Source organism: Cetorhinus maximus, chromosome 8 (assembly GCF_964194155.1).
Source record: "Cetorhinus maximus chromosome 8, sCetMax3.hap1.1, whole genome shotgun sequence".
Classification (NCBI taxonomy): domain Eukaryota; kingdom Metazoa; phylum Chordata; class Chondrichthyes; order Lamniformes; family Cetorhinidae; genus Cetorhinus; species Cetorhinus maximus.
In genome coordinates, this window is record NC_135886.1 from 97,535,667 (window position 1) to 97,657,562 (window position 121,896).

The following is a 121,896-nucleotide window of genomic DNA, read 5'->3' on the forward strand; positions in this document are numbered from 1 at the left end:
ATCAAGTGACCTTTTCTCCATTCACGTCTGCCAAATATACATGAAACTGCCCAAGGCTAGAAGTTAGCTTTGTCTGGTCATGACATTAAAATGTAAACAACCTTTTGGAACATTCAAGAAGACATTAAAGAAGGAACACAGCCCTCCTGTGGATTTAACAGCTGCTATTGTCCAACTTCCTACAGACACTAATGCACTATGACCCCACAGACATAGTGGCAGAAGAATGAAATTACACAGAATGGATTTGAGGAAAAATGATTCCATTACAAGGGGCTGCAAATGGTCAAGATTCAAACCCCCCTTGTGTGTGAATGCTCCCGTTGTCAGTGACCATTTGTGGGGATAATGGGAACACCGATGCTATGGTCGCATTACAGAAATCAGCTTGTGATAAGAAACATTTATCAACACATATTTTTGACAGCAGCCTCAAAGTTGTCAGTCAGTCTGGGAAACAAAGAGACTACGGAGGGAAGATATTCCACCCAGCAAAGTACCCTGCCTAGAATCCACTAACAGGTAGGGAAGTGGGGCTAGCCATTTAACTTACCGATTTGAAAAACGCCAGATCTTTGCTACAAGGGCTCAACTGTACCTCAACTGGAGCAAAGCCTGAAACCTGCTGTCGCAAGTAGTAAGCCACTATAAATTCATCACTAAAAACTTCCAACCTCTATCTCTGCAGTAGACCAAAAGAGAATCATCATGCCTGCAAAGTTTCCAGCTTCCATCTCGAAATACTTGAAAAAAGCAATTTTTAAAAAACCTAAGTGCATCCTACCTCTTTTGTAATCACCTTTTTGTGTATATATGTATGTGTGTGTGTCTTTTGTGCTTAAGAGAGTGGGTGCTGTTGTGAATACATTTGAGTGTTAATAATTAAATATTTATTCTTCATTTTTTAAAACTTATGAGAAAACGTGACTTGTGTCTGTTCTCAAGAGTCATGCACTCAATGGATTAAAATACTTCTTTAAAACACATCTTGTTGCAGTCAGTTGAAAGTTGGAGAAAAGGGGAAACCATCCTGTCTGTAACACTAGATTTACTTAAAACATTATTTATATACTCAAATTCATTTGTTTGTACTCAGACCATATTCAAACTCACACAGAAATAGTTATGCATAGAGAAACAACTTGAGTTTCCACTCCCATTATTACTGCTGCTTTTGAACTTTAAATATTTATATTTGTGCAGGAAGTTCTGGTGCCAGGGGTAACTGATGCTGACAATCACTACTCATGAATGAAGAGATATGGGCCTGCCCCCAGCAACATGGTTACCCCAACGCCTGACTGGGGCAGAAAATCTCCCCTTTGCAGTCTCGCCCAGGCTTTTGAGAGAGACCAAGCTAAAATAAGAAAATAAGGATATGTGGATGTTGAATGTGAACAAAGATACTAAAAGACACAAAAGCCAATTCAGTGGCTAAAATTCAATGTTATCAGAAGATATATAATTTGTTTTATATTTTTACAAGACATACATTCTGTAATCCATCATGGCCTGATGTGTACTTTATGTTTCAGGAACCAACTTAACCGAAACTGCCAATTCAAGCAAGACGTGCCAGAAACCTACCTATGTTGGGTGGGGGCAGGCGCGGAGCCGATCACCGCCCGTGATCAGCTTGGCGCTGCCATTTTACATGGGTGGGCCAATTAAGGCCCGCCCAGCGTGACGCATGGCCAGTAACGCTCAGTACTACCTGTGCGGGCGGGTGGAGGAGGGAGAGTCGGGGCCTGCGGAAATCTTCCCGAGGCAGCTCCATGCCTCAGGAGATTAAGTTAGTAATGGAAATCTTGAATAAAGGATCTGAAAAATTTAAACATGTCTGCTCATGTGACAGTGTCACATGAGCTGGGACATATTTGTACAGTTAGCAAAATTTATTTAATTAAACCTTCAGGAAACCTCATCCCACCCAATGAGGTTTCCTGAAAAACGTGAAGGCCACTTGGGCTCTTTGCCTGCCTGACAACTTTAAGGTTAGGCAGGCAGTGTTGTTAACAACTTTAATTGGTTTTTTAATCGCCTTAATAGGCAGTTGACAGTTCGGCCGGTGTGCGCCTGCCAAACGAAATATCTAAATGATGCGTGATGTCGGGACGCCCGATGTCATTGCGCGTCAGGCCCGCCCCTGCACGCCAACAGCAATATTCTGGCCATGGAGTTAAAAGGGAAGCAGGATTGAAGTACATAGTTCCAGGTGAAGAATTAGAACCAGCAATTGTAACCCTATTGTGAGCTGTAACTTCCATGATGCAACACAAATACATACACAAATGCAGACACTAAGATGGCTTGTTCCTGCTCTGCTTCAGAAACTGCATTAGTCAAGATTGGGAACAGGTTGCCTGTTTGTGTTCTGAACTGCTGAATAGTGTATGAAGTTAATGGGTAAGTGAAAATGATTGGAGAAAAATGAAAAAGTGAAGAGAAACAAGTTGATGAAATGCAATTTCCTTAAAACAGAACTTTGACTAGGCTTCAAAGTTACCAATATCTAAAATGATACCTAAGAAATCATCTGCCAAGAGGTCGTCTTTAATTTCTAATGCATTACAAAATGTTTTGCTTCCAATGGTAATTTGTTTATTGGAGCACAAAGGTGTTTTGGCATCCAACCAGTCCAAAAGGATAATATAGCCCTTTTAGCCTTGAGTCATTATAAACTTAGGCGAGATTGTATACTATGAATTGCAGAGCTTATCAAAGATGAACTAGTCAAAGCTCACCACTCTATTTTAACAGTGACGTGTTTGGAAGCTGTGCATCTTAGCAATGAGGGGAAAATGAAACCACTTTACAAAATACACTTTCCCACTGATGTAACGGGTATTACTTCCATGCTCGTAATACCTAATCCCAGTCATTTTTATGCTAGAATTAGGGCTGTTGCTGGTAAATATTCATGTTCAGAATTGGACTAAGGTAGACAAGGTTTGGTCACCTCTTAATAACCAATACCAATACTAAAGTCTTAAGGATAGAAAGGTGGTGAACAGGCTATTTTTGGCAAGCCACCAATGCCTTTAAATCTATAAATCACAAAATAACACAACCAAACAGAAAGGAAAGTGAACCTAAATCAGTAAGTTACACGACAAATTACAAGTATTTCAAAAAATCAAATGGTCTTTATTTGTCAAATTACAACCGTTATCAATACATTTCACCATGGATTCATCGGTTCGGCCTCACACTAAATACCTTGATAACATACATTTACTCAGTCTGGTGTGAAGCACCCAAACCCTGAAACCTTGCTTTAAATTGACCAAACTATCACCATAATTTCGAACTGTAAGGGAAATATATCTCACACATTCCATCAAACACCAGAGGCAGGATCTCGGCCTTCCATGGTTTCAGAGGAGTTGACTGGACTTATGGAAGAATACAGAGGTATATTCTCAGGAGAAGCTATCTAGTTACGTGAATGTTTGCATATGACCTGCAACTTCAAATTTGCCAAAGTTCATAATATTCACATTTTTCTTAATGTTACCCTTCAAAACACTGCAATAAAATCTTCAAATTCTATGCTGTAAAACATTTTTTTCCTGACACAATTAGATGTGCGCTCATTAAGATTTGTTCAATGAATAGATGTGCATTTAATTTGAAATACTCCTTCAAACTGAAAAATAATTAATCAGAAACAATTTCTCATTTGGCTATATTGGCAAACTGTAAACCCTGAAATTAAATGATCTTCAATATTCAAAATTCTGCTCTGTTCTATAACAATGAAAAGGGCAGCTTTGACACTTGAGGTTTTTGAAATTATTTTCATTAAAAAAGTGTCACTGTGGCAATCAAATAACACCAATTCCATCAGAGGCACATAACCAGCATTGAAGTTTAAGATGAACTGCAGCCCAAATGACACAAGTCTACATTTCATTTTAAGCTGGCATTTTCAGTTTTTGCATAAATGGCATCACAATTGTGTAATATTCAATGATTTAGACAGGGTTTAATGAGAATTTGAAACAAAAATAAACGATCCCACCAGGCAAACACAGATAATCTCACAACCAGGATTTATCACCACTCTCAGAAACCTGCATGGCCAGTGCTGCTCCCGCAAGGCAATTTACTGTCAACCTTTTCGGATTTTGTACAGCAGTACCGGGGTCTATCAGGATAAAGACTCCTTCCTAATTACATTTCACAGCTCCAAAATCCAAGTTTTGTCAGACCTTTTTTGTGTGAATACTTGTAAGCTTTTGAAATAATATGGATATTCTAACGACCAGTGCCACAAAGGAAGAGCCCAACATTTTGCTTTCTTCCCTCTGTTATAGGAGAACAAGCAAGCTCTGGTAATTTGCTTCTCTCAAATTCTTAGTGATATTGAAGTCCCTATTGATCTCTATATATTGTTCTTGAGCTAGTGCTGCATTGCTATTTGTTTCAATGAATTGGAGTAAGCCAGGGTTCATTCTAGGTCAATCAGCCCCTTGAGCCAGCCCAGCATTCAATTAGATCATGACTAATTTGTACCTCTGCCCACATTTACCTGCCATGCTCCCATATCCCTTGATACCGTTACCCAACAAAAATCTGTCGATCTCAATCTTGCAGATATACAAACTCTTGGGAATTTGGCATGAGAGATGTGATTTCTAAATTTCTATGTAAAATTAAACCTCACACATGATCTCTCAATGGAACTCTCAAATCACAGGATTTTTTCCCCTGCTTTCAATCAGGTTGCGTTAATGCCAGACTTGCTCTTATCTTAGTGTTTAATTGACTGCCACTTCTCTTCAAGGAATGCCTACCTTGAAGAAGTTTTGCTCTTCTCTCCATCAGGATTTTCGTATCTCTCTTTTGCCTTGTTCACCTTCATTGCTTTCCATTTCTCTCCTGGTGTTTGACAAGGTGTTTACTCACATTCCTTTAGATAATATCACCACCTTCAACACCTCTTTGTCCTTTTGTCTGTGACATCTTTTGGTTATCTCCACCTATCACTGGTCCTCTATCCAGCTCTTCATGTCCCAACCTCCCCCCCTCCACCCCCCCCACCCCACCTTAAACCAGCTTATATTTCACCCCTTTTCTATTTTTACTTAGTTCTGTTGAAGAGTCATGCGGACTCGAAACGTTAACTGTGCTCCTCTCCACAGATGCTGCCAGAGCTGCTAAGTTTTTCCAGGTATTTTTGTTTTTGAGTTAATGCCAGGTCCAGGGAAGAATCAGACACATTAGCTGCACGGAGGATGAAAAATCAACAACAAGCAGAGCATGACTTAGCTTTCCATTCTATCATTTCATTTCCCAACTGACAAAAGGTGGGATTTTAAAAAAAAGATTTTTGTAAAGCATTTCATATGCAATAATACAGTTTTTGTAAACAGCTCTGAACTGTTAGAAATGAAATGAGCTAATGAAGTTTATTAACCAACTCTCAATTTATATTGACATACGTTTGTAAAAAATGGCAACTCTTGATTTATATACGAAATCTTTTGTTTTTTTTTATTTGAATCTTAATTCATGAGAAGGAGGAGTTAGCATTACTGGTTATGGAAATTGGCCCAGGATCCAAACCTTTTAGGGGAGACAATTCTGCATTTCTACTCACCAGCTATAACCAGGTTTGTGGTGGGTAGGATTCCTGATGACCAGTATCTTAACAGGAGTGACACACTAAACCTGACTTTTCTTTTAATCAAATACAAACAAAAACAATGAGGGTCACATGCAAAGAATACATTTTGTTTAATGAGCTTACTAACTCAAAAGGTAGTTAGTGCTGTTTCACTGACACATTATTCACTGACAACATGAAGGAATTTATTAAAAATGCTGATTTTACAATCTTCAAGCTGAAGTGATGCATACATTGCTTGGTCTAGTGTAAACTCATGGCAAGCAATACTCACAAAAATACCCCATCCCTTATTTTCCGCAAAAGCAGAATCAGAGCAAAAAAAGCATCCAGAAATTAAATATTACAGCAGCACAAAAAACTGTGATTGCCCGAGCAAAACTAGAGCACAGGGTCGTTTGGGGGGGGGGGCTAGAGAGGGGTGCGCTTGCATTGCCATTGTGTGAAGGAACTAAAATCTACAAATTACTGTTGAACACTTTATGTCACATATGTCACTTTATGTAGTATGTCATAATTGATCAGCTGTCCTTTTTTACTAACAGGCAGCTTGATGTTCATTCTTGATCATGCACTACTTAGAATTATCAGAAAGCAAAGCATGATTTTCTTTAAAAAATTAAAAAAAATAAAGTTCAGGATTATGATCATCAGGTTTTAAGTTACAGCCCAAAAGGAACATGAGAGAAGCAGATTTGTTGCTGACATACAGCAGGTTGTGGAAAACACTTAAAGCATTTTTAGCACATTCTGCTATTCATTATTTGAAGGCAGGTGTTCCAATTTAGCCCAGCATAATTGGTATCATCAAATTGTACATTAGAAGTCAATTGTGAAATTTGTTCAAAACCTGCTTATTTTACTGACCACATGGATCATAGCTGCATGAACATGATAAAAAATGCCTGCTACTAACCAGGTAACCAGTATAAATATATGGTGCAGATTACGCAATTGCTTTGAATTTTTTATGCTACTGAGAAGATAAATTTTGGTGATTTAATACAGCCATGGTAGAACTGTAATGAGCAGTATTGTGTCTATTAATGTGCTTTTGTTTTCCAAAGAGCAAGCTAATAAATAACTCCAAGCAGCTAACCACATTCTTTTTATTCAGCCATCATTTCAAGAAACATAAGCACATGAAAAATAAATAGCTATTTTAGAACTGTTTCCAGTAAAGCCTTTGGCTTTGAGGTTGGAGTGTCATGATTAAATTGGGAGCTGGAAATTCACATTGACTTGAGCTTCTTTGGCCAGTGAGACAATTTCTGAAAGTTTTACAACCTGTTTGGGAGAAAAAAGGTAAAATTAAAGTGATTCCAAAGACATATGCTCCATAAATTGTAATGAATACAGATTTCTACAAAAGCAGATCGAAAATACTAAAAGTTCTTTTAAATTATGGTACGTTTGCTCTTTTAACCTGGGGTACAGAACATAATTCATGCTGATATCCATTTTTGGAAGCTTAACTGTTTTTATTAAAAAGAAAATAACTACCATTACTGTCCCATTACTAATGATTACTTATACCTGTATTTAATAGAATCAGAGAATGATGCAGCACAGAAGATAGTCATTTGGCCCATTGTGCTTGTGCTGGCTCTTTGGTAGAGTTATCAATTAATCTCCCCCATAGCCTCGTTTCCCCTCCCCACTCCTTTAAGTATTTATCCAATTTTCTTTTGAATAACATAGAATCTGTTTACATTACTCTATCAAGGCAGGGCATTGCAGATCACAACAATTCCAATGTAGAAAAATGTTTCTTCATGTCACCTCTGGTTCTTTTGTTAATCACCTTAAATGGGTGTCCTCTGTTCACTGATCCTTCTGCCACTGGAAACAGTTTCTCCTTATTTACTCTATCAACACATCTATAAAATCTTCTCTTAGCCTTTGCTGCTTTATGGAGAACAGCTGAGCTCCTCCAGCTTTTCCACATAACTGAAGTCCCTCATCCCTGGTACCATTCTAGTAAATCCCTTCTGCATCCTCTTCAAGGCCTTGAGATCCTTCCTAAAGTGTGGTACCTAGAATTGAACACAATACTCCAAGGCCTAACCAGTGTCAAGGCATAATTTCCTCACTTCAGTATTCTAATCCTCAATTAATAAAGCCAAGGATCCTATACGCCTTTTTAAAAAAAGTTTTGAAAACTTGTTCTGCCACCTTCAAAGATTTGTGCACATACACCCATCCAAATCTCTCTGTTCCTGCATCTCCTTTAAAATGTACTATTCAGTTCATGTCACTTCTCCTCATTCTTTCTACCAAAATATATATTTCACACCTCTTTGCTTTAAACTTGCCATGTTGGTCTGTCCATTTTACTAAATTCAGGTCACTAATATATATCAAAAAGAGCAGTGGACCTAATACCAACCTCTAGGAAACACACTGTATATTTCCCTCCCGTCTAAAACATAACTGTTAGTCATCACTTTGTTTTCTGTCCCTTATTTACCAATCTTATTTACTATTCTCCATGTATTTATATACATGCACTCCAAATCTATCTTAGAGTGCTTCATGTTTGGCCCCTGTCCTGATTCCCACACCCCCTCCCACCTGTTTCCTAACTATTCTTTAATGCTATTTGCCTCTCCCAGTTCTCTGTGCATCTATCTCATTTCTCCTCTCTAATGATTTAGCTTGGTGTCCAACCCCCTATCAAATTATTATAAATATTCCCCCACAGTAAAATTTAACTTTCCCATGAGGCCATTGATCCCAGCCCTGTTCAGATTTCTGCTTCATCAATATAACCAATACAATAAAAATCACTGCAAAGCTAGTAGTAAGCACCGTCTATAATAATAACTCTACATCTTCTAAACAGAGGGAGCACTTCTTGTAGTAATGTGGTTTACTTGTGATTTACAGCATTATCATCTTATTGCAAAAGAACTCTTTTCACGATTTGAGGCCAAGGGAACCATACAACTCCTTCAAAATACCTTTAAAATCCCCTCTTCCCATCAACAAACTTGGCAGAATCAAGACATCAATGCAACTGCTCAATCATTTTCCAAGCTCTGCAACGCACTAAGAAGCATTCATCAATTGTGACGTAAGTCGTCACAAAAGGCTGTTGATGACTAGGATGTAGTATGATGTCTGAGAAGGCAACCAATGAAAAAGTTTTGCTCACATGACAAATAATTTTTATTGCTAATTTCAAAAGTTTGCTCCACATTCAACTGCTCCACAACAGTTTGTGACATTTTAGTTCCAACTAGTTATTACAGAGCAGCGAATTGAGGAAACACCATTAGAAAAATGAGGGGGAAAAAAACAATCTAAATACCATGATTAAAATTAGAATATAATTTTAAAAATATTTAGTAATTAAATTGTCCAGATATATAAATAAATTATTCAAGTAGGAATGAACTGATTAAGTGATCTTGGCACAGATGTAGCACATTCACACACAAATAAATTACATTTCTACAGAATGCTCACTGTGACATTGAGAAGACTTAGCAGTCTGGGAAAAGCTCATAAATAACAAGAGCCACTCCTGTTTTCAGTCAAAACTATTGCAAATAAATAGTTAAATACAGAATACAAAAATAATGTATTGTTCTAACTTATGCTTTTTGCTGACTGTATCCATTTGGTTATATATAATTCATATTTCAGCAGAATTGCATCTGTGATGGCTCTCTGTTTACAATGTTAAAATTAGTTCTTATATTCTGTTAGCAGAATCTTAGAGAGTTTTTCCACGATTCTGCTGGAAGGCTGGGCGTGCTGGTGTGAGCGGTTTAATTCTCGATGGGGTAGGTGGGAGAAAGCACACACATATAGCTTTCCTGCTGATCTGTGCAGCACATTGCAGTCGATGACAAATTTAAAAGTTTAACATTTGTGCATTGAATATTACCATTCGAGCGGCATCATCCAGGTCATCACAGGCAAGGATCTTCAGGCTACTCGCAGCAATTATTGCTTTTGCATCATCAACACGTGTGCCTGAATGACAAAGAACCCAATAAAGCTGATAAAATGCAACCTCTTAATCAAAAATCACTACAGTTTACAAAATAAAATTCTCTATTGTCCATTAGTGCCAAGACATTATAGTCCACCACTCTTCCCATTGTCTCCACTCCTCTGGGACACGTTGTTGTGGGACACAGTCACTGGTGGCCAACGACTCCCATTAGCAAGTTGCCAGTTCCACTGATGACTTGACCACACCACTGTATTGATCAATTATTAATTATTAGTTCAGCTAGCTGTGGGCATTTCCAACATGTGAATAGAATACAGAAGGAACAAAGAAAGTAATGAATTGTCCATGATAAAAACCAGAGTATTGGTGCATTTCCCATATTTCCCAAATCCTGTGGCCATATGGAGATGCAATCTAAACGGATAACAGGAATCTTCTTTACACTACATTATATGTTCATGCTTATAGCTTTTAAGCAGAACTTGAATTCCAGTGGGACTCACTTAAAAAAATCTTCCCTTGTTGGAGCTGGTACAATTGTTGGGATGCAAATGAGGAATGACTTAAGTATACAGCAGACTCTGGAATATCTGACAGTTATTTCTTTCGATCTTTCAGTATAGTCTTTTTCCATGCCTTCAGGGTCTTTAACTTAATTTATAGCAAGGTGTGAGAATGCCAAGCACTGCAGGTGTCTAGTGATAGAAATGCCTTCCTGGATCGCTGACTACAGGCATGATGCTGGAGAACTGCTAACATACCAGTGCACCATTGTTTCAAAGGAAGGAAGGGATAAACTAAGTAATTACACATCACACAGCCTAACCTCAGTGGTGAGCAAATTATTGGAAAAAATTCTGAGGGACAGCACAAATCCTCATCTACAAAGGCCAGATTGATCAAGGAGAGTCAGCATGGATTTGTTAAGGGATGGTCATGTCTGGCTAACTTGACTATTTTTTGAAGAGGTAACAAGGAGGATTGATGAGGGTAGCACATTTGATGTATTCCATATGGATTTTAGCAACGCTTTTGACAAGGTCTCACATGGCAGACTGTCAGAAAAGTAAAACTCATGGAATCAAAGGGCAACTGGCAAGTTAGATCCAAAATTAGCTCAGTGGCAACAAGCAAAAGGTAATGCTCGAAAAATAATTTTGTGATTAAAAGACTAATTCCAGTAGGCTTCCACAGGGCTCAGTACTAGATTCCTTGGTTTTCATGGTATAAAATCAATGATTTAGCATTAAATGTATGGGTTGATGATTAAGAGCATGCAGATGATAGTGAGAAAGAAAGCTATAAGCTCCAGGGAGATATCAGTGGACTTGTCTGGTGGCCAGGAAAGTGGCAAATGAATTCAATCCGAAGCAGTGTGAGGTAATGCATTTACAAAGAGCAAACAAGGCAAGGAAATACACAATAAATGGAAGAACACTAGAGGCATAGAAGAACAGAGACACAAATTTGGAGTGCATGTCCACTGATTCCTGAAGGTAACAGGACAGGTGGATAACAGGGTTAAGAAGAAATACCCTGTACATTATATTTCTTTTTATTAGCCAAGGCATAGGATATCAGAATAGTGAAGTTATGCTGTAATTGTATAAAATACAAGGTAGGCTGCAGATTGAGTACAGTTCTGGTCACCACATTAAAGGATGGATACGATCATACTGAAGAGGGTACAGAAGAGATTTACAAGAATGTTGCCAGGAATAGAGAATTTTAGCTATGAGGAAAGATTGGATAGTTTGGGGTTGTTTTCTTTGGAATAGAAGTTCAGGGGAGATTTAAATGAGGTATACAAAATTGAGGGACCTAGTTTGAGTGGATAGGAAGGATCTATTTCCCTTAGCAAAGGGGTCAATAACCAGGGGGCAGAAATTTGAAGTAATGAGCAGTAAGATTAGAGGGGAATTGAGCAGGAATATTTTCACCCATAGGATGGTGGGATCTGGAACTCTCAGTCTGAATAGGTGATAGAGGCAGAAACACTCATCGCATTTAAAAAAATATTTATATATGCACTTGAAGTGCCAAGGCCTACAAGGCCACGGATCACAAAGGTGCAAAGTGGATCAAGCCAGATAGCTTTTTATTGGCTGGCATACGCACGGTGGGCTGAATGGCAACTTTCTGTGCTATAAATTTTCTATGCTTCTAACTTCAAAGTTTGTATCTTGGACTTCCCTTAATTAGTTAGATTTTTATTGGTAGAAGTTAAAGAGGATCTCATACCCATTAACCAAAACAGATGGGAGTTCTGCAGAGTCTATTTTTGTTCAGCAATGGCATGAATCTGATGTCCTGATGTCAGGAGGAAAAGGAACAAAGAAGGTTGGCATAAACAAGTCTGATAGGCCTCAGGAATGGGATCAATTAAACAATTGAGCTGGCAAGATGCCCTAAAGGAAGTCTTTCCTGATAGGCCACTTCAGCTTTGCTTTGAAACAAATGTGTCCATGTATCAGCTCTAAGGTCTAAGGGAAACTCTGAGATCCAACAATCTGGCCCCCAACACCAAGGAAATGTGCCACTTATGTTGTTTTCTTATTTGTATATTTGTTGTGTTGGAAATTTATGGGTCTACAGATTGGTAAGGACCTGCTTTTAGCATTGCTGCCTAATTGGTGGTGTTATGACACAGCAGTTGGTAAAGGCTGTTATTTAAAATCCCAGAGGGAAACTTTAAACAACTGTCATAACCCATATTTTCAAGTGGTATGTTTTGAGTTGCAACTCTAAATTCAGGAATGATACCACCAGTTCACAAGAGGTTTTTATATCAAACTACACAAGACGTTTATTAATTTACACAAGTTAAACATATACACATGGCTACAAATTACTACCTTCATAACTTTTAACAAATTCCTAAAGTAATCTCCACTAAGGCAACAACAACACATAGATTTTAACAGGCACCAGGGAAAGCATTTTCACCTTACAACTTCAAAACGAGGTTCCTTTCACTTTAGTTCCTTGGCAGACAGTTGTAGGCTTACAGGCTTTGATGTCACATGCCTCTGCTCTGCACACACAAAACTATCCTTCTATTATACCCAGCATTCCCCTTTGAATGCAAATTCTCATTGTACCATCAGAACCTCTGAGCTCCACCTCTTCTAACAATAAAACCCCTTTCATAGTACCAATTTTATTAGTAATATAAACATATTGCTTGGTCTCTCTGAGCTAGGTGCAAGATTTCACTCCGCTTCCTGAATGCTCTATTCAATAAAACTCAAATGTACCTTTACATCTGTTTGCATCTCAAAACTACTATACATCATAGCACCCAGACCAGCTGGCTTTAATCCAATCAAAACACAGACACACCCACAGTCTAAACCTCTATTTAAAAAAAATAATTTCCAAAAATATTATATACATTAATAGCTTCATGACAGTGGATAAATTCCACATTGGAACACCAAAATCTGTTAATACTAATAATGTGAAAACACACACAAACAATACGCTTTGGTTAGCAGTTATCTGGCCAATAAAGACAAGCATTTAGATGTATGAGCTATAATGTGCTCAAGAAATACTAATGCATCACTGTAAATTTCCAGAAAATTGATTCTGTAGCAATTACAAAATGTATAAATTTCAAAAAATAGTAAAAATCATTTGGTCCTCAAAAGATCAAACCACAACTGCATTTGTATACCTAAAACTTGTCAACTTGAAGTTTCACAAATGGTATACAAAAACTCAAGCATTCATTCAGTCTTAATCATAGTCAACTCCTGGAAAATGAATTTTGAGCACAGCTTGCGCTGGTGTTCTGGGTAAGGAGCACAGCTTATATTCCTGTGGAATATTAGAATTGATCACTTCAGACCATGTGAATGGTCATTATTCCATTATAAATAGAGATGCAGATATGCTTGAAATTTCCATTGCAGGAATACAAGAATGAACATAGGAGTTTCTAGATATGAAAAGACAGTCGTTTGTGGTACAGAACTTAAGTATCGCTGAGAAAAAAAAAGGCATTTTTGTCAAAGCTTTTCATCTTGCACTCATCAGGGCAATTCGCAAGAATACCAATGTAAGGGAAACAACAATTTATACTGTATGTGAAGAGAACGCTGATTGGTTGGCTTTTTTCAGCAATACGTAAGATCAAGGGCCATCTAGTTCACCTTCTACCATCCTGATAGTTGCATAATACATCAATAATGTTGTTGACTAATTGTTGCAATCAAGCAAGGGAACGAGGAAAACTCCTAGTGGTGAAAAGCTTTTGGAAATATAGATCCAAAGTCATCTGCTCCTCCCAGGCATGCAACATTTGCCATGTCATGTCTCAAATTACTCATATAGCGTATCCCAAAATATTATCCATTGAAACAAATCTATCCAATTTGCATTTGCAAGTATCTATACCATCTGGCTTCCACCATACCCCTAGGGGGCCTATCTCACAAGATTTACCATGCTTGGACTGAAATAATGCTTCCTCAGGTTCATTTTGAACTTTAAACTCGGGCCATGTCCATTGGGTAAGGTGAAAGCTTGTTCTGGTCTACATTACCTAGTCCCTTTAGGATCATAAAAACAGCAGTCGTATCGCTTCTCAGTCTTGGCTCTTCCAGTGAGAACATGCTCAATTTACATAATTGCTCTTCATGATCCAATCTTGCCATCCCCTCAACCATTCTGGTTGCGCTATTCTGTATCCTTTTAACAAATGCATTATCCTTTTATAATGTGGAAACACGTACTGCACAAAATATTCTAAGTGTGGTCACACATTGATTATATTATAAAGTTGCTGGGTTGCTTGGCTATTTCAGTTCAATATTGACCATTTTGCACATCTCATAAGCTTACTTGTTTTTCTCACTGCAAGAACAATTGTTATAACAGCTTCAATCAATTCTTGATCAGGACTTTCCCCCAGCCACTGTCCCCAACTCTTTCATTTTCCATGGTCATTATTTTATTTTTAGTACTCTCTTTTGCCGTCATGTGAAGTACTTTACACCTCCCTGCATTGAATTTCATCTGCCACCTCTCTGCTCAATTCCTAAGTACTTTTAAATCCCCCTGTCGCTTATCTTGTTCAGCTTCACAGTTGTATTAACTTTAAATCATCTGAAAATATAGCCATAAATGATCCAATCATCAAATTATTATAAGGTATTGCACAAAGATTCCAAAACATAAAGTTCACTTTAGATTGCAAAATAGGAGCTAATGTTCTCTATGGCTCCCTAAGAAATAATTACGGAAAACAATAGCAAAACTGCAGAAACAAGCTTTACAGGGTAGCTGCATTTATATCGCACCTCATCAGGGCCCTCAAGATTTTCTAAAATGCTCTACAACTCCACAATAGTATGGTCTTAAAAGGTTAAATCTATGTATAACTTGTGCATTTAAAGTTTGAGAGATATCTATGTATCTGTGTCTATCTTAAGTGTTTCAAAATTATTTACCTGACATGTCAGACTAAATATTCCTCGACTGTTCTCATTCTAATAGTTGGTGTCTGCTAGTCTGGTAATAAGTTTGAATTCGAGTTGGTTTATTCTGTGTCATTTTTTCATCACTTTTGTCCAAAGAAACAGTAAAGTTAATGGTCATGTAGCCAGACCAAAAAAATCAGCAAATTGATCAATGGCAAAAAGATTCCAGAGTTTTAAAAACATCTTTAAAAAATTATTAAAAACTGTGGACAGATCAGTGTAATTGCATAAGCTAACATATCCAATCATAAAACTGTCTCCACACACCTGTACAAATCAGAAATGAACTGAAATATTAGACAAATCAGACAATGCATCAAGTACACTCTATCTGGAAGGGATTCTGATACTGGCATTGCAGAGATTGCTAGTAAGTTAAAGGAACTTGAGACAAACATACACCCTGGAGCAAATGGTACAAACTCTTAAGTTTCCAAAAGAAACCAATAAGCAAATTTCTGAGACATTGTTTACTGTCACAAAATGGAATTGTACTTCTTTTAAAAAAAAGTTAACAAAACTGACCCAGACAACCACTGGCCTATTAACCTAACATCAATTGATGATGAAATAAAATGTATGCTATAAGGCAATCATTTACTCACAGCAAGCATAGAAATAGAAGGGGTTTTTTTCTTAACAAACCTCTGAGAAAATTAACCACTTAATATGATTTTTCAGAAAAAACTTTCATGAATGACTACTGATTAAGGGAGTCACAAGGGTCAGTCCTTTGACCTTCACTGTTTGTAATCTGTAGAAATGGGTATCAAAATTATTTGTCAAAATTCATTACACTGAGTAAAAACAACGGCAGTAAGCCTGATCATAATTTTAAGGGGAGTCGCTTGAGGAAAGTTTAATTAAGCTCTATGGTATAGGAAGAGGGCAGTTCTTCAAAATGCATGAAAAAGTAAACGGTACATGTAAGGTCAACATGGATTATTATTTTAAAGCATACCAAGAAATAGGGCCAGAGGGCATAAATGGAAATTTAGTGGAAAGTAAATTTAGAATAGATATAAAGGAAAATCCTTCTCATAATATAATTGTTTGGAATGGTCTACCCAAAGAGGAAATAAAGAAAAGCATACTGGAGTTACTTAAACTATAATCAGATGCTTGATGGAGAAGTTCGTTTAGAGAAGGGATGAGGCTCCATGGGCATAATAATCTCATGGATTTCATGATCTCTAAAATTTCTGTCACAGTCCCTTCTCCAGACCAGATGCCAAAATATTCTTATGCTTTCCCTTTGCTTCGAGTCCAATGAGACCCACCACTGGCTCCCTCAGGCCTGTGCTGGCCAGGCTCCTTATTATTCAATTACCTCTGCGATGCAAACATCGCCAATGCCTCTCATCACATATTGTTTTTTCACCTTCAAAATTGATAAAATTCCCCTCTGTAAAAAGGCCACTCTCGACCCTACCATCCTCGAAAACTATTGTGCATGTCCCCACCCACTTCCTTTTAAAATTCCTCAGAATTACCTGCTCCAGTTCAAATCCTCTTCACAGTATTGACACCAGACTGCTCAATGTAGCCAACATTTCACATGCCTGTGAGAACAGCATGTTAGCCTTTCTTGACTGCTCTGCAAACATCAAACAGTCAGCCCTTCTATCCACTATTTGTTCAATGTGCTAACCATCATCTACCCAATAAAAAAAGCTTGAGCTCACCCACAATTCTACCATATTTACTGCCACAGGTCTTGTCAATTGCTACTAGTTCCCATTTCCCCAATGCAATGACCAAAAACTGACAACGCACATAAGATACACAGCAAGCCAGTCAGTATCTGCACAAGGAAAAGATGAGTAAATGCTTCAGGTGTAACTGTTAAAATTCTGGCACATGCCAGTAAGCAAGGGTTTGAAATACTCACCTTGCAATCGAACAACAATGGGAATTTTCATGTGCAGATCTGAAACAGCAGTAATAATTCCTTGAGCAATTATATCGCAACGCATAATGCCACCAAAAATGTTGACCAGAATTGCCTGAACCTGCAAGCGAAACAAATCATCAGGTAACTATTTAGCAGTGTTATTGAAACAAAGCATCACAGTCAAGAAAAGCTTTTGACTTATGACTTTAAATAAGTCTCCCCACAATATAATCCTAGGAAAACAAACAAAAAAAATAGTGGAAGCAGCTTCTCCATTAATGAAAGGCATAAATGTACCCAGATAATGTAGCATTATAATGACATTGTACAATATATTTTTATGATTGTGGAATTTAAGTTTCATTGAGTAATGATGCATGTCACTCAAACCAAACACCTACAGAGTTTTAATAGTCGTAATCTGAAGTTAGTTCTTGTTCAGCAGTTTGATGGACGATTAAAACTTTCTGCCTGTTTGTTTTATATGCCGCACTGTTGTGATGTGATAATTGAACTACGCCAAGTTCTTAAAAAAATTATTAAAACCATTAGACAATCTGAAGCAATATACAGCAGAATGATAAAGTAACATTTAATAGGGCGGTATTTTAAAATGAAAAATGCTGCTGGATTGCAGCTCCTCTGCGCAATTTTCTGATCATAAGGCCATAAGACATAGGAGCAGAAGTAGGCCATTCGGCCCATCGAGTCTGCTCTGCCATTCAATGAGATCATGGCTGATTTGATAATCCTCAACTCCACTTTCCTGCCTTTTCCCCATAACCCTTGACTCCCTTACTAATTAAAAATGTCTATCTCAGCCTTGAATATACTTAACGACCCAGCCTCTACAGCCCTCTGTAGTAAAGAATTCCACAGATTGACTACCGTCTGAGAGAAGAAATTCCTCCTCATCTCTGTCTTAAATGGGTGACCCCTTACTCTGAGATTATGCCCTCTGGTCCTAGACTCTCCTACAAGGGGAAACAACCTCTCAGCATCTACCCTGTCAAGCCTCCTAAGAATCTTATATGCTTCAATATGCTTATATGCCTCTCATTCTTCTAAACTCCAATGAGTACAAACCCAACCTATTCAACCTCTCCTCATAAGAAAATCCCTCCATACCTGGGATCAACCTAGTGAACCTTCTCTGGACTGCCTCCAATGTCAGTATATCTTTCCTTAGATAAGGGGACCAAAATTGTTCACAGTATTCTAGGTGCGGTCCATCTAGTGCCTTGTATAGTTTTAGCAAGGCTTCCCTATTTTTATACAACGGTATTCTCAACTATCATTAAATCTACAGCAGCAAAGTAATTTTAAAAATTGGTCACAGAGACATATGCTACTGCTCTATCCCTCCACGAAAGAAAACATCAGAACTTCTGTGCCTGTCAGCTGAGGATGTATGGATTGGACAATTAAACATAAATTTCATTTTAGATCACTCAACACAGAACAGAACCAGATCAGGTATAGCAAAGCCAGATGCAGAGTAAGCATTTTACTTTACCATTAAGGTGGCTTTTGATAGAGTAAATAAGGAGGAACTGTTTCCTCTGGCAGAAGGGTCAGTAGCCAGAGAATACAAATTTAAGATAATTGTCAAAAGAATCAGAGGGGGCAATGAGGAGCTTTTTTTATGCAGTGCGTTGACGTGGTCACAAATGCACTGCCTAAAAGTGTGGTAGAGCAACTTTAATAGTAACTTGCAAAAGGGGAATTTGATATGTACTTAAAAAAATAGGGAATAATTTGGAGGGAATTGAAGAAAGTGCAGTTTAAATGGATAGCTGTTTCATAGAGCCAAACAGACATGATGGGCCAAATGGCTTCCTTCTGTGCTATAAGATTCTATATTTCAAAGGTGACTTAGTTCCAAGCTCAGAACAGCAACCTCAATTGACCCAGTATGAATTTCCTACCTGAAGACAGTATCTCGAAGTGAGATTAGTAGTAGTGATTTGTGCCCAATTATGGTGTAGGCCTGTACCCTATGAACTAAGGGTTTGTAAAAAGCCTCTCCTCTTGATTTTCATTCTTGGGCATTTGTAGCAGAGGACCAGACAGGTTTGAGTAAAACTGATGTGGATGAAAAGTCACAATGGAAACAAGTAAAGGTGTATAAAATTTTGAAATGTACATGAAATGAACAAGGAGAGCTTTAAAACTACCACAAGAAGGCCAAGAAACCAATGAGATAACATTGCCATGACTGAGAAATTATTATTCACTACAGTATAATTCTATACCATTAAAAAAAATACAAAGAAATGATAAAAATGCAGGAAAGCTTCACTCGACTATTTATCAGTCGTAAGTCATATAAGACCTCTGACAAGTCAAGGAAAAAAATGATTAAAAATACCATCTAACAGTTATTGTTCCTTCATCTTTAGCCCTCCAGGACATTTTTCTCTCTTTCAGAATTTCTGATCCTCCTAGTTAGCCAGCCTACTCTGCCTCTGCCTTAGCTTATCTGCTGCTGAAACCATACTTTGGGTAGACTTGACTATTTCAATGTACACTATCCTCCATGAACATGAGGTCATCAAGTACTGTTAGTCCATCACGCTGTGTTTGCTGATTTACATTTGCCCCTAGGTAAGCAATGCCTTAATTTTAAAATTCTAACTGTTGTTTTCGAGTCCCTCCAGTGCCTCACCCCTCCATATTCCTGTAATCTCCTTCAGTTCTACAATGCTCTGAGATATCTGCACCCCTCCAATCCTGGCCTCTTGAGCATTGCTGATTTTAATTACTCCACCACTGGTGGTCACGCCTTCAGCTGCCAAGGCCCTAAGGGGATTCTCTCCCTAAACCAATGGTCCCTCGCAGGTCCACCTGTGCGCAACCGTGCCGCAATCTTAAATGTCACACATATTCAAATAAACAGGTTGATCACAACAGCAAGTGAGAGGCAGAGCTGAACATCAAATCCCAATGGCAAATGCCAATGTGTCTGCAGAGCAAGAAAGGAAAAATGCAGTTGTGATTGGAAGAGAAGCAATCATGGGGAAGATGGAATCTTTGATTGGAAGAGCAGCAAGTTGGAGCGGGTGGTCAGTGGGGGTTCGAGTGTTCGTAAATAAATAGCGTGTGGTGAGAAGGGTGGCAGGCAAAGAACCAGACAAGGCCTCAGAGGCTAACAGTGAGACCTCTCCAGATTCATCCATCAGTCCAGGGTTACAATTGGGGGAGAGACTCAGAAATATACCCCAACAGTCAATTGGCCTGTGAGGGGAGGGGAGAGGAGGGGTAAAACCAGATGAAAGTGAGGGGATTTGCAGAGTATCTGTTTGCCAAGACCTGGATCACAGCAAGACTCATGAGTACCCTATTCAGCAGCTCTCAAGCTTTCGGTAAGTTGCCCTAACATGTCTCTGTGGCTCAGTGTCAAATTTGACTCTATAATGCTCCTGTGAAGCACCTTGAGACATTTTATTACATTAAAGGCATTTCATAAATATAAGTTGTTGCTGTTGTCACACCTCCTCCTTCACCCACTCAACTTTCTATCAATTGGAACAAGGTACTTGAGTGACAGGTATGTTTCCTTAGCAACTAACTTTAAAAGAAATAAAAGCTTCTAACTCTGGCAATGCTATGTTAAATCAAAATGAATCAATGTGATTTCCTCATGAATTTGTCTTCATCCACATAACAATGGATCACAGAGTGACAATTTCAAAACAAAATACTGACCCTGAAGAGAAAACTTTATTTTACAAAAATCTAATGAGCACTTTTAAATTATTGACTGGTTTAAGGAGATCAAGAAAGGTCAAAATATCTAATTACACAGATTCTGCATTTTCATCCAATTAGACACAGAAATGGAGCTCTGTGCAGACCAAGCAGCAAACACGGCTTTAAAAAAATACATGGCTGCATTTTATGCTGTCACTATATGGTTTTGTTGTGCTGTATGTAAAAACAGAATTTGACTGAAGGACTTTATTCATACAGTAAAGCATAGGTTAGGTAGTGGGCGGGGCAGGTTAATTTGGCAGCATCCCTCAGGTTTAGCTGAGGCAGAGAGATCTCAATGGTCCTGCCTGTGTCGAAGCATCGCGTAACCCAAATGAATGGAAGGGATGGCTTCAACTTGATTGACTGCTACCTTCTGAGGAAGAATAAACCGAGGGAGAAAGAGAGAGAGAGAGAGAGAGAGAGAGAGGGATAGCTAGGTCAAGTAGATTTTCAAGAACGAACACAACCAGAGTTTGAAGTAGAGTTTGCAGGCACACTTTTCTAAAGGGCCATATATTCAGGTGAAGAGAAAATTACGTATCAAATTTAGTAAGAAAAAAATTCAGATTAAAAATATTACTTATCAAAGCTTAGCTCCCAATCACTAATGCTGTTTCATCAGATCCAAAGTCTCAAAAAAAGTAAAGAAATTCTTAAGCAAAATCAAAAGCAAGCATACAAGATATTTATCAAAAATATCAGAGATATTTTCCGAAAATATATCTGAATTTAGCTTAAAATGGCATACACCTGCTATAGTACAAATAAAACCAGCATGCAGCAGATATTGATCAAACTACAATTTAAGGCAAGGAAATTGAAGAACAATAGCTGCTCAGCTCAATAGCTCAAGTTGCAAGCAAGAATTTGCATTTTTATAGTGCTTCATCGCGTCCTCAGGAGCTCTCAAAATATCAGGGAAACATTTTATTGTGCATTGTCTTCTTTGAAGTTTTACATGCTTTTCACCATTTTTTGGGGAGATTAAATAGCTAGGGTAGAGTTTCTAATTATATAAATTGTAAGTGGCCCATTGGGAGGAATGGGCTTGGTGGACAAATGGTCTTTTTTCCATGTTGCCTTCAATTCTAGTCGAACAACAAGTATTCTTCTCAGATTGGGATGTAAGTACATTACTAAAGCATTGCATAAGGGGATTTACTTCACATCCAATTAGTGTCATATTTGACTTAATAGCACTAGATGCTGACAATGGACACAAAAATGCAAAAATGTTTCATTTTCCCCCATCAACATCTTCACATCAATAAAGGTAAAAAAAAAATCTCAAAAAAAGGATCAAGGTTTAATAGGACATAGAGAAGCTATCTTATGAAAGTAAGCTTTATGGTGCTCTGCGTCCTGATTTTGAACAGCCGCCAGTAGTTATCAAAATCAAGGTCAGAATATAATCAAATTTATCACAAACTTTGAAGACAAAATCCCTTTAACTAGAACAAAACCAGGATCATCTATTCAGACTTCATACCTTCTTCAACTTTCTGTAATCAATAGCTTTACATGTACAAACTGCAGAATATACACTTATACTGCGGTAAAAGTCTTCAAAGCTAAATAATCTAATTCAGTGACAGTGAACTATTACTTCAGACCGTGAAGATCTCATGTGCCTTTTCCATTAATGGAAGATTAAAGATCTTTCTCACATCATTCCACATAATGAATACAATGGTTAATGGTTTCCTGTCAATAAAATCCTTTGATAGACCAAATATCATTATATTTAATCATATCAAATAAAGCTAGTCAAAGATTGAAGAAAGCTAGTTTCAAAGACTTCAAAAGGACACAAAAGCCATACTTGCATTGCATGTTAATCAAAAGCTGAGAGGTGTGAAAAATTAGATGTTTAAGCAATCCACATATAATAATATGTGGAATATAGAATATAAGCTTTTACTTTTTTATGGTATTCTTTCACTACATTTTAAAAACTTGTCATAGTAAGTTTCACAAAATAAGTCTATTGTGAAATAAAAAAGCTTGCGATCTACCGCTTACATTAAAATTTGGTTGCTGAGATATAGCAACATGAAACAATTATATATTTGACAACTGGCACACAATTCTGGCAATCTGCAAGATGCAAGGTTAGTGGTTAGGTTAGGTCACAATCTGTTTTATTTTGCTACTAAAAGGAAGTATTGCTGCACTGACAGAGGGTTTGAAAATTATTCAAAGAACAGACTAAAAATGACAAGTATGTAAAGATGCACAAGTAGAGGAACACAAATCTTGTAGGTGGAGGAAAAGAATCCAAAGGATTTTATTTACACAGTTTAGATAATTACAAAATAAAACAGTTTGTAAAAATGTATTTATTATTGTTTACATGATAGGATTTTGCCTGATAAAACTTGTGCAATTTGACAAAATTGTTTAATTTGTCAGGGCTCGTAACATCACAGCACTTAATTCCGACATAACCAATACGAACACAGTGTTACCAACAACAAAAAAATCAAGTTCCTTCCAAACATACAGGTCGACAATTTTCAAACACAGCAAAGTCTAGAAAGAGGTAGAAGCACAGCAGGAACTAAACTGCATTGAAAAAGTATACTAGAATGCAGAGTCATAGCCATCATTTGGACACCACAATTTATTGCATTGATGTGCATTGTCTGCATATAGGTTTGAGTGCAGAAGTTCTGTTTAGATCATATCAAGGGAGAATTGGAGAAACAGAGTTCTCGGAGGGTTGTAGGGCTGGAAGAGGTTACAGAGACAAGGAGGGGTGAGGCCATTCAAATGTAAGGATAAGAATTCAAAAGTTGAGGCATTGCTGGGCCATTCTCATCTGTACACGTTGCATCAGTTTACAAACACCTGAAGCCAACTAAATCCCAGTTATCACATATGCACAGCCTGTTAAAAGGAAAGATGTAGAAATTAAGCAGATCAGTTAAGGAACTCATGAACACCTTACAGAGAAGCTAAGGAGATGGAGGGAAAAGAGAAATATATAGTATAACTCTCAGAGGTTTCCATAGTCTGAAAGGATTTTGGAATATGAGGATCTTAACCGCTCCTTGATCCAACAGGTATGGACACTGAATGCTGCAGTACGAGTTTATTAAGCTTAATTAGCATACACAAAATTGATACTTAACAATGGCAGTAGTTGTGACAGTGAACTTTGGCTCTTGCTCTCCAAAGTCACTGGGGCATGTCTTCTGGGTTATGTTCTGCTGACCGTGGTCTCATCTTCCTGTGTAGCCTCCTTCTGTGCTGTAAATGACTCTGTGACTCTACATGAGGTCAGCTTCAACATGATGTCAAGCCATCCAGTTCTACTTCTCCACCACCTCTCTCAAACTTCCAAAGGCGATACAGGAAATTAAGCCATTTGGCCCAAGGTGCCATGTTAACACTTTGACAGAACTATCTAATTCATCACAATCTCTCAATCTTTGCCCATAGCCCTACAGTTTTCCCTTCAAGTATTTATCCAATTCTCTTTTGCGAATCTGTTTCCATTACTCTATTGAGACAATGCATTCCAGATTACATCTCACTGCGTTAAAAAAGTTTTGGCGTCACTTCTGACTTTTTTGCCAATGAACTTAACTCTGTGTTCTCTGGATATGGACCCTTCTTCCAATGGAAACAATTTCTCCTTACTTACTCTATCAAAGCCGTTTATGACTTTGAACATCTCTATCAAATCTCCTCTTAACCTTCTCTGTTCCGAGGAGAACAAGTCCAACTGATCCAGTCCTCTGTCCCTTGTACCATTCTAGTAAATTTCTTCAGTTTAATCCTATCTGCGCTTCTGTGTCTTATTTGAAATTGTTTGCTCTTTTTGATGAATGCGGGTCTTATGGTTTAGAAATAACTTTTTTTTTGGTTATTGCACTGTGGTCTCATTGGTAGATTAATCCTAAATTAGAATATCTTTCTTTGTTTGATTGATCAACTTAATATATATGCAAGTTAATGGGAGCACTTATTTAAACTTTGTGTGTCCTGTGAGGCTCCATGTATACTTGGTATACACCCAAGTGATCCATGAAGAGGGAAAACTTGGACAAGCTGCAGTAGACCCATCAAAAGTCTAGTCACTGTATTGTTACCTCTTCTACAATGCAATTGTTGGCTTGTGGCAAGTTTGCCACATAATAAAAATTGAAACTTTCAGATTCAAACTTGAATGTCTTAAGTATTTGGTTATCTCGGAGAACTGCTGGTGGCAAAATCCTAATACTATAGGAATGCATTGTTAACCCACGTTCCTGCTGTACCATGCAGATTGTGCTAGAATGTCAAGTGCATCATTGAAAATAAATGAAATAATGCCCAGTGGGTATTTGAAAGGGTCAGCTCTCTATAAGGTACATGGGGCTAGTGTAATGTCATAATGAACCCTGTTAATCTGATCTGGTACTGTTACGTTGCATTTCATGAAGCATTTATATTAGCTTTTGTACAAAATGCACACTCCAGGCTTACAATTTACCAACATCAATATTGGTATGGTGAAGGCAAGTAGCTTCATTTTAAATTTAGAATTAAGTAATACATAGTAGGAGTCTAAAGTAAATAAAGATTTTGCTTGGATATTTGAAATTCGATATTATTTATATCACTTATTGGACCTTTCCCCCCTTAAATAGCATTCCTAAGACAAGGTGTTTTACACAGTTTACAGTTGACTGTGGAGACTTCAAAGTAAGGCTAGCTTACTGAGAGACACTTGCAAGTAGAAAAACAAAGTTTTATAATGTACAATTGTCAATCTAGATAACAAGCAGGCCAACAACTTCGAAAAAGAACTTGGCAGTCCCAAAGAACTGGCATCTCAAAAACAGGCCTGAAGTTATGACAATGCGGAAACAAGTAGTTCGAAAGTTCAGTTTAATCCAAGCTGTCATAATTTGAGTTGCACATACACACACCATTTTGTTATATGTGCCAAGTGAGAGAAAGTGGGCTTGGATGCAAGTAAAAGCAAAAAGATAAAAGCAAAAAACTGAGGATGCTGGAAATCCAAAACAAAAACAAAAATACCTGGAAAAACTCAGCGGGTGATGGGCCGGACACGGTTGAGGGCCTTGTCAACCACCGTGGGTGGAAAACCTCGGTCAAGGAAGAAAGTGGCATCATCAGAACAGATGTGGTGGAGGCGAAGAAACTGAGAGAATGGGATGGACTCCTTACAGGAAGCAGGGCACATGTGAGGAGCTGTAGTCAAGGTAGCTGTGGGAGTCGGTAGGCTTGTAATGAATATTGGTGGACAGTCTATCACCAGAAATTGATCCCCCTTTTTTTCCAAATATTTATATAGATTTTTCTTTTCCCACCTATTTCCATTATTTTTAAATGTATTTCCATCCATTGTTTTATCTCTGCCTTTTAGCCTATTTCGATCCCTTCTCCCCACCCCACCCCCACTAGGGCTATCTGTACCTTTATTATCACATTCCTTAGATAACATCACCAGCTTCAACACTTCTTTGTCTTTTTGTCTATGACATCTTTTGGTTATCTCCACCTATCACTGGCCCTCTATCCAGCTCTAACTGTCCCACCCCACCTTATATTTCACCTCTTTTCTATTTTTCCTTAGTTCTGCTGAAGAGTCATACGGACTCGAAACGTTAACTGTGTTCCTCTCCGCAGATGCTGTCAGACCTGCTGAGTTTTTCCAGGTATTTTTGTTTTTGTTTTGGATGCAAGTAATATTTGTAACAGTGAAAGATTTAGAAATTTCTGAAAGGGAAATAGGAATGCTGAAGGCACACTTATTTCCTAGAAAAGCTGGATCCATTTCCCCTTAGAAAATTTTGAATTCTTTTAGATACATTTTGGCATCTACCAGAATTCTGCCTTAATATAACGTACAGGGTGTATTACCTTCCTTTAGTAATTGAACCCAAATACAAGAAGTTGATTTACAAACTGAAATCTTTCACAATGCACATCTATGATAAAAGTAAGCTTAAGATGTTCAAGGCACACACCAGTATGAGTGTCAGCTTGGTTTAATTTAGTTGATGGGACTTACATTTGCATCAGAGCATGTAGGTACAAGCCCTCTTCAGGACTTCAGTGCATAAACTAAATTGGAACTTGGGCACAGTAATGTAAGCACTTCGCTGTCAGAGATGCAATCTTTCAGATGTGATGTTTTAAAGCCATGCCCCATCTGCAGGACACTGTCGGAAGAACAGAGTTCTTTTGGTGTTTCGACCAATTTTCCTCTTTCAACCAACACTATCAAAAATATTAATTGTCTTTCACTGTAGAGCTCTTGTTGGGATTTTGCGACATGCGTTAAGGTTATAATGAAAATCTAACACTGGCACTCCACTCAGCATTAGGCTTTCATCTTTAAACTACAGTATAACCTCAAATACTAATCTGACTTAAATCCAGCATTTATTGTTCATCCATAGTTTTCCTGAGAAGATGGTGATGGGACTTCTTGATCCACTGTAGTCCACTTGGAGATGGTACTCCCACCAGAGCTGTTCGGTGGGGATGCCAGGGTTTTGATGATAAAGAAATTCATACCAGCCAGAGACAACCATCTGGAAAACTCAATTCTAGTAGGTGAAGGGCTAGCCAGTGTTTTCTTCAGGTGATTTATTTTTGGGTGCAACCATCTTATACAGAAAGAAATACAGAAAAGTGAACATAAAAGCTGCACAGAGCTGAAAGCAGGATGTTGACAGGAACTCAGTCTATGCCGTACCATAATTCTCAATACTGTCAAGGCTCTTCTCAGATCCTCAGGTAAATGTAGTTCAACCTTTGACAAATCCTGGATCCAATTACTTGTTTTGTCATTCCTACAATGTCATCACTTCTTACTTAATGCCAGGAGTTACGGACACCTTGCTCTGTGCTGTGCTTGTGTATAGCATGAAACACACGCCAAATACTCAATCCCATTTTTCCATTCCTGGCCTCGGTTTACAGTCTGTGAAAGTTAGAGAGCTACTATTATTATGTCTGGCACATCTTACATCTGGCAGGATCCTCCTGTTCAGATACTAAATGAAGTAAATTAAACCGAGGGTCTATGCAGCCTAATTTTATTTGAGTATTGCTGAAAAAAGAGACATGTCTAAGCTTTTCGTCTTGCACTCATCAGGACATTCGGAAGAATACCAATATAAGGGGGAAAACGACAATTTATACTGTATGTGAAGGGACTGCTGATTGGTTGGCAAGTGTGTTGCCATGGAGAATGCACCACTGATGGTGACTGACAGTTAACTGCCAAGCATTGTTTGAAATTTAAACCAGGCAGCTTGACCCTGATTGGCCAGGCAGCTTGACCCAAGCAAACTAGAGACATTACTCTGCCTCTTTGTCTAAGTGATTCATATAGATTGTAAATAGCTGAGGCCCAGCACCGATTCCTGCATTAGTCACAGCCTGTCAACTTGCCATTTATTCCTACACTCTGCTTCCTGTCCATTAATCAATCCTCTATCCATGCTAATAAATCACCACCAACTCCATGAGCCCTTATCTTCGTGTATTAATCTTTTGCGAGACATCTTATCAAATGCCTTTTGGAAATCCAGTGTACAACATCTACTGGTTTCCCTTTATCTACCTACTAGTTACACCCTCAAAAAACTAATAAGCTTGGCAAACATGATTTCTCTTTTGTAAAACCATGTTGACTTGTTCTAATCAGACTATGTTTTCCTAAGTGCATTGTTAAGACTTCCTTAATAATAAATTCCAGCATTTTTCCAATGACTGATGTCAGGCTAACTGACCTGTAGGTCCCCATTTTCTCTCCGTTCCTTCTTGAACAGCAGTGTTGCAATGGTCCAAACTGCTTGGACCATCCCAGAATCTAGGGAGCTATTGAAAATGATAGCTAGTGCATCCATTGTCTCTGCAGTTATCTCTTTTGGAACCCTAGGATGTAGGCCGTCCCGTGGATTTGTCAGATTTTAGTCCCTTAAGTTTTTCTTGTACTTTTTCTCTGCTGATTTTAGTTACTTTAATTTCTTCACTTTTATTAGCCCCTAGGTTACCCTTCATTTCTGGTATGTAACTTGTGTCTTGTGAAGATGGACACAAAATATTTATTCAATATTTCTGCTATTTCATGTTAATTAATCCTGTCTCTGCTTCTGAGGAACCAACGTTTACTTTAGCTTCTCTTTTTTTATTTGCTTGTAAAAACTCTGATAAACTGTTTTTATATTCCTGGCTAGTTTACTTCTCATATTCTATCTTGCCCTTTTTATCAACATTTTAGTGACTCTCTGCTACTTTCTAAAACAATCGCAATCCTCAGATTTACTACTATTCTTTGCAACATTATAAGCCTCTTCTATTTTCTAATATCCTTAACCTCTTTAGTAAGCCACAGACAGAACTTTCTCTGAGGTTTTGTTTTTCAATAGAGTGTATTTTTGTTGAACATTTTGAATTGTTTCTTTAAATGTTTCCAACTGTTTATTTACCCCCATACCGTTAGTCTATTTACTCAATCAACCTTGGCATGTCTCCCCTCATATCTACGTAATTGGCTTTGTTTAAGTTTAAGATTCTTGTTTGTGATTGGAACATCTTGTTTTCAACCTAATGTGGAATTAAATCGTATTATGATCACTATTTCCCACTGCATCTTTTACTATATTACCAATTAACTCTGCCTCACTGCACAATGCTAGATCTAAAATAGCTTTATTCCAAGTTGGTTCCACAACATAGTGCTCCAGAAAACTGTCAAGAAAGCAGTCTACAAATTCATCTTCCAGACCACCTTTGCCAATTTAATTAGCCCAGTCTGTATGAAGATTAAAGATCCCACATAGGTTTAGATTTAGCAAGGCAAAGGTAGTTATCCAGTGTTACCAAACCCAGACCCCTGGCCTACATTAATGTCAGACCCTATATCCCATGGCTAGTGTTCCTCAGCCCACCTCTAAAATGCTGACAGGTTCAGGTGCCTCTTCTCCCAGATACCCTTTCCTGAATGCTCCAAGATTCTACATTCCCTCAAATACTCATAGCAAAAGAAAAAAGGATGGTGAACCTGCCTCATCTTCAAAATGGATTTTACATGCTGATTTATTTTCTCCAATTCCCTTTTGCAGTTGAATCCGCCTTTGCATTAGTCATCAAGGGGGTACTTGAAATACTGATTCCCAACACACTCACTTTTACACACAGCGGTAAACCAAAAGCAAACAATTAATTCCTTAATGCCAAAATAAACCAAGCTGCATCTTATTGACCCTGCAAGTCTACAATGGGCGCTTTGCTAGATGCATATGTCAGGGACCAATGGTAAAAATAACATGCAATTACTGGTATCCGGGTCCTTGCACCACTTTAAAATATACTTACAGGCTATTAAGCCACATCTGTGTGTATACCTTTATGCTTGACCTTTACCTGTTGTTTACTCTACCCACCCCCCGCTTAGCTTTTTTTCAGTCTGACAAAGGAGGCTTTCGTGTCTGCCAATGGCACTTCTACATGGGGTCAATTATCCTCTTTTTTTCAGATTTGGATAGATGAGTACTGTATTGCCAGCACTTCCCCTTTTTTTCCAAGACAGCTTTCTGGAACACAATTGTGCTTCAGTGTCCGCAATTAACCCTGGAACAATGGTTACAATAACACCAACTGATTTCCGGGCCGGGGTGGGGGGGCGGGGGGGGGCACACTTCACATATTTGTTCATTCACATCTTTTCTCCAAAGAACACAGACAAATGTCCTGTTTTAAAATAATCATCAATATTGCTCTTTATTTGGCTATCTGGAGCTATGCAACAATGGTCCAATGAGAGCCACCCCATCTGATTTTCCCCCCTTTCAATAACTGTGCAGCTCAGGTCAAAAATAAAGTGGAGTTGAGAATTATCTTTGCCCTCCCAATCTGTGGTGTTCCAAACCTTGGAAGCACCACACCACTAAACTGATTAGATTTTTAGTGGAACTCAATTTTTTTAAAATGCTTTGGCGTGCTTCCAAATCCAACGGAGGTTTGAGTTTGACTCTGTTTCTATAATTTGTTCCTTAAAACGATTCTTGAATTTTGCACAAGATTATCACAAATCCTACTGCAAACAGAATGCATGAAATTCTTTAAGATAGGCAGCCCACAGATCACTTGTCTTACAGACCAGTTGCTCAGTCATGGGAAATATTGTCCCTCACAACATTCTCCTTATCAGTGGTAACTGTCTATCAATAACTTTCAAAACCTGAGATTTAAATTAATTCAAAGCCCGATTAAATCATCAGTTTTCTATAAATCTCCTGTCCATGTCAGCAAGCTCACCAAGGGAGTTAAAGAAGCTGATCGAATTTAATTTCAGGCTTATAATTAGGAACTTTGGTATCATGAATACCAATTATGACAGTCGAGTAAAACAGTCACTCTGTAAATTGTTCACAGAACAAAAACATTTAAATGAAAATGCAAAAGTTAAAGTTCGATGATTTAGCCATTATTGTTGTTTAGAGTTAAGAAAGACAGAAACAACAGTAGGCCATTCAACCCCTTGACTGTGTTCTGCAATCCAATTAGATCATGTCTGGTCTCTACCTAAGCTGCATAACCCCAATATTCCTACCCCACTGACAAAACTCTCTGTTCTGAAAGCTTCAATTGATCCAAAATCCACACCCTTTTGGGGGCACAAATTTCCAAATTTATACCACCCTTTCTATGATAGAAACATACACTGGTCTATCTTCAGCCAGGTATTCTTGGCCTGGAAGTGGCTCCTAGGGAGCATTAACAACTGGCATCAGTGCCTTGGCAAGAAAAATCAGGCAAGATTTGCACTCCTGATCATAATTCAGCAAAACTCAGTGTGTGTGCATTGAAATTTAGCAAGGACAGAAGTGGGCTAAGTTGTGATGCCGCTACATGGAATAGCCTGTTGAAGGCTCACATAATGAATATTGGTCAGTTGAACAGCTGAACCATATCCCAATAAAAGGAAAAGGCAGAGGGATAAAATTGGCAAGAGAAAGATGCGGTGTCACAAATTTGAAACTCTAATACAGGCCACAAAACAGGCTGTTCTGATTTCTGATTCTAACAATTAGTATCAACATAATATCAATTTAACTTTACAAGGCCCCAAATTTCTCTCTATTATCTTCTCCTGCTAAATCTATTTTTACCTCCTTAATCCGTATACACCTAAATTTACTTTCCTTTCAAATTGCATAATTTACTCTCTTGCTTTTCCCCTTCCTCACCATATAACCTGAAAGCCTCCCTAATGGTTCCAGTTAGCTCACCTGTGTAAGTTATCCCATTTGCACTGTTCATTTCTACTCCAGAACTAGTCCCAATGCTTCGCAATGTGAACCCTTCCCTCCTACACTATGGCTATAGCCACAGATTTACTTTCCTAATTTGGCTGATCCTGGATTAACTTGCAAGGGACACTGATGGCAATTTGGAGATGATTTCTTTTGAGATCACCATTTTCCTAGGATTGTTTATTCTTCTCTATGTCACAGGGTCCAACATAAATGGCCCAGTTCTCTCTCCATATATCCCTTGGCTCAGCGATAGCACTCTCTTTGCTGAGTCAGAAGGTGGTGTTTTCATATGTCATTCCAGGACTTGACGCAATCTCGGGTGACATTTCAGTGCAATAGGAAATGTTGCATCTTGGGGGAAATGTTAAGTTGAGGTCACAACTGCCCCTTCAGGTGGGTTAAAGGATCTCATGGTGCTATTCAAATACACTTTCATGTTTTGAAAAACTTTGAAAAGCTAAAGAATGAAAGAGTATTTCCACTAGTAGACAAATGAATAATGAATGTCTACAAATGCTGGATTGTCAACAGTAATGTAGGACAAAACTAGAACTAAAATCACAGTGTTATCAGAACTTAGAGGAGGCTAAACTCAAGCCCCATGGAGCTGGATGCAGTGCTGCAAAAGGGTCAGTAACCTTACATGGATGTTGAAGGTCAGTGGATGCATCTTCAAATGCCATATGCCACCAATTGCACCACCAGCCTCACACACTGCTCAATGTCCCACACCCTCATCAGTTACCAACCAAAATCTCTATTAATCAAGAATCATACTTGACATTCATAAGTGCCACCTAATCCTCACACACTTAGCACTGCTACAAACCTCATATGTGTATTTCTCAGTCTGCACACACACCATAAGCTATTTAACCATAACATCCACATCATTCAAACAGATTGCATCACACTCACTAAACACTTTCCTTTCTCATGCAGGCCAAGGTGGTGCACAACCTGAAGGCAGTAGCACCTAACTGGCAGCTTACAGGGGTGGCTGCATATCCTAACTCCCACGGAAGAGACAGTGTTTGCCATCTTTGGAGCGGCCATTGCAGAGACCGTAGCCAGCGACGGGGCCGAAATCAGCAAAGGTGCAAGATTCTCTTATCTAATTCTCCTTCTCACATCCAACTTCTGTCTCATTCCACATCTCTTCTGATGTACATGGTGTGAGCATGTACATCTTACTTTGTCCCCACTTTCCTAACCCCAACCCTGCCCTTGTGCCTTTCTCCTTTTAGTTACTGACGACTTCAATCGACCCAAGCAGTGGTAGAACAGCAACAGGAGGAAGATCAAGAAGACAGTGATGATGAAGAAACACCGTCACTCAATCTCATACTCATAGCTACCAGCTCAAATGGTCACAATCCACTTACTTTAGAGGACAGCTTAGAGACAGGATAAACATGTTGTTGAGACACCGGGAACAAGTGGTCTGCAGTGGACAAGGAAGTGCATGTGCCAGCTCCATGGAGGATGAGGTCCCCATGGGTTCTGCTGCAGAGGACTCAGATGAGCTTTTCGAGGAGAAAGGCAAAGAAAATGACAAAGAAGTATGAATAACAAAATGTTTGGTGCATTGGCAAACCTGCCAGAAAACCCACATACAATGTCAAGGACCATGGAGGAGTCTGGCAGCAGCTTGCACCTGCACAGAGTTTGGAGCCCATCTTTTCTAGCAAAGCAGTGGTGGCCAGCTCTTTTAGTATACAGTGGAACTAATATAATGCAGCATGGGCTATGTAAGGTGACCAAAGTCTTAGCTTTCAGTACAACACAAGCAGAAGCCATCCAATATCTGAGTGCTGCAGTGGAAGCTTGAACTTCCATTATACAAGGTAAGCTTGCTGCCATGTAAGCTCATACTACTGTTATGGCTGCAGATGCCAGTATTCAAAGGGGTTTTCAGGGTATCACAATAGTCCAGCAATTTGGCCTCCAGAAAGTTGCTAGAATTGCTGAGACAATGACCTAGGGAAGTGTCAGTAGCTCCGTGAAGTGCGACCCTGCTGTCCTCTCTCAGAATAATAGCATTTGTTCTCCCACCACTGCCATTCCACCACTGCCCTTGCTGTTGCCTTTCAGTCAGCCAGCTCAGACTTCTTTCACCCAAGCCAAGAAGTGGCATTCTATTAGGCCTTCTAACCCAGTGCAGCTCAAGGTTGTCCTCCAAAGCCATCTGCAGTCCCCTACCCCATTGAAAGTCAGCTGCCGTCCACCAGCCAGGATATAGTCACTGGAGAGCACTAGGTCATGGAAAAGACACATGGAAGACAGCCACAAGGGAATGCACAATGGTGAGAATTGCTCCCTGAACATGCTGAGTGGATACAGCCTCCTTTTGAAAGCCCCTCTCCACCTCAGCCTGAGAGTCCTTTTCTCCCTCCTCCTCACTCTTCTAGCAACTTGCCCTGGCTTCATACCCCTGGCTCATTCTCCCAGTTTGGTTGCTCTCCAAGGGAAATGCCTACTACTGGACCCATGTCTGGAAACAATTGGTTTGTGCTGTTAACCTGAAGTCAGGCCCAATTCCTTCTGCACCTGCCACACCACTCCCTGTACGCTTTCTTAACTTTAAAAAAGCTCCAGAGAACACCAAAAATTTATACAATCACAGCAACAGTCGGCAAAAATCAATAATCAATTAACTGAACCTGAAAGTAGCTGATACTGTAATCCTTTTAATTAGAGCTGGTGGGGAGTCCGTCCTGCTTCTGAACTCAGGTTCAGCCAATGATTAAGAGAGGATAACGGCTGAAGCATGAACTCCAAAATGGCACTGGCATGACTGATGTCATGATCTGCCTACCCTACTTACTTCCAGCAGACCCACACTGTCGGGCACTAACGCCCTCAGCAGTATGACGTCTTCTGCAACTCACACCAGAAGTACACGCATCAAAAAGAAAGCATTACCTATTCAAATTTTGAGCTGGGAATACTTTAGCCACAAGTGGCTGTTGAAAAGACGAGACTATCAGAAGTCCCGGAACAAAAAGAGCCATCTCTTACTACCTACCCACGTTCTAGTATATGTGTGCTTTGTCCAGCAGACAGCTAGCACATACTGTCTGCTCACAGCTAGATGACATTGACCATAAATAAATGAGGAAAACATCTGGGGGAAAGAACAATTACAATAAACAATGAGTGCCTGCAACTAGAACCAAAAATGTTTTCAAAAGTGTGAACCCTTCCAATGGAATCATTTGAGATTTCCCTTCCACCAACTTTCTGGTCAGCTCTCACTCTTGAGCTAAGGATTGATAAGGAATGACTAATCTTCATTACTTACCCAAACAAAACAAACTCCAAGTCACCTCTTTGATTGACATGCCTTCTAAACATGATATCTCAAACCAGCTTTCCATATGCTCAGTTGTCATTGCCTTCCAGGAAGAAAACCTCACCTCTGCTTATATATACACTGTTACTTAATGATACACAACTATCTTTATATTGCTGACTAATTCCATAAAGATCAATCCAGAATAAAAATAATTAATTAGGGGAGGGACAACTTCAGTGGGATGAGAAAATGATCTGGCCCAGGTTAACTGGAATTAAAGATGGCGGGTTAATATGTAACCAAACAATGGTCTGCCTCTAAAGAGCACATAGTTCAGGTACAATCAAAGGCATATAAATATAAAAGGCTGGTAAAAGGAGGAAAGGAGCCAATTTGGGACCTAAAAGGATATTTAAGCATGGAGGAGAAGGACATGGTTGAGGTACTAAATGAGTACTTTGCATGTGTCTTCACCAAGATGGAAGATCTGTCCAAGTCAAAGTGAAAGAGGAGATATTTAAGAAACTTGTTGGGCTAAAAATAGGCTAAAGGTATTAGATAAAATGGCTGTTGATATATCACCAGGAACTGATGAGATGCATTCAAGGATAAAGGGAAATAAGGGAGGAAATTGTGTAGGTCTGGGCCATAGTCTTCCAATTCTCTATGAATCACCAAGGAGCCTTGGTGAGCTGCTGCAGTGCATCTTGTAGATGGTACACAGTGCTGTGTCGGTGGTGGAGGGAGTGTATCCATGCTGCTACTGTCCCATGCCTCTAACTTTGCTGTCAAGTCTGTTATGTAACACCTTATTAAATGTCTTTTGTAAGTCCTTGTGCACCAAATCGACCGCATTTCCCTCATCAACCCTCTCTCTCTCCGTATCAAAATACATGGCCTACAGCAATTCAAGGTGGCGGTGTCGAGGGAAATTAGGAATGGGTAATAAGTGTTGGCCTAGCCAGCAATGCTCACATCACGTGAAAGAATGAATAAAGCTAAACAAAATTGGCTGAAATAAAGTGTTTTGGTGAACGGTTGTTTCTCAGACTAGAGGAAGGGTTATAGTGGGGCTCCCCAGGGGTCGGTGTTAGGATCTCTGCTTTTCTTGATACATATTAACAACTTAAACTTAGGTGTGCAGGGCACCATTTCAAACTTTGAGGATGACACAAAACTTGGGAAGTATTATGAACCATGAGGAGGATAGTGATAAACTACAAGAGAACATAAACAGAATAGTGGAATGGGTTGAAATGTGGCAAATGAAATTTACTGCAGAGAAGTGTAAAGTGATTAAATTTGATAGAAAGAGGAGAGACAATATAAATTCAAGAGTATAATTCTAAAGGGCATGCAGAGCAGGGAGGCCTATGGGTATAAGTGCACAAATCACTTAACGTGGCAGGGCAGGTTCAGAAAACAGTTAATAAAGCATGGAATCCTGGGATTTATAAATAGGGGCAAAGAGTATTAAAAAAAGGGGAAGTTATCATCAACCTCAAAATATTGTTTCGGCATCAGCTGGAGTAGTGTCCAATTCTGGCCCTTTAGGAAGCATACGGAGGCCTTAGAGAGTGCAGAAAAGATTCATGAGAACAGTCCCAGGGATGAGGAGTTACGTGGATAGGTTGGAGAAGCTTGGGTTGTTCTCCTTAGAGAAGTAAAAATTAAGCAGAGATTGATAGAGTTGTTCAAAGTCATTTAAGGACAACGACTGGATCACGTAGATAAGGAGAAACCGTTCCCACTGGCAGAAGGATCCAGAACCAGAGGACACTCATTTAAGGTGATTGGCAAAAGGAGCAATGGTGACATGAGGCAAAACTTTTTTTTACACAGCTAGTGGTTCACATCTGGAATGCACTGCTTGAGTGTGAAGGAGACAGATTCAATCGAGGCTTTCAAAAGAAAACTGGATAATTACCTAAAGAAAAAAAAAATTGCAGGACCACAGGGAAAAGGTGAGGTGAGGAACTCTTGCAGGCAACTAGCGTGGACATGACAGAGAATGGCTTCCTACTGTGCTGAAATCATTGTGATTCCGTGCTATTTTTTTTGCAGTTGCGAATTTGAGAGTGCCTTGAAACCTTGCATGTATCACAACTCGTCTGGATAAACAAAATATATGTGATTGCTATGTGCCTCCATATATACCTTCCACTTACACAAGCATGTAAATGCCCAGGTGTAAATGAAAGCCTTTATATTAAGAAGAACACTTTATTACCTGGTACACTTTTTGAGAAAGTGGTTGGTTAGCAGAATCTTTTCCATAAGTAATGTGTATAAATGAGAATCTTGTGTAAATTATGCAGTCAGTAACAATAACAAATCTAAGTTGGTTCACATTGGATGCAATAGTAGAGAGTAATAAAATATTATGTGCTTTGTCGCAACGGAAAATTAATTCTGTTACATGCGAATTGTCAACAATTGGTAAATACACCACACATTCTGATACTTAGCAACACCAACCAGTAAAATGTCAAGTTTAAATTCCTGGTCAGTACTGAATTTATTGATAGCAGCTGGGGTTAAGAAAATTACATTTTTTTCCTTTACTGCTCCCACGCTAGAGGAAAATGCAGCTCCCCACTCTCTTGACAGCTAGTCCATGACTCCCACTGCAAAGCGTGTACGCATTAGCGAACACGCATGTCTACGGATATCAGGCACAAACAGTATTGTACTAGCCTCTGATGCCCCTCACAGTCAAGTAAGGTGCCGGAGACAATAACTGCACAAGTCAATAACTTCAACAAAATGCAAGATAAGGCTTAACTATTTGAATATTTTTACATCTTTTATACCTACTTTTTTGTCTGAAGTTATTAGTTTAAAGGCTTCTGTGACTTGCTGGGCTGTTGCTCCACCACCTACATCCAGGAAATTAGCTGGAGTACCACCATGCAGTTTTATAATGTCCATGGTTGCCATAGCCAGTCCTGCACCATTCACTGTATAAAGAAAAACAAGTTTAATCATTTGAAACAATACACTGGTAACAGAAAATTAAGATTAAAATTATTTAATTTATTGCAAATTATATTATGAATGAAGAAATTTTCAACGGATCTGTACACAGATATAAATTTACTTTATAATCAATTAGTTTTTCAAATTATTTTACTAGGTGTTCAATGAAGGATAAGAATTGCATCTTTTTTAAACAGAAATTTTCTATTACTTCTCAAAGGAATAAGCTCAAGGGATTTCGTACTGTAGAATCGAGGAATGTTTAAAGAACTGTTTGCAGGGAGATAAGCAGGCAGAACAAAATACATGGTTCATTAAGCAACTGGAGTGATGGTAAGACTGTATTTAAGGAAATAAAAGATGCATTGTTATTGATAAAATTGGGAACTATGTACTGAGAATAAATAGCCCATCGTGCAAACGGGTGGTAGAAAGCGAGGGAGGAGGTGGATGTGGTGTAGAGTGCTGAATGAGCCCGAGAAGTTTAACAGAAGGGCGCACACAAAACAGATGGCTGGAACTGTTAATCTCCATATATGCTCCCAGTCATTTATTATTTTATATAAAATAATATGACAGAAAGGAAGTTATGCTGCAACCCTAATGACTCTATTCTAAAGGCACTGGGACTGAATTTCGACGCCGACGGGTTTTTAGGTGGGAGGGGGTAGAGAGCGTGAAATAGAAGGAATGAGTTCCCGCCCACACGGACCTCAAAGAGATTTTACACTGGGGCAAGCAAGGCTTTGGATGGGCCGCCTGCCCTTGTCCCAGTTGAGGCCCTTGAGTGACGACTTAAGGGCTGCTTTCCGCCCAGTCTCAGGCTGGCGGGAGGATTTCCTGGACATGGAGGAAGACCGAAAATAATCGGGCTTAGGCTTCTGGCAGGAAGGGGTGGGGGTGGCGCCTCCATCAGAAGCCCCTTCTAACTTTGGCCGCCACCCCCCCCAATCTAAGGTCCAGTGGCCACTCCCCCAACACCCTAATTGCCTACTTTCCATCCCCCCAGGCCTTCCCTACCCTCCCCACATTGAGACCCGAAAACTTACCTTTATATCCAGTCCCAGGACTTTGGCTCTGTCATTTTCATGCACTTCCTCTTCCGTCCACTGCAGCTCGCTTCAGGGACTAGAGACATGCTGGCCAATCAGATTGGCCAGCAGCCCTCCAAGGTGCATTTCCACCCGAGTGATGGGTGGAAGTCCTGCCTGCAGCCAACTGATGCTCGAGCATGATGGCTGCAGGGCAGGCAGGGTTGGCGGGATGTGTTCCCTGCCAACTCTTCAGATGGCAGAATAGGAAACCCGCCATCCAAAATATTCAGGCCCTGGCCTGTCTTGTTCACAGCCAGGTTGGCAGTAAGCGCATTACAGTTGATCTCAATGTACTTGGCAATAACCAACTTGGGGGAAGGGGTTAGTGAGGGAAGAAATCAATCAATGCCCCCGCTATCTGGTTCTACAGGAAAAAGGCTTATTTGTGGACACTGGATGAGGAAAGATTAGATCTGGTGTGGAATCATCCAGTCCCGTTGGCAGCGGGTGTCATGGCAGGCAGGGGTGTAGGGGGCGGGGGGACCAGCTGGCATGAGGGGCAGAAATCGGTTTCACTCCGGCATGAAATCACAGCGGGATCATCCAATGGCAAAACACAAACCTGCTGGAGGCCAGAGTGAACACAATGGGATGCAATGTAAGGCCCGGCCACAATTGTCCACCCCACGACCAGTTTACCGTTACGCCAGCTGGAAACACGCTGGCCCAAAACATGTCTGGACAAGTGTGATGTGCAGAAATTGGGATTTACCTTTAAGGCTTTGCTCAGATCGCGGACATCTGAGAATGCTGGAGCCCTATAGCTACTGGACTCTGGAGGAACACGTGCATCGCACGCTGGGTGGATCCCCACGCACATGGATCCACAATGAAACAGCTCTCAGAGGGTGGGAGGTCTCCGTTGATGTCTGGGGTCTGCTTTGGAACATCACGGACTTGGCCATGGGCTGCTATGGATGATCGGCAAAGGTGGGGTGGGGAGAGGAAGGTCTAAGTGGGAGTGGAGGGTGTAGCGGCGGGTTTGGGGGCTGAGGCTGCGGGTGGGAGTGGGGGACAAAGGAGTCTAGCCGGGGGAAGGGTTGAGGTTTGGAGAGGGAAAGAGGGTGTCTGGGAGAGAATGTTGCAAGTGGGGAGGAAAGTGAAAGAGAGGGAGTTTGGGGAAGGGAAGGTATCCGTGGGGAGGAGGGAGGTCAGGGGGGGGGGAAATGTTCAGGGGGAAAGAGGAAGTTCAGAGGGGGAAGCTGTCCGGGGGGATGAGGGAGTAAGATGGGGGGGGCGGGGGGGAAAGGAATGTCCAGATGAACATGCAAGGGAGGGAGTCAATGACTGCCTCCTGCGGAGGCAGCGGGAATAGGGTGACAAACTGAGGGTGGGTGTGGTAGGAGGGAATAGTGAGTGTGAGAGGGGGCAGAGTGAGCCGGTAGAATGAGAGGATGAAGGTGCGTCAATAATGCTAGAAGGGGCAGCGAGAGTGGCTGGCAGGACTCAGGGCAAACACAGAGCCTCGGGATGGGAAGGAGGGGGTTGAGGAGGTCAACATGGATGGGGGTGGGGTTTTTAGGAAGGTAGGGAATGTGCACATTCACCTGGACATCCTGGAAAGACAAGAATTCGGGTTGGTAGGTGGCGATGGGGAGATGGAAGGTAATGCCAGGTGGGTCCACAGTGATGGGGGAAAGGTCATGGATGACTGAGGGTGGGGGAAAAGACAAGTGAACTGATCAAACACTTGACTACAACTATGGTTTTCAAATCAAAAGTGAGTGGAGCCTAGTGTTGGACGGGCACAGGTGTTACATGGGAGTGTGATCAGTGGGTGGGCGGAGATGCAGGTCAACTCAGATGAACAACTGAAAGAGTACCGCAGCAGGCAGCGTTGAAAAGGCTCGGGACATTGAGATGGTTGTGATGGATGAAGGTTTCACGTGCGTGGGAGAGTGCTTGCATGAGGTTCCGAAAGGCCCTGTCACACACACACGTTTCCCACCAGATTCACTTGTGGTGCAGCTGAACTGCTAGTGGGGGGCAGTAAGGGGTGCAGGGGGAGGACCCGTGAACCTGTCAATGAAGCATGAATCTGAAAGACAACATTACATATGATTCAGTGAAAGTGATTATATTTTCAGGTTATAAAGTGACAACATGTGTGCAACCAACTGATCAGAATTACTTAAATTTTCTAGGCCATCACTTCTTCTAGGTGCTGTCCTGACATGCACAGCAGGGGCGGAGACAGCCTGTGCAATGGTTGGTCCTGTTGCCTCTGATGAATTCAGTGTACGTTCTCTGGAGATTCGAGGCTTTGACGGCCCTGGATTGCTTTGGCTGTCCTCTCTGGGCCAGCTGCTCCCTCTGCATTGACAGAGGACAAGGTTGAGGGGGTCACAGGCAAAGGGGACTCAGAGGGAGCGACAGCTTCTGAGATTCCTGATTGGATGACCCAGGAATGTCCTCCTGCCTTCAGGTGCCTGAGGGCTCCGGCCAGACTCCTTGAGGAGAAGGAGCACCCACAGGGACATCGAGGTGCCCCATTTCCCCCTCGTGCTGCCACTACAGGAACTCACCTGTGGCTACTGCGACGGAGTGCAGGTCTGTGCACATCTCCACATTATGCTGGATCAGGGTCTCCATGGTGTCTGCCATCCTTCCCATGGGGACCCCCATGCGTGCACATTTCATCAAAAAGCAGGCGGATGCACTCGTCCGGCTCGTGTGCCACTCTGTTGAGGGACTGGCTGGCTGAGGGCATCAGCAGGAGAGTCAAAAGCAGGAGAAAGAGCACTCACAGTTGCGCTGAGATAGGGATGATGTGGTGCAGGATCCTCACATGGTTGCTTGCCGCTGGCCTCACCGCTGCAGCTGGCACGCTCCGCATCCTCACCATTTAGCATGATGGCATGCTGAGCGAGGGGCCTAATGTGGGCCACTCCACCCCGGTCTGGGGCCTCTCCCTGCTGTTGTGAGCCAGCTTCTCCAGAATGAAAAAAAATGGAGAGTGTGAGAGCAGGATGCATGGCACTGCGTGGAATGTTTGTATGGTGAGCGGTGCAATGGACAGAATGAGGACACAAGCTCCAGAGGATATGAGCCTGATGGAGGTGTGAGGGTGTGTGAGAGTTAGTGGCATTGTCTCTTGAGGTGCAAGATCCCTGTGGATGTGATGGGTTTGTGAGTGTATGAGTTGAGGGCGGTGAGGTGGCTGACTTACCCTGGCGGGTGATTCATCCTCTTGCTGCACAAGATGGCTGACCTCCTCTGTGCTCTGTTGGCGCTGACTGCCGCTACCACCACCTCCCAGGCCAAGTTGGTGACTCTGGTTAACCTCCTGCAGCCAGAAGTGGGGTAGAGGACATCACAGCCACTTTCCACTGTTTCCAACAGGCACCCCAGAGAGGTGTCACTAAATTTAGGCGCTGCTGTCTTCCTGGCTTTCGGGGCCATCTGTTGCCTGGAGCAGTTATGGTCTGTAGACATGAAGTAGGCTGCGCTCTGGTGCGTTTTAATTATGGGGCCTGGAATGAGGAAATGCTGAGGTCAGGGCGCGGCGGGCAAATCTGAGCCTGCCTGCCAGCAATCTGGCGTGTTTCTCATGAATGCATTATTAATGAGGCGGGACACGCCAGGAATGGGACGATATGGCGTGAAAAACCGTCACTGCGGCCAGCGGGTAAAACATCTTTTTTCCTGCCCACTACCACACTTAGCGTAAATCTGGGATGATTCCACCCTTAGTTGTGGAGCACTCTCGTCAATCATTCAGAAAAATGATAGGCATGCTATTTGTGAAACACCTTAGGTCATTCTGAGAAAGACAAAGGAAGGCTAAAATTGTCAAAATAAGAGGGGCTGCAGAAAGATTTGGTGAGATGGTTAAAATCCTTCAACTATCTTAACCAATTTCTTTTCAAGTTCAGAATCTTTCTTACCCAAACAGCCTATGTTGCCGTCTAGTCCGATGTAGTTAAGGTCTGCCTTTGCTGCTTCCTGGTCTCTTTCATCTTCTTGGCTCCAGTCTTGCAAATCGAACACTTGTTTTTGGCGGTATGCAGCATTGGAATCAAAGGTGATCTTTGCATCCATGCACATCACTGAAAAATAAGTCTTCATAGTCACTAATCTACCAAAGTTACAGAAATGGCAATTATAAAGGCAAAGATCTTAAATGAACAGGTTAGAAAAGGTAACATATATATAAATGTAAAAATAATGAGCACTGTCACATGACTTTAAACAACCTGAAAAGCTTTTGAAGTTTGCGAGTTCTCAAAAGGTGGGCACATCACAGTCAATTAGTGGTAACATTTCTAGACTAGTAATTCATAGGCCTAGACTAACGCTCCGGAGACCCAAATTCAAATCCTACCACAGTAGCTGGGGAATTTAAATTCAATTAATTAATAAATCTGGGATAACAATGATCATGAAGCTACAAGATTGTCGTAGAAATCCTTCTGGTTCACTCACGTCCTTCACGGAAATAAATCTGCCGTCCTTACCCAGTCTGGCCTAGGTGTGACTCTAGATCCACAGCAATGTGGTGACTCTTAACTGCCCTCCGAAATGGTTTACCAAGCCACTCAGTTGTATCAAACAACTACCACACTACAGGGCAATTTTCTTCCAATCAGGGAAAGAAAGCAATGAACAGTATTACACAGTGAAGAACAATTTACTGATATGTAAAAATTCTAACTAGCCCACATCAGAGGGACAAGCAGAACACTATGTTTGTTTACAGAGGATTATGTATATTCAAAGAATGAAGAAATCCACAAATAACGTAGGCATCTGTGAACATTCCATTACCACAAGAAATGCAATGGCTCAAGGTCCACCACTGTTGTTTGGTAGTACAGAATTTGAGTACTGCTGAAAACAGACATGTTGTTGAAGCTTTTCATCTTGAACTCATCAGGATAATTCACAAGAATACCAAATGTAAAGGGAACAACAACTTATATTGCATGAGAAGCACGCACTGATTGGTTGGCAAGTGGACTCTGATTGGTAGAAATGTTGCCATGGAGAATGCACCAGTTAACTTCCAAGCTTTGTTTAAATTCAAACCAGGCAGGCTGACTCCGATTGGTCAAGGCTAAACAAAATAGGTGACAGCTATTCTCTGGTTCATTTTCCAGGGCAATGCCTTGACCAGTCAGAGTCAACCTGCCTGGTTTGAATTTAAACAAAGCTCAGCAGTTAACTGTCAGTCATCAGTTAACTGGTGCATTCTCCATGGCAACGCCTCTACCAGAGTCCACTTGCAAACCAGTCAGCATTCTCTTCTCATGTAGTATAAATTATTCCCTTTACATTTGGTATTCATGCAAATTGTCTTGATGAGTGCAAGACTAGAAGCTTTGACAACATATGTATTTTCTCAGAAATACTAAAGTCACCACTGCCTTCTCAAGTTTCTAGGAATGAGGGACATTCCATGAATACAAAAAAAGTTTTTCAACATTTATCTATCCATCACTTAACATTAGTGTCTGCAATGTAAGTGGTAGACTGGTTGATTTAACACAGTGCTAAGTGTATAGCCTTACTTGAAGAAAGGTCTAAGCAATAATTCTGCATGATCCACATTGTGTTCACTTCCACAAATAGTTTTAACATTAATACATGACATCCTTTTGAAATCCTACCCTCCCAGAGGCTAAATGCAATTCACATTTTTTCTTGCTCAGTTAATTTTATTTTCCTTTTAGCAGAATACTTACATAAAATCTGACACCGAACCACAACTTTGCATTCTTAAATCAGAAGCTTTTTGAAAAAAACCTAGAGCTATGCATTTCAGGTTATGCTGAGTAAGGTTGCCATGGCATCAGAGCAGATTAAGATGCAATTCTTTTAACAGTTCAGCTTTTTATACAAAACTGATTATTAAGCAACTTATCCAAACCATGGATCTTACTTTAAAAATGGAACATTGAAAAGGCAGGTTGGGCAAAGTAATGGAGACTAGCAACCAAACCAGATACAGGAATGTGACTGATAAAGTTTTATATTAATATTCATTAACGGGAGTTAAATCTAGGAGCAGAGAAGAGTAAGAGTTACTTTACCCTCGCCTGATGAGTCTTCCACCATCGGGTTTATCTCAATCAAAGTGGCATCATATTTCATGAAGAGTTCATACAAACGTACAATGACATCAGCAGCATCGTTTATTAGTGCAACTGGGAAATCCATCTGCTGAGCAACCTAATGTACACAAAAAAGAAAACCATTACCTATTGCAAAAAAAAAGCACCAAGAAATATTCTTAAACAACCTTTATGTTCACAAAACTCAAAAATTGTCTCAGAAGGCAGTTAACCTCACCACCTCACCCCAAAAAGGCAGAAAACAAATCTTTTAAAGCAAGAATTTTGGTTGTGATTCGGCAGGAGTAAACTGATGAATGAGTATTATAAATCACAATTTTTAAAATTGGGTGAATGATAGGGCAAGTTATTTTATTCATTCATGGGATGTGGGCGTCACTGGCTAGGCCAGCATTTATTGTCCATCCCTAATTGCCCTTGAGAAGGTGGTGGTGAACTGCCTTCTTGAACCACTGCAGTCCATGTGATGTAGGTATACCCACAGTGCTGCTACGGAGGGAGTTCCAGGATTTTGACCCAGCAAGAGTGAAGGAGTGGTGATATATTTCCAGGTCAGGATGATGAATGGCTTGGAGGGGAACTTCCAGGTGGTGGTGTTCTCATGCATCTGCTGCCCTTGTCCTTCTAGATGGTAGCGGTCATGTGTTTGGAAGGTGCTCTCTAAGGGGCCTTGGTGAGTTCTTGCAGTGCATCCTGTAGATGGTACACATTACTGCCTCAGTGCGTCGGTAGTGGAGGGAGTGAATGTTTGTGGAAGAGGTGCCAATCAAGCGGGCTGCTTTGTCCTGGACGCCATTGAGCTTCTTAAGTGTTGTGGAAGCTGCACTCATCCAGGGAAGTGGGGAGTATTCCATCACACCCCTAACCTGTGCATTTTAGATAGTGGACAGGCTTTGAGGAGTCAGGAGGTGAGTTACTCGCTGCAGGATTTCTAGCCGCTGACCTGCTCTTGTAGCCACAGTATTTATATGGCTAGTCCAGTTCAGTTCTGGTCAATGGCAACCCCCCAGGATGTTGATAGTGGGAGATTCAGCAATGGCAATGCCATTGAATGTCAAGGGGCGATGATGGTTAGATTCTCTCTTGTTGGAAATAGTGATTGCTAGGCAGCTGTGTGGCACGAATGTTACTTGCCATTTGTCAGCCCAAGCCTGGACCTTGTCCAGGTCTTGTTGCATTTTGACACAGACTGCTGCAGTATCTGAGGAGTCGTGAACGATGCTGAACATTGTACAATCATCAGTGAACATCCCCCTTTCTGACCTAATGATGGAAGGGAGGTCACTGATGAAGCACCTGAAGATGGTCGGGCCGAGTACACTACCCTGAGGAACTCTTGCATTGATATCCTGGAACTGAGGTGATTGACCTCCAACAACCACAACCACCACCCTTTTTGGTACTATTGCCAGGATATTGTCAGGTCCCATAGTCTTTTCCGTATTCAGTGCCTTCAGCCGTTTATTGATATCACGTGGAGTGAATCGAATTGGCTGAAGGCTGACATCCGTGATGCTGGGGATCTACGGAGGAGGCCAAGATGGATCATCCACTCAGCACCTCTGGCAAAGATTGTTGCAAATTCTTCAGCCTTATCCTTTGCACTGGTGTGCTGGGCTGGATATTGGTGGAGCCTCCTCCTCCATTGAGTTGTTTGGTTGTCCAACACCATTCACGACTGGATGTGGCAGGAGTGCAGAGCTTAGATCTGATCCATTGGTTATGCAATCGCTTAGCTCTGTCCATTGCTTGCTGCTTATGCTGTTTGGCTTGCAAGTAGTCCTGTGTTATAGTTTCACCGGGTTGACATCTCATTTTTAGGTATGCCTGATGCTGCTCCTGGCATGCCGCCCCCCACCCCACCCCCCGCCCGTATTCTTCATTGAACCAGGGCTGATCCCTTGACTTGGTGGTAGTGGTATGCCAGGCCATGAAATCGTGTTGGGTACAGTTCTGCTACTGCTGTTAGCCCACACAGTGCCTCATGGTTGCCCAGTCTTGAGTTGCTAGATCGGTTCGAAATCTATCCCATTTAGCATGGTGGTAGTGCCACACAACACGATGGAGGGTACCCTCAATGCGAAGATAGGACTACGCGATGGTCACTCCACAAGGACTGTGTTGTGGTCCTCCTATCGATACTGTCATGGACAGATTCATCAGCAGCAGCAGGTTGGTGAGGCCAAGATCAGGAATGTTTTTGCCTCTTGTTGGTTCCCTCACCACCTGCCGCAGATCCAGTCTAGCAGCTATGTCCTTTAAGACTCAGCCAGCTCAGTCTATGCTGATGCTACTGAACAAATACTGATCTATTCATTGGTGAACACTGAAGGCCCCAACCAGAGTACATTCAGCAGGAGGCTTCCTTGCCCATGTTTGGCCTGATGCCAGCTCATCCTGAGTCAATGTTGTGGAGGCCCAGGGCAACTCACTCCTGACTGTAGACCATTGTGCCACCACCTCTGCAAATGATGGTGATATTGGTGTCTGGGGCATTATCTGTAAAGTATGATTCCATGAGTATGACTATGTCAGGCTGTTGCTTGACTAATCTATGGGACAGCTTTCCCAATTTTAGCACAGATGTTAGTACGGACAACTTTGCAGGTCGACAGAGCTGAGTTTGCCATTGTTGTTTCCAGTGCCTGCGTTGTTCTGTCCAGTTTCATTCCTTTTGATACAACTGAGTGGCTTTCACGTAGGCCAGATCAGGCAAGGACAGCAGATTTTTATGACAACTGACAATGGTATCACGTTTATCATTAGACTTTTAATGGTGGGATTCGAACTCAAATCCCCAGGGCATTACCCTGGGTTTTTTTTTATTCATTCACAGGATGTGGGCTTCGCTGGCTGGGCCAGCATTTATTGCCCATCTCTAGTTGCCCTTAAGAAGGTGGTGGTGAGCTGCCTTCTTGAACCGCTGCAATCTATGTGGTGTAGGTATACCCACAGTGCTGTTAGGAAGGGTGTTCCAGGATTTTGACCCAGTGACAGTGAAGGAAAGGCGATATATTTCCAAGTAAGGGTGGTGAGTGACTTGGAGGGGAACTTTCAGGTGGTGGTGTTCCCATCTATCTGCTGCCCTTGTCCTTCTAGGTGGTAATGGTCGTGGGTTTGGAAGGTGTTGTCTAAGGAGCCTTGGTGAATTCCTGCAGTGCATCTTGTAGATAGGACACACTGCTGCTACTGTGCGTTAGTGATGGAGGGAGTTAATGTTTGTGGATGTGGTGCCAATCAAGCAGACTGCTTTGCCTTGGACGGTGTCCAGCTTCTTCAGTGTTGTAGGAGCTGCACTCATCCAGGCAAGCGGGGAGTATTCCATCACACTCCTGACTTGTGCCTTGTAGATGGTGGACAGGCTTTGGGGAGTCAAGAGGCGAGTTGCTCGTCGCACGATTCCTAGCCTCTGCTCTGCTCTTGTAGCCACAGTATTTATATGGTTAGTCCAGTTCCATTTCTAGTCAATGGTAACCCCCAGGATGTTGATAGTGGGGGAATTCAGTGATGCCAATGAACATCAAGGGGTTCTCTCTTCTTGGAGAAGGTCATTGCCTGACACTTGTATGGCGCGAATGTTACTTGCCACTTGTCAGCCCAAACCTGGATATTGTCCAGGACTTGCTGCATTTCGACATGGACTGCTTCAGTATCTAAGGAATCGCGAATGGTGCTGAACAAACGAACCATCAGCAAACATCCCCACTTCTGACCTTATGGTGGAAGGAAGGTCATTGATAAAGCAGTTGAAGATGGTTGGGCCTAGGGCACTACCCTGAGGAACTCCTGCAGTGATGCCCTGGATCTGAGATGACAGACCTCCAACAAGCACAACCATCTTCCTTTGTGCTCCAACCAGCGGAGAGTTTTCCTCCTGATTCTCATTGACTCCAGTTTTGCTAGGGCTCCTTGATGCCACACTCGGTCAAATGCTGCCTTGATGTCAAGGGCACCTCACCTCACCTCAGGGGAGTTCAGCTCTTTTGTCCATGTTTGAACCAAGGCTGTAATAAGGTCAGGAGTTGAGTGGCCCTGGCGGAACCCAAACTGGGCATCAGTGAGCAGGTTATTGCTAAGCAAGTGCCGCTTGATAGCACTGTTGATGACCGCTCCCATTACTTTACTGATGATGGAGAATAGACCAGATGGGGCGGTAATTGGCCAGGTTGGATTTGTCCTGCTTTTTGTGTACAGGACATACCTGGGCAATTTTCCACATAGCTGGGTAAATGCCAGGGTTGTAGCTGTACTGGAACAGCTTGGCTAGGGGCACGACAAGATCTGGAGCACAAGTCTTCAGTACTATTGCCGGAATATTGTCAGGGCCCATAGCCTTTGCAGTATCCAGTGCCTTCAGCCATTTCTTGATATCATGCGGAGTGAATCGAATTGGCTGAAGACTGGCACCTGTGATGCTGGGGGCCTCCAGAGGAGGCCGAGATGGATCATCCACTTGGCACATCTAGCTGAAGATTGTTGCGAATGCTTCAGCCTTATCTTTTTCACTGCTGCGCTGGGCTCCTCCATCATTGAGGATGGGGATATTTGTGGAGTCATCTTCTCCAGTGAGTTGTTTAATTGTCCACCATCATTCACGACTGGATGTGGCAAGGCTGCAGAGCTTAGATCTGATCCATTGGTTGTGGGATCACTTAGCTCTGTCTATCACTTGCTGCTTATGCTGTTTGGCACGCCAGTAGTCCTGTTTTATAACTCTACCAGGTTGACACCTCATTTTTAGATATGCCTGGTGCTGCTCCTGGCATGCCCTCCTGCACTCTTCATTGAACCAGGGTTGACCCCTGGCTTGATGGTAATAGTAGAGTGGGGGATATGCCGGGCCATGAGGTTACAGATTGTGTTCGAGGACAATTCTGCTGCTGCTGATGGCCCACAGCGCCTCATAGATGCCCATTCTTGAGTTGCTAGATCTGTTCGAAATCTACCCCATTTAAGTCCCATTTAGCACAGTGGTAGTGCCATACATCACGATGGAGGGCATCCTCAATGTGAAGGCGGGACTTTGTTTCCACAATGACTGTGCGGTGGTCATTCCTACCGATACTGTCATGGACAGATGCATCTGCAGCAGGCAGGTTGGTGAGGATGAGGTCAAGTATGTTTTCCCCTCTTGCTGGTTCCACTACCACCTGCCGCAGACCCAGTCTAGCAGCTATGTCACTTAGGACTCAGCTCGGTCAGTAGTGGTGCTACCAAGCCACTCTTGGTGATGGACATTGAAGTCCCCCACCCAGAGAACATTCTGCACCCTTGCCACCCTCAGTGTTTCCTCCAAGTGATGTTCAACATGGAGGAGCACTGATTCATCAGCTGAGGGAGGGCAGTATGTAGTAATCAGCAGGAGGTTTCCTTGTCCATGTTTGATGCCATGAGACATGGGGTCTGGAGTCGATGTTGAGGACTCCCAGGGCAATTCCCTCCCGACTATATACCACTGTGCCGGCTCCTCTGCTGGGTCTGTCCTGCTGGTGGGACAGGACAAACCCAGGAATGGTGATGGTGGAGTTTGGGACATTATCTGTAAGATATGATTCCATGAGGATGACTATGTCAGGCTGTTGCTTGACTAGTCTGTGAGACAGCTCTCCCACTTTTGGCAGGTTTTGCGATTGCTGTTGTCATTTCTGGTGCTGAGGTTGATGCCGGGTGGTCCGTCTTTTTGTGTCTTTGTTACAACTGAGTGGCTTACTAGACATTTAAGAGGGCATTTAAGAGAGGGCATTAAAACATTGCTGTGGGTCTGGACCAGGTAAGGACGTCAGATTTCCTTCCCTAAAGGGCATTAGTGAACCAGATGGGTTTTTACAACAATTGACATCATTGGACTTTTAATTCCAGATTTTATTGCATTCAAATTCCACCATCTGCCATGGTGGATTCGAACCTGGGTCCCCAGAGCATTACCCTGGGTCTCTGGATTACTCGTCCAGCGACAATACCACTGCACCATCGCCTCCCCCTTATGTGAAATAACTGAAACACTGGGGTCAAGTGTTTTGTTTAATTCAGTTGTTCCTCCTCCACAAACATACAAGCTTCAAACCCCGGATCCTAAGAGAACAATTACTGTTGCAAGACCCGAATTAGCAGCTGAGTTTAAGTAGAGCCTAGGGCAATTTAAAAACTGCACTCTCACATACTTCAGTATAACGCACCTTTTTGAATTTTTCTTTTTAGGACCTTACTAGCAATTTATCCTACATACACCAACAAGGCAAAGCATGCTATGTACAGAAACATTAATTATACAATGGTAGTTACCTAACTTAATCATCATATCAGGTCACCAATGCTTCAAGCTTATTCCATACTACCTACATCAACTTTAATCCAACCACAAGATCTCTAACTTTAATGCTGGACTCCCTCCTATTGTATCCTCACTATTCCCCATTTAACTTCAAGATATATATACCCTAATCTTGTTATGCAACTAGGTCTCTCAAAGACAAAGTTTTCCTCTATCCATCTGTGAGCACACTTTGGCTGCTGGTCAGGATCCGAGCCACTTCTATTTCCACTTGTTTCTCCCTGTTAGTTTTCTTTTCTCTTTCCCAATCCAATACCTCTCTCTCTCCTGTCATAGTGCCTTTTTTCATTTCTCCCCTTTTGGGTCCTCTGCCCTTCCATAACCCTACCCCAATCCTTCAGCACGCCTGGACCATCCTACTCTCCCGCTGTCATCCAAGGCTTCTCTCCCTACAGTTTCCCTCTTTGTCTCCCTTGTCATCCTCTAAACAGCCCTTCAAGATACTCATCACTGTCTCCTGAAAAGCAGCAATTCCTAATTCCTTGTTATTATTCCTGCCCAGTCTGCAAGCAAGGGCTAATCTTTCCTACCAGCTTCCTCACTCACCCCTCCCAATGCTGACCCTGTGGACTCTACCAGTGGATCAGCTATCACTGTCCCTCTCCACATATCCCTCCAGATAGTCTGTTCACTTGCGAAGTCCCTTTCCACGAGTTTATTGTGGATGATAGCATCAACATCACGGTCTTAATGAAAACCTGGTTATGGGATGATGACACCTTCCTGTACATGAATATGCCCAGCTGGCTGTTCCTTCCACCAATTACCCTACCAAAACTGCCACAACAATATTATGACTCTTATCATCAAGTCACACCATGGTCTATCTCCCTACTCCTCTTTTCTCCATTCTCCTTCTCTGAGCATATTGCCTTGTTCCACCCCTCTCACCTCTCATTTAAGATCTTCAATTTCTACTAAGTGCCACTCCAACTTTTGCACAAAGATATCTTCACTTCTTTCCTCCCTCAGTCTTTTCCTAAAGTGACTTCTCATGCTCAATCTCAAATCATCATACTCTCTCTCCTGAGTTCACTGTCCTCCTATCCTCCCTTAATTTCTCTGTCCATATGCCCAACCCATACTGTTAGAATTATGATATTTAAAAGATTATGTTTTGGGGCTGTATCTTTAAATTTAGGATAAAATGAAGGGGTCACATGACTAGCTCTGAAATCTGCCTGATAGTAAGCCTGGGTGGTTTTATTGTTAGAGCTCAAAGGAAGTCTTAGATTGTTTTACTGGGAGGAAGATGCAAGGTATTTACACTTGGAGACAATGGCAGCAGCCTGTGTGTTAACAGTAGAGGCTAGGAGTCTCCAAAGTCCTAGAAATGTGTAGATAATGTCAGGTTGTAAAGAGTTATGATTTCGAATGTGTATTTAGTTCCTAGATGAAAGAAATTTGGGCTGTCTCGGATAGCGAATTAGCATTTCTACCTGGATACAAAGCCCATGTGATTCACTTTGCCTTGGGGAAGGATGCAGAGGAAATCACTATAAATATCAGGTTACAGGCCTTCCTAGAATATTACGTGGACATCTTATGGTGCAGTGGTAGCATCCCTACCTCTGGGCCAGAAGCTCCGGTTTCAATCTCATACCAGGACTTGTTGCCACGGAAGGTGCATTCATGGCGCAGTTCAACGGGCTGCCAGTCAGAGAAGTCGTCCTCCCACCAACTCCCCATTAATCCCCAAAGGGAAAAAGGCGTGTGTGAAGATACACCAGAGAAGTACTATCACAGGCAGTATTTGGATCCGTCTGGATTGGGGAGAGCGGGAGCAGCTAGAAACCAAAATGTTTCTAAGGTTAGCTTTTCAGGAATGCGCTCAGATTGAAAAGTTCATGGGGAGTTAAAATAAGGTTGGAAGAGGCACCTAGCTTAGGCTAGTGGAAGATGCTCAAGGGAAAGAAAACCTCACTGTGAAAAACAGTTCTAATATTGCAAGATACCAGGTTGAAAAAAGAAAAGAACACGATTAATACCTCAGGAACCAAAGTCACTTTGGATTCATTCTGGGAAAATTGAATGTCTACGTGAAGGAGTGTAAGCTTTTTCGGCTGGACTAAGAATAAGGAGGTATTCCGTTCTGTGGTTTGAAGAATAAGTTGCCTACAAAGATATTTAGTTAATAGATTTTTTTTAGTCATTTGTTAATGTCCTAAAATCTGAAATCTTGACGTGTTATTCTTTCAGCTATTATCTGAATGTTTGAATTTCTTAAAATGTTAGCAAACTCTATGGGGATCCTAAAAGTATTTACAGTATGATGGTGTACAAATTGGATAACTGTCTCCTTCCCAAACTTTGCTAATGTACTTTCTGCACACTATTCAGATACCTACAGCCTTGAAATATACAAGAGAACAATTCAAATACAAAGGAGATTCGGAATGTAGCTGCCAAATTCCAAACACTACCTCAATGCCCAAGAACTGTACTTCTACTTCACAAGAACTAGCAACAGCTCTCAAAAATAATGTAATATAATGAGACCAAGTGACTGATGGCATTTACTATTGGTACAAATCTAATTAAGGGATGCCCAGTTACAACAGTTAAAATATTTGTTTATTAAGGATATTTATTGTGTATAGTAGAGTTCATTATGCTAATTGAACAGTTGTTAGTTTGAGCTTTAAGATGAGGTTCTCGACACATTATTAGGCTATGCTGCTCTGTTCAAGGTTTTGCTGCTCTGTTCAAGGTTTTGCATTACCATGCAATGGACTCACCCTTTGGCACCTTCATTAAAATATTTATAGTCTTTTTTCAAAAAGGCAAGCTAATGGTTAAATTGGTTAATGAGTTTCTTTTTATCACCCAAGGCAAGCTTATAGTTAAATGGGTCAACGTTTTTATTTTCTGGACACTTACAAAACCTTTACTATTAATTAGAATCAGTGTCTGCCTGGATTCTTAATGAAGGGTACATGTAGGTCTCCTCCAAATAAGGCCTTATTTGTTATGCATTTATGTGAATGAAACTATTCTGCATGAAACTTATTAAAAATTTTATTTCATTTTATGAACTTCCCATCTTTATTGGATTTCTGAGGCTAGTTAATGAAATGTGAGCCTTTGGCTGAGCTCAGCACAGCTCAGCTCTCCCCCACCATCTCCCTATCCCCAGTAGTGACAGTAAGGACCAGCAAAGGATGAAGACTGCTTAGACACAGATATGCAGCTGTTGAAACATTAAACACAAGAACAAAATATTGAGTTATGTTTCTTTTATATTAAATTTCCCTGGCTGCATACTGAAGCCACTTAAGAAATCGAGTGACTGGATAAAGGGAATATTTTGCATGCCAATGGTTAGTATAATTGGGCCATTTTTATGTTCGGCAAACTGAAGATATAGTATGCTCTCAACTAGTATAATATGGTCAAAAACAACATGTAATGGCATAGAATTAAATTAAACAAATTAAGATGTTATAGTTGGGAGTCTTTTTTACTATCAGTTAGGCTTAGTGGACTGATGTATTCAGCACTATTTAGCATAATGTTAACTGAAGCCAAATACTCTGTATTTTAGCATGCTTATTAAATAAATTTCTTTAAATCTTAATATGTAAAAGTAAAATCCATAAATAAGCAGAGATGTACATAAATGATATACAGGCAAGCTTGGTTTGTTCAAAGAGTATCCTGTGTCATTTTTGAATATACGGCCCCAAAACCGACGCAGTTCAAAATGAGGGGGCTTTAATTTAAGCATTAGCTCAGGCTTCAATACAAATTTGCAATCTTCTGATAGGGAGGACACCACTTCACAATGGAGCTAAATGCTGCCTTCTGCTATACTTAAATTTGATTTAAGGTCTGTCGGTGTTTTTTCCAACTGTCTGTGTATTACTGAGAAACAGCATTGATCTAGAAGAGATAGGTGTTGCACAACTATTTGATTTAATGAAATATCATTGTTCTTGCACAATACTAATGTGTGAAAAACACTAATAAATGGAATGGATTTTTTCATGTTTATTATAAATACCGTATTTCAGCTGGATCCAATGCATTTAAACAATTCATGTTTTATATCCTCCTTCAACCTTTTTGGTGAAAATTTGCATTTTCTCTCTTCTTCTATCTTCCTTGAAACAATTCTCTTCTTTGAAGGTTGTACTAATATATGGCTACTTTAGAACCCCAAATGCGCATTTGATAAGTTGACCATTAATTGAGTATGCTCAAAGGACACTGTTAAATCTGATTTTAAAGACAGATTACAAATAAAATCTCCCAGAGGAGCCTGCTAGATCTACCACATACTAGATTTCAGAAACAGTAGCAGAGATTGAAATATCTTCTTTTTGCATTAGAAAGCTCTATGCCACATGAAAATTATCTTGGTTTCCAATTTATAATCATGACACTCTGCTAAAACCCAGTAGGGATTTCTAAAAAAACTGAGAGGAATTTTAAACTTATGTAATTCCTACTTTCTTCATTGTTCCTGTAGCTTCATTGTTTCTGCTATGTTACTGAGTTTTGTTAACGTGCTCAAGATAAGAAACAGTGAAGCTTTCTTTGGATTTTGCATTTTCTACTTGTCACAATTATGAGGTTTATACGGTTATGATGTTTTGGGATAGCGTCTTTAATTTAAGGTAAAATGAAGGGGGGTCACGCGAACTGTTCTGAAGTTTGCCCAACAGCAAGCCTGGGTGCTTCGATTGTTAGACATTATAGGAAGCTCAAATTGTTTACTGGGAAGAAAGTGCAAGGTGCTTACACTTGGAGACAATGGCAGAAGCCTATGTGCTAAAAGTGGATAGATTGAGAGTCTCCAAAGTTCCAGAAAAGTTGAGAGTGTCAGGTTGTAAACAGTTATGTTTTAAACTGCCCATTTAGTTCCAAGATAAAAGAAAGTTTGGCTCACAAGAACAACTGATGAGCATCTCTACCTGAATACAAGGTCCATGTGATTCACATTACCATGTTGATGGGCTTTGAGAATAGAAAGGGTAGAGAAGAAGCCACTGTAATATTGAGTTACAGGCTTTCCTAAAATATTGCAGTATGTCACAGACAGGTTTGTCTGCCAGAGTCCAGAAAAGAACATGAGCAAGAGGGGGAGAGGAACTAGAGGCCAAAAGTCACTATGGTTCACTATGCCAGAATTCAAGTGGAAGCTGATGCTCGCTTTGAAAAGATCAAATTCATGAGGAGTTAAAATGAAGCTGGATGATTTGCCAAGCTTATGCTAGAGACAGGATCTCCAGTAATACTCTCACTGTGAAGAACGGTCCTGGGATTAGAAGTTACCAGACTAAGAAAAAAGACAGAAGTAAAGCCTCGGGAGTGAAGAATCATTTTGGACTGATTTGGGAAGAATTGAATGTCTACTTAAAGGACACTGTAACATATACCTATAGTGGGATTTTTGGTTGCGTCAAAAGTTCTGTTCTGTATTTTAAAATATAAGTTGCTTACAAAAAGTATTTAGTTAATTGTGCTTTTAGTCTTAAACATCTTAAAATGTGAAATCTATCAGCTATTAAATGGAAGTCCGAATTTCTCTTCTTCAAAGTTATTGGTCTCTAAAGGGATCGTAACATACTAGATCTACACTATGCCTTTGCAGGATAGTCCATGTCTTCAAAAAACAGCAGAATATCACCAGCACCAGATCTTATTATAGGCTCTAACTGCCAATTAAACAATAATATGTGTAAGTTGTTGTAAATGTTAGATTGTGCTAATATCCTTGCAAAAGGGGAGTAATGAATGGTTTGCAATGTCTACATTAAATTGCATAGATGAAATTATTCTTTGCTACATATATTCTTACCAAGAGTGGGAGTTAACTGGCTCGATCTCTCTGAATCGACTTAAAGGTTACCAATTAACTCAAGCTCTTAAACAGCCCCTAATTGCTAAGCTCACGCATCTGAATAAGTGTCAATTAATTCAAAAAATAACCTTCAATGATACACATAGTTGAACAATTCACAATATTGTACACAATAATGTACTTTGGCTTATCCCTCAAACAGCCAAACACAGGTCCCTGCATCACTTGTACCAAATAAGGCTGGAGCCATGTCCTGAACACAGCTGGTCTTTTAACTTACGTATTACCATTAGAAGGAACTACTACCTACTTAAACTAGACAAAAAGGCTTAATTCTGTCACATCTCATCAATAATTTGGACTCAAAAAACAGGTCGCAGATAGGAAAATAATATAGCAGGAGAAAACAATAAATTTCTTTAAGCCAACATATTTGGTGGCAATTCTTTTGATTTCAAGAAAGACATTGCTGTAACGCAGCTGTAAAGAAACACTGAAGGAACTTCAAAAAGACAGGCCAATTTCTTATAAACTTGTGTTTACAAAATATAAATGTAACTATTTCAACTAATGCAGCTTTGTTTTGACAATTCATAAGTGCTACCATTTTAAAGCAAAAGTTTATTTGTTTTTGAGTAGAGCTTGATTTTGCATTGAAATGCCCTTCAATTTCTCATGATTTCCAATTTCATTTCATTAATGCTACCTGGGTCGTTCAATTGTCTATCAAGAACCTTTGAGAATATTTACAAGTAATAAAGTACTTTGTAAGTACTGGTGCAAAATATCAAATTTACTTTACCTCTCAAATGTGACTTTATAGAAATTAATAATTAAATATCTACTACCATTATTTATATTAAAATAGCTATGCTAATTTGTGTGTGATTTTTGATTATGGCGAATGCTAATATATTATTTTTTCCTTTATTGGAAGGTGGTGTCATTTATTGCCCATCCCTAACTGCTCTCAAGAAAGTGATGGCGCGTCGCCTTCTTGAACTGCTGCGGTCTATCTGGTACAAGTACACCTATAGTGCTGTTATGAATCAATCACCATGGTCAACTATTATGGAGCTGAAATAACATTGGCAGTCATTAACCTGGAATGACGCAGGATCAATTGTACACTTTAATTTAAGAAAGTGAAAGATCTGAACAGGATTTTCAAGCCAGTACCTCCCAAAGGTCATGCTTTTTGTTACTTGAATAGCAGCCCAGATCTTCCGTTGTCCAGAGGGTCGTACCACAGATTACCCTAGATGAGGAGTCGGGGGACCCCTCAGAAGTCCCCACTCAAGGACAGCAAGGGAATTACCTGAGAAGTTTTAACTTCTGATGGGCAATTACCGAGCACCAGGAACTACATGAAGCTCCAAATTAAATCGGAGACTTTGGATGGTGCCGACTCTCTCAGCAGAATAGTCAGAAGATTAAAACCACTTCTAACTCCTGGGTAATTATTGTACTGAACCCAACCCCCACCAGCACACCCCTGACCACCCTCCTGAGCCCCACCTGACCACCTGACTCCTCCCCTCACTCTCCCCAACCCCCTGGCTACCCCCCACTAACTCCCGCCACCCAACTAACCCCCCCAGCTCCTGACTACCCCTGCCCTCCCAACCCCTAACCCCCCCATCTCCCCCACCCCGACCACCCAACCCAACTGTCCCCAACCACTCAACTCCCCTTGAGTACCTGCGATTACCCAACCCCACTCCCCACAACCCCTCTGACCACCCAAGCCATTTTATGCACTAACTTACACACTTCTCTTCTGTCACAGTGGCTGGGACCTTTAAACTTAACAGTTTGCGACAGCTGGTGTTGTAAAAAAGGGGGCATGGCTTCACAGCCCCTGACTATCCTGCACTGCACTGAAAGCCTCCAGGAGCAGCTATGCTGCACATTTCTCAGCAGGCCCGGGTCAGAAGTCTGGGTGAGAAACGTGCAGCTCCAGTCTAGGGTAAGTAAAAAGGAGTGGAGTGGCAATCCGGCAGTGATTGCCGCTCCAGGAAAGATTCGACCCAATATCTTAAACAATTAATTTAAATTTACAGGAACTGGGTTTTGAAGCGGATTAGGCAGCGACCTTCCACTTCTATAGAATGAGTTCAAATCTAGCCTAGACTGAAAAGACCTATATACCCAGAACAGACTTTCACCCTATGTGAAAGGAGTTTCAGCAGCATCAGCCTGCAGTACAAAACTCTGCATCCAGCGGACTATGTCACTCAGTTAGACCAAAGGATTGTTTGGCTAAGAAATGGCAAAACTACCAAGCTGGACTTTGGAGAATATGCTTCCAGCACTAACGCTGAGACCAATTGTCAATGTACAGCAAAAGGAGTGGAGCTTTCCTCTACACTGATTACTGTGTTCTCCATGATTTGCCTTATGCCAAAACATGCCTGAAATGAAAATGTTCTATCCCTCAGCTTCATAAGCAGCAACAAAGTTTTAAAAAGCTAATGGTTCAAAACTAATTCCATATTAGTTATAACTCTAATTAAACATTTTTCAAAAAGAAAATGGTCACGACTTTGAGAAGAAATGCAAATTTCATAGAATAATAATCTTTGGAGCAATGTTCATTAAGGATAAAACTAGAGCAAATAGGTGGCTGGCAGTTTTATTTCTTGTGTGCTACTTTAACTTCCTTCGCTGGTCTCCTATTGAAACTTGCTAAAATTATTTCTAAAATACAAATTTATTGTAGACATTCTGCTAGTCATCTCCCACAGAGATTCATCAGTCCAATTCATTTTTAAATTTCTCTTTCTCCAATGTTTTTCTGCTGGAGATTGAACGAAATAAAGGCTGTGTAGGAAGCAAGCAAAAGAACACATCTGCATCTACATTTACTTACTTATAACTAAATTCATTTCAGAATTCTTGCATTCTGACCATATTCATTTTAAAAGAAAGAAAACACCATTTGGGTAATTATAATCTCCTACCATTTTGAGGTGAAAAATTCTCTAGAATCAAAATCAAATTGTAATAGCTTAATGAGTAATCAAAACACTTCCTTCTTCATTCCTTCATCAAATAGGTAAGTAGCAGTAGCTGCAGGATGACAAGGATTGGGTCCTGAATATTGAGGGGTATATGACATTCAAGAAGAATAGGAAACTAGGTAAAGGTATTAATCAAGGATGGCATTGGTGCAATAGTTAGAGATGACCTTGGTTCAGGAGATCAGGATGCAGAATTTGTTTGGGTGGAGATAAGGAATAGTAGGGGAAAGAAGTTACCAGTGGGAATGGTCTACAGGTTCCCTTACAGTAACCACAATGTAGGACAGAGTATACAAGAAGAAATATTGGATGCTTGTGATAAAGGGATGTCAATAATCATGGGTCATTTTAATCTACATATATCTACACAGAATAAGTATATTCCTACTATAAATAAAAATTCCAAGGAGAGGACCCACCATCAGTGGTTAACTAAAGAAGTTATGGAAAGCATCAAACTTAAAAAGCATATAACTGCGCAAAGATGAGTGGCAGGTCAGATGATTGGTCAGAATACAAAGAACGGCAGAGAATGACTAAATCGTTAATCAAGAGAAAGAAATTAGAGTATGAGAGGGAGCTAGCTAGAAATGTAAAAATGGATAGCAAGAGTTTCTACAGGTATTTAAAAAGGAAAAAAAGTAAATTGAGCGTTGGTCCTCCAGAGACTGACAATGAGGAGTTAATAGTAGATAATAAAGGAATGGTGTGAACTTATTTTGCTTCTTACTTCACTGTCGGAGATAAAAATACATTCCAGTAATGGCTGTAAGTCAGGAGGTGAAAGGGAGAGAGGAACTTGGTAAAATTATATTATATCACTATGGAAGAGGTACTGAGCAAACTGATGGAGCTGCAGGCTGACAAGTCTCTGGGCCCAGATGGACTTCATCCTAGGGTCTTAAAAGAGGTGGCTAATGAGGTAGTAGATGTGTTGGTGTTAATCTTACAAAATTTGCTATGTTCTGGAAAGGTTCCATCAGACTGGAAAGAAGCAAATATAATCCCTCTATTCAAGGAGGGAGGCAGGCAGAAAACAGGAAACTATAGGCCAGTTAGCTTGACGCCTGTCATGGAGAGGGTTTTAGAATCATTAAGGAGATTATAGCTGGGCACTTACAAAAACTCAAGGTAATCAGGAAGAGTCAGCATGGTTTTATGAAAGGGAAATTATGGAGCTTATGGAATTTATTGGAGCTCTTTGAAGGAGTAACATGCGCTGTGGATAATGGGAGGCCGTAGGGGTACTGCACTTAGATTTCCAGAAGGTATTTGATAAGGTGCCACATCAAAGATTATTGCAGAAAATAGGAGCTCATGGTGTAGGGGGTAACATATTAGCATGGATAGAAGATTGGCTGGCTGGCAGAAAAGAGAGGGTGTACATAAATGGTTTTTCTGATTGACAGGGTGTGAGAAGTGGAGTTCCGCTGGAGCCTCAACTTTTTACAATTTATATCGATGACTTAGATGAGGGGAGTGAAGGCATGGTAGCTAAATTTACAGATGACAAAAAGATAGGTAGCAAAGTGGGTTATGAAGAGAACATAAGGAGGTTGCAGACGGATATGGATAGGTTGAGTGAGTGGGCAAAAATCTGGCAGATGGGGTACAATGTGGGAAAATGTGAGGCTGTTCACTTTGGCAGGAAGAATAAAAAAGTAGCGCACTACTTAAACAGAGAACAACTGCAGAATTCCAAGGTGCAAAGAGATCTAGGTGTTCTCGTGCATGAGTCACAAAAAGCTAGTATGCAGGTACAGCAAGTAATTAAGAAGGCTAATGGAATGCTATCCTTTATTACGAGAGGAATTGAACATCAAAGTAAGGATGTCATGCTTCAGTTATGCAGGGCATTAGTGAGACCACAAATCGGATACCATGTGCAGTTTTGGTCTTCTTACTTAAGGAAGGATGCAAATGCACTGGAGGTAGTTCAGAGGAGGTTTACTAGATTAATACCTGAAATGAGCAGGTTGTCTTAAGAGGAAAAGTTGGACAGACTGGGCTTGCTTCCAATGGAGTTTAGAAGAGTATGGGGTGACTTGATTGAAGTATATAAGATTCTGAATGGTCTCGACAAGATGAGCGTGGAAAGGATGTTTCCACTTGAGGGTGAGCCCAGAACTAGGGGGCACTGTTTTAAAATGAGGGGTCACCCTTTTAGGACAGAGATGAGGAGAAACTTTTTCTTAGAGGGTTGTGCAACTTTGGAACTCCCTGCCTCAGAAGGCAGTCTTGAATATTTTTAGGTGGCGTTAGATAGAATCTTGTTAGGCAAGGGAAACAAAGGTTATCAGGGGTATATGAGAGCATGTAATTTGAAACACAAACAGGTCAGCCATGATGTTACTGAATGGCAGAGCAGGTTCAAGGGGTTGAATGGCCTACTCCTGTTACTATTTTGTATGTTTATATGTTCAGTACCTTGACAGCCTGCTCTCTTTTAATTCCCTCCATAATGTCCACTGGTTCCTTGATAATGGCATCTGGAGTCTCTGCTGCCACATCTTCAATGTTCACCCCTCCATGACTGCTGCCTATAAGAACAGGGCCCTTTGAAAAAGACAAACAGAATACATTTTAACAAAGACATTCCACAAACTCAAGGGTAGATTTATTTTAGAAATAAATATATCTATCTATATATATATATATATATATATATATGAATGAGAGAGAGAGAGAGATAATTCTTTTTCAGGTCCTGTAATTAAATACATAGCATGTTGTGACCATGTTAAATCGTTGGTTTTTAGTCTGGGGTGATGGGGATGGGTATTTGGGAGAAAGAAGAGGGAAAATATCTACCAAGGTCCCCCAGTCTGCATCGCATTCTTATGCACTTACTGAAGTGCATTTATGTGGATTACAAGTGATGACAAGCAAAGCTGTGATGCTCCCAAACAACACTCAGCACCGAAGTTCATCAGGGTGAGGTACTGGAAGGTCTCCAGGACCCCAGTGTCACTTGATGCCTAGCAAGAATTAAACTTTTTCAGCAGAGGAGAGGAGAAAAGGTACCAGAGAAAATAGGTAAGAAACCTTTCCCCACCACCAAAAACAAACACGGTGAACTATAACTTCCCTGACGGGTTAGGTTGGTAAAGGCATCACCAGGTTGGCACTAAGTCAGACAGATGATAATCTTCCAAGTTTGAATTAACAATCTATTATTAGCTAAGGCAGCAATGCTATAATCGATCCAACGTTCGTGGGTATGGAGGGATAAAACAGGGTACTTGTTACTGATTGCTGCTGTATGAACACTGCTGGAAAGCACTTATGACAAACTTTGAGTGCAGGATCATGCTGAGCTGTGATGCCCTTCATAGTCAAATTGCCTCCTGACTCTTGATCTTATGCTCACATGAGACTTAAACCACAGATCTGAATTCTAGGGAAACCAGTAAAGGCAATATTAAAATTCTGGGAACACTGACTCATAGAAAGATGAGTTGAACAACTATTGAAACTGCCAGCTATTTCAATTAGTGCCTGGTGCCAGGTAAATCCATATTAGCCAAGGTAACAGCATGGTTGCTTCACTTTATCTAGGTAGTTAAGGAATACTTTGGAGTTTCCCCCAAGGCCCTTTCCAACTATTTTCTGATAATTACAATTTAAGGTATCTAACAAGCTGGAAATGCTCAGAAGATCTAGTAGCGTCCGTCAAGGCAAAAAATGACCTTTCATCAGAATTCTGATTAGGGTTCTGATGAAAGGTCATCCACCTGAAATGTTAACTGTTTCTCTATCTCCACAGATGTTGCCTGGCCTGCTGAGCATTTCCATCATTTTCTGCTTCATTTCAGATTCCCAGCATCCATAGTATTTTGCTTTTGCACCTAACAAGCTACTGGGTCATCATCAACTAATTACAAACCTGACTTATACATCCAAAATGAATGAATGAAACAATGAATTCACATGATAGAGTGAATTGCCTTAGTTCATCAAATAACGATGCAAGTGGAAAAAAAGGGCTCCAACTTCCTAAAACATGAAAGAAAGATATACTTTTAACACTCAAATCAGAAGATTTAGGATGCTGTAACAATTGAAGAAACAGATCTTCTAATCCACGGTTTCATAAAATTACTCAAATTACAAAATGGAAACCGGTTCTTCGGTCCAACCTGTTCAGTGTAGGTACTTATCCTCCAACACAAGTAGCAATCCTAATCCCACTTGCTTGCCCTGTTTCCAAATGTTTTTATCTCCCTTTTTTCCAACCATCTACCTGACCTATTGTTAAATGTTGACACGGTCTCCACTTCAATTATTACCTCCATTGGTACAGTGCACAGTTTCACAACCCTGTCAAAAAAAAATCCAGTCCTCTTGTATTAAAATCTCTTGTATTAAACCCTTTGTCCATGCCCCTTACTTTTTTTCCAGTGTTAAAGGAGGTTTGCATATCAGTTTTTAAATACAGTAAAGGGTTACGTTCCTGCAAAACCTCGCAAACAGTGAAATCACGAAAGAGGAGCATGCTTTTGAATGAGACTCAGTTGGATAGGTTCCAGCAATGTGAGAGCAGCATTGTTATCAGCAATTACAGTACTCTACAAAAAACTGTTACTCTTCACTGAAGCTGTTAGACCTGCTGTGTATACAGGTACTCCACATTTTTGCTTTTTGTTTCCGATTTCCAGCACTGGCAATTTTATTCGCAACCCATTTAAAAATCACGGTCAATGAAAAAGAGGAATACCCAGCGCCAACAAAGAGCAAAATATATCCTGGAAAATTCCTCTCCGATTCCCCCCACCTCAGGTCACTGAAACCAGCCAAGGTGGTCACATGAACCAAGGATTACAAAGATTTATAAAGATGCTTACATTCTGTTTTATGTGATTTCTGTCCTCGGCAGGAACTAGTCCAGTTCCCTCTGATAGTATTCGGAGAGTCAGCACCTACTACACTAGCCTGTATTGTATTCCAGAGCCTCACTACTCTGAGAAAAGACAAATCACCTGATATCCAGTCTATTCCTACTCTCTCATAGCAAATTAACCAATCTCACACTCAAACTATGCTCAATGGGTGTACCTGTTGTTATGATGTGGCGGGTGGTGTGTGCCAGGTAGACCAAATCCACAAGGGAAACACGGCCAGGCTATCACAACGGTTTTGCAATTTGTACTTATTATGAGAAGGTTTGTGCACTGAATTCAGAAGTAATGAATCCAGTAACAACTTTAGCGATTTTAAAAATTATATTAAAACATTTATTAACAAAAGAAAATAATTCAAACACATACATAAGATTACAGGTACCTAACATTTTCACAAATCCTGAAATCGCTAATTAACCTGACTCCCAACTACACACCCCTTTTAAGGCAACAGTCCAAAATAATTTTAAATTTAAATAGGCAATCCAGCAAGGATACCACAACATCCACTCGACAGTGGAATTCCAAAGGCTTTTTAACACAACTTTAGTCAGATTTCTGCAAAGTAGCTAGGGGCTGTTTCCCCAGTCTTTTTCATATAGTATATCTTTTAGATCTTACACAGCCACCCCCACATAGCCTTCCATTATTCTTTATATATGTTTCTCTCTCTTGAATATGTAAAATTCCATTGTTCTACATGTCTTTGGAAATTTATTTTCCCATAATATTGTCAATATGGCCTTTTCCTTTTGGGAAAAATAAACATATTGCTTTGCCTCACTTATCTTGTTAGTTGTAAACATTACACCAGCCCTTTGAAAATCACTTATCTAAAAATGCAAATTTCATTCACACCTTGTGGAACCCTCATCCTAGCTCATCCATCTCCATTTCAAAAGTCTGCTTTACACCCAACTCTTTTGATAATTTCAATCTTGTAGTCTAAGCGTGTCTAGTCTACTTAAATCACACAGACAGAACTATCTACGCTTACACCCATAAGCCTACAATAATATTTTTAAAAATATGGTAGTTTCATGACACTGTCAAAGAATCAGTGTAGAGATTCGGACATTTCAAAAGCAGATAAACAAACATCGCTCACATGATGGGGGAAGCAGTGTACAAAGTGCGGGTAAGTGTAAACGCGAACAAGGGAGTCGCAAAAGGCAGGACTTTACTGTACTCTATCACATCCCTTCATAATTTTAAGCAATCATATCAAAATCACCTCTTAATCTCTTCTGCTGTAGTCTTTCTTCTTATTTCATCACATCAGGCAGTATAGCAGTTATTCTGCACTGTATCTACTCTATGGTCTTAACATTTTTTCTGTAGTATTCCAAAACTGCACAGAGCAACTGTGATCTTACTAAGGTTTTATTACAGCTTTGTCATTAACTCTCAGCTTTTATATTCTTAGAACATAAGAACATAAGAAATAGGAGCTGGAGTAGACCATACGGCCTGCGAGCCCGCTGTGTCATTCAATATTATCATGGCTGATCTTTTGCCCCAGCTCCACATTCCTGCCCACTCCCATATCCTTAGATTCCCTGAGACTCCAAAAATTTGTCTACCTCAACCGTAAATAAACTCAACAATGGAGCAAGATCACATTGATGCTTGTGGGAGTTTGCTGTGTGTAATTTGGCTGCCATATTTCCTGAAATACAACAGTGACTTCACTTCAAAAGTACTTCATTGGCTGTAAAGAACTTTGAGACATCTGGTGGCTGTGAAAAGCGCTCTATAAATGCAAGTGTCTCTTGCTTTCAGTCTCTTAACTTAAATTACATATGGATTAAAAACTATTCCAATGCGTTAAAATAATGTCAGTAAGTCCCGACCTGAGTGCATAACCTCATCCATATATCAAATTCATGCTACAAGTTCTTATAGAGAAGGGCACAACAGATTTCAGGAATTGATTTGTCCTGCATCTGAGGGATGGTAGCCTTTTCCCTAAATGCATCTAACAGTAATACCGAGACAAGGGTGATTCTCATTGTTGATGACATTCATTACTTTTGTCAAAATTCTTTGAGAGCAGGTTTGATCAAAAAAGATCTGCTCTGCAAATACCCTTCCTGCCTGCTTCAATAATCTCTGTACCCATAAAAAAGTCTGCTTTTCTAAGACAGCAATACCAGGCGAGATATCCAAAAAGGACAGCACTTTTAATTACAGGCGTATAGAAGAGTTTCCTGATTGTAAGATCTACCTGAAAAAAAATTAATTTTCTGAGGTAGTATAATCATGTACGTTCCTTGGCCACCACATCTGTACACTGTTCCCTCCAATTTACCATCTACTTTGAAACCTGGACACTTGTAGTTAGTAACGATTTCAATGTCCACATCATGAATCTTCACAGGAACATCATTAATTGTTTTTTTATCTAGTCTATATTGAGTTCTTTTGTCTTGTTTTCATTCAGTTTAGGAGAATCATTATCGTACCATTTTATGAACTTCTCCAGAGTCCCTATAATTTACTTCATTATTCCTGATGAGACCCACAAGTACCATATCATCAGCACACTTCAGGGTCATTATTTTGTTGTACTCTGATTAACAATCAATCATTCATATAGAGAATGAAAAGTAAATGTAACAGTACACGGCCCTGAGGAGATCCAGTATTTGTTAACACGGGGTCCGAGTAAATCCTGGAAACTAACACCCGTTAGGTCCTGCTGTGAAGGAAATCACTGATCCAAAGTAGGACTAACATCAAGGTTTTTCAGTTTTTCAATAAGCTTGATTGGTTGCATGGTATTAAAATCTGAAGAGAAATCAACAAAGGCAGTGTGAGCATAGTTGCCCAATCTATCCGTGTGCTGTTGAATCAGAAGGACAAAGGTCAGAAAAACACTGTTCACTGACTTGAGGTTGATAGACAAACTGCAACTGGTCAGTATGTGGAACAATAAAATCTAAAAGATGCCTTGACACAATGTGCTCGAAACACTTCATGACTATGGATGCAAGAGCATCTGGTCAATAATCATTCAGTTCAGCAGGCTGCAATTTCTTAGCAACCGGGACAATGATGTCTGATTTCCAACAGCAAGGAATAGCATGCATGTCAAACGATTTCTGAAAGACCAGAGCGAAGTCATTAATATAAATTGCAAATAGCTGAGGCCCCAGCACTGATCCTTGCAGCACTGCGTTATTTCCAGGCTGCCAATTTGAAAATGGCCCATTATCCCTATCCATGAACTAATCCTTGTCATCGGTTTCTCTTTATTATTCAAGATGGCCGTTCCTTACATGCGCAGAGTCATCTATTGTGCTAAAATGGCTGTGGAGCACAACTGTAGATTTGCATGCCTTTCCACAGTGCGGGCAGGAATGCGTGGTCTGATTTGGGACTGCCCAGTCTTTCTAGCTCCCCTTTTGTCCTTAGCTGCCCTGTGCTCTTTGCTGTTTGAGGGAAACAACGCCACTACTCGAGATTGCTTCCCAGATAGTTCGTTCTTATGCATTTTTCTCCCAGTCATTTGTGTACATGCCACATTTCCTGAGGTTTGCCTTCAAGGAATCCTTGAACCCTAATCTCGGACTAACTTGCAAGTGGTGTCCAAGTTTAAGTTGTGAATAAATGATTGCCTTAGGAATTTTAAAGGGATCAATGCCAGACATTTCTGCTCTTTGAAGTGTTTCAGTGCTGGGCACTTTGTCCTCTCATTTGATGTCCATGATATTCCTAATGCATGTCATATGGAACCTGTCCAACTCCTTAATATGTCTGGAGTAGGTAGCCAGTGTCGCAGACATATAGGAGGGTAGGTAATAACACAGCTTTCTACACAGCAAGTTTGATACCTCATTCCCTCCACAGTCTCGTGTAAACAGATAAATGCTGATCTCATGTAAACAGATAAATGCTGAGTTTGCTCTGGTGATTCTACTTGCCACCTTACCATCAATACAGACATTTCTGAAATTGTGCTTCCAGGATAGGTGACATTACCTACAACCTTCAGGGTTCTGTTATTGATAGTTATAGTAGGTGGGGTATAGCCAGAATTTGGTGGTGGTTGGTGGAGTATCTCTGTTTTTCGTAAGCTGATGGTTTACCCATAGTTGTCAACCACTTTTGAACAACAGTCCATAATCCTTTGAAGACCATGCTCACTGTGTGACATGAGGGCACAGTCATTGGCAAACAGCAATTCCTGTATCCTCATCTCCCTTACCTTAGTTGAGCATTTCAGTCATCTTGAGGTTGAAGAGATTGCCCTGAATTGGATGTACATTCCATCAAATGTCCCAGAAAGCATGGCCCCAAAGAAATTACTGAAGAGCACCGGGGCCATGACACGCCCCTGCTTCACATCAAAGGGGTGATCACAGTCAGTGACTCTGGCCATTGTTCCATCAGTGAAACGACTGTATCAGATTTACAGGGCATCCAAGTTTGGCTAAGACTTTCCACAAGGCCTCTATTTACTGTGACAAAGGCCTTCATCAGGTCAACAAAGGCACAGTAGAGTCCCATCTGTTGTTCGCGGCATTTCTCCTGCATTTGCTGAAGGATGAAGATCATATTACAAGTGCCTCTGCTATTCCTGAACCCACTTTGATTTTCTGGCAGTACACATTCTGCTATGTGGCTTAACGGTTTGTTGAGTAGAACTTTTGCTAGAATCTTACCAGCTATCATAAGCAGCAAGATTCCTCTGTGCTTTGTCTCACACACAGATTTTTGTCCTTTTTCTTTGTACAAGTGAACAATTGAGGCATCCTTGAACTCAAGGTTTATTGATCCCACATTGTGACATAATTGTGAGAGCTTGATAGCTAGCTGGGGTCTCCCAGATTTGCAAATTTCTCCTGGGATTCCATCTTGAGCCTGGAGCTTTCCTTCATGAGGGTTTCAGTCATTTGAGGTTGAAGGGATTGCCATCTGTTCTGAATTGAATGTACATTCCATCAAATGCCCCAGAAAGCATAGCAGCAAAGAATATACTGAAGAGCACCAGTCAGAGTCATTGACTGTAATGACCCCTTTGATGTGAAGCAGAGGCATGTCATGGCCCCGGTGCTCTTCAGTATATTCCTTGCTGCCATGCTTTCTGGGACATTTGTTGGAATGTACAAGCAAGGCTTTTGATAAGGTCCCACATAGGAGACTGATAATGAAGGTAAGAGCCCATGGGATCCAAAGCAAATTGGCAAACAGAATCCAGAATTGGCTGAGTGGCAGGAAGCAGAGGATGATGGTTGAGGGGTGTTTTTATGATTGGGTGCCTGTGTCCAGTGGGGTTCCACAGGGATCAGTGTTGGGTCCCTTGCTGTTTGTGATATAGACTTTAATGTAGGAGGGTTGATCAGTAAGTTCGCGGATGACACGGAAATTGGTTGGGTGGTAAATAGTGAGGAGGATAGCCTTAGATTACAGGAGGATAGAGATGGGCTGGTCAGATGGGCTGATCAGTGGCAAATGGAACTTAATCCAGATAAGTGTGAGGTGATGCACTTGGGCAGGACAAACAAGGCTTGGGAATACAAGATGAATGGTAGGAGCCTGGGAAGTATTGAGGATCAGAGGGATCTTGATATGCATATCCACCGGTCCTTTAAGGAAGCGGGACAGGTAGATAAGGTGGTTAAGAAGGCATATGGGATACTTGCCTTTATTAGCCGAGGCACAGAATATAAGAGCAGGGAAGTTATGCTGGAACTGTATAAAACGCTGGTTAGGCCACAGCTAGAGTATTGCGTGCAGTTCTGGAATCCACATTATAGGAAGGACTTGATCACACTAAAGAGAGTGCAGAGGAGATTTACCAGGATGTTGCCTGGGCTGGAGAGTTTTAGTTATGAGGAGCGATTGGGTAGACTAGGGTTATTTTCCCTGCAGCAGAGGAGATTGAGGGGGGACATGATTGAGGTGTATAAAATTATGAGGGGCATAGGTAGGGTAGACAGAAAGGAACTTTTCCCCTTGGTAGAGGGATCAATAACCAGGGGGCATAGATTTAAGGTAAGGGGTAGGAGGTTGAGAGGGGATGTGAGGAAAATTTTTTTCCCCCCAGAGGGTGGTGGAAATCTGGAACTCACTGCCTGAAAGGGTGGTAGAGGCAGAAACCCTCATAACATTTAAGAAGTATTTGGATGTGCACTTGCGATGCCATGGCATACAAGGCTATGGGCCTAGTGTTGGAAAATGGGATTGGAATAGTTTGGTACTTGTTTGACTGGCACAGACTTGATGGGCTGAAGGGCCTTTTACTGTATGGTAGACCTCTATGACTTTATGATAGGGATCTGATGGCTTTGTCAACGTCTAAATCAAGGTTTGCTGTCCACGTTTTCACATTTGGGCCTGTCCAGAAGTTGTCTACAGGTACCCCATTTATGGTGGATGGGCGGATAAGCACACCCCTAAAGTGCCTTGATAACTTCGATAACTATTATGTCCATCAGGAGAGATTCCTCGTCAGCGCTGAGGATAGATGAGTAGCTGCACTAAGGAGGACCATACACAGCATTCAGGGCTTTATAGAAATTCCTCACACTGTGAGCGGCATAGACATGAAACTCTCTGGCTTGTTTGGCCCATCATGCATCTTGCATCCTATGCAGCTGCTGTTAAAGGTTCCTTTTGCTCTCCTAGAGTGACTTCTTAGTAGCAGATGTACCTTTATCTTCCAGCCATGCTGCAAATGCTGCATTTTTCTCCTGTAGAAGTTCCTTATTTTGATCATCGTTTTCATCAAACCATTCTGAGTGGTTTCTTTTCTGTGTTCCCAGGACATAGTTGGCAATTTCCAGAACTGTTGATGTGAAGGTCGTCCTTGCTACTTCAACATCATCACTTGGGTTTTCTTCAGAGGACAGCTGTTCCTCAATTCTGAGCCTGAATTGTCTGCAGTACATTGTGGAAGCCAAGTTCTGCACATCTAGCTTTCTTGGGGGTCTACTGCATGCTGATCTTCTTTTCAGTGAGATGCATCTTGTGGTCTGACGAGCACTCCACTTCTTTAATAAAAGATGCTATGATTGCAAGGTTTATGTTATTCTGGTGGGTGATGATAAAGTTAATCAGTTGCCAATGTTTAGATCTTGGCTGCATCCAAGTGTTTTTGTTCTTTGCCTTTTGTCTACAGATGGTGTTGATGATTAACATATTCCAACAGCTGCAAAGGCTCAAGAGGAGCATCTGGAGAAGAAAACCAATACTCTGTCCATGCTATTAGATTGCCGCCAACTCCATGCACCCTTGCCCTCTGTGTTAGCCTTTTGTGTGACACCTCACTGAATGCCTTTTCGAAATCCATGTATACTATATCTGCTAGTTCCCCTTTATCTACCCTATACTTACATCCTCAAAAAACTCTAGCAAATTTGTCAAACACAATTTCCCTTTCGTAAAACCATTTTGATTTTGTCTAATCATAATTATTTTCTACAATTTCCTTAATAATGAATTCCAGCATTTCCCAAGAACTGATGTCAGGATAAATAGTCAATAGTTCCCCCATTTTCTCTCTCCTTTCGTGAATATCAGATTTAAATTTGCTAACTTCCAATCCACTGGGACCCTTCTAGAATCTATGGAATTTTGGAAAATCATAACCAGTACATCCACTATCTTTGCAGCTATCTCTTTTGGAATCCAAGGATGTAGGCCAACAGGTCCAGGAGATTTATTGGCTTTTAGTCCTTTAATGGCATTACCATCACTGAATTCCCCCACTATCAACATCCTGCAGGTCATCATTGACCAGAAACTGAACTGGACTAGCCATATGAAGACTGTTGCTACAAGAGCAGGTCAGAGGCTAGGAATCCTGCAACAAGTAACTCACCTCCTGACTGCCCAAGGCATGCCCACCATCTACAAGGCACAAGTCAGGAATGTGATAGCATACTCTCCACTTGCCTGGATGAGTGCAGCTCCCACATCACTCAAGAAGCTTGACACCATCTAGGACAAAGCAGCCTGCTTGATTGGCACCACATCCATACATATTCATTCCTGCCACCACCGATGCACAGTAGCAGCAGTGTGTGCCTTACAAGATGCACTGCAGTAATTCACCAAGGCTCCTTAGACTGCACCTTCCAAACCCACGACCACTACCATCTAGAAAGACAAGGGCAGAAAATAGATGGGAACACCACGACCTGCAAGTTCCTCTTCAAGTCACTCACCATCCTGACTTGCAAATATATTGCCATTCCTTCACCGTTGCTGGGTCAAAGTCCTGGAACTCCCTTCTTAACAGCACTGTGGGTGTACCTACACCACATGGACTGCAGCGGTTCAAGAAGGCAGCTCACTACCACCTTCTACAGGGCAACTAGGGGTGGGCAATAAATGCTGGCCCAGCCAGCGAAGCCCACATCCCGTGAATGAATAAAGTTTCTCCAACACTTTTTCTCTAATATTAATTACCTTCAGCTCCTCACTCTGATAAGCTCCTTGGTTACCCTCTATTTCTGGTTTGTAATTTGTAATCATCTACTATGAAGACAGACACAAAATATTTGTTCAATGTCTCTGCCATTTCCTCATTCCCCATGATAATTTCTCCTATCTCCGCCTCTTTTATATAAATGTAAAATCTGTTAAAACTGTTTTTATATACTTGGCTAGTTATTCTTATATTCTATTTTTTCCCCTTTTAATCAACATTTTGGCAGTCCTTTGTAGTTCCAAAAGCTCTCCCAATCCTCAGGCTTACTACTATTCTTTGCGACATTGTAAACTCTTCCTATAATCCAATAATATCCTTAACTTCCTTAGTGAACCATGGATGAATCTTTTTTTGCCAAGTTTTTGTTTTTCAATGGAATGTATGTTTGTTGAACATTTTGAATTGTTTCTTTAAATGTTTCCCACTGTTTATTTACCACTATAACTTTTAGTCTATTTACTCAATCAACATTAGCTAGCTCTCCCCTCATAACTATGTAAATGGCTTGGTTTAAGTTCAAGATTCTTGTTCGGGGCTAGAGTATGTCGCTTTCAAATTTAATATGGAATTCATAGGCCACATGTCGGACGTACATTCCAATGATTGGCTGATCGAATTAAACAGCTTGTTCAGTTGTTTGTAATAGGCAGGGTACAAACTATATTCAACCAGGCTGCATTTGCAAAACCCAAAACAAAACGTCTACTGTTAGATGTGATTCCGCAATTGGGCAGCACCTGCTAAACAATCCTCAGTGTGCTAATAGCAACACTAACAAAAAATTTAAGATAATCAGTTGAGCTCGTAACTTGGCTTATTTACGCTTACTAGAAGCAACGTTCACTCATACGCAGGGACCCATTTTCTGCAAACAAAAGGAATATGTTCAACTCTTGTGCCTTTCTGAATTACCCAGGAGCTTGGGGAGCCTATAGTTCCCCTGTTGCATTTTTACTGCTAATGCCTCGGCCAATCAGAGTCAACTTGCCAACCCATCAGCACTCTTCTCTCCTGTAGTATAAATTGTTGCGATTGCTTGAAATTTGGCATTCTTGTGTCTGTTCTGATGACAGCAAAATGAAAAGCTTCAGCAAAACACCTCTCTTATCAGTAACATTCAATCATAGTTCTATCTACATCAATAAGTGACAAGACATCTAGAATCTCCACCTTCCAGTCCAAGTTGGCCTCCTGCTGCGAGGAGATGTCTTTAACTCTTTCACCAGGCAAGCAACACAACCTCCAAGACTCCTGATCAAAGCTGCAGATAACAGTATCTATCTCCCTGACTATACTGTCCTTTATCAGTCCACATTCCTTTCCACTCCCCATGCACCATTGTACTATGGTCAGGTTGCCCATCCCATTCTACAGTTCTTGTTCAGATTCACACAAGAAGCAAGTACCTTGTACCTGTTGGTCAAAGTCAAGGGCCAAGGTCCACAATCCCTGCATGCTGGATCCCCATATTTGCTTGATTCATTGTCGTACACTTCTGTTTCTCACCACTGACCAACTACTTATCCTAACTGGTGTGACTGCCTCCTGGGCCAAAGTGTCCAGGTAACTCGCCCCCTCCCTAATGCCCTGCAACGTCTGCAGCTTGGATTCCGAGCAACCCTAAGCTGAAGTTGCTCAAGCTGCAGACACTTACTACAGATAAGGCTTTTTGGGAATGCAATGGTTTCACAAACTCCCACATCTTGCAATTATGGTACACCATCACTTGCACCAAATTCCCAATTTTAGCATTCAGCTCCTCAATCACTCTGGGCTCCATGAAACCATTTGCCATAAAACCCAGCAGTCAATTAGCTCCTTGTTTATGGCTTGACCAATCTAAAGTGTTCCTTTTAAGGTCTTATGAACCTGAACTTTAAAGATGAAAGGTTAAGAACGGGTAAGTATTTAATCTGACAGAAGTAGACTTGTAAACTGTACCATACTGTTACTAACTCAAGCCAGAGTGTGGAATTGAAGGAAAGTAGCACAAGATGCTTTCAACCCCCTTTCATGAATATGATATAATTAATCATCATATTATCACAACGTGAAGAATAAAAGACTTTGGCAAGGCACCAGAGGGCCAATGGCTAAAAATTGGGGTGAGTAAGGTATGGAATAAAACCAGAATATACTGGATCACTAATTTAACAAAAGAAAATGCACTGAGGTACATCATTTCTGAGACTATGGCTCAGATTTTGCAATCAGTAGTAAAAGAGCAGCCTCATTGCTAGTCTCAAAGAATGTTACCCACAGAAATTTAGTGGGCTCTAGAATACAGATTTCTTCTATTCCAACAGCACTTTGAACTTGGCACCACTGATTGGGAATCTATGACATCCTGAAACAGGACAGGCAGGCTAATCAGTCAATCAGATTGAAGAGTTCTCACAGAGAACAAAGCAGAAAATAAAAAGCATGGAATATAATTTTATAATTTTAATCATTGAACAGATGGCTAAATGAAGATGAGGACAAAAAATGCAACTAAGGGAGATGCGGAAATATCAAAGTTTGAAAAATCAAATTAATTTTTATTTTAAAAATCATACAATTTTTAAACATCCTAAGGGAATGAGACTACAAATTTGTAAAATTAATTCTTCAGTGCCAGGGGATTTGCTCATCAGTAATTATGTACATTATGTAATTATGAAAAAGACAATATTTTCAGTAGTTTTTGAGAATAGTGAGTAAAAAAGTTGACATTGCTATCAAATTATTGATTCTATGCTGATTTTATCTGTGATTATTTGATTCTGTGTTGATTTAATTTGCAAACACTGCAACAGCACACCCTGTGGAGGAACAGGGTTAACAGCAACTTCTGGCTTTTTGTGTTTAACTATGCACATGCAAAAGCCAGAAGTTGCAGACTTCTGACAGAGATCGCTGACAGCTTCATCGTCCTTACAACCACAAACTGAGAGCCATTATTACCCAAATTTGTAAAACTGCTAACTCACACTACATTGAGGGGACTCCAGTACATTGCTGAGAGATCTTGTTCTGTTCAATTTCCTCATCCATGACCTGAACTAAGACTATTTGAACATCCTAACTAAAGCATCCAGTAGCAATAAAGGCTCACGGAATAAACTTTTTGGAAATCACTATGTGAATGCACTTTGCTATATTTAAATAATCAAAGCAGTGCTAGAATTAGTGGAATAGCAACTCAAGTCAGTATTGCAAAAATAAGAATCTCCTGTAAAATGTGCTTTACTCCCAGGCGATGCGATCTCACTACAGTATGTAGTGCTCCCTCTCTAATAGAAGCCAACAGAATACTTTGAAACTGACCTATACGCCAGTATGTCAGACATTAACTCCAACACCACCCACTCACACCTCCCACTCTCTCACCAAACTTGGTTCCTTTACTTGTGCTATTAAGCAAATGTCAGTATGCACAGCTAGGTAGAGCAGGCCATTAGCATTGGACACGCAAATTTTCTCAAACTGAAATCACTTCTTAGGCATGGTAAATACTTGTGCATGCATACTCATGCCATGAGATTTGGAGAAATTGGAAAATATAATCCACTGGATCATTTGCAGGGTGAGGACAAGGGCAAGACTAAATTCTTAAAACATCAATCAAAACAGCTGCTGTGGTTGAATGTACCGATAACATTTGTAAGTAGCTTTTTTTCCCCCAGCAAGGTAGAAGTTAGTTACTCAAATTTTCAGTAACTTAAATATCAAAACAATAGGGAGACCTTTGTGTTTTTAAAATTATTCATTCTCAGGATTTGGGTGCCCGTTTTAAGGTAATCATTTATTGCCCATGCCTAGCTGTCTGGAAAAGGTGATGCTGGGTGGGCTGCCTTCTCTACAGTAGCTTGATGCAACTGAATGACTTGCAAAGCTACTTAAGACATCAGTTAAGAGTTAAGCACTTTGGTGTGGGTTTGGAGTCACATATAGATCAGGCTAAGTAAGGATGGTGGATTTCTTTCCCTAAAGGACATTAGTGAACCAGTTGGGTTTTATGACAATCTGACAGCTTCACTGTTACTTCTGCTGGTATCTGTTTTATTTCTAATTCAAGATTTATAAAATGGAATTCAAATTCGCAAATGGGCATGGTGAGATTTTAACTCACTTTCTCTTGGATTATTAGTCCAGGCGTCTGGGTTATTAGTTCAGTATCATAACCACTACAGTGCCGTTGATTAATTTTGTCTGAATAGAAGGAATTTTCCTTGATTCATTTCAGAAACAAACTTGTGCCAAATAGCCTGTTTCTAACCTGCGATGTATGTTCTAAACAAGAATTTTCTGAAGCGTTTTGATTTTACATGATTAATCTTAAGATTCTTGTAAAATGGTTTGTAACAGGATCAAAATCATTTTCTTTAAATGAGAAGGCACTTTACAGTGAACCAGAGTGCACCAAATGCACACTAGATCTACAAGTATATCTGCAGTTATTTTAAGAACAGTCAAAACATGATGGCAAGTCAACTTTAAACATACTTCAGAGCAGAGAGAACTTGGTATCGTGACAGCTGTTCAGAAAGTAATGCAGTAAAGTGAAGGGATTAAGCTGCCATTAACTCAGCAAGAGATTTTTGTAGGGAAAAAGGCTTATAAATAGATATCTGTTAGCAAAGTAAGGGACTTCAACATTGAAGTCAGCAGAAGACTCTTCTACTTTCATAGCCCAGTGAAACAGCAAGTGTTCTCAGGTTAGTGCAGCAGAGTAAAATTCCCTTTGCTCTGACAACAAATTTCAGCCACAAACTCAGCAGCGTTCCCTAACTAAGCCAGTGTAAAATTTTATACTCCACCCACCAATTATACTTGTAGCCATCAAGGATATGTTTAAAGAAACCAGTAGCTTAAGTTAGCTGATTTTCAGCCAAGCAAGAGCCACGTAAAATTCCTGTTTAGAAGATAGAACTGTAGATATTGCTTACACACAGGGTCAGAACTCTCTCCCAACATATACAGGAAAAAAAATCACTGCTTTCTAAAAAGAAAAGTTTTAAATTGAGTTTGCAATAGGTTCAAAAAGCACATCAAAGGTCTAACAGAAACCCCTGAGCACATTGTTAACAAAGCAGAGGTAAAAGGGCAATGTAGCCATGTAGTGCACCATTCCTACTTTATAAACTTCTCACTCATCAAAGGCTGCTTCCTGAACACAAATTATATTTTGTCCTTGGGAGGGTAATGAATTCTTCTAGAATTCACCTTTCAAATTAAACTGTCCTGTCAAGTCCCATGCCACAGTAGCATCATAGAATCTTAAAGTACAGAAGGGGGCTGGTTAGCCCATCGTACCTGTGCCAGTTCTCTGAAAGAGTTATCCAATTAGTCCTATTCCTCTGCTATTTCCGCTAAGCCCTGCAATTTTCTCTGAAAGTTACTTCTGAATCTGTTTCCACTGCCCTTTAAATTCCAAATCACAATATCTCACTGCATAAAAATGTCCCCCTCATCATGCTGCTAGTTCTATTAGCAATTACCTTAAATATGTTGTCCTCTGGTTACTGACCCTTCTACCAGTGGAAACAGTTTTACCTTGATACTCTATCAAATTCCTTCATAATTCTGAACACCTCTCTTCTTAACTGTCTCTATTTGAAGAACAATCCCAGTTTTTCTAGTCTCTCCATATAACTGAAATCACTCATAAGTAACAGTAAAAGAATTAAGGATATTAAGAGTTTCCATCAATATTTAAATAAGAAAAGTTAACAAATGAGAATTGTTCCTACAGAAAGTGAGTTTGGGGGATTAATAATAGCAGATGAATTGAACAGGTATTTTGCATCGGTTTTCACTATAGAGGATGCAAGTAAAATCCCAGAAATAGCTGTAAATCAGGAAACGGGATGGGGGACCTCAGGAAAATTACAATCACCAGAGAAGTGGTATTGAACAAATTGTTGGAGCTGCAGGCTGACAAATCCCTGGGTTCTGATGGACTTCATCCTAGGATCGTGAAAAAAGTGGCCAGTGAAATAGCTGACGCATTGGTTTTAATTTTCCAAAATTCCCTAGGTTCGGGGAAGGTTCCATTAGATTAGAAAACAACAAATGTAACATCTATATTCAAAAAGGGAGACAGAAAGCAGGAAACTATAGACCAGTTAGCTTAACATCTGTCATGGGGAAAATGTTAGAAGCTATTATTAAAGATGATATAGATATCTGTTAGCAAAGTAAGGGACTTCAACATTGAAGTCAGCAGAAGATTCTTTTACGGCAATCAGGCATAGTCAACATGGTTTTGTGAAGGGGAAATCATGTTTAACCAATTTATTGGAGTTCTTTGAAGGACTCACAGGTGCTGTGGATGCAGGGGAACTGGTGGATGTACCGTACTTAGATTTCCAGAAGGCATTTGATAAGGTGCCACATCCAAGATCATTGTGGAAAATAAAAGTTCATGGTGTAGGGTAATATATTGGCATGGATAGAAGTTTGACTAGCTAATAGGAAACAGAGGGTAACCATAAATTGGTCTTCTTCGGTTAGGGGGATATAATGAGTGTTTTGGCACAGGGATCAGTGCTGGGGGCTCAACCTTTTACTATTTATATAAATGATTTGGATGAAGGGATGGAAATTATGGCTGCTAAATTTGCTGACGACACAAAGATAGGCAGGAAAGTAAGTTGTGAAGACAGATTTTTAATCAGTAAGGGAATGTGTTCTGCTGGACTAGTTTTTGATCGCCTAAAAGCGTCAGTGAGGGATTTTCCAACTTCCCTACGTACCACCCCTCCCGCCCACTCCCAAAATTGGCCTTTGAATTTTATCTGTTTTTGTGCCTCTCCCAGGTGATTACATGGCTATTGCTGGTCATGGTCCTATCATAAAGTTACAACTATCATAACTGTGTGAGGCAGGTTTGAAGGAACCAGTAGATTTTTCATATCTATAATTTTCATAAGTTTGCATGTAAATTGATGATGGATACAGCCACAACCTATATTAGATGAGCTCCAATGAGTAACCTGCTACAAAAACATTCCAAATGAGATCCACGATATACATAGGAGCCCAAATGCAATTTTGAGGAACAAATGGACAGAGTATTCACTGCACATTCGTCACCCATATCCACCAGCCTAACCAGTAAACCTTAAAGGGATTCTGGAGGCTGATCAGAAAATACTTGAAATTTCTTTTTAACTTTTATTGTACCTTATGTTAAAATCACTCCTACTGCTGCTCTAATTCTGTCACTGTCCAACAGCCATCCTCCCCAAATATTTTGAATGATAAATATGTGTATGATGATTCCTGTAAAATTGCGCATTTGTTTTGAAAATGCCAATGTAGGTCATTTATTTACACAAATAAAGTGTCCAGAACAACTGCCTTATTTTAAAAGCAGGGAAGAAAAGTAGCAAATCTCCGAAGTAACTTGTAGATCGTGAGAAACAATTACATTTTTCATAGGAATATAAACGGAGCTTAGTTTCTTAAACATGTCAAACACAATATAGTAAGGCAGTTAAGGGAGAGGTTTGTAAGACAGTGTAGACCTGCCAAACAGATGTCTTATGTGGAGCCAAATACAGAGGCTATGAATAATCTGGAGAAAATATTCTTCAATGCTCTATGCTCTGGAACTTGGTCACTCCCACTCTGAAATACAAAATACCATCACTTCACTGTACATGGCACTTGTTTTCTTGCTACAATGCGACGACCTTTGACCCAGAAGCAGTACAGTAAGGAAAATTTGTAATTTCTTTAATGCATCTGTGGAATCTGTAATTAGCTTTAAGAATAATGTTTGAAAATCATATTTAAGAGTTTGCATCAATTGTAAAGGAATAATTTTCTTGAATATTAAGAAAGACTGGTCCATGTGACCTGGTGACCCTTGACCTGGGTGCAGTACCAACAGGAAGTTAAAATATGAAAGCCGTGTGACCAGACACAAGGGAGAGCTGCAGGCAAGGTAGGGCTGCGGTCAAGGAAGGGCTGCAGCAGAGGGGAGAATGCAATTCAATTTTATTGTCCAATCAGAAATTAATTTTGCTTGTCATCAAAAATCATACATAATGAAAAAGAAGAAATTACATCTTCAGCAGACAGTCAAATTTCACGATCATCTTTACAAATGTGCTAATATTACTATCTCACAAAAGAAACATTAAAAACTAATGAAAAACTTGAAGGAAGCAGACTAAAACAATGAGCAATGCAAGATCCTGTGTTGACATGGTGCACCATCTTAATCACACAATGTTAAGACACATACAGCGGATCTATGCTTAAACGTATAGCAGCTCAACATTTTAAACATAAAACAGGTCCACACTGTTAAACAAACAGCAGCTTCAACAACATTAAACGTACATAGGATTCGAAACATTAAACGTATGGCATGTCCCCATTTGAACAAATAGCAGGTTCACACTGCTCAAGCTCAAGCTCCAGGTTCACCCAGCAGGAAGATTCCTCTACTCTGGTCCCTTCAGGAGATGGGCAGCTGACACATTCCGGTGCCAGACACAGCAGCTCCACAATTCCCGAGAACAGAGAAGGCACATTTACAAGGAGCTGTGTGTGTGTGTGTTAGTAATACAATTAAGCAGGGCAGAAAACCAAAGACAGGATTCGAGCAGGGATTCGGAATTGGACAATTTTATTGCTGCTGCTTCAATTGGATCAGATAAAGAAGTCTGTGGAGAACCTGTGCCATCGAGACCGTCGCAAACCTGGCCAACGAGGTTCTGCAAGACTGTGCTGTTCGGGTGACGACTGTCTCTGGTGACCTTGTATGTAATACGGTGAATGCAGTTTGAGGGCCAAATCAATTGAGTGGGAAAATGAGAGATTCTACAAACCAAAGGCCCAGTTAGAGAATTTTGGAACAGCACGTGGAGCCACATGCCCTGCATGGAGTGATGCAGGTGCTTGTGGTTGTATCAGATGTATCTTTGTGTATTTATTATTTAAAATGAAATTTACCTTTTTATTTGAAGTATCATTTGCCTGTTAATTCATGTTTAATTTGCATTAGTTCTGGCTCATGTTAAAGTAAAAGTTACAAGAAGTGAAATCTTGTTGGTAATTTCTTCATTTGGGGTTGTTTGGTAAGTTTGGTTATTTTGGTTAATGGTCATAACAGGGTCGTAACACAATATTGGAATATATATAGCTGGGGAATACTTGCAAACAGTTTTGAATTCATAATTTGTGCATTTGAAGGTTTGTTTTCCTGAGCTTCAACCTACTCAACCAAATTAATATAAATGAGGAAGGCCACTCAATACATCCCAGTACATCCATTCATAAAGACCCTACGGTCCTCAGCCTTACCCATGCTAAAAATGTATCTACCTGAACTTCACCCATGGCATCAATATGCTGACTTTTCCCCCTCTAATCAGGCCGCATACATCAAAATCATTGCCCATCCATTCAAAATATCAAATTTACATCATTCTTTCCCATGTCACATGGTTCCTCATCTAGTGATTTACAAACCAGAATTTTTAGGTAACAAGAACATTCTTTCCAGGGTTTTGCATGAAGGAAGCAATAAGTTCCTGACAGCTGAGGGAAGAAAATACCATACACTTGTTGAAATACATAAGCTAACAGTATTGGAGTGGACCATAACTGCATATTTTATTATGCCCACAATGTCATAATACTATAGGGTCTGTCTTGCCTCTGACATATCCGTAGCAGATTGCGTGTTTTATTAGGACTCTTCATCTCGCCACTATATTCTCCCTGTACCATCACTTTCTTACAACCAAATCTCATGGTTTTTGTGCTGTTCATTTGCTCTTTTCGACAATGTCTCCAAAAACTGTGAACAAGAGACTCACTACTGTAACACCATCAAGGCCAACTGAATAATGATAACCCTTTTCGGTTGTTTTGCTAACTTGAGTAGGTTTGACAGTGATACCTCGTGTCAATTCAGCAACAACAAGCTTCCTAGAAAGCAACAGCATCGAAAAGCATGCAAATGCAAATTAAGAATAGCTGAATCTAGATGCCATGTATTTATTTTTTAAAAATCAATCTTATAAAATTTACAAATCTAATCACCAAGCTTCTTTGTTCCTCTATTTCAAAGTGCATGTATCCTCGCATTCTTCCATTCAAAGTAGATCATCTCAGTTTTCTTTGCAATTTCTTCTAACCGTCTAATCTATTAATCTGCCTACATCCTCCTGAAGTCACTTAGTCCTCTTCATTTAATTATGCACCTTATTTTTCTGTCACCTGCATATCTTGATTTTATATTTGTTATATCTAAGTGAAGATTTGATTTGCAGTAACAGCAATGAATCCACACTGATCCCTTGGAGATGCCACAGTTTACATTCATCCAGTGCAAAAAATACTCATTAACCAGCATTTTCTGACTTCTGTCCTTTAACCAATATGCTATTCATGCAGCCATATTTCCTTTTTTGCCACATACCCTATGTTATCAAGATTTCTATGCAGCACCTTATCAAACACATTCCATTTCCTTATTCAATACACTCCATTATTTCTTCAAAGAACACTACTAGCTTTGTTAGACACAACTTATACAAATTTTATTTGTCCTTAATCAATCCATGATTTTCTAAGTGAATCATATTTTTTGTTTTTTGGAGGCTAACCGCCTATGACCATTAGCCTGATTGGCCCATAATTAACTTCATTTAATCTTTTCTCTCTGGATGAACAGAGGTATTACATTAGCCAGCCTCCAGTATTACAGTGCATCTTTCATATCCAAGGATGTTTGCAAGACTGATAGAAGTCTCTGCTATTTCCTACATGACATTCTCAGCATTTTAGGGGGCATGTTACTGATTGCTCCATTTAATCCCCAATTCCCATAAACGCTCTTCTGTGAAAACTGAGGCAGAGGAGTCTTTCGGTATTTTTGCCATTTCTTTATTGTCAATGGGAATATTTCCTCTAACTTTCTTCAACACTTTTCTGATCCATTCACTTACATGTTATGTGTTTATAGAATCCCTGACTATTGCCCTATCTTCTTCCTACAACTATAGAAACTTACTGCACAGGAGGCCACTCAGCCCATCATGCCAGGGTTGGCTCTTTGAAAGAACGTTCATGCTGAGTCCCATATCCCTGCTTTTTAGCCATAACCCTGTAAGTTCCTCTTCCTCAAGTATCTGCCCAACTCCCTTTTAAAGAATGTCTGCTTTTCTTCACACTCCAGCATCTATAATTTTGTTTTTGAGGTCCCTCTGCATTCTGCTTATTTTTTTCCTGTTATTTGAGATTTGTTATGTGCTCGAGTCTCATCTTACCTTGAATTTCCACAAGTAATTTCAGCACAAAGTAATGGAAAATAAACTGGGCAACTAATGGTCCTAAACAAAGTGGAAAAAGGCAATACCCTCTGACGGTTTGCTTCCATCAAACATACTCAACTTTTTTAAGCAAAAACTATATGCTGCCTGAAAAATCTTAAATTCCCTAAAAAGCGTCCATTCAATAACACAGAAGAAAGACGTTTTTCAGCAATCCATACCCATCAGATTCATTAGGCTCAGTGGGAAGCAGATCACCCAACATGACAGAGTTCCTAATCAATGCCAGGTTAGTTGACCTCATCCAGGATGATGATAGGAGAGCTACAATTGAAGTCAGTATTCTTAGGATATAGAGGGGATAGAAATTAGGCAGGAGTTCCACTCATGGTTCACATTCTGTAAAGAGCCCTCGAGTAGATATTGTACTGTTTGATGACACGTTTTCTTCCATTTCACAGAGGAAGATTTAACTTCAATAAGGATACCAGCAACAATCAAGTCTTCAGAACATGAGTATTAAAGGTTTAATTGAAAAAGCTGGTCCAATAAAATCGACATTATAACGTCACAACAAATTGGAAGCAGTAAATTTGTTACTCACTTGAGAAGACCTGTCCATAGTGATAGCAAAATAGTACTCTCTTCTTGGATACTTGCGCTCACAGATAAACACCTGGTTACATATCCTCCCTTTCTCTCCAGTTTGTTTGGTAAATAGTTTTTTCCCAATCATCCTTGAAGCAATATCCCGGACTTCCTCTGGGCTGCAAAGAAAAAAATCATGTTTTACAGAAAAGCTGAGTGATAAAGCAAAACTTAAATGGACAGTTATAGATACAAGAAACTAATTCCTCTTCCCTTTCGAAATTCATGTCTAAGGCATCAACACATGCATACTCGAAACATCCTAAAACATTTTAGCTAGAACAAGAGACAAAAGCTGTAATTCCACAGCGCTGGCAGATGTTTCTGTGAATGTGGCAGATTATTATTGCTGTTTATAATATGACCTTGCAACCTGCTACCCTAACTCAGCCTGGCCTACATGTTATTGACTCAATCCCAACAGTGTAGCAAGCCATACAGTTGTAGAACAAACTGTTGCAATGTTCAACACTAAGAGAATCAGCCAGGCCTATCATCATTGACTCATACATGGAACAGAATAACACTCAGCCCAGTCGACTTTGCAGAGTGTTCCTTATCAACATCTGAGAAAAGGTGTCCAAGTGGCGAGTTGGCCACAAACTAATAAGCAACAACCTGGCATAGGCATGTTTCTATGGAACACAAAAACAGAATTACCTGGAAAAACTCAGCAGGTCTGGCAGCATCGGCGGAGAAGAAATCAGTTAACGTTTCGAGCCTTCATGGCCCTTCGGCAGAACTGGAGCATAGTTAGAAGAAGGGAGAAATATAAATTGGTTTAAGGTGGGTTGGTGGAGAGAGAGACATTGAGGATGTGGTGTGGTGATTGTGGAGATGAGCAGATAATCAAAAGATGTCACAGACAAAAGGGTCAAAGAGGTGTTGAAGGTGGTGGTATTTGTCTGAGAAAAGTGCTAATTAAGAATGGAAGACAGGATATTCAAAGTACAGCTCTAGTGGGGGTGGGGTGGAAAGACTAAAGGTTTTAGTTTTAGATTTAAAAATAATGGAAATAGGTGGGGAAAGAAGAATCTATATAAATTATTGAAAAAAAAAGCGGGGGGGGGTGGGGAAAGAAACGGGGTGGGGATGGGGGGAGGGGGAGTTTAAGATCTAAAGTTGTTGAATTCAATATTCAGCCCGGAGGGCTGTAAAGTGCCTAGTCGGAAGATGAGGTGCTGTTCCTCCAGTTTGCGTTGGGCTTCACTGGAACAATGCAGCAAGCCAAGGACAGACATGTGGGCAAGAGAACAGGGTGGAGTGTTAAAATGGCAAGCGACAGGGAGGTTTGGGTCTTTCTTGCGGACAGACCGCAGGTGTTCCGCAAAACGGTTACCCAGTTTGCGTTTGGTCTCTCCAATGTAGAGGAGACTGCATTGGGAGCAACGAATGCAGTAGACTAAGTTAGGGGAAATGCAAGTGAAATGCTGCTTCACTTGAAAGGAGTGTTTGGGCCCTTGGACGGTGAGGAGAGAGGAAGTGAAGGGGCAGGTGTTGCATCTTCTGCGTGGGCATGGGGAGGTGCCTCTACATTGGAGAGACCAAACGCAAACTGGGTAACCGTTTTGCGGAACACCTGCGGTCTGTCCGCAAGAAAGACCCAAACCTCCCTGTCGCTTGCCATTTTAACATTCCACCCTGTTCTCTTGCCCACATGTCTGTCCTTGGCTTGCTGCATTGTTCCAGTGAAGCCCAACGCAAACTGGAGGAACAACACCTCATCTTCCGACTAGGCACTTTACAGCCCTCCGGGCTGAATATTGAATTCAACAACTTTAGATCTTAAACTCCCCCTCCCCCCATCCCCACCCCGTTTCTTTCCCCACCCCACCCCGCTTTTTTTTTCAATAATTTATATAGATTCTTCTTTCCCCACCTATTTCCATTATTTTTAAATCTAAAACTAAAACCTTTAGTCTTTCCACCCCACCCCCACTAGAGCTGTACTTTGAATATCCTGTCTTCCATTCTTAATTAGCACTTTTCTCAGACAAATACCACCACCTTCAACACCTCTTTGACCCTTTTGTCTGTGACATCTTTTGATTATCTGCTCATCTCCACAATCACCACACCCTCAATGTCTCTCTCTCCACCCCGCTCCCCCCTCCCCCCCACCCACCTTAAACCAATTTATATTTCTCCCTTCTTCTAACTATGCTCCAGTTCTGCCGAAGGGCCATGAAGGCTCGAAACGTTAACTGATTTCTTCTCCGCCGATGCTGCCAGACCTGCTGAGTTTTTCCAGGTAATTCTGTTTTTGTCATGTTTCTATGGATATGACTATCAGCCAATCAGCCAACATCACAGTCTCCATTACCATTTCAAGGCGTGCCCTGTCCCACAACAGGATAGATCTACAAGAGGTTGGGACCACAGTAGTATACAGGATCATGGAAGAGTCATTGATCCAGATCAAAGAGTTCCAAGGAAGCTTGCTCATCATTCTTGACTGACCACCCTGATCTTCCATTGCTAAATTAACACTCATTCATGCTGATCAGCACTTAAAGGACGCACCAAGTGCCTGCGCCAGGTTGTGGGGAACAGAACATTTTAATCAGCAACACTGCCAGTAGGCTGAATATCCTTTGTTGGTTCAAAATATGCAAGTATATTTATAGAATCACATGAATTACAGCATAGAAGGAGGCTATTATCCTACTGGTAGCTCAACTAGACCTCAGTACTCCAATCCTATCTGCTCCTTCCTCTTTCATTCTCTTACCCTTGAAATACTTAGAAACCATAGAAAGGTTACAGCACAGAAAGAGGCCATTCAGCCCACTGTGCCTGCACTGGCTGAAAAAACTAGCCGTCTATTCTAATCTCGCCTAGTCTGCAGCCTTGCAGGTTACAGCATTTCAGGTGCAGAGCCAGGTACCTTTTAAATGAGTTGAGGGTTTCTGCCTCACCCACCAACCTGGGCAGCGAATTCCTGACACCCACTACCCTCTGGGTGATAAAGTTTTTCCTAATATCCCCTCTAATTCTTCTAACAATCACCTTAAATCTGTACCCCCTGGTAACAGACCTCTCCGCTAGGGGAAACAAATCTTCCCTGTGTACTCTATCTAGGCCCCTCACAATTCTGTACACCTCAATCAGGTCACCCTATAGTTCTAAGGGAAATAACCTTACCCTACCCAATCTTTCTTCATAGCTGCAATTTTCAAGCCCCGGCAACATTCTTGTAAATCTCTTCTGCACTCTCTCCAGAGCAATTATATCCTTCCTGTAATATGGTGACCAGAACTCCAGCTGTGGCCTAACCAACATTTTATACAGTTCCAGCATTAAATCCCTGCTTTTGCATTATATACCTCATCCGTTAAAGGAAAGCATTCCATACCTTCTTTACCACCTTATCTACCTGTCATGACACCTTCAGGCACCTGTGGACATGCATTCCAAGGTCTCTCATTTCCTCTCCCCCTCTCAATATCCTCCCATTTATTGTGTATTCCCTTGCTTTGTTTGCCCTCTCAAAATGCATCACCCTACACTTCTCCGCCCACTCAACCAAACTATTGATATCATTCTGGAGTTCACAACTATCCTCTTTACTATCAACTACACAGCCAATTTTTGGATTATCAGCAAATTTCCAATCATACCTCCCACATTTAAGTCCAAATCATTTTTATATATCATAAGCAGCAAGGGTCCCAATACTGTGGAATGCCACTGGAAACTGCTTTCCACTCGCAAAACCATCCGTTGATCATTATCCTTTGTTTCCGTCACTGAGCCAATTTTCAATCCAACCCGCCACATTTCCGTGTATCCTATGGGTTTTTACTTTTCTGACCAGTCTGCCATCTGGGACCGTGTCAAATGTCTTACTAAAATCCATGTAGACCACATCCACTGTGTCATGATGAGATACCAATGTATATAATGTTATTGGAAATTATTTTAAAACAGAGTTCTAGTGGGGTCTGTGTCTATGTGTGTGTCTGTGTGTATCTTAATTGGATTAAAACCAGCTAGTCTGGGTACTTTGGTGTATAGTAGTTTTGAGGTGGTAATTAGATAAACGGAAGGAGGGTAGAAGGTAAAGTGTAAATTTGCATTTGTTAAAAGAAACTATTCAAGACTGCAGGTGAAATCTAGCTAGAAGGTGCCAAGTGTTTTATTACTAATAAAACTGTTGGTATGAAAAGATGTTATTGTTAGAAGAGGTAAAGTTAAAAGCCTAGTGATACAATGGAAAATTTATATTCAAAGAGAAGGATATGTATAAAGGAGAAAGGAGATTGTGTGTAAGGCAGAGGCATTTTAAGATCCAACAAGTGTGAGAAGCATCCAGCCTGTAAACCTCAAGTCTGTCTGCAAGGATCCAGAGCTGAAAGAAACTCATTTTGAATGCGACAGTCCAGGGTGTGCTTTGCCAGAGGTCTGTTAAATCTATGAGTTTTACTGTTGCCTTAACAGGGTTGTAACTAAGAGCCAGATTAATTAGGGGATTTTTGTAGTTATTATAGTAGTAATTTTGTAGACATATGTATGTGTTTACAATCTTTCTTGTATTAAATGTTCAATTTAGTTTTATAAAAAAGCCTCTTGAGACTCGGCGGTCTTATTACTACTGAATTCAAAGCCTATCTCGAAACATACAAATTGCAAAAATGGGTTATGACAGTTGTTTTAAGTTTCCCTCTGGGATTTGAACAACTCAGCCTTTACCATAGGCTGTGTCACAGTAACTGCACTACCCTCATCAATCCTCCTTGTTGCTTCCTCAAAAAATTCAATTAACTTAGTAAGACACAAACTTCCCCTAACAAAACTATGCTGACTATCCCTGATCAATCTGTGCCTTTCTAAGTGACAGTTTATCCTGGATCTCAAAATTGATTCTAATGATTCGCCCACCACAGAAGTCAGACTGACAGGCCTATAATTATTTAGCCTAACCCTCACCCCTTTTTAAACAATGGTACACCATTCGTAGACCTCCAATCCTCTGGTAACTCGCCTGTATCTAGTGAGGATTGAAAAATGATCCTCAGGGCATCCGCTATTTCCTCCCTGGCTTCCTTTAACAGCCTGAGATAGAATCCATCCAGCCCTGGTGATTTATCCACTTACAAGGATGTCAGTCCCTACAGTACTTCCTTTCTCATTATGCTTATTGTATCTAATATTTCACGCTCCTCCTCATTAGCTAGAATGTCTGCATCATCCCTCTTCTTCGTGAAGACAGGGACAAAGTACTCATTAAGAATCCTACCAATATCTTCTGCATCAATGCATAAGTTACCGTGCACATCCCTGATAGGCCCGACCCTTTCCTTAGCTCTCCTTAGACTCTTGCTCTTTCTGTACTGATAAAACATCTTTGGATTTTCCTTGATTTTACCTGCCAATATTTTTTCCTATACTCTTTGCTTTCCTGATTTTCTTTTTTACTTCACCCCTATCTTTGCTATACTCCTCTAGGTTTTCTAACACTTTTTAAATGACTATCATAAGCTTTCTTTTTCTGCTCTATCTTACCCTGTATGCTTCTAGATAACCAGGGCACTCTAGATTTGGCACTACCACTCTTTTTCATTGTGGGGACTTATCCAGTGCTATTTTAAATTATGCTTAAGTTTATCACATTCAAGGAGATCCACCACCTGTTCCCTCAGTTTAGATTATGATAGCTCTTCTCCTTGGCCTGACCAGCTATGTATTTTCTAAAGTAACAGTTTGACAACATTTATTGTTATTACCAGTGACTGTAATTGATTTGAGAACACGCTCAAAATGCTTCAAATGAAACACAAAAGTGTTGAAAATAAGGAAACTCCAGGTAACCACCAATCTTGCCCCCTCACTTGGAAGGTTGTTTGACTTGGAAAGATCCATTTGTCTCATTCTGGATAGGGTCATATCACTTACAGTCTTTGGCTCAAGCAACTCGGTCAATCAGCGTGTACTGAGCCATAAACAATGACTGCACACGCATAACTGAAAATGGTGACTACAAAGTCGCAAAGGGGAAAAATAAATCAATTAGAGGGGAGGGAGGATAAGGAATGGCTAAAGGTAATAAACAAAGAGAGAGAAAAAACACACACGTTAACAGCACAGTAAGTAGAGAGAATTATGCGCATTACTGTAAGATGCTTAACCCTGGTACCTAAGCAAGAATTTTGATTCATGTCAACACCATGGTTTCCATCCCACCTCTACAGCAATAGTCTTTTATTTTAATAATTATAGAAAATGCAACAGAGACTGCATTTTTTTGCATTAAATATTCCAAAAGGTTCACATAATTTGTCATCTAGCAGCCCTGTTATTAAAAAGAACCAAACAAGAAATTATTAAAATATCAACATCACAGAGCATAAGGTTGCTATGGCATAGAATAAGGCCATTGAGTCCATGAGTCATTGAGTCATTGAGTCCATGCTGGCTCTCTGTAGAACAATGTCACATAACCCTCAATTCTAACAGCAAAATTCAAGGTTAGCACTGAAACCTAAATAGAAACAACAGAATACTAGCACTACTAACATAAAGTACCTGCCTTTGTTATCACTATAAAGAGGACGCTGATCTTTGAGTGACAAAGCATCAACTACAGGAATGAAATAGATTCAAGTAATTTTGTAGTCAACGTGTGTTATAAATAACACTAGGACTGTTTGATATCAATTTTAATCCATCTATTGTGCACACAAAATGAACTTTAATAATTCTCACTTACATGTAGCAAATTTCATCTCCATCCAAAAGGAATTTATTTTAAAAATCTAATTTTACAGAAACTAGTTTGAAATTTCCCTGGGGTAGTTTTAACTGCCATGTGTTTTATTCAACTAGTGTTAATTTCAAGTGCTACAAAATTTTAGCATCGTAGGAAAAGAAAAGCATAAAAGTAATGTACGATAACTACTAACAATAGAGGCAATTTCCCAGTCAAATCCTTCCACTCTTTGACAATTTTAAAATATACAGTAGTATAGTGGCAATATTAGCATTTTTCAGGACTAGTATATAATCAGGATTGGTAATCTATCAATCTAAATCTACAAATTAAAATGCTACCATGGCAGTTTCAGAATTTCATTTTCTTTTAAATCTGGAAATAAAAAGCTGGTGTTATGATGTGGCAGGTGATGTGTGCCAGGCAGACCAAATGCACAAGGGAAACTTGGCCACGCTATCACAACAGTTTTGCAATTTGTATTTATTACAAGATGAGTTAAGCACTGAATTCAGAAATAATGAGCCCAATAACACCTTTAGAGATTTTAAAAATTAAACTAAAACATTTATTAACAGAAGAAAAGATTTCAAACACATACTTAAGATTAAAGTTACTTAATATTATAACGAATCCCAAAATTCCTAATTAACCTGGCTCCCAACTACACACCTCCTTTATGGCAACAATCCAAAATATATTTTTTAAATTTAAATAACAAGCCAGCACATTTACCACAGCACCCGCTCGACAATGGAATTCCAAAGGCTTTTCTCCAACTTTCGTTACTGGACACAGCAGACTTTTGCAAACATGGCTGGACGATTCCCCAAGTCTGTTTTACACACTCCTTTTTGTTCTTATATAGGCCCCCAACATCACCTTCCTTCCTTCTTTATATATGTTTCTCTCTCTTTAATCTGTAAATTCTATTGTTCTATATGTCTTTAGAAATATGTTTTTCCCATAATAAAAAATCTTTCATGTTGCCAATATGGTCAGTACCTTTTGGGAAAAATGAACATAATAACCTTGCCCTATTTATCTTGTTAGTTGTAAATATCTAACATCCCTTTGAAATCCAAACAACTCCACTTAGCTAAAAAATGCAAATTTCCTTCGCACCCTACAGGCTAAGACCTCATCCATGTTTACTCTTTAACATTTCAAATGCCTTTTACTCCTAACTTCTTTTGATAATTTCAAACTTGCAGCCTATCTGACTCCAATTTAATTAAATCACACAGACAGAACCATCTATACTCACACCCATAAACCTACTTCACAATAAACCACAATAATATTATGAAACGTATTATAGTTTTGTGACATTGGTATCGGTAAGCATGGCCAGAAAGATATTGGATTGTCGTAAAATAGCATACTGTTTCACAAAGACCCTTTAACGAAGGAACCCTGCCATCCTTATCCAGTCTCACCTATATGTAACTGTACTCCCACCTCAATGTGCGACTGCCCTTTGAAGTAATCAATCAGTTGTATCAAACAGCTAAGCACCTTCACCACACAGACTAAGCAAGCTAAAGGCAGCAGCTAACCATCGCCACCTTCTCAGAGCAGCTAGGGATGGGTAATAAATGCGAAGGCAGAACACACCTAAGGAACCTAGTGATGTCAAATTATTAAAATAATCTATTTTACTTCACTGGTATAATCAATAAAGAAATCCCTGACTAGGTTATGCAAATCAAAGGCTATTATTACAAGAATAGTGCATTTTATGTGAAAAAACACCATTTTTCTTTATAGATAAAAAAGGACATCGAGCCAAAGAAAGAAATATTAGGGGAGGTGACTAATATTTAAAGAAGTCTTAAAGGGCGTCAGAGAGATTGAGAGATTTAAGAAGAGAACCCCAGAGCTTAAGGCCCAGACAGCTAGAAGAATGGCCACCAATGATGGAGCGAAGATGGTGGTGGCACACAACAGCTCAGAATCAGAGGAACAGAGAAGAGTTGTGTGGCATTCCACAAACAACAGGAAACAGGGTATCTGATTCACGTGATCTGCACTGTACTAGGGAGTAGCGTGTTTCATTGCTGAATGCAGCTCCACTGCTGTTCAATATCACTATCTGCCAGTAAATGGGTAAGATAATAGAATACTATTCAATTATAAGCATTTGTTACATCCCCACCCAGTGGGAAAGCTAGATATTACAGCATCCTAAAGGCTGAGCTGAAACTGGTGGAAAAAAACTTTAAATTTATGCTTGAAATCTGAAAAAAAACAGAAAATGTTAGAAATGCTCAGCAGGTCTGGCAGCATCTGTGGAAAGAGAAACAGTTAATGTTTCAGGTCGATGGCCTTTCATCAGAACTCTTGAATTCACCGCTACTTCTCCTCCAGGAATGCCAATCTTGAAAAAGTTCCGGTCTTCTCTTTGATTTCCATTTCCATTTGTATTTCTTACCTTCTTTAAATTAAATTTGATAAAGTTTAAGTCCTGAGGTACCACTCCGGACAACCTATAAAACAAAAATAAAAATACCTGGAAAAACTCAGCAGGTCTGACAGCATCTGCGGAGAGGAATACAGTTAATGTTTCGAGTCCGCATGACTCTTCAACAGAACTAAGCAAAAATAGTCTTCCCAGCAGCCCAGTTTCTAAACTTTCCATCCAATGTCGCATTAAGCCCACCAAAGGAAAACAGATCACTGACTCGATCCTCAGTCTGTGCAGTGGTAGGTGCTGCAGTTGCTTTAACACATTCAGGCTGCATGTGAGGTGGGGGGGTGGGTGGCGGCAGGTGGTTGGGGCAAGGGGAGCAGGGAGTGAGAGGAATGAACTCAGGCTGGGTCCTCACATGTTGCAAATATCAGCACCCAGTGAAGGGAACACACAAAGAGGTGTCAATTTTGGGCAGTATTGGACTCAGCGGTGATACCTCTGCGGTGTCACCTATGAAATCTTACCCCAGTATGATTCTGTACCTTCAAGAGAAGATGAGCAAAATTAAGGGTCAAAAAATGACACAGCTTTCTTCCCTACATTAAAACAAATCTCTCCAGCACTCAGACAATAGCAGTCAGAGTTCTATGGGTATGATAGAAAGATGAAAGCACACTTGCTACTGAAAAAGGTTTTTACTCATGTCACCGTTGCTTCTCTTGCCAATCACCTAAAGTCTGTTTCCTCTGGATCTCAGTCCTTCCACCAATGGGAAGTTTCTCCCAATCTACTCTGTGCAGACCCCTCATGATTTTGAGCACGTGTATCGAATCTTCTCTCAACCTACTCTTTTCCACATAGAACAGCCTCAACTTCACCAATCTATCCACATAACTGAAGTTCCTCATCCCTGGAACCATTCTCGTGAATCTTTTCTGCACTCTCTCTAATGCTTTCACATCCTTTCAGAAGTGTGACACCCAGAAGTGGACACAATACTCCAGCTGAGGCTGAACCAGTGTCTGATGTAAGTTTATCATAACTTCCTCGCTTTTGTACTCTATGGCCCTATTTATAAAGCTCAGGATCCCTTGTACTTTATTAACTGTGCTCTCAACTACACCGCTACCTTCAATGATTTATGTACATATACACAATTGTCCCTCCGCTCCTGTACCCCGTTTAGAATTGTACGCATTATTTAATATTGGCTTTCTCTGCATTCCTCATATCAAAATGAATCACTTCACACTTCTCTATATTAAATTTCATCTGCCACTTGCCTGCCAACCTTTGTTCCTTTGAAGATCTACACTATCCTCCACCCAGTTTACAACATTTCCAAGTTTCGTATCACCTGCAAATTTTCAACATGTGCCCTGTACACCCACGTCTAGGTCAATAATATATATCAAAAAAAGCAGGGGTCCTAACACCAACCACTGGGAAACCCTGTGTAGAACGTTTCCTCCATTCAAAAAAACAACCAAAATCTATGGGCAGGATTTTACCGTCGGTGAGCAGGGGCGGGGCCCGCTCGCCGACACGTAAAATGACGCGGGATGACGTCGGGCGGAACTCCCGACGTCACCCGCCCCATTTAAATTTTCAGGAAGGCGGGGGGGGCAGCAAAATCAGCTGTGCACCCACCAACCTGTCAATGGCCAATTGAGGCCTTTGACAGGATCAATTAAGCAATTAAAGGACCTGCCCTTCCAACCTTAAGGTTGGCAGGCAGGCCAGGAGTCCCGGCGGCAACTAGAAAAAACATGAAACCTCATCCACCGGCGGGATGAGGTTTCATGTCGGGTTTTTAAAATTTTAATAAAGTTGTTATGGAAATTATGAACATGTCCCAACTCATGTAACATTATCACATGGAAGGGAATTTTTTTTTTCTATTTTTAATATTGTTGAAAGTAGAGGCAATCTCCCTGAGGCAGCACCTAGCCTCAGGGAGATGGGTGCACTCTTTTGTGCGCATGCGCGAAAGAGCGCACTCTCAATTTTAGGGATTCCCCCCTGCCCACACAGGGAGCGCAAAGCGCTTCCCTGTGGAGGTCACACTGGGCGGGCCTTAATTGGCCCGCCCACGTAAAATGGTGCCGCGCCTCCGATCGGGGGGAAAATTCTGCACTATGTTTCCTGTCAATCAGTCAATTTTGTATCTATGCTGCTAATGTCTTTTTATTCCATGAGTGCTAATTTTGCTCACAAGTCTGTTATGTGGCACTTTCTCAAATGCTTTTGGAAGTTCATGGACACTACACTACCCTCATTCACCCTCTGTTACCTCATCAAAAAACTCAGGTTAGTTAAACATGATTTGTTTTTAAGAAATCCATTCTGGTTTGCCTTAGTGAATTCACATTTGTCCAAGTGACTGTTAATTTTGTCCCGGATAATTGTTTCCAAAAGCTTCAGCACTGCCAAGGGTAAACTGACTGTCCTGTAGTTGCTTGGATTATCCTTAGCGACTTTTTGAATAAGGGTGTAATATTTGCAATTATGCAGTCCTCTGGCACCACCTTTGTATCTAAGGAAGACTGCAAAATTATGGCCAGTGCCTCTGCAATTTCCACCCTTTCTTCCCACAGTGATCTTGAATGCATCACATCCAGTCCTGGTGTCTTAGTAACTAAGAACAGCCAGCTTTCTAATACCTCCTTTATCAATTTTTAACCCATCCAGTGTCTCAACTACCTCCTCTTTCATGAATGACTTGGGGACATCTTCTTCCTTGATAAAGAAAGATGCAAAGTACCATTTGCTCAGCAATGCACCTCACCAATCCACCCCCCAAACCCTCCCTCCCCCACGTGAATCATTTTTTGGTCCATAATCATCCCCACTATTCCTTTTACCGTTCTTTTACTATTTATATGTCTTTAGAATACTTTTAGACTCTTGCTACCAGTCTCTTCTCAGACTGCATCTTTGCTTCTCTTATTTGTTTTTTCACATCCCCTCTGCAATTTCTTTATTGAGCCTGGTTCTCAGTTGTATTCTCCACCTGACATGTGTCATATTTATCTTGTCAGCTTTATAATATACACTATCTTTTCTGTCATCCAGGGATCACTAATTTTGCTTGCCCTGCCTTTCCACATTGTGGGAATGTACCTTGACTTTACACGAACTATCTCCTCCCAAAAGGCAGCCCATTGACCCGATACAGCTTTGCCTGCCAATTCCAATTCCAATTTATCTGGGCCAGATCCATTCACACCCCAATGAAGTTAGCCCTTCCCTAATTAATTATTCTTACTCTGCATTGCTCCTTGTCTATTTCAATAGCCAACTTAAACCTTATACTATGATAAATGTTGCTCCACTGATACTTGATCCATTTGACCCACCTCATTCCCCAGAACCAGATCCAGCAATGCCTCCTTCCTCATTGGGCTGGAAACATACTGATATATAAAATTCTCCTGGACACACTCTAGAAACTCTTGTCCCTCTCTTCCCGTTACACCATTACTATCCTAATCTATATTAGGATAATTAAAGTCCCCATTATAACTACTCTATAATTCTTGCACTTTTCTGTAATTTCTTTGCAAATTTGTTCCTCAATACCTTTTCTACTAGCTGGTGACCTATAGGCTACACCCAGTAATGTAATGGCACCTCAGATGTTTCTCAGCTCTAACCAAACAGATTTTGTTCTTTATCCATCTGGGACACCCTCTTTCTCCACATAACTGAAATGCTCTCCTTAATCAATACTGCCACCCGTCCTCCTTTCTTTCTTTCCCTGTCTTTTCTGAACACCTTGCATCCTGGAATATTTAGTATCTAGTCCTGCCCTTTATTGTGCCAAGTCTCTGTTCTCACCGTCATATTTCCACGTGACTATCTGTGCCTGAAGCTCACCAACCTTACTAACCACACTCCGTGCATTCACATACAAGCACAGTAAACCTAATTAAGACCTCATTACATTCCTCCTTAACTCCGATCCCACCTAATGCCTTACTATTTCCTACTCGTGTTATCTGTCTCTCCCAATTCTTTGTGCGCCTGGGTTTTCCTCTCTAATATTAATTCCTGGTTCCCTCACCCCTGCTAATTTAGTTTAAACTATCCCAAATAGCATTAGCAAATCACCCTGCAAAGAAATTGGTCCCAACTCTGTTCAGGTGCAACCAGTCTGATCTGTACAGCTGCCACCTTCCCCAAAACTGGTCCCAATACCCCAGGAAATTAAAGCGCTGCCTTCTGCACCATCCTTCTAGCCACGCATTCATGTGCTCTATCCTCCTGTTTCTATATTCACTTGTGCATGGTACCGAGAATAATCTGGAGATTACTACCTGTGAAGTCCTGCCTGCTAGTTTCCTTCCTAGCTCCCTAAACTCTGTCTGCAGGACCACATCCCTCTCTCTAACTTTGTTTGTTGATATCGGTATCAACAAACACCCATCGTCTTTTCACCCTCCCAGCTCAGAGTGCATTACACCACTCAGTAACAACCTTGACCCTGACAGCACATGACCTCTCATGTATCATGCTGCATTCAGATTTGCAGTCACAGAATTGCTTGTTTGTTCCCTTAACTATCAAAATCCCTACCATTACTGCTTTTCCAATCTTCTTCCTGCCCCTCTGTACAGCTGAGTCAGCCGTGGCACCATGGACTTGGTTCTGGCTGCACTTCCCAAATGAACCATCACTCTAACTAGTATTCAGAACTGAATACAGATTGGAGAGTGAGATGCACACAGGAGATTCCTGCCCTACCTGCTTGGTCTTTCTTGACTGCCGGCCGGTCATTCGTTCTGTCTGCATTCCCTTAAACTGTGGAGTGATCACATCCATAAACATGCTATCCACAAAGCTCTCAACCTCACAGATGTGTCACAATGATGCCATCTGCTGCTCAAGCTTCAAAACCCAGAGCTCAAGCTGCTGCAGCTGATGACACTTCCTGTACATATAGTTACCCAGTATACAAGAAGCATTCTGCAGTTCCCACATGAAACAGGATGTGTAATCCATGACACCAAGCTGTCCTGTTATGCCTCTATATATTAAATTATTAAACCTACGACTTAAATAAATAAAGACTCGCCAGCCAATCATCAATGAGCTGCTTTTCCTATGTTAACATCACTTTAGTATATAGGGAAGTTAAATGAAATGGTTTTACTTAACTCTTAGTATCTAAAGCTTTTATAATTTTCAGAAAAATTCAGATTTCTTTAGTTTCACTATTCCCTATTATTTAATTTTAGCTTGACCCCTAGATCTGATTGATTAATTGAGCACTGATTTCAATTACAAAAATTATCAAATCGGCTTTAATTTTCAGTTTTCATACTAATTAATCGATCAAGCCTTGACTTGTAATAGAATAGTTCAGGTTAAATCAAAATCTTACCAGAATACTCACCCTAGCCTACTTCCTGTTTCCCCATGCTCTTCGATGGTTGTGAATCATTCGACCGTTGTGTCTGTGCCAGCTCTTTGCAAGGGCAACTCATCTAGTCCCACTCCACTGCTCTTTCCTCATGGCCCTGCAAATTTTCTCTCTTCAGGTGCTTATCCAGCTCCCTTTTGAGAGTAATGATTGAATCTGTCTCCACCACACTCTCACAGTTCATTCCAGATACTAACAACTCGCTACATAAAAATATTTTTCCTCATGATGCCATTGGTTCTTTTAAAAATCTCCTTAAATCAGTGTCCTCTGGTTCTCAAACCTTACGCCAATGGCAACAGTTTCTCTCTGCCTAATCTGTCTAGACCTCTCATGCATTTGAACACATCTCTCAACCGTCCTTCTCTAAGTGCAAGAGCCCCCGCTTCTTCAATCTATCCATGCAAGTGAATTCCCTCATCTGGAACCATTCTTATAAATCTTTTCCTCACTCTTTCTAAATCTTTCAGAAACAAGCTTGTCTTGTTGTTGTCAACAATTCACACTTTCAGGAAATGGAAGGTGAAGTGAGAGAAAACTGGTAAGGAAAACAAATTAATCACAAACATTGTAGCTTTTCTTTAGGAACCCCAAGTTTAGATTACAGATGTTCAAAGACTGTACACATTCATTTTTTGAAGAAACTGTATTCTGCAAGCTCTCACAGATGAAAAAACAAAGTTAAAAAAACTAATTTTGTTTTGACTTGTAAAACATGTCACATGAATTACAAGTAACAACCTAAGACGCACTCAGTAGTTCCCATTAATAATCCTCTAGTTACAGAGGATATTTAATGTTACAGCTGAAGGGTTTACATTACTGAGACTGTGAAATTATTACCATACTAACTTTATTTGACAGGAGGTCATAATAAATTTCTCAAAACTGTACTAGGCTGTTCAGTGTTATAAATAGCTCACATTCTATCCTTTCTCTGTATCAAGTTTTTGATACATAATGTAAAGAAATTGTAAACATTAAACAAGTAAGTTCTAAGAAGTGATTCAGAGGCCACATTATAGACCCATATGGCATATATGTTTTACTAAAAAGTCATCAGTTTAGAATTATATTAGTCACGCAAATCTAAAGATGCATCAAGATTTTGATTTCTGGTAAGTCTTGGCAAACCTATCACAGAATTGGATTAGGTTTGCTGAAGACATTAGCCTTGACGTGCAGGACAACACTAGTGGTCCTGACTGAGGACAAATTTGAAATGGTGAATTTTAATGACTGCAAAAAGAACAAAAGTGCATCATACCTCTACATTAACACTAGTTTGGTTAAGGACAATGCTTTTGAGTAACCGAACTTTGCCCAGTTTTTGGCCATGCATGCGATAGCTACCAATCACATACAGTTAAAGGCTTTAGTTTTAGTAGGTAAAGCACATATAAATTTCCTAAACATAGTTCCCGACTTCAGATGAAGTTCATTCCCTCCTTTAGAACTCTTTCCAGGTCAACTTGCGCATCACTGGAATTTAATAATGCTTTATGACTTTTAGTAATTATCCTATTGAGTGCACGTTACTACTTTGAAAAGTAAATTAAAGCAATCAGACATTCAATGATGACTTGTTGAAAATTAAGCTTAAGAGCACCAAATGGCTGGTTTTTGAAATGTCACATTAAAGCTGGGCAATAATCATTCCCTTTATCAATTATGTTAACAAGGAGTATTAGATCATCTAAACCAAAACAAAATGACTTCATATAAGCTCCACCAGTAATTATCAGTTTTCAGAAGAATACGTGGTACTATAATGAAGATTCTGCATTCAGCAGAAATTTTTCAAACGGACCACTTGTTCAGTCTTTTCTGCCACCAAGAGGCATTTCAGGGAGTTACCAAATACAGCTGAAATTCTGATGCTACAATCAAAAACATTACAACATCCCTGATCAGTTGACCTAATCGGAGGGTTCAGCCATCTGTTTGATGAAGCTTAGACAGGCATTACACGTACGACAGCCATTTGGAGATTGAATGGCTTTTATCAGAATAAATCATGAACAAATTTATACCTTTGGTGTCAAAGGACACAAGATTAAAGTGGCACCACAACTGGTTCATAGAAGACCCTAGATAATGGAACAAATAAGCTTCTCAGACAGAAAAGAGCAGGGGCAAATACAGACAGTGTGGGGTTGGGGGGGGGATAAAACAGAAGCCAAATTACAACTTTGTGTTAAGAAGGAGTGTAATGTCATCGTCGTACTGAACCATACAGGGAAATTTCAAGGTCAATGCCAAGCTTGTGCTGCAACACAGCCAAGAATGGGGTACTACTATCAACTTCAGGGAAAATTAGCCAGAATTCTCACTTTGGATCAGTATCCCAGTGATTCCTGTTGGAAAGTGCACATTTACGAATGTTTGCTAAGGACAGGTCACACAAGTTTCAGGTCTGCTCGAGATATTCTGTTAGGTTCATTCTCAACAGTCCCTCCCATAAGTGGATCTCATGTTCTTTACAATCAGGTGTTTCTATTTATTCTCAAGTTCTAGGCCTACAATAGTATGATGACTTAATATTGTAAACAACCTACATTTTTATTTTTTGGGCTGTGACTTTAAGATTGGACTGTGGCTTTAAAGGGCTGCAGTTTTAGGAAGGATGTTCTCTGAAGCAGGAAGAGAAGATCTACAATGTTGCTATTCCTTATAACAGTGTGAATCAGGTTGGGCGATGGTGCCTGAAAGGACAGGTCTAAGAGAGAACTGCCTAGTGATGGCATTTGCTTGGCTGCTGACCAGGTGACCACGGTTTTTGTTAATAGTAGTAAGGAGAAGGATCCCAACCTACCAAGAGGAAGGACCTAAAAAAAGCTTCTCTCTCTCCTGTGTTTTTGGCAAAACTCCAATAATTCTGCCATTGTAATTATCTGGCTATCCCGCACATATCCGTATCCAGTATTTTTTCGAGAAATCACTAGTAGGGACGTTAAAAGCAGGTTTTCAACTAGTAAACTACAGACTGGAAGTGCTGAAACATCACCTCCTGTCAGCAGTACAGGTCTTCAAAGAACTTGGAAGACTTCAAGCAAAATCAGCTCATCTTACCCTGTACTCCGGATTGGTGCTATCAAACTGTTTTTTATTCCTCACCCTAAAAATCCTTGTTTTGTGTGTCCTGTGTGTGTGTGTGTGTGTGTGTGTTTGTTTGTTGTGTATAGGGGTTAAAAGGGGTAGAGTACGTTATAGAATTAAAAGCTAGCAGTTCATATTTCTTTCTTCTGTTATTGGTTAAAAACAATTTGTTTAATAAACAGTTGTCTACTTGTTAAGTTTACAAGCCTGGCGCTCGTATTCTGTTAATCTAAATTAAATTAAATTACACAATTAGGTAAAATTGGGGCAATTTGATGGTCTGATTAAACTTTTCACATTTGTCACGGCTTGGGGAGCATACAGCGCACTATCCCCAGTGAGTGGTGACAATATTGTAACAATGAAAACTCTCATTATGCAAACTATAACTTGCATGTGTGACACTTTAATAGGTGGACTGATTGAAACTTTAGTGTGATCAGGCCAAATGTAAATCAACAAGCTGGCTTATTTTACAATAAGTGAACTGGCAGAGTGACATATATGGTAAATAAGACCATGCTTTGAGAAGTAATACAGAAATTCAGCCAAAAAAAATATCATAGCAACACTGCTAGCCGGCTGAACAGCCAATTTTCTGGTAAGACATAACACATGGCGAGTGTATGCTTAGAAGCAACAGGTGACTTTGGATCTATGGTTCCCAAAGCTTTCCACTGGGAATTTTCCTCACCTTACGTAAGGGGTTATTGTAAACTAATTGATAGGGGTTGATTGCCATGGATAGTTAACAATTCCATTATTCTTGTATGATGCCACTATCAAAATGGTAGAAGAAAAATTAGATGGACCTCAAGAACTGATAGATGAGAAAGGATCATGTTCCTAACACAAAAAAAATGGGAAATCATTTAAATAATCATTTTCTTTAGATTTCATGCGTCTAAAAATCTAAGGAGAAATAGGCACTCCAAGTTTAGGCTATGCATATTTTTTTCTATGTCCTAGCTTCAAATATTGAGAAATTAAATTTGTCCATCCCAAATAAGTAATAACGAACGATGAGGTGAGTCTGTTGGTACCAGCCATCCCAGGGACCATGTCTAATTGATTATTCTTCACAGTTTGGCAGACTATCCTATCCTCATGCAACATGTACAAACACGCATTCATTTTTCAGGAGTAACTGGATAATGAAACAAAGCAGGGATTAACTGCCTATCTTTCCAACTAAGGTGGATGCAGGCAGGTAAATTCTTGGTGGAAAGTGTTTTGATTTGATAAAACAGGAAAGAAAGGAAGGATCCCTAATTAAAGGCATATTTTGCAAAAGCAAGACCTACTATTCAAATTTGAAGCTATCCCTGATTTTCTTCTTACTGTAAAACTCAGCAATTACATTTGATAGAATGCTACATAATAGATTGCCAGCAAAGTTCAAGCCCATGGAATAAAATGGACAGTGGCCACATGGATACAAAATTGGCTAATGACAGTAGTGGTGGACAGTTGTTTTTCGGACAGGAGGAAGGTGGATCATACTGGGACCACTGTTTTTCTTGACTTCACAAGGGCACAGATGGGCTGGTGGAATGGATGGGCACGTGGCAGATGAAATTTATTCCAGAGAAATGTAAAGTGATACATTTTAGTAGGAAAAACAAGAAGAGGCAATATAAAATAAAAGGGTACAATTCTAAAAGGGGTGCAAGAACAGAGAGACATGGAGATATGTACACAGGTGGCAGGGCAGGTTAAGAAAGCAGTTAGTAAGGCATACAGGCCCTGGGCTTTATAAATAGAGGAATAAAGTACAAAAGTAAGTGCTTCGGGCTCAACTGGAGTAGTGTGCTGAATTCTGGGCACCATTCTTTAGAAAGGATGTGAAAGCTTTAGAAAAGATTTGTGAGAATGGTTCCAGGGATGAGGGACTTAGTTACAAGTACAGAGTGGAGAAGCTGGTGTTATTATTCTTAGAGGAGGTTGAGAGGAGATTTAATATAGGTTTCAAAATCACGACGAATCTAGACAGCGGATAGAGAGAAACTGTTCCCAGTGCTGGAAAGGTAGAAAACCAGAGGACATCTATTTAAGGTGATTCGTAAAAGAACCAGAGGTGATATGAGGAAAAACATTTTAAGCTGTGAGTTATGATGATCTGAAATGTACTGCCTGAAAGGATGGTGGCGGCAGATTCAATCATGGCTTTCAAAAGAATATTTACCCCGAAGGGTAAAAATTTGCAGTGCTACAGGGAAAGGGCAGGCAGCGGGACAAGCTGAGTTGCTCTTGCAGAGAGTAGGCAGGGGCTCAAGAGGCTGAATGATCTCCTTTTGTGCCATTACTATTCTTATGTTGCTATGATTTTATGACATGTTAAGGAATAAAATAATAGCTGTGATCAACATTTATAAATGTGAATGATATCAAACAAAATGAATGCTTGCGTTCATACTTCTCTGAAGCATTGCAGTACATGCACAATTAAATCAGTTCAATTAAAGCAGAAGTGTCATCACAGAGTACGACAGTCTCAATCCTGTTCCTATAGAGATCCACAGCACAAAACTGCTCATAATTTGACATTATATTGGTAATCTCATTGGTGATATAGGAAGAAGAAAACAAATGCAGAAATAAGAGTCCTTCTTACAGTGGGGCTATGGTGCAATACTCAAGTAGACCAGAGAGCCATATCCTGTATCAAAGTGCTTCAACTCCTTATCAGAGAATGGTTTAAGCTGACACCAAATACCTGACATTTGAAGTATTCTATTCCCTAGTACTATTATTCCTCATACAAAAAAGATTTTTCTGGTGTAACTAGAAATCTCTAAGTGAAACCCTTGAGAAAAAGACCTCACATGAAAGTAGATATCCTTCTATTAGCCAGCCCCTTTAAATAAACCACACATTTAGAAAGTATATTTGCTATGGCTATTTTGCTAATACAACAACTGAACAAGTCCATACCATCTAATGCACTGTTTACATTCATTCTATAAAGAAATATGCTTTGAAGTTTTTACAAGGCTTCCCCACCACAATGTGGATCAATTAATTAATCATACGTAATTAAAATAGTCATCTACACTTAAAAGAGCTAAACATTGCCAGGTACCTTGTCAAAAAGTAACAGTTTGTAATTCTGGTGCTCTTCCTACTCATCTAGGCTAGTTTGTTTTAGTAGGCAGATTCCTAACTGCTTGCTATGTCATAGGTCTCAGATCTGTTCAGAGATGAATGTCTTATCGAGTCAGAGAAGGAACCTGAAGTTCGTAATACATGTTGCATCATCTTAGATAGGGTTAGGAAATGTCCTGCCTTCTGTGATGGAATCCGCAACAAATGGTGATTGGTTAAGAAGGTTCAAGGATTTAAGATAGACAGACACCATGAAGATAGGTGTCTAATATAACCACCAATTCAAGCCAATGATAATTGCTCAAGAATAACTGCCATCATCAACATTCACATTTAATAGAAAGAACCCTCTGTGTGCTTGCAAGCTTTAATAACATTTTTTCAATTAATTAAACATACTTGTGCTGATTTGTCAATTTAAAGCACTTTTTAATCTTGTCCTCTTTAGTATTTTTCCCTTCTTCCTTTCATCCCTTGGAAATACTGACCCTTACCCACATTTTTGGATTATACCATTTTGTAAGGCTTATAAATGGTTTAACTTGCATGAAGCTGCATAGCTTCTGCAACAATAATAAATGCACACCTCAATGTCATTCCTGGAAACCACAGCCCCAGACTGCTTTTGCATCGAGTCCTACTCACCTAACTCAAAATTAGGATTGGAGAACCTTGTGCGCAATCACTGCACCTGACTCACAGCATTCTGATTTTTCTGCCCATTGCCTTTAATAGTTGGAGGGAAAAAACACAGTTGTCAAATCAGCAGGCTGCCCCTAATGCTAGATGGAGACCTAATGTGAACTGGTTGCGATATCTTGGCTAGTTAACTCAAAATTCAAACTCGCCCAAATTTTGACAGCCACAAGACAAAGTAACTGAACATCAACATATATTTTCAAACTACTTGCATCAGTCCTCACCATGTCAAACACAGTTGTTACTTCTATTCTGAAAGCAATTAAATTCCTTAGGAACTCAAAATTATTTCCAGGATCATTTAAAAATAATCTTATTCAGTGAATATGTTACAAAATCAAACTACATGGCATCATTATTTTAAGTCTAATTGCAATGGTGTGAAAACTGGCTTCACTGCATGAAAGTGGCAATCGCAATTGATTTCAATGGGGACCAAGTTATGATAGTTATCATTTGACTGTTTTTGGTGAGGGTAATGGTGGAGTAGTACAAAAGTCTCGGAAAAATTGAGGGCCACAATTAATGGCACAAGTCGCTTAGTTCATAACTTCTTCTTTACTTTGCATTGTTCAAGGGTCCCTGTGACTTAGATGCCACAAGTTCCCAGGCAAATATGGGTCTTTATAATCTTTGATGTATAAACAGTAGAAAGTCTCAACTTCCTACATTTTACTTAAGGATTTGTGTGTGCAAAAAAGCCAAATGATTCCCTGCTGACTCTCCTGGAACAGCCTCAGCAGGTTATTGCTATTTAATACTAGGGTTCAATTATATTCATACAACACATATTAGTAGGCCACAAAATTGGTTATCTGGTTAAAATTTAAATAGGTCTCACAGGACTTTTCTGGATTAAGTCTTTCCAAATATACATTTGATATAACTTCGGGACAATCTTTGGCAGACCAGGTATGAAACAATTTTAATAAATTTGTTGCAATACTTCAGGTTCATTAAATTTTTAACTACATTGTCTGAATTAGGCAAATAAAAAGTTTTATTTACCAAGACAAAGTTATGTGATGTTAGTTGCCTTTCATTCCAATTCTTCAGAACAACTCAATACGGGCCTTGGGCTTTAGTAACTAAGATTGACCACTTTACCATTAAGGTCTTTCCTCTGATCTACCAGGCCTTATTGTTTATATGACAATGCCAACATCGTTGAAAGAACAGACATGCTGCCGAAGCTTTTCGTCTTGCACTCGTCACGACAGATAAAATAATGCTAAATTTCAAAGGGAGCAACAACTTATACTGCATGAGAGAAGGGTGCTGATTGATTCACAAGTCTACTCTGATTGGTCGAGTCGTTGCATAGAGAATGCATCAGGTAACTACAGTCCCCTATGCTTTTGTTTAATTCAAAAAAGGAGCAATGCCTGAATATGTTCCTTTTTCCTGCAGTGGACAGGTCCCTGTGTATGTATTTATGTAGCTTCCAACCCATTGCTTTATGCTGAAAATAAAGATGACTATCATTGCTAATTACTTCTCTCATGTCATGCGTGTTTTTTCTTTTCTGGACCTAATCTTTACCTAAAGATAACCTATAAAAGTCCATTTAACAAAGTATTTTCTCAAGTAATCTTATCAACAAAGAACTGAAATCAAATTAAACCATGGCGCTCCCAGGAAGTATCCCTCCCACCATTTACTGCATTTACAAAGTACATATTTGAAATTAATGACAGTCAACATGTAACTTAAGCAGTGTAAGACAGAGAGGGACACCATGTTCAAGGTCAATCATCTGGGGTTTCTACAGGAATAAACGGCTGATACGCAATGCATACATTAATTAATGTAACAAAATTTAAATCATAATAACATTATAAAGAAAACATTCAATCATCACATGCACTGCCTGCCACACACAAGTCAAAAATGTTTCTAAGTTTTTTTCTACTTTAAGTATGTGCTGCAAGTGTTGTCCAATCATAGGATCACATCTAATGCTAGACATTATGCTCTGAGTTTTGCAAGCATGGGCTGGTTGAGTACATCCAGTGCTCTGCGAACAGCTGAAGGGATGTGCCGTTTGATACGATCCACAGTCATAGGGACGTACAGCCTACGTATCTGGCATTGCGCTGGCACTGAAATTCATACGCCACATTATATTTTGTGTGGTAGGCAGAAGATTTTTTTGGCTTGATGGCAGCATCCTGATAGTGGAAATTATCACTCATGGTGCTACTGCGTGGTCATAGTGTGAAATAGCTGGCTTCAACTATTGCTGAAATTTTTGAGCAACCCTTACCCTTCCAGGGTAATATGAGGTAGTCTGGACACTTCTCAGGTCTGAAGTTGATGGCCTTAGGCCCACTCATGAGTATGTGCAATACACAGTGGGCTGCATCTTCCGGTCGGCGAGCAGGGAGTGGGGCCCGCTTGTCGACAAGGGGTGTTCGAGCATGCATCCCGACGTCACTCCCGCATTATTTAGATTTTCAGTTCAACTGAACCCCCCTGACTCAGCTGCATGCCGGCCGAACTGTCAACAGCCACTTAAGGCCTTTAAAAAAGTAATTAAGCCAACTAATGGACCTGCCTGTCCAACCTTAAGGTTGGCGGGCAGGCGAAGAGCCCAGGCAGCCTTCAGAAAGAACATGAAGCCTCATCCATGAGTGGGATGAGGTTTCATGAGGGATTTAAAATGTTTATAAAATGTTGAAATAAAAGAAATGGACATGTCTCAGCTCATGTGACAGTGTCACATGAGGGGACATGTCAGGAATTTTTTTTGTACCCTTCCAAAAATTTTCACAACTTCCATCAATCTCCCGGAGGCGGCACTTTGCACTCCCGGCTCAGGGAATCCCACCCCCCTGCCCGCACTGGGAGCACACACGCTTCCGAGTGGACGTCACGCTGGGCGCGCCTTAATTGGCCCGCCCACATAAAATGGCGGCACGCCCCCAACTGGGGGCGCTGATTGGGGATCCAGCCGCCCGCGCCCGATCCCACATATCCCCCCCCCCCCCGATGGGGGGAAAATGTTGCCCAGTGAGCAAAGATCTGATCAGGGTAGCCATTATCCCGCAGGGTAGCTCTGATGCACTCTATTTTGGCATCAAACTTGCACAGTGAGCAAATGGCTCAGGCCCCATTTATGAGATTGCTGGTAAAGCCAATCTTAGTGAGTGGAGCTGAAGGAATCCCAATGCATATATTGACCAGTGAAGGTAAGCTTGCAGTAGACAGTAGTAGGGAACCCATTAGTGGATTTCTCAACTACCACATCAAGGAAAGGGAGTTTAGCAATATACCTAGATGTACCAGAAGGTAGGAATTAGATCACTGAAAGGCAAATATGGATAAGTGATTACTAGACTTACGAATAAACGATTTTCACTCCTCCCTTTAGACCACCTTCAAATTCTCCTTTGCCTCGACCACCAGCAAGAACCTGAGCTTTCACAACTACATCTTTCGACCCTATTGGAACAAAATTTTAAATTATTCAAAAAGTTCTGTAAGCACAAACATTTTTTTCTGGGGGGTTGGGGAAGAGGAGGAGAGAGGAAGCGGAGAGCCAATCCATAATCAGGATTTGTTTACTTTTGATACACCTCATGTGCAAACACGTGAAATCAATCATTCATGCACTCCAAAGCTGATGAAACAGGATATCATAGAAATGTGAGTGGCATTTTAAATTAAATGCACACTAAGTATGACACAATTATAAAGAAAAGAATGAATTTGCATTTATATAGCACCTTTCACAACCCCAGAACATTCCAAAATACTGCAGTCAATGAAGCACATTTGAAGTGCACTCATTATTGTAGGAAACATGATAACAAATTTTTACATAACAAGACTCCACAAACAATGAGTGAGATAAATGACCAGATAAACCGTTCTTCAGAATGTCAGTTAAGGGAAATGTATTGGCCAGACGATGGGTGAACCTCCTACCACCTGTCCTTCGAATAGAGCCATGAAACTTTTATGACTACCCAAATGAGCTGATGGGACCACGGTTTAAGGTTTTATCTGGAAGACAATCCTTCACCTGAAAAGATTCTTTTAACCCATTATTCTATGCTGAAAATAAAGATGACTATCATTGCTAATTGTTTCTCTCATGCCATGCGTGGTTTTTCTTTTCTGGGCCTAACCTATACCTAAAGATAACCTATAAAAGTCCATTTAACAAAGCGTTTTCTCATGTAATCTTATCGGCAAAGAAATGAAATCAAATTAAACCATGGCTCTCCCAGGAAGTATCCCTCCCACCATTTACTGCATTTACAAAGTCCATATTCGAAATTAATGACCAGCCAACATGTAACTTAAGCGCACATATGGACAGAGAAAAACACCACACTCAAGGTCAATGATCTGGGGTTTCCACAGTAAAAAAAACTGCTGATACTCAAGGCATGCATTAATTAATATAGCAAAATTTAAATCATAATAACATTACAAAGAAAACACTCAATCATCACAAGCACTGCCTGCCAAGTCGAAAATTCAGTTTTTTCTTCTTTAAGTATGAACTGCAAAGATTCTTATCTCTCTAAATTCAAGAATGAACAACATGTGTTTCGCTCTATCTTTCCCCACTTTACGTGAACTATAGCCAAGTGATCAATTCCCTGTATCCACTAGTATTACATTTAAACCAGCTACGAGGGAGATACCAGTAGCCCAAGTGTATCCCTCCTCTGATTTAGGACACCAGAGCTGTTTTTAGTAAACAGCCAAAAGCCACTCCTCCCAGAATGCTTTGGCTCACCATAATTATAAAAGAGTGGAGCTACCTTAAAGCACGTTAATGCTAAGGAAAAGTATGTGTATTTTCTGCCACGTGTGCTGGCATTTATGAACAAATGTTTAGAATAATTTGTCCAGCAAGGTAAGAGACAAAGCCATGGAGATGGCAACAATTAGATGTCATACTGAAAAAATTAAAGGGAGAAGCAATGATGGGCCAAACAGCCTTTTATCATTCTTGTTGTTTCTTATGTTCATGTTTATTTACTTATTTCCGACTGTCCACACATTTCACAGCATATATTGTTTCATGCTCATTCACACCACCCAGTGGCCAAACATTGGCAATGCAGAAAACAGTTGATTTTGGGCAAGGAAGGAGGATACCATTTCACATCTACCTTTTCAACATAAAAACAGGAATCATAGAATGGTTACAGCACAGAAAGAGGCCATTCAGCCTGTCAGGTCTGTGCTGCCTCTGAGCAAGGGCCACACAGTTAGTCCCACTCCTCTTTCCTCTCCCCATTGCCCTGCAAATTTCTTCTCTTCAGATATTTATCCAATTCCTTTTTAAAAGCCACGATTGAACCTGCCTCCACCACACACACAGGCAGTTCATCCAGATCCTAACCACTCACTGCAGAAAAGAGTTTTTTCATGTCACCTTTGGTTCTTTTGCCAATCACCTTATAATTACTGCGTTCTGATTCTCCACCTTTCCGCCAATGGGAACTGTTTCTCACTACTTATCCTGCCTAGACCCCTTGAGAGCTTCACATTGTCACGTATGTAAAATAAATTCTATACACTATGCACTTGAAGAGACAAGTATATAATTTCTTATTCTGGGTCACAATGCTCCATCAGTGACTACCAAAGCAAAACTTCAGCAATAAGGGAGGCAGGGTAGGGAAGAGGCAGAGAAGAGCTAGGCAGAAAGATGCAAAGATAAGGTCATTACTTCAGTCAGGAAGAGCAGCTGGATATTTCATCTAATGGAGCAAAAGGAGGGACGAATGGAGGCAAAAAGACAGGCTGTCATCTACCTTCCCCTTCATTACAGCCAAAAATTTCTTCTCAGGTAGGGGCTTTGTTGACCTATACCTTGCTTCAACCCATGTCTCAAAATGCCTCTGTAGGAGGAGGAGGAGTTGAACGGAGCCAGAAGTTACCATCCAAGCCCTTGTCATTCCTCTCACTGGGGGGCTGAGAGGATGGAATTTCACCTTCCGTTCCTCCTTCACCCACCTAACACCTTTTATGATCAATGCCAATTCCTGATTATCTTTGTGAAGCTCTTTGGGATGATTTTCTTCTGCCTTAAAAGGTGCTATGTAAATGCCAATTGTTGTCTTTAGCTGTCACAAAAAAGGCCTTCTTCTTACATAGTAACCACCCATACTCATACATTTTCAGCAAGTCAGTGGATCAAAAAAGTTGGATCTATAAGGCAATCATTCTCTCTAGACTAGAATGCAGAGGCCAATTTCAATTCCTCACATATTCCTGTCACTGAGATCAGCTAATTCAGCAGAGCAAGGATTGGACCTGCAAACTTCAAGTCCATATGGCTCAATACTATATCAGGTAGTGCTTATATTCACTAGGCCATCTGTGGAGTTATGGATACCTTTACAAATATATAATCAAATCCATTAAAAAGATAAATCTCAATTGACAAATGTAACACCATAACATCAAGCTCCTTTGTTATAATACAATAATAGATTATAATAGAACTTTAGTCAACATTAGTGACCATGGATTGATAGGACTAGGCCATGCAGCCCTGAGTCCATGCCATAACAGATGTTGGCACACTATTTAAAAAAAAGGCAGAGTTGCATGTTTCACTGGCTGAAGAACAGGAAAACAGAATAGTAACAGTTTGAAATACTATGTAGCTATTTAGATTAGTTTTTCCAACTTCTGGGTCATTGAAGTCAAAGTAAATCAGAAGGATGATCAAAAAGGTAGGATTCCACTTCTCACGATATTGACTCTGAATCAGACTTTTTTAACATAAAAATGCTCAATTGAAATAATCAGCACCATTAAATCTTCACTTTAATGTTGAGTTTTCACATTAAGTATTTTTAATATGCGGGGCGAGGCATACCTATTGCTTTGGCAACTTTGAAGGCTTCATCAGCTGAACTGGCAACTTGTCCTTTTGGGATACTTATGCCCACATTCTTCAGTAAATCCATACTCAGATACTCATGAAGAGAGAGATTTCTTTGTTGTTGCTGCTGGATTTCATTTCCAACTAGATTTAAGGACCCACCAAAAATCTATAAGTAGAAAATAAAGCTGATAGTTTTTTTTTCATACAGTAGTGATATTCTGCTACATAATGCCCGATGGAGATGAGACCACATTGTGAGCAGCGAATATCGAATTGAAAGTGCAAGTAAATGGCTGGGTGGAGTGCATGGGGCCTTAGACGGTGAGAAGGAAGAAGGGCAGATGTTACATCGCCTCCACTTGTATAGACAGGTGCCAGAGGAAAGGAACAGGGATGTGGAGGATGACTGAGAAGTTGACCAGAGTATTACGAGGGAAGTGGCCCTTTGGACTACTGAAAGCGGAGAGAGGAGAAGCTGTTGGCTTGGTGGTGGCATAACGTTGGAGGTGGTGAACGTGGTGGAAGATGATCTGTTGAATATGGAAGCTGGTGGGGTGGAAGCTGAGGACGTGGGAAACTCTATCATGATTCTGGGAGAGAGGGGAAGGGGTGAGAGAATTGTGAGAAATAAAACAGATACAGTCGATGGCCCAGTCAACGAAGGAGGGCGGGTGCAATCCTTGGTTCAAAAAAGGAAGACCTATTGGAAGCACTAGCTTGGAAGGTCGCATCGTCCAAACATATGCGAGAGAAATTTTAAAAATTGGGAGAATGAAATACAGTCTTTACAGGAAACGGGATTTGTAGAAGTGTAGTTGAGTTAGCTATGGGAGTCAGTGGGCTTATAGAGAATATTGGTTGATTGTCTCCATTTCTAGGAATAGGCAGAGAAGTCAAAGAAAGGAAGAGTTGGATATGGACCATATGAAGGCAAGAGAAGGGTGGAAATTGGAAGCAAAGTCATTGAAATTTTCAAGTTCAGGCTGAGAGGAGGAAACAGTACCAATATAGTCAACAATAAACCAGAAGGAGAGGTTAGGGAGGGGCCTGAGTAGGACTGGAGCAAAGAACGTCTCACATAGCACACAAAAGGCAGGCATAGCTAAGACACCTTTGGGTACCCATAGCAACACCTTTTTTTTTGGAGAAAGCGAGTGCTGTTGAACAAGAAGTTCAGCCAGACTGAAGAGGATGGAGGAGTTTGGATACCAGTTAGGTCTCCGTCAAAGGAGAAGCAGAGAGCTCTCAGAATGTTCTGATTCTGGTCTAGAGAGTTTGGATGTCCATGATGAAAAGGAGATAGTGAGGGCCAGAAATGAAACTGACCAGAGCACATCAGAAGAGTCACAGATGAAGTAGGGGAGAGACTTGACAAGGAGAGAAAAAACAGAGCCGCAATAGAAAGTAATCAGTTATGGGGCAGGAACAGGCTGGAATGATGGGTCCACCAGAGCAGTCTTGTTCGTGCATTTTGGGGAAGAGTTAGATGTGGGCAGTTCGGGGTTGGAGTGAAGAGCTTGAAGGCCGTGGAGGGAAGGTCTCTAGAGGGGATGAAGTAGCGAGTCCTGAGAAAAAAACAGTTTGACGTTCAGTGGTGAGGTCATGGTTCCTGGGAAGGTAGGAGGAAGTGTCAGACAGGGCTTAATAAAAACATTTGGTTTTTATTTCAGATTTTCTGCGTCCTCAGTATTTTCATTTTGTATAACACTGTAGCTACATGTCAAACCCAGACTATTTTCATAAGAGAAATTACTGTAATATATTTGGAACATAAAAACGGTGTTGTCCAAATAGCGGGTTTACATCATTACCTGGGAACTTCAACGAATGCCAATTTTAACTTGGACACAGATCCGTCAGACTGAGAAAAGGGAGAAAAGTCTTTCGCATTCTCTTTTAATGATAGCAAGGTCATGGTTTAAGCTGAGTATATAAATGGCACATGCCCAGTTTTGCACTGTGATTTGGAACTCATAGTGCTTCCTTCAGCCTGGGACCAAAGGGACAAGGCAGATTTATGACACAAAGGAGGGACTGTGAAGAATAGTGGCCTGTTGAGGGCATCAACATAGGCACGCCTCATTGCCTAAGGTCCTCAAGAGGACTTGGATTATGCAGCTGGATCTGGATCTAGAGATGGAGTTTAGAAAATTTCAAACACTTCTGTGCCTGTCTTTCCCCTATGATGAAGTCAGTTGCCAATACAGCTTAAGAGGAGCCTCTCAAGCTTCCTAAGACAGCTGTTTGAAGGGTCGATTTGAAATGGAAAACAAAACAAAAATATTACCAAGCTTGACCTTATCATAGAAACTTTGTTAAATGAAAATCAGTAACAAAAAAAATATCAATCACACATGGTAAAAATATATTAGTCATTGTAATGACTTTGTCATTGATCCTCTCACTTTCAATGTAAACAAGCTGTAGCTTCAACAATAGCAAATATTTACAAAGCACCAGTATCATAGCAAAACAGTCTATGGCATCTCACAGGAATATTATCAAACAAAATTTGATGCTAAACCACATAAGGAGATAGTAGGGCAGCAAGCAAAAAACCTGATCAAAGAAGTAGGTTTTAAGGAGCATCATAAAGGAATAAAGATAGAGGGGCAGAGAGGCTTAGAGAGTGAATTCCAGAGACTCGGGGCCCAGACAGAAGGCACAGCCACCAATCATGGAACGATTAAAATCAGGGCTGCTCAAAAGACCAAAACTGAAGGAACCTAGATATCTTAGAAACTTCCAGTGCTGGAGAAGGTTACAAAATAAGGAGGGGGAGAGGCCATGGGAGGATTCAAAAACAAGGATCAGAATTTTAAATCAAGGAGTTGCTCATCTGGGAGGCAGTACAGGTCAACAAGCATGGGGATGTTGGCCAACGGGACTTGGTATGAGTTAGAACATGGAGGGGTTCAGAGTTTTGGATGTTTGAATTACTGTACGTTTTAAGATATTTTAAATTACAATTGAAATCACTTTGTGGTGTTAAACATTCTAGAGAACAGGGGAATTCACTTTGGAAAGTGGCAGCAACAAAGAGGACAAGAAAAATTTAAAACTTTCTAGAGTCATTAGCTTGCTTCGGAATAAGAAAGCATGTACTGGAATACTCCTAAATTGAATGGAGACAAAACAGGGATGGAAAATTAGTTTGCTTTCAACAAGGATGCATCTTTACACTGAAATGACTGGCCCAAGCAACCTCCCCCAAAACTCGCAACCTCCACCGCCTCGAAGGACAAGGACAATAGTTGTAAGGGAACAGCATCACCTCCAAGTCGCACACCCCATTCCGGCTTGGGACACATATTGCTGTCTCTTCATCGTTGCTGGTCATGTTAGACTTCACTTCGTTGACACATTTTTGTAATTAATAAGGCTTAAGTTATCCAACTGTACTGTACATAAACTTGATGAAAAGCCTTCATTTGTATGTATCATTGGGATGTTAAGAACTCATTAAATTGGCATACCGTTAAGTGCCAAAATACTGAACGTAACTTTAAGAGAGATCATGTGGAGTTAAAGCTAGGGTGGAGTACATTTGGGCTTCAGCAAGTCTAGCAGTAAACAGAAGCCAAGATTGTGATACTTATTAGCTAGAAGGATGGCCTAAGGGCTAGAATTTTAAGTAAAAGGATACAAGCTAAGGTTAGTTTGTTGCAGGGAAGCCAGAATCATGCTTCCCATTGGTTAAGAATTGCAAGTATTTGGTTAGAGGTTATTAATTGTGTTGACACAGGTTCACAGACTTGGGCTGAATATTGCAAAAAGCTGCCTACAAAAAGGTATAAAAGTGCACTTTGCACTTGCCAAGGGATAGCATTTGTCAGAGGACACTTGCCAGGGGCATTTGTCAGGGCAGGACAATTAGGTGTAGGGCGATGGGTAATTGTCAAAGGTTGGGGGTTACTATAAGAACCCAGAAGTGACTAAAATAATACGCAAAGGTTGGGGATTGCTGTAAGAATCCAGTATAGAGATCACCATCAGAATCCAGTATTAGGGCTAAAGATTATTGCCTTATGAGGAAGTGAACGCTCTTTATTGGGAAGCTGCTTTCAGCTTGAAAGCGAGAAATACTCAGTGGCAGTTGAAAAGTGTGTAGCTTGAAAAGAGAGAGAGAGAAAAACATTCAGCAAGTAGCTGTGAAGTATACCGCATCAACAGTTAAGATGGACTGAAAGCTACAGCAGTTATGGTAGACTGGGAAACTTGAATTGAGATCTTAAAGCTGCAAAGGTGTTTGTATATGTGTTAGAGTTAAGTTGACTAAGTTGACATCTCCAAGGATGTTGTAGGTCAAGAGACCAGGTTCAAAGAACCAAGAGAAGACCCCAGAAGTCCTGGGATCCAGGGAAAGACAGACTGACATGTGCTGAACATGTGTATCATGCCATGCCTTGACTAGTGGGATTTTAAGTGGTAATCTTTGGACTCTATATTAAACCCCAGAGTAAGAACGTTCTTGTCAAGGAATAACCTTATTGGCAAAAAAGACAATCACTAATTTAAAATGCAAACCAACAAGGTTTATTGAACAACAGAGTCCAAATCCCTACAGTCATAATCCCAGAGCTCCTGAACAGCGCTATAGTAAGACCTTCACCAAACTGACTGCAGCGGTTCAAGAAAGCAGCTCAACACCATCTTCACAAGGAAAACTAGGGATGCTCAATAAACAATGGCCTTGTCAGCAATTCTTGTATTAAAAGAGTGAATTTTTAAATATGATCTGAAAGAACTGGGAGTAAAGAAAAAGATGCTGTACACATTTCACAGACTTTAAGCAGATACATGACTCAATAGGGAAAGAGGGCATTTGCATTCTAAAGATGTTCAACAGAACAAAGGTTTGTGCAATGGTTAACAGAAATCTCAATTCCAAACAATTTAAGGCAACTGTACTGCACCTGGCTACTCCTTTAATCTCCTACTGCAGCATACAGAAATCAATCACAACGGATATTCATTCAATACCTAATGTCTAATTAAAATTTAAAATACATGTGCTTGAAAAAACTAATTTATATCATACTTTTCACAACCAACGGTTGTCTCAAAGTGATTTACAGTCAATGGAGTGCTTTTTGAAGTGTAGTCACTGTTGAAAATTAGGAAAAGCAGCAGCCAATTTACAGTCAGCTTTTGCAGAGACAGCAATAGAGGGGCTAAATAACTGATAATACTGATAAATATTGGCCAGGACACTAGGGATAACTCTCCTTCTCTTCTTCAAAATAATGCTATGGGATCTTTCACATCCACCCGAGCAGCAAACGGGGCCTCGGTTTAACGTCTCATCTGAAAGATGGCACCTCCAACAGTACAATGCTTCCTCAGTACTGCATTGGAACGTCAGCCTTGATCTTTATGCTCAAACACTTGAGTGGGACTTGAACCCAGAACCTTGTGATTCAGGTCAGTGCACTACAAACTGAGCCACAGCTAACCCAATACTGAACAACCTGCATTTACATAGTACATTTAACTGTGTAAAGTGCTGTAAAGGGTTTTAGAGGAGCATAATCAATCAAAAAATCACACTGAGCCAAAGAACGAAAGGAAAGATGACCAAAACTTGCTCCAAGAAGTATGTTTCAAGGAGCATCTTAAAGAAACAGAGAGAGGTATAGAGGCACAGATGTTTATGTTGGGAATTTTAGATCTTAGATAGCTGAAAGCATGGTCGCCAATGTTGGGGCAAAGGAAGTGAGGTATGGATAAGAGGCCAGATTTGGAAGTCTTGGAGCTTGACTTCCCTACATCATCCTACAAATGGTCTTGGAAGTTTAGCCTAGCAGGGGAGTGTAGTTATGTCATATACCCTAGAGAGGCGGAGCGGTCCTCTTCTAGGAAGTCATCCTCTGCGACCGAGCGCTGAGCTTTGGGAGGGATGCACATGGAGCTGAGGGAAGGGGGGACACCCGCCTAGCCAGGCAGATCAGCCAAATCAACCCTAGCGATCAATGGGGTGACAGGTGTCACAGCCAGATCACCCACAAGAGGCACAGAGATCGAAAAAGACTGTAGGGCTGAGAGGGTTACAAAGACAGAGAAGGGCAAAGCCACAGATAGATGTGGACAAGTGAATGAGAATTTTAAATTGAACAATTTAAGGTGTTGATGGACTGGGGACCAACGTTGATCAACGGGCACAGGGGTGATGGATACATGGAAGTTAGCGTGAGTTAGGAAGCAGGGCAGTGTTCCAAAATACAGTATTACTTTATCAAAAAATGATCATCTTGTGACCTTTACATAAGCTTAGAGGTGAAGATCAATGTTAAAAGCCAAACTCTCTGGTACTGAGAAGTTATCTTGATCATTAGGGTCAGGATTCGCCTGGCGCTATGGGCGGCCGATATTCGTCATGTGCACCGCCGGTTTGGCTCCATCGGGAAGGTGAATATGAGAAGAGTTAGTAAATGGGGCGGGACAGTGATGGGGGGTCACTGAGTTTGCGGATGGGGAACTTGATGGGCCGGGGAGGGAGATGAGCGGTGCGCAAACACCGCCCGAGTCCGTCCGCCAGACCCGAGACCACCACTCCCCTCCCAGGGGGGCTTCTTCCCGCATCGACGCAACACCGCACTATCCCACCCGGAGCTATTCCTCAGAGAGGACCCATCTCCTCCAGGTCCGGCCTGCCATTTGATCCTTACCCTGCAGGTAGAGCGGGCCGCGGCTCGACCGTTTGACCCGAGCGACAGCCGACAAAGGACAGAAGCAGCCATGACAGTCCCGGCCGAATGGCGCAATGCGCTTGCGCGCCGGGACCTGGAGCTGTGGGCAGGCGCGCCAGGAGCAGTGCCCCCTGGGTAATCCATCTGAAGCGTGACAGACCCGGGCTGATTTGCAGGATTCCCTTCGTTCCAAACGATACCCCTTACAGAAATATTTCGTGGGTTTTAGTTGCGGGGGGGGCTCTCGATATTAAAATGCACGAATTAAATGCCTTGATTTTTTTTGCAATGGGGTACCATTCCTAATGGTAAATCAAAGGCCAATCCAATGTTGTAATTCTGCTTTGTAGCACTTTTCAACAGGGATGTTAGTGAGCATGTATGTGTGCGTGTGTATATATATATATAAAACATCAATTTTCATAGATGTGAATATTTGAAATTAAAACCAAACATAGAAATGAGAATTTCAACAACAGAACTCCTTTTAAAATAAAACTGTTACGAAAAACTATGACTAACTTGAGCATCCATGCTGTCGATTCATTTGTTTTGGACATTTTCCAGCAGCTGATTTAGATTTATAGAGTGGCAAAAGCAACTTGATGAAACGCATTACATTCATGGGTTTTGCACTGAATACTCTACCTGGGTTCAGCTCACTGCCTAGAGTACAGCACATTCATCAATTATATTAAGAAAGCTAGTTTGTCATTTCATCATACACAAATGTCTAAATTTGTTCACTTAAGCTCGCACAATTTTAATTAGGCAACTTGGTGATGGGCCAACGTAACATAATTTTCAGACTGATCTTTTACTTAAAAATGGTATTATTATTTAATAGTGTCCTGCAAGATGAACCAAGCCATGTTCATACATATGAAGTCAATATATATATATAGTCACAGTACATAGTCATTAACAATCTCGTCTATCACTAAACATATCCACTTACAATGATTCTCATATAAAGTTTCAAAATGAGAAATCAAT

The 121,896-nt window shown here is 40.5% G+C and overlaps 1 protein-coding gene across 2 annotated transcripts; it reads right to left on the minus strand.

Moving 5' to 3' along the window:
- Window positions 1-6,727: 6,727 nt before the first annotated feature.
- On the minus strand, window positions 6,728-120,974 carry LOC144683821 (succinate--CoA ligase [ADP-forming] subunit beta, mitochondrial-like). 2 transcript variants are annotated; one of them, XM_078547286.1, is made up of 11 exons: window positions 120,880-120,974; window positions 114,203-114,377; window positions 110,694-110,793; window positions 85,856-86,018; window positions 63,059-63,187; window positions 45,430-45,568; window positions 43,285-43,446; window positions 38,142-38,284; window positions 16,977-17,097; window positions 9,528-9,616; window positions 6,728-6,919 (listed from the first exon to the last, which is right to left on the minus strand). In XM_078547286.1, exons 1-11 carry the CDS (start codon window positions 120,949-120,951, stop codon window positions 6,845-6,847), a joined length of 1,368 nt encoding a protein of 455 aa, XP_078403412.1. In that variant the 5' UTR covers window positions 120,952-120,974; the 3' UTR covers window positions 6,728-6,844. The 2 variants fall into 2 exon arrangements, with proteins under 2 accessions (XP_078403412.1, XP_078403413.1); XM_078547287.1 differs by lacking the exon at window positions 43,285-43,446.
- Window positions 120,975-121,896: the final 922 nt, after the last annotated feature.

Coding starts and splice junctions, on each gene's coding strand:
- LOC144683821 (XM_078547286.1), bottom strand. CDS start 120,951: ATGGCTGCTTCTGTCCTTTGTCGGCTGTCGCTCGGGTCAAACGGTCGA. Junction 86,019..110,693: donor GGAGTGAAAATCGTTTATTC/GTAAGTCTAGTA, acceptor TTTTCTTTGCAG/CCCAGAGGAAGTCCGGGATA. Junction 45,569..63,058: donor AAAGAGAGCAGGCTGTCAAG/GTACTGAACATA, acceptor TGTGTACATTAG/GTTGCTCAGCAGATGGATTT.